This window comes from Acomys minous (assembly GCF_964271855.1).
Source record: "Acomys minous genome assembly, chromosome: 9".
NCBI lineage: Eukaryota > Metazoa > Chordata > Mammalia > Rodentia > Muridae > Acomys > Acomys minous.
In genome coordinates, this window is record NC_140490.1 from 35789789 (window position 1) to 35891926 (window position 102138).

General features: G+C 45.4%; 2 protein-coding genes across 7 annotated transcripts; one reads left to right on the top strand and one right to left on the bottom strand.

The window, feature by feature from the left end:
* Positions 1-7785: 7785 nt before the first annotated feature.
* GOLM1 (golgi membrane protein 1) lies at positions 7786-47117 on the top strand. Of its 2 annotated transcripts, XM_084796664.1 has the most exons (10): positions 7786-7942; positions 16226-16375; positions 17585-17764; positions 30928-30982; positions 31952-32054; positions 36151-36277; positions 38735-38873; positions 40366-40599; positions 42639-42746; positions 45383-47117. In XM_084796664.1, exons 2-10 carry the CDS (start codon positions 16247-16249, stop codon positions 45490-45492), a joined length of 1185 nt encoding a protein of 394 aa, XP_084652790.1. In that variant the 5' UTR covers positions 7786-7942; positions 16226-16246; the 3' UTR covers positions 45493-47117. The 2 variants fall into 2 exon arrangements, with proteins under 2 accessions (XP_084652790.1, XP_084652791.1); XM_084796665.1 differs by lacking the exon at positions 42639-42746.
* NAA35 (N-alpha-acetyltransferase 35, NatC auxiliary subunit) lies at positions 46062-90648 on the bottom strand. 5 transcript variants are annotated; one of them, XM_084796661.1, is made up of 23 exons: positions 90544-90648; positions 89558-89686; positions 82977-83010; positions 81285-81399; positions 79826-79900; positions 78579-78746; positions 73840-73906; positions 73719-73762; positions 72993-73043; positions 71833-71916; positions 71004-71118; positions 67709-67887; positions 64017-64076; positions 61203-61309; positions 57562-57628; positions 56901-56999; positions 55964-56142; positions 54567-54703; positions 53604-53671; positions 51946-52086; positions 51319-51441; positions 48856-48936; positions 46062-47695 (listed from the first exon to the last, which is right to left on the bottom strand). In XM_084796661.1, the coding sequence occupies exons 2-23, from the start codon at positions 89679-89681 to the stop codon at positions 47636-47638; spliced, it is 2178 nt and encodes a 725-aa protein (XP_084652787.1). In that variant the 5' UTR covers positions 89682-89686; positions 90544-90648; the 3' UTR covers positions 46062-47635. The 5 variants fall into 5 exon arrangements, with proteins under 5 accessions (XP_084652787.1, XP_084652786.1, XP_084652785.1 ...); XM_084796660.1 differs by lacking the exon at positions 90544-90648 and adding an exon at positions 90372-90471; XM_084796659.1 differs by lacking the exon at positions 90544-90648 and adding an exon at positions 90376-90420.
* Positions 90649-102138: the final 11490 nt, after the last annotated feature.

Genomic DNA, 102138 nt, shown 5'->3' on the forward strand with positions numbered 1-102138 from the left:
CTCTTACGCTCACTGACATGCCCCCCGACTCTGTTCCTCCTGCATCCTCGAAATCTTCAGAAAATCCTTCCCCTGTGCCCGTTTCTGATTCTTCCACGGCCTCCCGCCGTCTTTACCCTTCGCTTCCTCCCGCCTATGAGGATCCTATCTCAACCATGGAACGCGGGTGTTCACCATTCTGTGCCCCTGTTGTCCCCTTGTCTAAACCCCCCATACCTCTGCTCAGCTTGTTGAGCTGGAAGCTGTCGCACACGCCTTTATATTGCTTCCCCATACTCCCTTTAATCTATCCTCCCCTCTTTTCTCCCGTATCCAACAGCTTATTCTTTTGCGCTCTCAGTCTTTTTTCGTTGGCCATATTCGCGCTCACTCCACCCTGCCTGGGCCTCTGACTACACTTAATGCCCAGGTGGACTCAGCCACGAGCCCCCTGCTTTCAGGGCTGGCCATTCCATCCGCCAGTGACCCCGTTGCTATGGCCAGAGAGGCTCACGCCCTCCACCACCTTAATTCCCAAAGCCTTCGCCACATGTTCTCCATCACTCGGGAACAAGCCCAGGGCTATTGTTAAAGAATGCCAGGCATGTGTCACCTTTCTTCCCGAGCCACATACGGGAGTCAACCCTCGTGGCCTCATGCCTGGACAGGTCTGGCAAATGGATGTTATTCATTTCTCCTCTTTTAAGAAACTTAAGTATATTCATGTGTCTATAGATACTTTTAGTGGATTTATTTGCGCCTCTCTGCACGCTGGAGAGTCTACTAGAGATGTTATTGATCATGTTTTGTATTGCCTTATTGTACGCTGGAGAGTCTACTAGAGATGTTATTGATCATGTTTTGTATTGCCTTACTGTTGCCCCCAAACCCTTTACCTTAAAGACTGATAACGGCCCTGGATATACAAGCTCTGCCTTCAAGTCCTTCTGTGCCCAACTGCAGATTAAACATGTTACGGGGATACCTTACAATCCCCAAGGACAAGGAATTGTCGAGAGGGCCCACCAGACACTTAAAACAATGCTTAATAAGTTACAGTTTTCCAAAGGAATCCTATATCCCTCTACAGCAGGGCCTCGCCTGCTTCTCAATCATGCATTGTTCGTCCTAAATTTTCTACAAAAGGATGATCTTGGCCATTCGGCGGCCGATCGCCTTTGGCACTCTTCCACCTCCTCCACCTATGCCAAGGCTTTGTGGAAGGATCCACTGACCCACCAATGGCATGGACCCGACCCAGTCCTTATTTGGGGCAAAGGTCATGCCTGCATTTATGATCAGAAAGAACAAAATGCGCGCTGGTTACCTGAGCGCCTAATCAAACCTTTTAACCCCCCTCCCCCAGGGAATGCCCCTGAGGAAAAAATGTAATTGTGCTCTTTTTTAGGATAAAAAAGATACCACCGATTCATCATGTTGCTACTCACCGCGTCGCTCCTTTGCCTCTGCCTTCCTGAAGTGATTCTCGCCGCATTCCCGCGCCAACCTCAGCCTTATACAATCTATAACTTTACCTGGGTCATTATTAACCAAGCGGGAGATATTGTTAATTCCTCCTCCTCTCAGGGCATTAATCCCCAGTGGCCCGATTTACAGGTTGACCTCTGTGCCCTGACCCTGGGAGGCCCCTCTTCTTGGGGCGCGGAAGACATTTTTTGGCCTACTAAACAATCTAAGGCTCCTGAGGAGACGTCCCCTTTTTCTCCCTCGGTTGGTGGTCCCAGTCCCGGCTACCGTAATGACCTGGAGCGCATCATGCTCCACAAAACCTTACACCAGGATGGGATTGCTTGGGCCGGAGGACTCTATGTTTGCCCGGGACCCTCTCATCGGCCCCGTCCTGATAACCACTGCTGTGGTGGGGCCCAAGATTTTTACTGTGCCTCTTGGGGGTGTGAGACTACTGGCGACACGTACTGGAAGCCATCCTCTTCTTGGGACTACATCACTGTCGATTCCTGGGTTCATCCTCAGCCCTATGGTGAGGCCGTTAAAGACCTTTGCAATGCAGCTCGTTCAGTCACCAATGGCTGGTGCAACCCCCTGACCATTCGCTTCACTGAGCCCGGTAAACAAGCCATTTGGACGGGTCGTGGATTTGAATGGGGCCTCCGTGTTTATAAATCAGAGTACGATTTTGGACTTACCTTCAAGTTGCGCCTCCTAAAAGACATACCCAATAAGGGCACTGCAGTGGTTGGGCCTAATCATATTTTCCATCATCCTATTCCCGTTCCTGCTCCTGGCCCCCCGCCTAAACCCGCCACCCCCATGCCTCCCTCCCCGCCCACCCCCTCGGACGTCCTCCTTCGGTCCATTTCACCCCCTCCCTTCCGACCTACCCTCCCCGTGGGCCCCCCCCCCAGTTCGGCTGATGTTATTCTCCAGTTGGCAAATGCCTCCATATGGGCCTTGAAAAATGACTCCTCCTTGTCATTTCCTGAATGTTGGATGTGTTTCTCCCCCTCCCCGCCCTTTTACGAGGGTATTGCTCTTCTTTCCACCTTGCTCTTTACTAATGTTACCCCCACCCTCACCGGCTTAGCTCCCGACAATCGCATTACCCTCCAGTCCGTTTCCGGCATAGGTACTTGCCTCCTGGGTCCCCATATGCTCCCTCCTCTTCCCCTCAGCGGCGTTTGCGCCCAGATTGTCATCCCTGACCTCTCCCTCCCCTACATTCTCGCGCCAAATAACACCCATTTTGCTTGTTCCTCTGGTTTAACCCCGATCGTCTATGCCCCTACCTTCCTTTCCTCCAAAGACTGGTGTGTCCTTGTTATTCTTCTTCCCCGTTTTACTGTTCATGACCCCAACTCATTTTTAAATTTTCTGGAGGGGGGAATTTCCCTAACCCTAACCCTGCCTCCCCCTGGCTTACTACTCTTCTCCCTACCCTGCTCGGGCCCCTCGTTGGTGTTCTCCTTCTATTATCCTTTGGCCCATGGGCTTTCAACCGTCTTACAGGGTTCGTTAAAAGTCAGGTTGAAGCTGCCACCAAGAATATCCAGGTTCACTACCACCGCCTGGAGACTGAGGACCCAAATGAGACTTCTATTTCCATCCAGGAGATTTCACCTACGCCTCAGTCGGTTAACTATGGGCGGCCTTTGCAGTTCCTATGGGCGGCCTTTGCAGTTCCCGAGGATGCAGAATGCTGGATGGCGAGCCTGGTTGTGCCCTCGGTGCCTTTGGTAAACCTGTGCAAGCCCTCCCCCATATCTTTTGGCCTGAGCCCACCTTGACCTGACCCGCGATAGTGCCTGGTAAGTCAGAGACGGAGCGATCGGATAAGTCTCGGTTATCAGACGTCGGTCGGTCCTTGGTGGGAGGACAGACCATAGGCGTGGTAAGATTGAGCATCGATCCTCTAGCAGGCTCAGGCCATCGCGAGGCCCCCTTTCCTTGGGAATTTGGCGGGTCCAGAATAACTGTTGTCCTGAAACACTTGGACATTAGTGATTCTCAAATATACTGCCATCCTGTAACAATGACTGGTGACCTCCTAAAGGTCATTCGCTGGGCTGTAAGGTCTCTCTCAGGCCAAAGTAAACAAAAAAGGGTGAGATGCCAGGGACCAAACGGCCTGTGGCCGACCCCTACCCATTCAGCATCTGCAGCAAACATCCTGCTGGGCCACTCATTAGGCATGCAAGGCATCAGGCTTAGCCCTGAGAAGAGAGCAATCCGATCCTGAGATAACCACAGAGACATCCTGCTTTGCCTCACCTAGGAAAACCCCTCCCCCTGCAGATGTTCCTGGGGCTCAACCCCAGAAGATTTTGTACTTTTCCATTTACCCTCCCCGTTCACCCCTGCCCTCCCTAAAGCAGGTTTTAAAAAGCCTGCCCTCACCTTCAATAAACGGCTCTTGACAAGCTACTGTTCGCTTGAGCCCTGCGTCTCTCTCGCCCATTTCTTTATCCACAGGTTGCGACCCCCCTTGGCCCCCCAATAACTGACCAGCTGGACTGGTTATGTGGACTAGTTACGTGGACTAGTTATGGACTATGCCTTCACCAGCCACAGGTTTTTGTGTGAGAAACAATGGTTCTCATGTTCATAGTAAGAGCGTGGACATTTAGATTCTTGAAAGCCTAGCAGTTTATTTTGCAGATTTGGGGAGTTGGGAGTCTGTCTTAAATGGCAGGCACACTGAGCGCAGAGACCAGCTTGCAAACTGTACTATGTGAGGCAGCCTCCTTTGTGAATAACGAAGGCACAAGCTCACAAGTCATCCTGGTTTCTTTTTTTTTTTAAATTCTTTCTTTTTTCTTTCTTTTTTGATTTTCAAGACAGGGTTTCTCTGTTGTAGCCTTAGCTGTCCTGGACTTGCTTTATAGATCAGGCTAGCCTTGAACTCCCAGCGATCTGCCTGACTCTGCCTCCCTCAGTACTTGGATTGTGTTGGGAGCTGTTTCTTTGAAGTGCTTAACAGAAGCAGGCCAGAGCACTTACGACCCGGGCTTGCAGACTCTCACACAGCCTTGAGGACTTGACAAGATACTTGTGTTGGATAACTTCCTAGATAAGAAAGTAATTTGTTAGTTCCGGGTGTGGATGTGAGTTTGATGTACTTCTTTAGTCTTGAGATGAAAGAAGTCTAAGCCTATAGATAACTAAAGTAATTGGTAGCTTCTGTTTCTGATTCACACGGATGAATACTGTATAAAAGCTCTGAGAAAAATAAACTCGAGGCTCCCGAGTTTACTGTTAGCCCTCCCGAACACTTGCCTCTTTTTTTCTTATTTCTTTTGCTATGTCTTTTCTCTCTTTTCTTATATCTTTTTTTATTTCTAGCCTCATGCCCCATATCCAGGTTGATATTGCCCAGAGTGAGTTCTGGCAGGATTAAAGGCATGCCCCACCATGTACAGCTCATCTTGGTTTCATAGTCTGTGGGGTTTTTTGTTTTGGTTTGTTTTTGTTTTTTGAGACAGGGTTTCTCTGTGTAGCCTTGGCTGTCCTAGACTCACTTTGTAGACTAGGCTGACCTTGAACCCACAGCAATCCGCCTGCCTCTGCCCCCTGAGTGCTGGGATTAAAAGCGTGCACCACTGCATATGGCATATTCTGTGTTTTTTACTAAACAAAATCCACACATGGAGTCCTCTGTATGCTTTCATCCCATTTTAAAGCCTTTTAGAGGCATGACCTTGCAGGCAAGCCTACCTGTGTAGAAGACTGTTAATTCAGAACATGGCTGTTCTGGCAAGATCACATCCAAAGACCTTGTAGGTCTGTGTCATCCAGCTGGAATACAAATATGCCTTTGTATCCAGGTGATAGAGGCAAACAGATCTGAGTTCAAGGCCAGCCAGCTATAGAGCAAGTATCAGGGAAAGAAAAGCTTAGGTCCAGGCGTGGTGATATAGGCCTTTAATCCCAAACAAAGATAAAGGTAGTTTGTAGAAGGAAGGACACATGTTTGAAAGTGATGTCTAATTGACTGGCAGAAAAGCAGACCGATCAGAGGAGATTTGATGGAATAGGATATGCCAAACTCTTATGAGAAGAGAAAGGAAAGGGAAGCTACGTAAGAGGCAGTTATTCAGAGAGAGGAGGCAGTTTTACCAGGATAGTAACAGAGAGATGGGTTGCAGAGATGGGTGAAAATGGAATGAGCCAGAAGAAAATGAGGAGCCCGAAGATTAGAGCAGATTGTTGAGTTAGTTTGAGGCCAAGCAGAGCAGTTCTGGGCAGAGAGTGAAGCCAGATTAAATAAATCAGCTGGGAGAGGAGTTTGAGCCAGAACAGCTGAGTTGAACCAGCCAGCCCAGAGCTCAGGCAGAACAAGACAGGATGAGCTCATTAAGCTGTAAGTCTCAGAGGCTGAAAACATTCTAGGCCTAGGTTAGAGTGTACAGAGGCTAGAAACCTCCAGGACTAGGTCTAGGTTAGCAGAAGGAGGAAGTAAGTCTCACAGATAACAATTGAGCCAGGGAAATAAAATTACTTTTCCATGCCTGTTACTGCTTTTCTACTTTAGGCTTCGTGTGTGTGTGTGTGTGTGTGTGTGTGTGTGTGTGTGTGTGTGTGTGTGTTGGGGGCAGCTTGGGAGAGTTGGGGACCAGCTGGCTGGACCACAATAGCAGGGATCTATTTTCTGTTCATTTGTTGCTGCCCGAAGGCACCTTTGTAAATAAACCATTAGATTTCTCCTTGTAAACCTTCGGCAAATGGGAAAGTTGCTGGATGCATCCAGAACAGTGTGTGCCACACTACTGTACAGGCTAGCATCTCTTGCCTGGCATACTGATGGCATAGCATACAGAGTCCCCAGCCTAGCCTGAGGTGGCAGTTCTGCGGCAGCATGTGTACTGTCTTCTGGGACTACAGAAGCCAGCTGGGGAACTCCCCCACTCAGTCGGTTTGATTTCTCCATCTTCTGAAACCACATTGTGCACTCTTCAATAACATGCTCTTTAAGTTTGGCTCTGGCATGCAATCAACAGCAGCGACAAGTACTTCTATTGTTTTGGTGGCCAAGCACCCCTCAGAAGGTAGAACCCCCTGGGAAGGCCTCCTCCGAAGGCACCCTGGCAAGCGGGATATAAATAACCTATGGCTTCGGAAATTACTCCACCCACACAGCTCTTGGTGTTTTCTAATTATAAACCACTGGGTAGGAGCGTCCCTAACACTTCCCTATTCTGTGAGAGTCCTGCCTAGAAAAGGCTGTCTTAGTCACTGTTCTGTCGCTGTGAGGAGACAAGTGATCAAGGCAGCTTATAAAAGAAAGCATTTAGAGCCGGGTGTGGTGGCGCACGCCTTTAACCCCAGCACTCGGGAGGCAGAGGCAGGCGGATCGCTGCAAGTTCAAGGCCAGCCTGGTCTACAAAGTGAGTCCAGGATGGCCAAGGCTACACATAGAAACCCTGTCTCGGAAAACCAAAAAAAAAAAAAAAACAAAAACAAAAAAAAACAAGCAAGCAAGCAAGCAACATTTAATTGGGGGCTCACTGACAGTTTCAGAGATGGAGTCCATGACCATCAAGGTGGGGGCACAGCAGCAGGCAGGCATGTTGTTGGAGCAATAGCTGCGTCTTGTATCTTGTCCACAAACAGGAGGAGGCAGAGAACTGGGAAGTGGTCCACTCCCAGTTACAGAGCCACCCTAACAGGGCCACACCTCCTAAACTTCCCAGAACAGTTCATCAACCAGGAAGCAAACATTCAAATGTATCAGCCTTTGGGGGTTAGGGGGGTGGTGCGTTCTTATCCAAACAACCAGAAGTTGTCTCTTGGAAAAACAAAAACAAGAACCTTTCTGTACCAGCGTTGGGATTAGGGGTGTGTGATCACCAGGAACTATTCAAGTGTTAATTGTTCGGATTTAGGAAATGCTCGGAGTGGAAGTGGCTTCCTTACCCAGAGATGGAAACTGGGAAGCCTTGAGAGAGAGATCCTTCAACTGTTCTTAGCCCGGGCCACCCATGTATCTTAAGAAAGAGAGGCTTAAAAAAAAAGAAAGAAAGAAAGAAAGAGAAAGAAAGGGAAGCTTAAAATGTGCGGATGACACCAGTGTTCAGTGTCAGAACTTAGGTCCGCGCATCGCAATAACAAATGATCTGTAAATGCTGCCAGCGTTAACTCAGAGACAGAGGCTGGAGTTCGAGACCACCCTGGACCACACAGCGAGCTCCCGGCTATCCTGGGCTACACAATGAGCCCTGTCCAGAAAGACAAAATCCTGCTTGACTAGTTCCTCGGAGATCACCGGTTTGCCGCACGGCAGGAAGCGGGGCGACAGTCTGAGCCTGAAGGTTGAGAACACCGCTGCGGGCGCAAGGCGGAGAGGAGGCGGAGGAGGGCGGTGCCGAGGGGCTGGGGCTGGGGCTGGAGCCTGGGCTGCCGCTCCGCCGGAAGTGCCCGCCTGCCGGGGGCCTCCTCGGTGGAGAGCGCGCGTGGCCGAGCGGATGAGCGTCCCGCAGCCCTGCAGGTGAGCCTCCCGTGGGACGCCCCCGGCCCGGCCCGGCCCGGCCGCCTCCTGCGCCTCTCCTCCTCCTCGCCTCCATCTCCTCCTCCACCACCTCATCGCCTTCCCAGCTCTCTATCTCTCCCTCCTCGCCCTCTCTTTTTCTCTTCCACCCCTGTCTCCCCTCTTCCCGCCCGAGCAAACCCTGCAAGTGGCCCCCAGGTCCCCCGGGTCCAGGGTCGCCAGCCACAGGCTGCTGCAGCGGTCTTTCTGGGATGCTCCTTGCCCGGATGGAGCAACGGAACTTTTGTTCTTCTCTAGAAACAGCCGACGGGATTTTGATACTCTTTGCTACACTGTATTTATTTTTTTTCAATGATTAAAATTACTTTTAAAAAATGTAAAATAAGAGTGGGGAACAATCCGGGATTGGATGGGTTCGTTCTAGCAATTTAAGAATGGTGAGGCTGGGAAAGTCACTATGGGCTAGCCATTTCTAGGTATCTCATTTCGAAGTGTGTTAACTTTTTATTTTTTCCTTTTTAACTTTCAAAGTTTGAGACTTTCTTTGTCTGGTTAAGGGTCTTAGGGCCCTACAATCTTTCACATACTGAGGAACGTTCATTATAAGCGGAGTAAAATGCGTACCGGTTTGATGAGCTAGCTGTTAGCAGCGGTGCAGTAGGCATGAGTGAATGGCCCTCAGCTTGGGTCAGGTTGACATTTGTGTTTCTGAAGGTGAGGGCTGGAGGCCTGGGAAGCCACAAACGGATCTGTTGGTGTCAGGCAGTCCAGCTTCTGCTGTTCATCTTAGGGAACAGTCCAACCAAGTCCGGACTACTGGCAAGAATCGTGCTCCTTTGTAAATAGAGAACAGTAGGTCAGTAGGAGGAAGCTTTGCCAGACAGGGCAGACACTGCTGAAAGTGGTAGTGGACAATAAGTTAGTTTCTTAAGAAATGTAAAGAAAATATGTCAATTTTTAGGCCTGATTCTCCCTCTTAAGGAACGATTATTGCATTTTGCACATTTAAGTGAATGGGTTTTATACAGAGAGAGAGAGAGAGAGAGAGAGAGAGAGAGAGAATGGAAAAGGCTTGCAGGAGGCCTTTTTGGTGGGTGATAGGATACCCTGGCTTTTAGGCCTTGAGGTCCATTTGCTTTTTAATTACTGGTGACAGGTCTGGTTATTGGTGGGGGATGGGAAGGATTTGCATTTGTTTGTTTTTTAGGGGTAGAGCACAAAGAGCAGAGTGAGATTTCTATGTGTTTCCATAGCTCCCTCCAGCAGGGAGTCTTGCAGTGTCCTGTGAAAGTGTACCCAAGTCAAAGACAAGACCTGGGAGCGGCCCCTGTGGGGCAGTTGGAGGGCAGGAAAGGGAGCTTGCTGGAAATCTGGGCTTGAAGAGCAAGCCCTGTCTCTGGAAGTCCTGGGGTAAGGAGGGGACAGGAGCAAGGTGGTGAGCCCTGTGTTTTCCCCTCTAATTTCCTTACATGTTTTGCCATTATTTTTTAAAATTAAAGATTTGTTTACTTTAAGACCTAACATGAAAAGTAAAATCCTGCCTGGTGTGGTGATGCAAGCCTTTAATCTCAGCACTCAGGAGGCAGAGGCAGGTGGATCGATGTGAGCTCGACGCCAGCCTGGTCTACAAAGCAAGCCTAGGACTGCTAAGAAAGCACAGAGAAACCTTGTCTCGGAAAAAAAAACAAAAACAAAAACAAAACAAAACAAAAATGAAAAATAAAATCCATAATTTCTTTTTAAAAGCAGTTCTTGTTTGGGATAAGGGGGAAAAAAAGGTAAGAGGAATGGCTTTAAAATGCTTTTACTTTCCTGTCAGGGACTGTGTGAAGTTTGAGTGCAGAGTTCACTCTCTGGCACCGTGAAAAGGCCAGGTGTGATGACACGCCCTGTAACCCCAGCCAGGGAGACAGGACTGAAGGTCCCTGGAGTGGTAGCTAGTCCAACCAAATCAGAGAAGCCCGGGTTCGGTGAGAGGCCCTTGCTCAAAAAGTGAGGTGGAGATGGAGGGCCCCCTCACATGTGCACATCAACATGTGAACATGCAACACACACACACATACACACACATACTCAGAGGCTTTAGCTTTAATCTTAGAAACTTTGAGAGGTATTGAACACTTCAAAAATTCTTTGACACGTTCCCATCTGAAAATATTCTCAACGGAGCTTGGGCAGTTTTACTTTCCAGGCTTCTGATGTCACTGGTGGGATGAGCCTGGAGAGATTTGGCTTGAGGTTTTTGGGTGTTTCTGGATTCCCCAGAGAGACTATCATGCTTTGTGAGGTGTTGCATTAATAGGCCTGAGATTCCGAGTGCCTGGCAAAAATGTGTACATAAAGTCGGTCACAGGCTGACGGCAGCTTATGGTGTAGTCTGTTTCAATTCTCTTTTGAGCATTTTCATTTTCAAAGTCCGGATCCCCTGTATGTGTTTGTTACTTTTATACAAATAACATGCATGTTCTAATTACCTTCATGGTATTTCTGAAGACTCTGTTTATACTTTTAGCTGCTATTGTTGTTAATGTCAGTGCAGGTAAGAACGTGCCTCAAGCCAGGTGGTGGTGGTGCACGCCTTTAATCCCAGCACTTGGGAGGCAGAGGCAGGTGGATCTCTGTGAGTTCGAGGCCAGCCTGGTCTACAGAGCCAGTTTCAGAATAGTGAGAAACTCTGACTCAAAAAACCAAAAAACCAAAAAACCAAAAAAAAAAAAACCAAAAAAAAAAAGAAAGAAAGAAAGAAAGAAAGAAAGAAAAGAAAAGAAAAAGAATGTGCCTCAAATCTTTCTCTTGATTTGGGGCCCACTTCCTGTCAGGTCTGCTTATATCCTGTGGGTTTTTACTTTGTGTGTGGCTCATGTTCTGAGCCTGTGCCTTGCCTGTCCTATTTTTGTGTTTCGTTTGTGCCTTTCACTGCCATCTTAAATGCTTGCTGTTTCTTAGAAGGTTTCCTGTAGCTACAATCTGCCCATGTATCCCACTGTGCGTGGGCCAACTAGATACATGGACCGGTAACACCGTCCAACCTCCCACCCTGTCAGGCGTGTCAGTGACTTTGTGACAGAGAGACCTATGTTGTGGATGCAGACTTTTGTTCCCAACTGTATTAATTCTGTCAGTGTTTACGGCCTTGAAATATAGTCGGTGGGAAGCAATGAAGTCTGTGTGCTTCATGTGCACTGTATTCAAGTATTCTGCCCCGCTTGTGAAAAGCCTGGCTTCTCTGTGGCTGGAGGAAAATGTTTTCCTTCCCCGGCTCAGCACAGCATCTCCCACGCCCTCTGGGATGCAGGTGCCCCAAAAGAGACAGCTGGTCTTCTGCTTACGACTTAGCCAGTTCTTTCATCAGCCCCCATGAGGCAGGTGGTAGCCCTCTCCCTGTCTCCCCGTTTTTCCTTTTGCTTTAGTTCTCTGGCTAAACTTTTCCTTGATGGTGAATGTTTTCCTTCATAGTCTCTTTAAAAAGGTTTCACAGCTGCCTCAGGTAACAGAAACCAGGTGTGTTGGTTGGGCTTTTTTTTTTTTTTTTTTGTCAACTTGGTATAAGCTAGGGTCCTAGGAAGACAGAACCTCAGTTGAGAAACTTTCCCCATCTTGTTGGTTTGTAGGCAAGTTTGTAGTGCATCTTCTTGATTAAAGATTGATGCGGGAAGGCCCGCCCACTGTGGGCAGTGCCATCCCTGGGCAGGTGGTCCTGGGTTATGGAGGAAGGCAGGCTGAGCAAGCCATCCAGAGCAAACCAGGAAGCAGCGTTCCTTCACGGAGTCTACATCGCTTCTGGTCTTGAGATCTTGCCCTGACGTCTCTTAGTAGTGGACCAGAAGTCATGTATAACCTTCCGTCCCCAGGTTGCTTTTGGGTGTGGTGTGTGTCACAGCAAAGTAGGAGACCAGAGTTATCCTTCCTGTTTGGCCAGGGGATTCAGTTACTAGACTAAGGTGGCAAGATCTTCTCTGTGTCTCTCTGGGGTGGAGACCTTTCTCAGACTCCCCGTTCTTCTGGTGTCGGTGTCTAGCAAAGGCAGCCTTACCGTGAAGGGGACCAGCTTCAAAGGTAGCCTTGGCGTGAAGGGGACCAGCTTCAAAGGCAGCCTTGGCGTGAAGGGGACCAGCTTTCCTACTTCTTGATACCCATGTCACACAGTGACTGCATTAAACTGTCAGGTGCTATGAAACACCACCGTGAGATTTGCTAAGGTTACAGTCTTATCTCTTTCTTGCCTTGTATGTGTTTTCACTCTTTTGCTTTTGTATTAAAGACATGTTTTTTTGAGGGAAAATGAAATTAGAATAATGTGGGGAGATAATTCTGCACCATACAACTTAACTGTGTCCTTGCTTTTATGCATTTCCCAAGTATAGTACCGGAAATTATATTCATGCACTGGATTTTTGTTTTGTTTTCGTGATTCAAGACTGGGTTTCTGTGTGTAGCCTTCGCTGTCCTAGACTCGCTTTGTAGACCAGGCTGGCCTTGAACTCACAGCAGTCCACCTGCCTCTGCCTCCCGAGTGCTGTGATTAAAGGCGTGCACCACCACTGCCAGGCCCATGGGCTGGATGTTTTATGGTTCCCCCATCCAACCCCAGCAAAACCAGAAACATACGCGATTGGCTGCTCTGTAACTTTTTCACTCTATATTTTATATACTGACTTCTCTCTGTCTCTCTGTCTCTGTCTCTGTCTCTGTCTCTCTCTCTCTGTCTCTCTCTCTCTCTCTCTGTCTCTCTCTCCTCCTCCTCCTTCTTTTTCTTCTTTTTTCTGGAGCTGAGGACTAAATCCAGAGCTTGATTTTTTTTTTGTTGTTTTTTGTTTTGTTTTGTTTTGTTTAAATATATATAGGTTAACACTATGATTTACTCTTGCTAGTGATTTCTGAATTAGTAGGCTCAGCTGGGTGAGTCTTCTCTACACATTACTGGCCAGGGCTGTAGTGCTTGAGGAACTCAATTTGGGAGGCTGAGACCTCAAGATGGCTCATTGACTGTTAAGGTTTTTAACTTTGTTGGCTTGCTGAATTCTAGCAGGGGCAGGCTTTTATTACCCTAGTCAGAGAATTGATTTGTCTGGTTTTCCTGGCAGCGGAACCGGAGAGCTGGTGTTCTCCTCCTGTCGCTGGTATTGAGACAGCAGACAGGTTACTCCTTAACCCGGCTCCCAGCCCCCCCCCCCCCTTCTGCATCACTTTTGCCGGGTCCTGCAGAGACAGAGCTGTTGTAGGTTCATCCTGATGAGCGCATTCCCCTTGCCTACACTGGGTAGGGACTGAAGACAAAACAGTGCCCCTTACACTAGGCAGCTGCTTCAGACAGAGCCATGTCATGTTACACGCAGGGCAGACAGCGCTTTTAAGGGGTGAGGGGAAGGGCTATTCTGTATAGAGGGGCAGTGGTGATAAAACTAGAAGAAAGCCAGGAGGCCACAGAAGAGCTAGGAAATGGAACAAATCCTCAACCCCGAAATGGCACGAGATAGTCTCCAAAGATACCTGCATCACTGTCTCCGGCGGCTAACCAGATCCATCTGGAGCTAACAGGGACAAGCACCCTTAGCATCTCTGGGCTCCATATCGGCTCTGTGTGGCTGGAGTCTTGAAATCTCATGTGTTTGCCTTGGGTTAGAAAAATTTGCCTCTTCAACAGTTCTAATGCTGTCCCAGTGACCACACTGAGGAACTTATAACCTGGGTCGCTAGAGATGGCCCAGAGCTTCACAGTACTCGTTGCTTTTGCAGAGGGCCTGGGTTGGTTCCCAGCACTGCATGTCGGCTCACAACCATCCTTAACTCCAGTTCCAGGGGATTTGACACAACTCTGTGACCTCTGACAGCACCAGGCATGACAAAGGTCACAGGCTTTTCTTGTCCTTTTCTAAGCAGTGCAGGTGCCTTGGAGGACTTAGCGCCAGCACGGTGGGTGTTGTGAGCAGTGCAGGCTCCTTGGAGGACTTAGCGCCAGCACTGTGGGTGTTGTGAGCAGTGCAGACTCCTTGGAGGGCAAGCACAGGCTGTTTGTAGCCACTCAGCTATTCATGATAGGGACCTCACCGTCTTTAGAAGCGGGCATCCACTAGGGTCCCTGGCATGAGTGACGTGTGCATCAGTAAAGGTCACTACTGTGTTCACTAAAACTACTACTACTTCTTTTTTTTTTTTCTCTGAGACAGGGTTTCTCTGTCTGACAGCTCTAGCTGTCCTGGAACTCTCTCTGTAGACCAGGCTGGCCTTGAACTCACAGAGAACCTCCTGCCTTTGCCTCCCAAGTGCTGGGATTAAAGGCATGCACCACTGCCCGCTTCACTAAAACTTTTTGTGGACACATGGTGAGGCTGTTTTGTTTGTTATGTGCAAGAATCTTGCCTGTGTAGCCTAGGCTAGCCTGGCTCTCCTCCTCCTCTTCCTCCTGAGGACTGGGGTGATAGCGTGCTCCACTATACCCGGCTGCATCATCCTTTTTTAACATTTCACTTTCTACCAACTATAAACATCCAGTTTTGGGGGAGGCATGGTGTTTACAGTTTGGGGACAAGGAAGTGAGAGGAAAGTAGCCTCTGTACTTCCTGGTTAGTTTATAAAGGAAGTTAACCAGACTTTGTAGACTTGGGCCTTACATCTCCATTAGAGGAAGTTTGTGGCCAAGTTTAAAGATTGTTAATGTTTAAACTCCTCCTCAATGGTCCTATTCAGAGGTGTCTGATTTAACTGTTCACTTCCGTCTTACAGCTGGAAAGCACTTACAGAAGACGGCCCTATCAGGAGAACTGTGTTTACAGAAGATGCCAGCTGTGGGCTGGGGGCTGGGGTTTGTTGACCTCTGACTCAGAGACCACTTTAGACAGGGTATAGTTTTTAAACTCAAAAGCCATGTGACAGTCACAGAATCTGCAGATGGGTGCTGTGCAGGTGTGCTCCTCATAGTGGCTTTTGAACCAGCTGCTCTCCAGCTTGCTGTCTGGGTTGAGCAGGGCCCAGCCTGTGGGTAGGACAGAGGTGTGGCTCATCAGTGTTTGTGGAATCTGCGTCATTTCTGCTTCGGTGGCTTTGTGTCCTAGGCAGGTTTCTGTTTACATGATGACACTACTGGCCAAAAGCAACTTATTGAGGGAAGGTTTTCTTTGACTTACAGATTATAGTTCACCAGTGAAGGAAGCCAAGGTAGGGACAGAGGCAGAGACTATGTTGGATGCTGCTCACTGGCTTGCTTTCCAAGACTCGCTCAGTTTGCTTTTTGATAGAACTCAGGACCACCTGCCCGAGGTGATACAGCCTACAGTGAGCTCAGCCCTCCCACATCAGTCATTAATCAAGAAAATGCACCACAGTCTTGCGCACAGGCCAAGAGGCATTCTCTCAATTGGTTTTTCTTCCCAGATGACCAGAACTTATGCAGAGCTGACAGAAAACTGACCGCAAGCTCACATGATTGGCTATATAGTTAAAAATTCTGTGCAAAAGGAAAAAAAAATGTTTCTTCCCCCCCCTCTCTCTCTCTCTCACACACACACACACACACACACACACACACACACACACACACACACCTGGCCCAGTGTGGTATCATACACCTAGAACCCCAGTACTTGGGAGACAGAAGCAGGCAGATCTCTGAGTTTGAAGCCCTCCAGGCCTACAGATCGATTTCCAGGACAGCCAGGGCTATACAGAGAGACCCTGTGCAAAGAAGAACAAGAACAAACAAGCAAAAACAACAAGAAGAAGAAAAGCCACCTTAAGTGAAGGTCTCTATTCTTACCACCCACTTGGTGCTGAGACCTTAACCCAGGGCCTTGTTTGTGCTAAACACAGGCTACCTGCATCCCCAGGGTCCTTTCTACTTTCTAAAACAAGGGGAAAAAAAGCAGGGAGGGGCATAGCATAGTGATCACTGACGCCCTTAATCCCAGCACTCAGGAGGTTGAAGCAGTAAGTTCACTGAGGGTTCAAAGCCAGCCTGAGCTATAGAGTGAGACCCTGTCTTTTTTTGTTGTTGTTGTTTTTGTTTTTGCTTTTGTTTTTGTTTTGAGACAGGGTTTCTCTGTGCAGCCTTGGCTGTCCTAGGCTCACTTTGTAGACCAAGCTGGCCTTGAACTCACATCACACTCACCTGCCTCTGCCTCCCGAGTGCTGGGATTAAAGGTGTGCACCACCACTGCCCCGCTGAAATTATCTTTTAACCATCTGGCTAGAGCTTTAAAACCCAGTAAGGCCGGTCAGTGCAGACCCACAGCCTTTTTCATGGGGTGCCAGTCTTAGTGTGGAAACGTGTGTGTTTTTATTTGGCAGCTTCTCAGCCCTGGCTCAAGGATGGTGGGATTAGGAAATGGGCGGCGCAGCATGAAGTCTCCGCCCCTCCTCCTGGCTGCCCTGGTGGCCTGCACCATTGTGCTTGGCTTCAACTACTGGATTGCGAGTTCCAGAAGCGTCGAACTCCAGGTATCTCATTTATTTAGAGTGTATGGATTCCATTAAATGTGTAAAGGAGCTGGGTGACAGTGCCCTGGGCTCCCTGTTTACTGTCAGGTCTCCACACCAACCCCATTTGGTCCCTCCCCTTAGCCCAGACTTGCATACTCTGTGACTACTGAGTTGCGGTTTATATCTCACTCTGCTTCCCTGTTGAGCATTTGGTGAGGACTGGAACACGGGCCAGCAGAGGCGAACTGGACAGTGTCCGTTCCTGTCCTTTAGTCCACTGGAGAAACCAAATGTGGATGATAGTTCTGGGTTTCCATATATCATAGCCAATTATGAGTGAGGCCATCCTGTCCTGGTTGGGTTTTTGTTGTTGTTGTTTATTTTTGGCTTTGATTTTTGTCAGCTTGACACAAAAGTTTTCTGTGAAGAGGGAACCACAGTTGAGAAAATATTTCCAGGATAGTGCAGGCCTGGGGGGCGTTGCTTAGTGATTGACACAAGTGGGCCTCTCCCAATGTGGGGTGGTGCAGATGCTGATAGGAGGGAGCATGCCACCCTTGGGTAGGTAGGCCTCAGTCGCATAGAAGGAAAGCAGGCTGAGCAAGCCAAGAGGAGCAAGCCAGTAAGCAGCACCCTCCATGGCCTCTGCTTCCTTCCTGTCTCCAGCTTCCTGCCCTGTTTGAGCTCCGGCCTTAGCTTCCCTCAAAGATGGCCGTCATCAGGATGTGTCGGTCAAATCAACCCTTTCCATCCAGAAACCCTAACTAACCAGGCGTGGTGGCTCCCAGCACTCAGGAGGCAGATGCAGGTGGATTACTGTGAGTTCGAGGCCAGGCTGGTCTATAAAGTGAGTTCAGGACAGCCAAGGCTATACAGAGAAACCCTGTCTCAAATCACCCCCTCCCCCCAAAAAAACCCAAAAAACCCTAACTAAGACACATACTGAACTGTGATGGAGGAGTCTCTCCTTGACCAATGTGGGCTCTTCAGAGGCCTCCTGAAGACATGACCGATGTCTTTGCTCTGCCGGGTGTAGCCATGCAGAGGTCTGCTCATCCCTCCCCTGGAATGTCTAGGTCATTGGCCGCCTCAGGCAAGTGTCTAAGTCAAGGATTTTTAGCAAGTCCGCTCTGCCTGTCTCCCTTGCTGTGTCCTTTGTGAGGCTGTAAGCTTTGGTCACTATCTCTGCTGGCGCCATGGATCCTCAGGGTTGTGGTTCCCTTGTAGACACGCATCGTAGAGCTGGAAGGCCGGGTCCGCAGGGCAGCCGCAGAGAGAGGGGCCGTGGAGCTGAAGAAGACCGAGTTCCAGGGCGAGCTGCAGAAGCAGCGCGAGCAGCTCGACAGGATCCAGGCTAGCCACGTCTTCCAGATGGAGACCGTCAACAAGTTACACCAGGACGAGAAGGTGAGGCCCGCTGTCCCCCGCTGCCCTTCTCTGACTGACACTTCTACCTCTCCGTATTCTGGGTGTAGATTTATATCATTGTATGGAAGGGTGAGCATGCTGGTACAGCTTCGGGCACCATCCCCCAAGTGATTCCGCGGTTCCAGTTGAAATGTTTGCAGGGCTATAGTGGGGAACGAGCCGAGTGAGGCGTGATGCGCTCTTCCTTCTGTTGGCATTGGCCTCCTCTCTTTTCTATCAGCCCGTGACACATACTTGCCACAGACAGCTATTGTTGTGCATTTAGGGCTCACACACAGATTAGAAGCAGCCTATAAACCAAGGAGACTATTAAACACACATGGCAAAAATTAGTCTCCATAGATCTGAAAAATACCACCATCGCAGAAACCAAAAGACAGACACCCTCAAAGACTTCTGAATGGAAGGTATAAATACAGAATTGAAAGTCGAGAAAACAAAAGGAAGCAAAGGAAAAGACTAATGGAAATTAAATATGAAGTTTACTTTTAGGCAATCAAACAAGCATCACACTGAGGGAAGGCTTTGCTCTCTAGCACCATCAGCACAGAGAGGCTTGGCGCCTGGACGGTAAATGTCAAAACTGCACTGAAACACCTCAGCCCTCTCCTCTTTCTGAGGGTTATCTGACTAAACTCTCTTTGTTTATGGTGGAAGCCATTACTGTTTTCCAGTCCAAAGTACATCAAAGCCACAGCCACTCCCTGTTCTGCTGGTTGGCTCTACATAGCACGCCCTCCCTGGCCACGGCTGCTTTGTTGGAAGGAGGCTGTGTCCACAGGTTCTTATGTTCCATGACGCACACCTGAGAGAAACAGCTTCATGGAGGACACTGTTCATGACGGACTCTGTGGAGGATTCTGCTGCTCCCCTGGTGCTGTAGCAGGCAGGAGGCAGATGGTGCCCCCCTTTTGTTCCATCCCAGCCCCTAGCCTGCGGCATAGTACGCCACATTCAGTGTGGTCTTCCCCTCTTAGTCTGTGTAGAAACATGCTGTGCCCCCAGTTACACCAGTTGCCTAGGCGGCCATCAGTCTAATGAGTCAGCAGCCAAGATTTGACGTCACGTCACGCTGAGCCTTTCCGCCTTTCACAGGTTTCTTCCCTCTCCTCTCCTCACATATCTAGATGGAATCAGGACCTCTCACCTGCTAAGAAGCTCCCTGCCGTACTTTTAAAAAATGCTTTTAAGTTTTGGAACAGGGCTTGCCTAAGTTGCCCAGGCTGGCCTTGAACTCAGTGTTTCTGCCTCAGTACCCTTTGTCGCAGATCTCAGGGTGAGATCTAGGCCCTGGTGGCCCCCCAGGGGCACGCTTTTCCCTTGCTTTCCTTCTGTGCAGACAGGGTTCCTTTGCTGGTCCACATGAAGACGGGGTTGCTGAGGAACCATCTGGCCTCAACAGGTCACTCACGTGACTGGATGGCGGGGACATGCAGGTGGCATGGTTCCGTCTGCCTTTTCACCAAAGACACAGCACACCGCTTCTTGCTTCCTGCTTCTGGAGACTGTGATCTGCTGCCTGGCTCTGTTTGACAGGAATGCAGTTCTTCATCCATAGGTGACCAGGTCAGGCGTCCAGGCCAGCTCCTCCATGTCTCCCGTGGGTCTTTTGACAGTCTTGCTATGGAGCAGTGCCCAGCTATAGAAGAATGTTAATTCAGAACATGGCTGTTCTGGCAAGATTACATCCAAAGACCTTCTAGGTCTGTGTCATCCAGCTGGAATACAAATATGCCTTTAATCCAGGTGATAGAGGCAAATGGATCTGAGTTCAAGGCCAGCCTGCTATAGAGCAAGTATCAGGAAAAGAAAAGCTTAGGTCTAGGCATGGTGATATATGCCTTTAATCCCAAACAAAGGTAAAGGTAGTTTGTAGAAGGAAGGATCCATGTTTGAAAGTGATGTCTAATTGAGTGGCAGAAAAGGTGTCGAACCAGAGAAGATTTGACAGAATAGGATATGGCCAACTCACAAGAAGAGAGAGAAAGAGAAGAGAAGGTACTTAAAAGACAGTTTTTCAGAAAGATGAGGCAGTTTTATCAGAACAGTAACAGAGAGATGGGTTGCAGAGAGAGAACTCAGAGACGAAGCCAGAAGATTAGAGCAGATTGCTGAGTTAATTTTAGGCCGAGCAGAGCAATTCTGGGCTGAGAGAGAAGCCAGATTAAATAAGTCAGCTGGGGGCAGGTGGTGTTGGCGCACACGTTTAATTCCAGCACTTAGGAGGCAGAGGTAGGCAGATTTAAGTGAGTTCAAGACCAGCCTGGTCTACAGAGTGATTCCGGGACAGCCAAAGCTACACAGAGAAACCCTGTCTTGAGAAGGGGGAAAAAAAAAAGTCAACTGGGAGAAGAGTTTGCACCAGAACAGCTGAGTTGAACTAGCCGAGCTCAGAAAGGACAAGTAAGGGTGAGCTTATCAAGCATTAAGTGTCAGAGGCTGAAAACATTCTAGGCATAGGTTAGATTTTACGGAGTCTAGAAGCTTCCAGGACTAGGCCTAGGCTAGCAGAAGGAGGCAATAAGCCTCCCAGACAACAATTGAGCCAGGAGAATAAAAGTTCCTTTTATATCCAGCTGTGGAGTTTTTCTTTCTTTCTTTCTTTCTTTTTTTTTGGGGGGGGGGTTTCAAGACAGGGTTTCTCTGTGTAGCCTCGGTTGTCCTGGGCTCACTTTGTAGACCAGGCTGGCCTCGAACTCACAGCAATCCACCTGCCTCTGCCTCCCAAGTGCTGGGATTAAAGGAGTGCGCCACCACGCCCGGCTTGGAGTTTTTCTTAAAGGTAGATAGTTGATCTATCTGTCCTCTATAGCACAGTAGCCACCAGGCATGTGAGACTGTTGAATGCTCGAATGGTGACTAAAGGGGCCAGCAGGTGGAATTTAATTTTAATTAATTGAAATCAACTTGTCCAGTATGCTCAGTGGCTGCAATGTTGGCTGGCGTAAGTACAGGTGATTGATTGATAAGGAAGCTGGCTTGACCTGAAGTTTTGGGAGGTGTGTTCCTTGGACAAGTAGACCCCTGGGTGGTCACAGGAAGCACTTGCTTCCCTTCCTTTCTCTGTGAGGGTCACACATATGGCTGGATACCCCACATAAAAAACTCTGATATCTGAAGTTATGTTACATTCTGAACTGTCTTCAGCACCTAATTCAAACAGCTGTGGCTTTGGGGGCATTTTGGATGCCATATTTTCAGTGGGGTGTGCTGAGTGAGTAAAGTTTGTGTAAATGTGTTAAAATCTGAAAAGTTTTGCTCCTGAAATACAACGGTCCCAAGGATTTGCCCAGAGGAAGTGGGTAGTGGAAGGTGAGACACTCTTGGCCAGCACCTGCTCCCCGAGAGTCTCACAGCTTGCTGCTTGCTGTCCAGCTGCCAGGTGATCGGTTGGTACCTCAGATTCGCTGTTGTTTATGCCCATTGTAGGGTCTGAACTGAACCTGAGAGTTCATGGGGGAAAACTTAAGATAACACACTTCGAGTACCAGGGCTCAAAGACTATATAATATATAAAAGAGTGCCACACACTCCTGTGTGCCCACAGTTCCTCTAGGTTTTTACATCACTTCTATGCTGCTGACCCAAAGGCTACAGTTTGAGACCAACTGTTCTGTGGTATTATGGCTAAAACTAGATGATCAGGCTCTGTTTTCTCAGCATTTTGACTTTTCCTAACTGCATGGGTTTGTTGTTGTTTGTTTGCTTTGGAGTTTTCTTTTTGATTATTTGGATTTTTGTTTCTGAGGCAGGGTTTCACTATGTTGCCCTTAGCTGTTTTAGAACTGGCTTTGTAGACCAGGCTGGCCTTGAACTCAGAGATTCGCCTGCCTCTGCCCCCTGAGTGCTAGGATCAAAGGTGTGCAGCAGCACCGCCCAGCACTAAGTGAATGATTTAAAAGTAAAAGCCAGAGACAAGGCAGGTAGATTTCTGAGTCTGAGGTCAGCCTAGTCTACAGAGTGAGTTCCAGGACAGTTGGCTACACAGAGAAACCCTGTCTGGTTGGAGGAACTAAAAGTCAGTATGGTAAGAGATATGATTCCTTTAAATGAATTGACAAAAATGTTGAACTAAACTATTTTTTACAGATTTACTTATTTTATGTGTATGAGTTTTCCCTGCATGTCAGTGCTCCAGGTATGTGCCTAGTATTCACAGAGGCCAAGAAAGGGCACTAGATCCCTTGGAGCTGGAGTTACAGATGGCTGTAGGCTGACATGTGGGTGCTGGGAACTAAACCCAGGTCTTCTGCAAGAGCAGCTACTGCTCTTAATTGATGAACCGTCTCCCCGGCTCCTGAAGTAAACTATATTGGAAGTGGTGGAAACTACGTCAGCTTGGAACTGTACTGCCCACCGTTAGGCCTTTCACCCAGGTTTTTGCCTTGCCCAGAGCTTAAATAGGGTTCGGTCTTGGGGTCCGTAGCACTGAAGCCAACTTGCTCAGGAGCCCTTCATATGGACCTGGTGTTGAGCAAGTGTGAGGTACACTTCAAAAGCTCAGCATCTGTCCAACAGTACCCAACAGGAACCTCACAGTTTGGGCTCCATCCAGGTCTTACACATTTAGAGACAGAACCTCTGTCTCGCAGGCCACCTGAGAACTCTGTCCTATTGCCTCTGCTTCCTAAATGGTGGGGTTGTTGGTTGTTAATCACCCTGGGCAAGAAGGAGACCACTACCATAATTTTTGAGTCAAATTTGAACCAAGCTTTATTAAATACTGACCAGGACAGTGGTCACTGGCCAGGTCCATCCCTGGGATTCCCAGAATATGGCTGTAAATCACATTAGTCTGGCGCTTATAAGGACAAATCCCCACGGCTAAGTCTTTCCTGACTTCGTACAACCAGGGTGAGCATACCTCCTGTCTACACGTGAGCCAGCATATGCTGTGTGGTTGGAGCAACCAACCTCATTTACAGACGTGAAAACACAGGGCTTGTTACCTTACAGGAACAATATTTCCCAGCATTCCAGGAAGTTATCTGTTCTTGGACAAGTGGGACTTATGGCATTTTTGTTTTATAGCTCTCTTAAGCACAGTAACTTCTTTTCTTTTCTTTTCTTTTTTCTCCCCCGAGAAAGAGTCTCCCTGTGTAGCCTTGGCTATCCCGGACTCGCTTTGTAGACCAGGCTGGCCTCAAACTTACAGTGACGGCCTGCCTCTGCCTCCTGAATGCTAGGATTACAGGCATGTGCCACCACGCCCAGCTAAGCACAGTAATTAAAACTTAAATCTTAACTTTAGCCCTTACAAAGTACCATGCCTGGCACCCATATACTATTTTATTAAAGGTCATAGTGAATTGTATGTATAATCGGGCTGTGTCTGTCCTTCCCAGTCTTTTGCCTTCTCTCTCCTGCCTCTAAAGCCTGTGCTGTGAGCTTGAATGTTTAGCTTTCCAGCTTACGGCGCCAACTTCCACACTTCCACAAGCAACACATTTTTATGTCTATTTTTCAGGTATTTGCTCGGGTCCTGCATTGCTCTGCTTGTAGTCAGTTTCCCTTGAGTTCCTTGTCAGGTTCACGGCTAGATCATTCCTTAAAGGGGCCGCACCCTCCTTAAATCGATGTTTGTCCAGGCACACCCCACTAACGTGATCTTCTCTCTGCCTGGTTTCTCTCTGTTGACAGTGGCTGCAGTGAGCTGCTCTGCCCCGCTTCCTGGGCTCTTGGGAGTTTTTAATGCTTGTGGAGTTTCCCTGAGTACAGTGCGAGTCCATTATTGAACTGTGACAGGAATTTAACACATTCTGCCCACACCCAGGAAGTGAAAATTAGTTGAGTGTTAAATTTGTTTAGTGAAGCCATTCTTTCAGTTTATGAAAAAACTGGATGTATGTGTAAATGTTTGTGCTGACACCCAAGGTGAGCTTGGGTGTCAAAGGAACCTGGAAGATTCGAGGAGAAATCCAGAAGCTGACTTGCTGGGTCACACAGGAAACCAATTTTTGTAAGCTTTACTTTGTTCTGTTCTGAGTGTCTTGTCTGCTTGTACATATGTGCAGCACTTGTGCGACTGGTGTCCACAGAGGTCAAAGGTGTCGGATCTACTGGAACTGGAGTTCGGATGTGGTGAGCCAGCACGTGGGTGTGGGAATTGATCTGTGGGTCTTGTGTGAGAGCAGCGGGTGCTCTTAGCTGCGGGGCCTGTTCTCCGGCCCTACGCACCTGTTTTGATGAGCTGTTGTGTTGCCTCCAGTGTGACCTCTGCATCGAATCAGCTGGCCCTTAGTTTCTCTCGGTGACATTTTACTCTTCTCACTGACCCGCTTTGAGTAGAGCTGTGTGCCTGACCATTTCGGATACTCCGCGTGTTAACTGGCACTTAACGGAAGCCCGAGTGTGTGGTTCCTGAGTGAGTGGAGGCCTTTGGCCCTGTGTTCTAGATAGCTTCGATTCAGTTTTGAAGGAAGATGAGCTTTTCTCAGATATTTGGACAATAATAATGTTTAGATACAGAAGGGTTTTTTTTGTTTGTTTGTTTGCTTGCTTATTTTGGTTTGGTTTTTGGTTTTTTGAGACAGGGTTTCTCTGGGTAGCCTTGGCTGTCCTGGACTCTCTCTGTAGACCAGGGTGGCCTTGAACTCATAGTGATCTGTCTGCCTCTGCCTCCTGAGTGCTGGGATTAAAAGTGTGTTCCGCCACTGCCCAGCTAGATACAGAAGTCTCTTCCCACATGAGCTGTGTGGTTAATGCAGAAGTTGGCACCCAGAGCAGCTTAAGGCAGAGAGTTTAAGAGGGAGTATGAAGGGCGGGGAATGCTAGCTGGCAGGCTGGGTAGTTTGTTGGGAGATAGTGGCTGGCGTCGCGGGCAGCCCTGGCTCGTTCTTCCTCCCACGATCGATCGGTTGTCTCTACATTGCCGTCACTCACAGGGAAAGGTCCCCCTCTTGAGAACTTGAGACAAATCCCAGACGCCCTGTGATTTTTTTTTTTAAATAGTACTGGTTGACTGTCGTTTTTCTAAAAACCGCTCAAGACTAGACCTGTTTCTAGGTTTGGATGTTGAAATTACATATATGTATACTTACATAGACTTTCCTGGTTGAACACCCCTAAACTGACAATCTGAAAGCCTCCAAAACTCAAAATCTATTGAACGGTAGATTTTTGCCAAATAAATAAATAAATAAACAAACAAATAAACAAACAAACTATTATGGGCTGGAGAGATGGCTCAGCGGTTAAGAGCACTGGCTGCTCTTCCAGAGGACCTGGGTTCAGTTCCCTGCACCCACATGGCAGCTCACAACTGTCTGTAACTCCAGTTCAAAAGGATCTGACACCCTTACACCAATACACGTAAAAATAAGTAAGTAGAGGTGTGTATTTGGGATGATGGCCCATGCTTGTCTACTGTGTGTATTTGGGATGATGGCCCATGCTTGTCTACTGTGTGTATTTGGAATGATGGCCCATGCTTGTCTACTGTGTGTATTTGGAATGATGGCCCATGCTTGTCTATTGCCCCAGCAACTGGGGATCACTTGAGCACAGGAGTTCGAAGCCAGTCAGGGATTATAGGAGTACATGGGAGCCTGGCTTGTCACGTGGCTGCTGGGACCAGAATTCTGGTCTTTGTAAATGCACAGCAAGTCTTCTGAACTGCTAACCACCTCTCCAGCCTCATGTTTCAGGCAGTCTGACCTGGAATTTACTATATGGCCCAGGGTGCTCTCAAACTCAACAGCAGTCTTCCTGCCTCCAATTCCCAAGTACTAAGATTACAGGCATAAACTATCACTCCTAGCTCAGTAGTTCCCGTTAATAGCTGTGTGTATATATATATATGTATGTACACATAAGACAAATCTGTCCCCATTTGTGTTTCTTTCTTTCATTCATTCATTCATTCATTCATTCAATTTACTTATTTTTAGTTTTGGGATATGGTCCTCAAATCATCCTCCAGAGTGCTAGGATTGTAGGTGTGGGCCTACACTCTACTTGAAACCTGTTTCTAAAGAGGTAAGAGGGAGCAGAGCTGGAGTTGTAACTACTGACAGAAGCCTGTAAATATTCACTTGTGAGACTCCCTATTGTCTCCCAAGGTTGGCCAAGTTCATTCTTTTATGTTCCTGTCAGAGGCTGATTTGGTCTTGGGTCGGGGCTGGGTGTTTACTGTCTGGCCCCCCTAGGGGATGAGGCTGGGAGACCCTGGTCTACTGAGTAGCACTGTTAGACAATTGTAGATCTTCCTGCCAATTTGTTCATGTTTGCTTGTCAGAAATAGCTTAGGTCAGTGTGTGTGTCTGTGGCATCCCTTGCTAGGCTGGTTCCTGGCAGCTGTGTGTCCTCTTGATTTTTAAGCCTGTTAATTAGCTTGCAGGGCACAAAGAAAATCCTTAGAGTTTCCTTTGTGATGGAAATAGAGTTCCTGGGAAAGAAAGGACTGAACAAAAGATCCTAGCTCAGTGGAAAGGAAGCCACAGAGGCCTGTTCATTGCTTTGTGTGCAGGGGTGGGGGGAAGGGGGGAGGGAGGGGGAGAGACAGAGAGACAGAGAGAAAAGCTTCGGGGTGGGGGCCTGAGTTTGAGTCCAGCCACATAAAAACAGAAGCAGTGGGAAGGTGACCGAAGGACTGGGCCTTGGCCAGGAGATCCTCACTTCCAGTTTCCCAGGGTGCACTGAGGTGCTGTTAGCTTCCTGGTTTCTCTGAGTGTGACACTACTCCAGGAGTGATGAACACATGTCTACTTGTCCCACCAACAAACCAAAAATATAGACACTACCAAAGTCCACCATGCTGACCAGTGAGATTTACTGGGGTTCCAGGAGCAGAGAGTGATCTGCTTGGGACCCACTCACCTACCAAAACCTTACTTGGAATGAGCATGGGAAGAAGTGAGCATCCCAGCCTTTATGTGCAGGAGAAAAGGCTGGATAAAATGTAGGTGGGGCACACTGAAGTGGAGCCATGGCGTCCTCCACCAGCTAGCTGTGAATGGTCCGAGGGCCACTGCATCACGGATGTGTTGCCTTTTCTAACTTCAATTGGAAGAGCCTAGGCTAGATGGGGGAGGTCCACTGGTGGCTACCTCGAGCAGAGCGAAGTGTTGCAGGGCAGGGAGTAGCCCTCGCTCTTTCCCAAAGGTTGTGTTAAACCATCAAGGAGGCTGTGCTTGAACCCTGGGGCTGTGATGCCTGATGTGTCCAGACTTGAGGGTTAAATAGCAGGCCCTGCCTTGTGGGGGCTGTGTCAGCTGGGAAGCAGGGCAGAAAGGTGCCCTCCCTCACCAGGTGGCTCTTGAAATACATGAAGGAAAAAAAAAAGCCATCTAATCGAAACTAGGTGGGAGTAGAGGCAATTCTACAAGGGAGAATTGAGATGGGGTTAGCGGAGGGCTGGGCTGGGCTGCTATAGAGAGGAGAGTGGCTGAGCTGAGGGAAAGTGAAAGCGGGTTAGGGCAATCCATCTCAAGTATGTTTCCACAGAGAAAAGGTGTGTCAGGTGGATCAGATGACTTACAGTCTTACTAGGTGGGAAGTTCTCAGTTTGCAGACTTGACTTAGAGTCACAGGCAATTTTGGGTTTCCGGCCTGGGACAAGCGGCTGAGGTGCTTATTTAACCAAAGTAGACGGGGTCTCCAGGTTCTGGCAGCATCCTTCAGTCCCTACCTGTTACAGAGCATGGCTGGCATGCTTAGCTTCCCCCCCCCCCGCCCCCCCCCTCTCTCTCTGTGCTTGCACTTTCTCACCGCCCGCCCGCGCCCCCCCCCCCCCCCCCCGTTTTTTATCTCCCTCTGCATGGTGACTACCATTTCCTTATAGACAGAAGGAAAGCGCTCATTGGCTGCTCGCAGGCAGCCCCTGAGGCATGCATCAAATGCATGAAGCCCCTCCCCGAGGCTGTGTAAGTGGTTAACAGCTACTGGAGGGTGGGGAGCCTTTTCTAGTGGTGTACCTGTCCTACGTTGTCCATGATCTTGCAGGTAACCCTCACCCCTGCTTCCACAAGTAGCCCTGTTAAACTCACTAGCTCATCTCACTCGACCTGGCTGGAAATGAACTAGTCTGGGGTTGGTACCCCACCTGGAACGAACAGTTTTGTGTTGGGCCTACAGGAAAAGTTCACTAGCGCGTCTGTAACTAGCTCAAGTGCACACTCACTTCTGTCCCCTCCCCAGCCCTCCCCCGCCCCCTTGTCTGTGCCTCTCTGTTTGCAGACACGTACTCATGTCACCTCCTGCACAGGAAGGAAAGGATATGGACAGGATTCCCCTTTGGGAACAATACAATGTGGCCACCACAGGGGGCTCCATGCAGGGCTTCTCCACTCACCTGTGTCCTTAGTCACAAAGTCCCTTGAGGCTGAAAACCTGAAAACCTAGGGCCACAGGCCTCCAGCCCACAGATGCAAACTCCTGGATGGCCAAAGCAAGGTAGGAAGAGTCCGGGATTGTTAGTGCTGGCATAGCCCCCCTTCAAGGACAGATGGGATTCTGTCTTCGCTGCTGCATTGCTCTCGTGATCTAGTGATCTCGTGATCTCGTGATCTAGAACTGCCGTCCTAGATCTGACCGTCAGGCTTTACCCTTGGCACCAGTCAGAGCTACTGTCTGGAGCGATGCCCAGCAAGAGTACAGCGAGAAGCTGAGGGCCATTGAAAGACGTGCTGGGTGTGCGCTCAGGAGTGCACACACACTGCTTCAGGCCCAGCCACAGTCCCGGCAGCAAAGAGCCCCTTCTTCCTTCCTTTCTTTTTTTGTTTTTTTCCGAGACAGTTTGTGTGCCTTGGATGTCCTGGACTTACTTTGTAGATCAGGATTTTGGAGGAATGTCTTGAGTAGATGTAACAACTGTCAATAAAGCTCTGCTTAGCCAATAAGCTGGGCAGAAGGACAGGAAGTAGAAGGTGGGACTTCCTAGAGAGGGGGCGGGGCCAAGTTGACAGTTGACTAGGAAGGAGGAAGAAGCCTCCAAAGATCAGATTGGCAAGTGCTTGGGATGTATGTATGTTATGTGATTTAGAGTAGTTGAATTTAGTTTACGAGTAGATTAGAATCAGTTTAAATTCTGCCCAGCCATAGTGCTTTCAGCTTTGAAGTATATTTCAGTCTCTCTGTCAGTTATCAGCTTCCTAGCCTGAACCGATACAATTTATTGTAACACAGGATAGCCTCAAACTCACATAGATTGGCCTGCCTCTGCCTCCCAGAGTGCTGAGATTAAAGGTAGGCGCCACTGCACCTGGCAGGGTTTTGTTTTTAAGAGTTTGTTTATTTTATGTGTTTGTGTGTTCTATCTGCATGTACACCTGCAGGTCAGAAGAGGGCACCAGATCTCATTAGAGATGGTTGTGAGCCACCATATGGTTGCTGGTATAAGAACTCAGGACCCCTGGAAGAGCACCCAGTGCTCTTAAGAGCTGAGCCATCTCTCCAGCCCCCTGGTAGAGGGATTTTACTTATACCATTTTGGGAAGTTCTCTAGCCTTGCCCAAGTTACTCCTAAAGCGAGCACAGGGCTGGATTTCTTCTCTTCACACAGGTGCCTGTGTTCCTGCACATTGCTCAGGAGTCTGCATCTTGTGACTTTTCCTCTGCTCAGGCTTCAGGGACTGTAAAAGCTGTCAGAGGACATGGGAGGGGCCAGAGGGAGGAGCTGGCAATTTCGTCATCAAGAATGGATGAAAATGTCTGTGCTTTGGACATCTTGTTGATTAGTAGAATATTCTTCTGCTGGAGATGGTACAGTAAGAAATGTTCATGTTGTCACCATGTGTGTGTTACTAAGGAGCCCTTGCCTGTGTGCTGACAGTCACCATGTGTGTGCTACTAAGGAGCCCTTGCCTGGGGGTGTGGTCTGATGTTTAGAGTTTGTCTCCCTTCTCTCATGTGTCTGCTTGTTTTCAGCAGTGGGTCCTCTATGGAGACTGAGCCATTGGGTGTGAGAGAGCACTTGTCAGGGAAATTGCCTTGTGGGCTTATGGAGGCTGGCGAGTCCCAGGCCAGATTCCCTGTGGACTGGAGAGCCTAGGATACTGGATACAAGAGGTACTGGTTTACATTCGTGTCTGAAAGCCCCAGAACCAGGGTCAGCTGTAATGTCACTCTCAGCTGCTAGCAGTAGCCCTGGAGTGCTAAGACCAGGAGGCCCAGAGCTCAAGTCTCAGAGCTGTGGCTCAGGAGCCTGTCCCGTGCCCCATAGCCAAGAGAGTGGCATTGGAAATCCTGTCTTGCCTGGAAATTTGTTCTTGCCAGCACCAGGCTCACTGGAGGGTACCCACCCACCCACCCACTTTGAGGGCAGATCCTATTCTCTCAGTACACAGCTCTTGCCACTTTGCAGGATAAACACTCAGAAACACACTAGCATGTTTCTAGGGACTCCTACTAATGATTAAAATTACGGTCGAAAGGTGGCTTTCACGTCTGTGGATGACACCCCGAAATGATAGTTAATAGTTCCTTTTGCTGCTTCTTGTTGAGCCAATAAAATCTGTGAACCCTGAAAAAAAAAAAAAAGAAAAAAAAATAGAAGTGTCACAGGTGTAGTTTGTGAAACTTGTCTTGCTCAGGTTCCTAGCCACCTCAGGGTGACTGCTGAGAGCCTGCTCTCTGGAGAGTGTCTGCTGCGGTAGCATTTGTCTGTCTCCTCTTCAGCACTTTTGATATTGAGCCTCTTGAACAAGCTGTGCCTAGGCCTGGGTGTCTGGCTCCCATCAGTGATAATGACCTTCCAGCTCCTGTGGCTATTACAAAGGGCAAGTGAGTAGTAGCTGCACGTGATGTGTAGACAGGATTGCCAGACCCAGAGTCTTCAGCATGTGTTGCCTCTTCCGCGTGTCATCATGTGGGGGCCGCAGGGGGCTGTGATAGGAGCCTGCTGCTGTGTGATTCTGTGGCCCAGGAGAGGAAGAAGCTACACCTGGCAGGAAGGGAGGTCCGGAACCGGAACTGAGCCATTGATTTGATTATTACTTCAGGGGTAGCTAGAAGGCAACCGTCCTAGCAGGTACATTTCTTCACTATGGATGGACAGTACCATGGGGCGGAGCCTGGCTTCCCGATGGCTGGCTGGCTGGGCGCCTGCTGGCTGGGCTCTGCCCTCCTCCTCCTCTGGCACTTGTCTGAAGGCTGAGTTGCCCTGGTGAGTGAGCTGTCTGATTCAGAGCTTGTTTTTCTTGCAGACGGTGTTGGTGAATAACATCACCACCAGCAAGAAGTTCATCAGAGACCTGCAAGGTAAGCCCCTCCGGCCAGTCCAGCCGCTGCCTCAAGGAAAAGCCTGCCTGGCTGGTTCCTACAGAGGTCTTGGTGGCTCTGTCACTGTAATTGAGCCATCCTTAGTGTAGTCCTTACCCTCCTGTCCCTATAAAATATTATGTGTACATTGCAAGTTATGATGGACATAATTCAGACCTTTGGCTTATGAATCTTTAAGAAATACAGGTATGGGGTATGTTGAGGGGCAGGAGCACTTACCTACTGTTTGCAAGACCTTAGTTTTCGTCCCCACCACCAAATAGCAATGTAATTGGATGAGTAATACTCAATATTCCAAGACTCTAAGCATCATTATGTGGAAAGACCTACCTCCAACCTCAGGCCAAGGTCAGAATATACAAAAGTAACTAAAACATTGTCTAAAGTTAACTTTAAGCTGTGTATATAAAGCACATGTGGGGGCTGGTGAGATGGACAGCAGCAAAAAGCACTTGCTGCCAGGCCTGACAACCTGAGCGTGATCCCTTAACCCACGCAGTGCAAGGAGAGACTCCACAAGTTGACCTTTGACCTCCACACATGCACAGTGGAACATGCACACACACAAATAAATAAGATCATTACAAGTTTAGTAGACATTTTGAATAGGATCAAGGTGCAGGTTACTGCGGGGGAGTGTCTGTGAACAGGTCTAGTGGTGACAGAGGACGGGCTGTTCTCTTCTTTTCTGTATCCTGTGTGCCACTGTGCTCTGAGTTGTGGTTCTGTTGTTGTTGTTTTTGGTCTCTGCGTAGCCTTCCCTGTCCGGGAACTCACTCTGTAGCCAGGCTGGCCTTGAACTCACAGATCCTCCTGCCTTTGCTTCCCAAGCACTGGGATTGAAGGTGTGCACAACCACCACCAGACTAGAATCTGTTGGGTCTTGTGTGTCTGGGTGGCAGGATGGCCTCACAGAGGCCCGTGGAGTGACTGGTCGTTTTGGTTTAGACCAATTGAAGGCGCTGCAGAGGAGCTATGGCCACCTGCAGCAAGACATCTTCCAGTTCCAGAAGAACCAGAGCAGCCTGGAAAAGAAGTTCTCCTATGACCTGTGAGTGTGGCCCAGGATACCGCTCGCCCACCCTGGGGAGGCGGGGAGCCCAGCTGCTCACTCTGCCTGTGACAGAACTGATTCCTTGTTGTAGGTAGCGTGTGAGATGGGACTCGTATTTCTGGGAGTCATGTCTTTTTTTTTTTTTTAAGACTTATTTATTTAATGTATATGAGTGTTTAATCTGCATGTACACCTACCTGCCAGAAGAGGGCATCAGATTGCATTACAAATGGCTGTGGCCAGCAGTAGTTGCTGGGAATTGAACTCACTACCTCTGGAAGAGCAGGTAGTGTTCTTAACCACAGAGCCATCTCTCCAGCCTAGGTTTCATATCCTTTAGCAATCAGTATTCTGTTTGGTAAGTATCATCCAGCAGGCTCTTTGTACAGAGTAAATAGGAAAGGTATGTTTGTGTACATGCATGCATGTGCACGTGTGTGTGTGTGTACAATGCTCAGCAGGGAATAAAGTGTCACTATACCATAGCATTTATGGATCATAAACTAGCGCACAGTTGTACCGCTTTAGCAATCTGCACACTTTAAAAATGTCAGATATGAACCTGGAGAGGTGGCCCAGTGGTGAAGAGCACTGGCTGCTCTACCAGAGTACCCAGGTTCAGTTCCCAGCACCCACATGGTAGCTAACAAACGTCTGCAACTCCAGTTCCAAGAGATACCCTCTTCAGACCTCTATGCTCCTGCACACATGTGGTGCACATGAATATACTTAGGCACACATATACAGAAAAAAAAATTTTAATGTCAAGCATAGGTGAAAAAAAGTCTAGAATATATTGGCAAGATATTGGCAGGTTATTGCTGGATGTTGGTGTGGCAAGTAATTCATTGCCTTCCACGTTTTACAGTGAGAGCGGAGCTTAATCCAAACATGCAGTTTGGGAAGGCAGTAAAGATGGTTCACAGGGTGGAGATCTTTAAAGGGAAGCATGGGGACACCTAGCCCAGCCCTAGAACCTCTGACCTGACCCCATAGTGACAGCTCAGCCTAGCTGACTGCAGCCACCACACTCGCTAACAGTTTTTCACTTACTTGCCTTATGTATACAAAGTCACATAGCTTCACAGTGTTTTCTTCATTTAAAAGAAATTTGGGGGGCTGGAGAGATGGCTCAGAGGTTAAGGGCAATGACTGTTCTTCCGGAGGTCCTAAGTGCAATTCCCAGCAAACACATGGTGGCTCACAACCATCTATAATGTGATGTGATGCATTCTTCTGGCCTGCAAATGTACATGCAGGCAGAGCACTGTATTCATAATAATAAGTAAATAAATCTTTTTTAAAAATTGGGGCTTTTATCCTTCTATAAGACAGTGTAGGTAGGTGTACATTGCCAAAGTCCTTGCTTTCTTTTGAAATGGGTCTGCCTGTGTAGTCCAGGCTAGCCTCACATTTGTATAGCCCAGACTGTCCTGGAGCCATCATCTTCCTCCCATCCAAGTGCTGGGATCACTATGCAGGATTTCCTAACTGCTCCCTTAAGCTGGCGGCACAGGCTCCAGCAGCTGAAGACAAGCCGCACGCACACATGCCAGCCTCACAGAATGCCCACGTTATTTTGAAGTACCAGCGACTTGCCTCATTTCCTTCTGAATACTTCAAAACCCAATGCTGTGCAGAGCGTGACGTGTGGAGCACGAACAGGGCATGTACTGAGCTCTGCATCACAGACAGGGGCTCTGTGTGAATACTGTGTGACCTTGAGCTAAGATGGCTTCAGTCTCACTGTCCTGTGTTTTCTCTGAGCCAAAACATCATTATGTATTGCATGACCATGACTGTGGTGACTGCATAACTGCAGAGGACGTGAGGAGGCATGATTGGACTGTGAAACCTCTCCTGGCCTCATGCCAGTTCCTTCAGGGACTGGGCAGTATTGAGAGACAGTCTGCTCTGGTTTGAAGGGGAGTGCTGCTGGAATCCAGTGGGCAGAGACCAAGACACTGCCAAATGTTTCACAATGCCCAAGATAGCGCCCCTCATTGAAAATCATGGCCCCAAACATTAACAGTAAGCCTGGGAAAACTGAGCTAGTGAAATCAAAACATTACACATAGACAAGTGTCAAGTGCCCTTTAAAAGGCCCCTACAGCCAACACTTCCCCCAATTCAGAGGCCTCACTTGTAAATGTTGACCCGAGACTTCAACCTAGGGGAAGTCAGCCATGAGCCGAAGGGAGAAGCCTCTGTCCCAGCGTTGGCAGCCACCACACTTGTTTTTCAGAGGTGAGCAGCCTTGATGGTAGGTCTGTCTGTCTGACAGCTTGTCTCGCTGGCTGTGCTTAAGGACCCCTGCCGCAGATGCAGGAAGCTCTCAGAAGTAAAGCTGGAAAGAGAAAGCTGTCCTTAAGTTTCTTTGAACTAGAGACAAGATGTCAATACCTTGTTAGAAAATTTGTAATGTTGAGTCGAGAGCTCCTCCAGCCATGTCTGTACACCCCAGTCTATTTATGGGAGCACAGAGGCAGCCACAAGCTGGGAAGAAGGCTCCTGTGTGCATAAATTAGTGTCTTTCTGGCAATCAATAGGCATTCCCATTGGCTGCTCTTGGCAACACTAAGCGATCAGTGCATTCATCAAAGACAGCTTTCCTTTCCCCTACCTCCCCCACCCGCCCCTCTGAGCACTTTAATTCATCCTCACACTGGTGTTCAAGTGTGACAGTTCAGATCCTGGGTGTTACAGTCCGCAGTGATGACTTCCTGTACCAGGTGTAGGAGCCTTAACGGTACTCTGGCCACAATCTGTACTAACTGGTGTTGCCATTAGTGGCCTAGAGTTGAGCATAGTTTAGCCCGTTAATCCCTGAGCATCTGCTTGGTGCTCTAGGAAGATCCAGCCTGGTCAGCCTGACTGACTGGGAAGTTTTTCAATGAAGCTTCTGTGTATTTCTTGTCAGTTTGAGTTTCCCCATTATCACCCAATCCCCTTCTGTGTGTGGAATGTTGTGAGCCAGTAAGGCTTTGAACTGCAAGTGAGAGACCGAGGCTCCGAAGTGCTTCCAACTCAGCAAAGGCTGCACTGCACTGCACTGCATAGACTGCACTGTAGTCTTGTGGAAACTTGACTCTTGTCTTTCAGCCCTTGCTCTAGCAGGCAACAGAGCACCTCTTAGCTCCCCCTAAGGGAGTGGTTTCAGCTCCGTTCTGCCCTTTGCTGCGAGCTCCCAGTGTACCTCAGCTGAAGGTCTTGGACAGCTCGGAGTCCTCCAGTCAGTCTTCAGGCTGCCCAGAGTTCAACCACACCCCACAGGTATACTCCTAAGACTGCTCCACAGGCCAGTCATAGGCCCTGGGTGTCCCCTAGCCACACACTGGATGGTTTACAAACTCGGGGCAACCTGCCACACTCCTTGATAATTCACCAGAGCAGCTCACAGAACTGAGGACTCTGCTTACTACTTATTAGCCAATTAACTTTGAATGGAGGAGGGCAGAGTTTACTCAAGGACAGGTGTACCTGAGAATGTGCCTGGGTGGTAACCAGATCATGGGGCCAGTGATTAGCATTAGGATGCATAGCACCAGACCAGCTCCCAACATGCCATGGAGTCAGGGCCCAACCCTTCTGGTGCCTCTATTTTTACCAGCCCAGAAGCTGCCAAAGCTCAAGGTTCAGAGGTGGTAGCTGGCTTTGTTCCATAGGCATGATTGATGACATCATCAACTACATGACTGAACTCTAACTCCAGACCCATCCACTTAGAGGAGGTGGAGCTGAGTATTTCAACTCCCATCCTGAAATGTGCCCCACCCTATCACCCCAACCCCTGAGCTATCTCCTCAAGATAACCACAGTTCTGGTCCAAGGAGCTCATGGATGAAGATGTGTGTGTGCGTGTGTGCGTGTGTGTGGTTTTTAAAGCGATGTAACAAGTCTAAAGTGTGGTTCCCTGCAGGTGTCTTCTGTATCTAATCCTGGCAGACAGACACTTGCCCTTGCAAGTTCCCCTTTCATCTATGTCCAGGGTAGGGAAGGGCTGTTCTGTCTCTTGCCACAGTGGACTGTGGGATGTGGGATCCAGCAGGGAGCACTCGGGACAACCACACATGCTTCCGTTTGTCTTCACCAGGAGCCATTGTATCAACCAGATGAAGGAGGTGAAGGAGCAGTGTGAAGAGCGGATAAAAGAGGTCACCAGAAAGAAAAATGAAGCCTTAGTTTCCAGAGGTGTGGCTGAAAGTACCGAGCATCAGCAGGTAATTGGGGTCTGTTCTGGCCCGGGCTTCCAGGAGGTATACCCTCCTCTCCTCGCTCAGCATTTTGCCCTGCTGACAATGTCTCTGTCCTCCCTGTGGGTTTGCCTCCTTGTGGTACACCAGAGCAAAGCCTGGTGCCAGGACACCTAGACCAGCCGTGTGTACTGGCCCCCAAGCTCAGAGCTTTGTCCATTAAAGTCCAGAGCCCCAGAGCACACTGAGGTCAAGACGTTAAGCACTGGGGCCAGGATTAGCCTGGGCGGTGTCCAGTGCACAGGAATAATGTCTTTCTTCTGATATTAGAGCGTTATCTTTTCAAAGGATGTGTTTTTGCTCTCATTTATTTTTTGTTGACTTTTTTCATTTTAAATTTTATTATTATTATTATTATTATTATTATTATTATTATTATTATTATTATTATTTTGAGACAGGGTTTCTCTGTGTAGCCTTGGCTGTCCTGGACTCGCTTTGCAGACCAGGATGGCTTCGAACTCACAGCAATCCACCTGCCTCTGCCTCCTGAGTGCTGGGATTAAAGGCGTGTGCCACCACTGTGGGGCCAATTTTAATTAATTTATGAGCTAATTCACATATCTTTTCTTCCACTTACTTTTAATTTGCTAATTTGTTCGGTGGCTTCTGAAGGTAGAATCTTGATTCTTGGATATAGACCTTCCTTTCTGGTGTATACATTCAATGCCACAAATATGTTTTTAAAAGCATTGCTTTTACTGCAGCCTATACATTCCAGTAAACTGTAATATATCTTTTTTTATTTTTGAGACAGTCTCACTATTTAGTTCTGTCTGTCCAGGCTGGCCTCAAACCCACAGAGATGCACTTGCCTCTTCCTCCCAACTGCTGGCATTAAAAGTGTGACCAAATTATCTTTAAATTTGAGACTTAATTTAACCCATGTGTTATTTAAACGTATGTGTCTTAATCTCCACCCATTTAGGGACTGACTCACTATTTTTCTGCCTCTGATTTCCCATTAACTCTACTGTAATGGAAGCGCAGACATGGCATGGCTCCTAGTTTAACTTTGCTAAGATAGAGTCTTAGCCTTTCCTGACGAGTGTCCCAGGAGGCGGATAATTCTCCTTTGGCTCTTCCCCAGAAATGTTGATTTTCCTGTAGTTTGAAATGATCCTCCTTGGTCACCTCTGAACTTCTTCAATCTGTGGCTTGGGGTTTGACATGAATTTGGAGGAATTTTGTTTTTGTTTTTAGTTCTAAAATCTTGATTATCTAGATGTTTCTTGACGTATTGTCTTATCATTAAGACTTTCGTATGGTCATTACCTATGTGTGTGACATTCTGAACTTGTCTCAAGATGAGGGCTGCCATATATGGCCGACCTCCTATCCTCGACATGAAGGCTCTAGGGTTGCCATACGGGGTCTAATCTGTAGTTGTCCTGGCCTCGAACTCACAGTAATAGTTTTGCCTCTGCTTCTCTGAGTGCTGGGATTACAGGTATGTGCCATCATGCCCTACTATGTACAGAATTTTTTTTTTCCTGAACCATCAGTTTATTGTGCTTCCTTCTAGAGCATGGTTCAGGGGTTACACTACAGGAGGGTAGGTGACCCCAAAACAGCTGTATCACCCTCCAGAATTTTTTATCTCAGTATTTCTTTTTCCCTTGAAATTTCTGTCTCTGCCTTACTGTCTGTTTTTCATGTTTACCCACTGGGGCTCTCTGTTCCAAATCCATGGCCTGGTAAATCTAGTATCACTGTGTGCCTGGTTCTGATGTTTCCTCAGTCTTCAGATTGGTTTTTGCCTCACACGATGTCTTCTACTTTTTTCTTGGCCATGGGACAGGATATACTGGGTAAGAGGAACTGTTATAAGTAGGCCACGTATCCCTGTTGGTAAGATGTGACAGAGGGGAGATGTGTTTCTTTAGGGCTAGAAGAAGGTATTGCCTGTGCTTTGGATTATGACCTGTTTCTCAATCACACATGAGATGGAACGAATGGCAGAAATGCACTAAAGTCGGGCAGTTCCCTTCCCTCACCTTAGTTAGCTTTTGAGAATAACCAAAGGAAATGGACATCTCTGTCCGGTCATCTGGATAATTTCCATATGTGTGTGTGTGTATGTGTTCCATTCCGCGTGATGGGAGACTGTGTTGTGTGATGTCAGTCATATAAGGTCCGAGGTGACCTGGACAGGGTGGGCGTGTCAGTACTGGGCTAAGTGCTGCTCGGTCAAGGAAATGAGTTTGCTGAGAGTTACTTTCCCCTTGTTTTATTTCCGATTGTGTTTTCTGGAGGGCCTGGACTTAAAGATGAGTCTACTGATGCATGCCACGTGACAGGGCATGCCTGGGGAGATGGTGGTGTTTGGGTTTAGGGGTCGTACTGAAAACGCAATGTTCCTACCTAGATGTAATGAAGGTCCCATGAACTGCTCTTGTAGTCCTGTGCTTGTTTCAACTCCAGGCCCTCAAGCCTCAGGCCAAGCCTCAAGAGGCAGACCCTCCAAAGATGCCACAAGGTGAAGGGGATTCGCCCAGAAACAGGTCTCAGATCCCAGCCCCTGGCTCGGAGGTGTGGGGTTTGAAGCCACAGGAGCACAATGGTAAGTGGGGACATTGGCTTATGTCCTCCAAAAGCAAGTAGCAGCATATGGTCTTGGGCAGTACAGACACTGAGGGCAGAGTGTGGCTTGGTGGGACTGGCTGGCGGCCCTTTCCCTTGGGGCTTAGACAGGGGCCACAGACTTCTACTCCTACTAACACCTAGTCCTTGTCATGTGAGTGCTGAGGTCCCTGGCAGCTGTGGAAGTGTGGGTAGAGAGGGTTGTGGGACTGAAGGGCAGAGACCGCCCTGGGTGGCCGCCTCCCAGTGACCCTGAGAATCCAGCACTCTGCCCTCAGGGTGTCAGGATCCCCAAATCCATGTTATTTCCTGGCTTGTTTGTTGGGTTCTGAGACAGGATCTCTATGGTGGTCCTAAAATACTCTATGTAGACCAAGCTGCCTAAACTCACAGAAATCCACCTGCCTCTGCTGAGTGCTGGGCTCTTTTCTGTTGTTTAACCTGAAGAGGAGCCTCAGCACGGAAGCCTGTGGTCTGTAGCAGAGATCAGAAACCCGCACACTCCCAGATGTTCTGATGTGTGTAACTCACCCCAGTCAGTACTCTAGGAATCCAGTGTGGACATTTCTTTGTGTTTTGTTTTTTTTTTTTTTTCCTGAGACAGGGTCTGTCTGTGTTAGCCTTGGCTGTCCTAGACTCGCTTTGTAGACCAGGCTAGCCTCCAACTCAAAGCGATCCACCTGCCTCTGCCTCCTGAGTGCAGGGATTAAAGGTGTGTGCCACCACGCCCGGCTGAAGATAAGATCTTGTGCAGCCCAGGCTGGCCTCAAATAGGGCTAGCCTCTTGTGTGGCCTCAAGCCTGCCCAAGGCCTTGAATTGACTTTTGTTGCCTTCATCCCTAAACCCTGGATTATAGGCATGCTCTGTAGTTAAATTTTTACTTGTGTTTTGTCTGAGGCAGAGTCTCCCAGGCTGGCCTCGAACTGACTGTAGTCAAAGCTGGCCTGTGATCTCCCGATCTTCCTGCTTCTGCCACCCGAGTGACAAGATGATAGACAGGTGTGTACTCCATGCCCAGTCACATCTTATTTCTGTCTTAGTTAAAATGTTCTTGCAGCGCCGGTCAGTGGTGGTGCACGCCTTTAATCCCAGCATTCAGGAGGCAGAGGCAGGTGAGTTCGAGGCCAGCTTGGTGTACAATGTCCAGGACAGCCAAGGCTACACAGAGAAACCCTGTCTCGAAAAAAAACAAAAACAAAAAAATGCTCTTGCATGGTGGTGCATACCTTTAATCCTAGCACTCACTCTAAAGGCCAAACAAAGCAGGAGGATCTTTGAGTTTGAGGCCAGTCTAGTGTACAAAGTGAGTTCCTGGCCTACACAGAGAAACTCTGTGTTAAAATAAAACAAAACAAAACAAAACAAAAAAGCAAAACAACAACAACAAAAAAAAACCCAAACCAAAGCAAAACAACAACAAAAAACCCCAAAGAATACACTTGCAATAATATCTATGCTCTTCTGTGCACAGTTGAGAACAATGAGATTCCAATTGTCAGCGAGGAGCACGGTCTGCGACCGCCAAAAGCACCAGTCCAAGAACAGGCGGCTGTGGATGGCATACCTGTGGGAGCTGGGAAACCTGACCCAAACACACAGGTGCCAGCTGCCCGGTTGGCCAGGCCTGAGGAGGATTCTGAGTACCCTGAGCGGGAGCAGCTTGTCATTAGGGATGGGCAGGAAGAGGAGCATGCTGCTGAGAAAGGTGGGTGGTGCTTTGGCTCTCCGGCTTCCTGCCAGGCACTTGCCTTTCTCCATCTTCTCAGCCTTGGACACATCTTGAATTTCACCAAATGGCCTTTGTGACTCGTGCACTCTGTGTTCCTTGTTAATTATCAAGAGGGAAAGAAGAAGGGGGCAGTACAAGACATTTTAATTTTCAGAAACAATACTGTCAGTGCAACTTTGCGGGTGTGTGACAGCTCCAGACCAGTGTGTGACAGATTAAATGTTGCCTCCTGGCAGGTGAGCCATCTCTCTATCTCCACCTGCTTATGTATTGAAGAACTGAAGGAATGATGGATGTGAATGCATCTGAAGAACGGTGACACATGAATCCCCTTTTTTTTTCCTCTTTAAAGAATGGAATCTTGGTTCAACTAAGTATCTTGGGTGTATTCTGTTGCCTTAAAGATGTGGGAACTTTCCATCTCTTGGAGCCAGGAGCACTCTTGATGACACCTGTGCTCCTGGCCAAAATGAAGAACCTGTCTAATTCTTTCAGTCTGTTGTTCTGGTTAAGGGCGCGTTTTACCAGCCTCCTGTTGAGTGTCACTGATCACAGCCCTGCTCCTCACCCACACAAGAAGATGCTGTAGAGGGGAAGGAGGGCATTCTGGTGGCACCCAAGTGTCTAACTGCTGGACATGAAGTGTGGCCTGTGTGCTATTCCTGCTTCCACATGCTTTAGCAACGGTCTCGTTTGGAGGGTAAATGGGTGCAGAACTAGTCCAGACTGCTTCCGCCAGAGTGAAAGCAAAGAGCGCATCTTCCAGGCATTCCTTTTTAAGAAGGGCTGCTGTGCCTCCCCATGTACACACACAGTTCAGATATTAGGGAGAGCCCTGTGGTCTCTTGTCTGCAATCTGTGTGACTTTTTTTCCTGGTTGCTTTTCTCCTCCCTCCAGGGCAAATAGTGTGAATTGTCCAGTTCTGTATCTGAAACGGAGGCTCACAGTAGTCACCGCTCTCTTGAGTCAACTGAGAAGCCACTGCCTGCCATTTCCCACAGTTACCCTCTCATCTCCTCAAACAGCGGTGCTTCTCCTTCATCCTGTTGGTTGCCTTTCTCAAGAAGACATTTAGCTTCTGCATTTTCAGACTGGATCATGGCTTTTTTGTTTTCTTTTTTTCAGACAGGGTTCTCTTGTAGTCCTGGTTGTCTCGGACTCACTTGTAGGCCAGGCTGGTCTCGAACTTACAGAGATCCGCATGCCTCTGCCTCCCAAGTGCTGGGATTAAAGGCTACCATGCCCGGCTGAATCATGGCTTTTTTTTTTTTTTTTTAAATCATGGCTTCTTATCTAGAACTTTTTTCTTCTTTGTGTTGGGGGTTGGTCTGGTATTGTGCATTCCAGTGCTCATTATTGGTCCCCAAGATCTGGTAGTAAACATACAGTGTAAAGTTTGTTAATTGGTTAATAAAGTTTATGAAGGCAGTGACTGGGCAGAAGAGAAGTAGGAGGAGTTTAGGTTTGTGGACTTGGGAGGTAGGGGTGGGGCAGGGGAGGGGGAAGCTGGGAGGAGGAGAGGAAGCTGAGAGAAGGAAGTTGCCAAGGGGCAGCAGTATGGACCATGAGCATGTGGCCCTGAGGGCTAGTCCCATAGAGCAGAAGAGCCCAGACAGAATGATTAGGGCAAGTAACGTGGGGTGTGTAGCTGGGAAACAGCAACAGAGCATAGAGGGTTGACATCTGCCCAGTTACTGTGCTTTAAAACTTTCCTAACTCCAAGGTCTGTGTCATGACTATGTGGGAACTAGCTAGAGTGCAGAAGCCCTCTAGAGTGCAGTAGCCAACCCACAACATTTGTGTGTTAGGGTTCAGCCACCGGAGTGGAACTTTATAGACTCAGTGTTGAGTGGGCACGCTTGTGAGTGCTCTCCATGGCATTTGTACCGCGAGCAAATGCATGAGTCAGGCTGTTTTCTGAGGTACCGGTTGGGTAGCAGCCAGTATCGGTGCTGGTGTTCCACGGTGACATCAAGAATGAGATGTAGCTGTGTCTGGTGTGCTGGCTTTACAGGAGGAAGCCAGCAGAAACTGCAGGATGAATACAGCCTGGATGAAAACGAAGCAGAATCGGAGCGAGACAAGCAGGCAGCTCTTGCAGGGAATGATAGAAATATAAATGGTATGTGAAGTTGTCACCTTTCACCTTTTCTTTAATGAACATTGATAATAACACTGTTAGTAGCTGTCTGTTCAAGGAGATTGTTTTCTTTAGAAGGCCTAGAAAGTGCTAAGCAGGGTGAGAACAGAGATGCCCCCAAAATCAAAGGGTTGTTTTCAGTGAGTTAGGGCCAGGGCACCCCCAAGTTACTCCACATCATTAGATTTCCTGTCAATCGCCCCTGAACCAGTTCTCTGCTGTGCTATTATGCCTCTGGAGTTCACACACCGCGTCCTTGACAAAGCTCCTTTCTGACTGACTCTGAGCGCAGGCCAGCAGCACTCCGCCTTTCTGGGCCGCACGACATGCACTCAGTGCATGACCAGTCTACATGCTTCTTTGTGGATTGATTTTATACCGTCTGCTCTGTCATCTGAGTTTTCTGCAGGTTTAGTTTTTTGCTTCCTCACATCCTATGGTGCTTCAGGGCTGAGCACTAGTTTTTGTGAGCTTCAGTTATGGGGCATGTGAGGGAGTCCAGCCCACTGCATCAGTGTCTTCTGGGTACTATGTAATGCCTAACGTCTAGATGTGCTGCTCTTTAGTCTCTTATAACACAAAGCACTATGAATTGGAAGTGTGCAGCTTACCGCGTCCTGTTGTGCTGTGCCATTTTCTCCCAGTTATCTAAAAACCAGGGGTCGGGGTGGCAGGTGGCTTTGGATTTCAGTTTTATGTGCTTGAGTCCCCAAGCACACAAAACTTTGGTTGTTTTTGGCTTTTTAAATTACACTTACTTGCGTAGGCACATTCATGACATTGTACTTGTATGGAAGTCAAAGGACAACTTTTTTTAGAGTTAGTTCTCATCTTCTACCATGTGTGTCCCAGGGATCAAATTTCCTTTCCAGGTTTAGTGGCAGGCACTGAGCTATCTGATTAGCCCTAACCTCAATCCCACCTCCCCACCCCTCTTTGGAAATGTAGGGGAAATCCAGTATCTTCAACATAAATCCTCAGTGCAGCTTTGCTTTTTCATTACTCCCTGAGTACTACTCAACCTCAGTCTTGGACTCAAAGCTACTTTCTGTATGCTACCTCATCAACAATTCTTAATGCATTTATAAACAATTAAGACTTCAGGACTGGAATGATGGCTAAGTAGTTCACACATAAGGTGGGGACCCATGACCACCTGTAACTCCAGCTTCAGGGGACCCTCTGGCTCCTGTGGGCACCTGCACTCATACGCACCCATCTACACAGATGTGTAACTTAAAATATCTTTTAAAATCTTAAACATAGCAAAAAGGAATCCCCACGTACCCTCCCCCACGTCACCATATTAAGCATAGTCCAATTGTGCTTATATGTTGATATAGTTTCCTAGTTAATAGGTAGATTTGCTCAAACTATAGTCCAACTACTGTCGTCCTCATCTAGGCTGATGCCCTGCCCGTTCAATGTCTGTAACTTGGAGTCATTTGTTATCCTTCTTCTGGTATTCTGAGACGAAGTTTGTCAGTGCAGCCCTAGCTATACTGGAATTCATTCTGTAGAGAAGGCTGGCCTCAAGTTTAGAGACTGCCTGCCTCTGCCTGCCAAGCAAGCACTGAGATTAAGGGCATGTGCTACAGTGCAGGGCTCATTCAAATACTCTTGGTCATTGTTTTTTCAAGTGTAGTGGCCTAGTCTGGGAGAAAGTCCTTCACTTTGGATGTCTTATTTAACAGTGTATTAGAATTATGTTTATCCAGCATGTCACTTGTTTTAGTTTAGTTTTTAGAAAAAGCAGCTCCAGTTTAACTTTTAAATGATATCGGGTGCTATAGGTAATATTTTTGAGACATAGAGATGACACATTAGTAGAAATACTAAGCAAATATAAGGTGTCTCCATCTTTCTTTTGTGTACATACCGACTTAACTAGTCTTCGGGCTCCAGTGTACAGCCCTATAGTTGAGTATCCGGCTAGATAACTCGCTTTGCAGTGAAAACCTTGACCTTTTGTTCTTTACACTAAGTGGGGGAAGCGCTCAGATCTTGTGCAAAGCTGTCAGCTGAGTGAGGACACAAAGCGAAAGGATAAAGCAACAGCCTAAGACCTTGCTTGCAGCAGGATGTGGTGGCTCACACCTGCAATCCCAGCACTCCGGAGGCAGAGGCAGGTGAATCTCTGTGAGTTCGAGGCCAGCCTGGTCTACAGAGTGAGTTCTAGGAAAGCCAGGGCTACACAGAGAAACCCTGTCCCAAAAAACAAAAAGAAAACATAGCAAAGCAAAACAAAGACCTTGCTTGCCCTGGGGGATATAAGTTGAAGACATTAGCCTCAAGTCTAAGTCTCAGTACTGCAGGGTTGACCACAATAGAGCCCCAGACTTCAGAGCAGCAGCCCGGCAGCAGCTGCAGGTGGGGTGGCTCTGGAAAGAGGAGCATGCTCTCAGTGCTGCCCTTGCAAGGGGTCATACAGCACAGGGTGTTTCCAGGGCCTTCGACTTTTTCTGTGGTGTACTGTTGGCTGTGCACATGGTCTTTTGCTAAAGTGCTGCCGTGGAAGGTGAAGTTCTATGACAATTCTAGAAACTGATATGAAGTGAGACCTGCCCAGGCTACTTCCCCAAGGAACTTAATATTGTAATATTATTTTTCATTTTTAGTTCTTGATGTTGAACACCACAAGAGAGGCGTAATAAATGTACCTGCTGGGAGTGAGAAGCCAAGTCACATTCTTTATCATCCAGAAGTCCACATTCCTCAGCAGGCCTGAACAGAAGTCCCGCGATTCACCAGCGATGGAGTAAATGTAGCCGGCCGATGATTATTGTGGGGTTTAATCAGGACATTTTAGCAAGGGAAAAAGTGGGACCATCTCAGTTTGGGGGTACTTCTAAAGTCTCTACAAAGGGTATCAAAATTGGTTAGGCTCTTGATTGACAGGTATCTCTTGAGCAGGTCAGCACCAGTAAGAGAACTGAGGTGGTCCTGTGGCCAGCAGCACGTCACCCTGCTGCTGCAGTGTCTGTGTGACAGGGCTAGCACTGAGCAGCTCAACATCTGCACAGACTTGATCCACCAGCAATGGCCTACTGCTTTCACAGCATGAATGCCTCTAGTCTGATCTAGATAAGCCTCAACACAATTAATTAAAAGATAGCCACTGCACCTGGCTTCCTCTAGGCCTCAGAAGGCTGGGGAAGGAAGACTGTCACAAATTCTGGGCCAGCTAGAGCTACAAAGTGAATTCCAAGCCAGGATCAGCAAGACAGACCCTGTCTCAAACCATAAGTCAACTGTGAGGGAAGGTTTAAAAAAAGGAAAAAAGAAAAAAAAAGTCAATTGGTTTAAAAAATCCTTGTTATTGTTTTGATGTACAGAACACTACTAAGCTATTCACAGTGTGAGCACCTATGGTCTCTGCTTTGCTTTTTGAGCAGGCAGTGACATTCTTAGTAAGTCACTGCACCTCACCAAGAAAGGCAGTGGCTGGATTAGGAAGGCAGAGGCCCAGACTCCTGGGCCTGTGCGGTCAAAGTAGTCCAGGAAACAAAGGGATTGGCTGCTGGAGGATACCCAGGTTACATACTAGGTGTACCTACAAAGGCAAGAAAAACACAGTAGCTGCTTCCCCCCCCCCCCCTTAGGGTTTATGCTGTTTGAAAACCCACCAGGTGAATGTTAGCATTGAAAGACTGGTAGCGCCTTGATGATATTGACGTTGGGTCTGCCTGTAGTTAGTTCTTGATTCAGATCATTGTAGGTTGACTGTGCACTAAGGACTCCTTTTAGTGACACCCTGAAGGGTGGGATAGTTCACAGGGTTTGAGGTTGTCTGTGTTGTATCTGACCCAGAAGCTGACAGTGCTGGCTAACTGGAAAGCAGCACTAGAGGCTGCTGGACATCACCAAACCTGTCACATGAGAGTTAGGACATTGAGGGCTCAGGATCCTCTCTGCCATAACCAACTGCCACGAGTCACAGGTCAAAAACCACAGCCAGGTTAGGCTTCAGGGTAGCTCATCCGGCTAAAGCAGCGCCTGCCCCTACAAAGCACAAAGGGAATGCCACAGGCTTAGCCAGTTTGTCATAGCACCAAAGTGAGAAGAGCAGCAGAGGAATGAGCCGCAAGACAAGGAAGAGCAAGAACAAACCTGCGCTTCAGTGCACTTTGAGGCTTCGCCTGGAGCAAAGGTGTCCACGTTCAAACAAGACTCAAGAGTCCAGCAGCAGACATTGCAGTGTGATGTGGTTTCTTCCTGAACGGCATGAACACAGATCCTTACAGTCCGTGTCACATCGTCACAATCCTCATGTACTTTAGCGATCTCTTCCCCTCAAAATCAAAATTTAATCTTACCAGAAGCTAAATCCTTAATAAATCTCATGTTTTGAAACTTGGTCTCAAAAGTATTTAGGGTGGTGGTGGTGTTTAAAATAGGGTCTCATGTTGTCCAGGCTAACGTCAAACATAGTGCACAGCTGAGGGTAACTGACCCCTGATCCTACTGTCTCTGCCTGAGCAGTGCACTGGCCAGCATGGATACCTCTGGCACCGCTTGCTCCGACAGGGGCACACATTTAAACACTGGTTCTTCGTGCAACAGCACAACCCTACACACCATCAGTGACATTTTTTTTTTTTGTCAAATTTATTAACCTTTACAAACACTATTTCACTCAATCATTCATTAAAAAATGTTTTACAATTAAGTCTGTAATAAAACCACGTAACATTCACCATTCTAGCCCAATGCACCCATGGAGTATAATAAACCACTTTAAAACAGCAGTTTTCTTTCTCGCCAGGTTAAGGGTGTTAAAGTCTTCCTCCAAGAAATCCACTTTACGTCATGGTATGTGGCAGACTGCTGTATCATCTAGCGCAGACATGGTGTCATCTTTGCAGTCTCTTTCACACCAGTTTCACAACAGGAAAGTATTTGTGAACAGAGAAATCAAATTCAGGAGGAACCTACGACGAGAGCCAGAAAGCCAATGAATACATGCATGTGCTCACAAGCGGGCAGTGCAGGAGAAATGCAGAAGTCCAGAGGGAAGGGAACAAGAGAGTAGCCAGTCCTTCACTAAGGCCACCAGAAAACATCCAGGCCAGCTGTTTCTTCAAAATGCCCCATCTTACCAATGTTTTAAAAAGTCTTTGGGGCTGGCAAGATGGCTCAGTTGGTAAGGGTCTGAGTTAACAAGCTGAGCGTGACAGCACACTCCTACAACTCTAGTGCTGGGAGGTCGAGACAGGGAGATCTTTGGGCCCTGCTGAGTTTGAGTTGTGGGCTCCAGCGAGCCCTGTTTCAGATACTAATGCAGACTGGGTAAGAATGCACCAGCTGTGAGGGTATGCCCAAGTCTTATCACATACCCTGGAATGAAATGGCTGCTGCTTATCCGCAGGCACACCTGTACACACAGCTTCTAACTACTGCGGTGGCTTCAACAGGTTTGGCGCCCACAGCCTCATGACAAAAATGGGCTAACCCTCAAACTGTAAGCCAGCCTGATTCAGTGTTTTCTTTATGAGGGTCACCACGGCCATGGTGTCACTTCACAGCAGCAGTCCCTAAAATGCCACTAAAGCACCTAACTTCCTGTAGCAGGGGCATTTGAATACTTCTCTGTTTTACACTTTTTCTTTCCCTTAAAATAGTTTATTCCACTTATTTTGTATGTGGGTGGGTCTCTCCTGTTGTGTATGCTCCAGTTATCACTCAGGTCAGCCTGGGTAGGCAGCGGCCCTGACCTTGCTATTTCCTATTTCTGAGCTCTTGACATTCTGGTTTCTTCCTTCTTTCCTTCCTTTCTTTTCGAGACTGGGTTCTCTGTGTGACAGCCTTGGCTGTCCTGGAACTCGCTTTGTTAGACCAGGATGGCCTTAGAACTCCTAGAGATTTGCCTGACTCTGCCTCCAAAGTGCTGGGATTAAAGGCATGCGCCACCACGCCCAGCTTGGTCCATAATTTCTTAACTGCTCTGAATTAGATAGTGATTTATAATGGGAGCAGGAGAAAAAAAGTAGAAATTCTAAGTCTCAATGTCCTTAGGAAACCTCTTCTAGATGCTGCTTCAGCAGTGGTGTGACTTCTGAGCTGTGCACTCATTTTCCCCCCTCATACTCACCTTCGACTCTTTTTTGTGTCCTCCTGCTAAGAGCTTCATAACCACGAAGTTGGGCTTGGCAACTTTTAAGATTCTACTGACCTAAAACAGAAGCGCACGCAGCATCACAGCACGAAGCTCAGCATCTGTGCAATCGAGTGCTGGTGCTGTGCAACAGGCACGCACAGATACCTGCTGTTTAACAACACCTCCTACCACCCACGAGCCTGCAGGCCCTGCAGAGACAGCAAGTGGCGTCTGACCACAGAGCAACACCCCAGCCTCACCACGCATAGCCACATTCTCTCATCAGCAAGTCCCTCAATTCATCCTCTTAGAATGAAGACTTTGCCCAGCCTCATAATGGCTTTGAGGACTGAGTGAAGGCACTCGGTCACATGCTGCACACTTCATGCTATACATTACAACTGTGGTTCCACAGACAGCAAACAGCCCAGCTCTGCACTTTATCAGAGCACACCCTCTTCAGAGAGCATCGCTGAGGTTAAAGCTTAGAAACACTCCTGGCAGTTGGTGAGTGCCCTTGGAGTATTAAGTGTTATTTCTGACAATCACTAGTCTAAACAGTTTCCTGAACACATGACTGATAGTAAAGACACTTGCTAGATTGCTCTTAGGTACCAAGTCCCCACTGATGCACTATTGACCACTGTCTGCAAACACTTAAGGGCAGGGTGGGTTCTCAGTCCTGCCTTGAGGCAGAAGCTACACCTAAGCATCTGATAGACAGGCGGATCACTGTGAGCTCAAGGCTAGCCTAGTCTACAAAGCAGGTCCAGGACAGCCAAGGCTACAAAGAAACCAAACCAACCAAACAAACAAAAACCGAAAGAAAGAAAAGGTAGATGCAGAAGGTCAGACCTGAAGTTCAGCACCTGAAAGGCTGAGCAAAAGGCCTGCCACAGATTCCAGAACAGTCTGAGCTACAGGATGAGACTTTGGCTCAAAAAAAAAAAAAAAAGGACTAATTTGATATGTCAGAAGCCACAGCAATCTTCCTCATGCAAACCAATCATTGAGCTGCTCAGGCCAAAACCTTTCAAGTCATTTCTGACTCTTTACACCTCTAACCCATTAGTCAACCCAGAGGATTTCAGATCCAAAGAGAAGGTATTACTGCTGCCTACTTCCTGCCTCCCACCTCTGCCGCAGCAGAGCACCAGTGTTCCTTCTATCCATGTGCGCTCAAACTCCAACAGCGCCTCCCGTGCTTCCCCCACTGCTGCTCTTCAAACCCTCCAGGACAGGTCTGCTCTGCACTGTTGTGCATGTGGGTGCCCTCTGTTCTTGGACATCTATGTGACCTCTAGAGCAATAGCATAGTTATTTTAAATGGTTAGAGACGCACCTCAGTAGTAGAAGTATTTGTATAGCATGCTCATGACCCTCAGGTTAACCACGCAGAAGAAAACTCGGGTTCCCTCTCCCCATTTCCTCAGAAGTTCTACACTCTGTACAATACACAGCATGACCTCTCCGCTGATCTCATACAGCTATTTTCTGCTGAGGATATTGTAGGTGCTTGGCAAGTCTTTGAATAAATGAATAAAATTTTCACTGAATAAAAAAATTTTTCTACTACTGAATATCCCTCAGATTTTTATAACTACCATTTTTATTAGCTGAAAAAATATATTCCCTCCCCCTTTTTTTTTGAGACAGGATTTCTCCGTGTAGCCCTGGCTGTCCTGGAATCACTTTGCAGACCAAGCTGGCCTTGAACTCACAGTAATCTACCTGCCTCTGTCTCTCAAGTGCTGGGATTATGTAAGGCATGTGCTACCCTGCTATATTTTTTCATTTTGAGACAAAGTCTAACTATGTAACGCTGGCTGGCCTTAAACTCAGAGAATCCTTCTGCCTCTGCCATCATGCCCAATTAGAATAAGACTTTTCCATCTCCTTCCTGCTCTTTTCTCCAAGGCCATTCAGTGTCCCCTCAGAGGCTAAGGCGCCGTCAGTAAGTCTCTCTTAATAGAAGTGACTGTGCACAACGTCCACAGAACTGGCAGTGCATTCCTCACACTCTCCCAGCCCTTGCTATCCTTGACCTTGTCAGTGACTGGATGGCAGCTGTACTGCTATGCTCAATACTCACCTATACTCATCACTTTCTGTACACACATGTATCTGAAAGGGGATTTCCCCTATTAATATATTTGTAGTACTAGGGAGAGACCCCAGGCTTTGTGCGACAGGAAAGCACACTCCATCTGAGCCCAGCACTGGTTGTTTCTGACAGATACTGCTAAACCACTTTGCACTGAGTAGACCAGCCTGGCCTAGACAGTGAGTCTTAAAATGGTTAAATTGGCACTTACCTGAAACTGCTGCAAAAACAAGACAGGTTCCATTTGACAGTACTGTCCAGCTGACTCACTATAATAATTTACATCCTCCTAGTGGCAGGATGCATGCTTTCTGCCAAGTGTGTCCCCTGGAGTACCGTGGGCCCACTCTTACCTCGCAGTCTGGGTTGGGGATGTTTTCGAGGATCATCTTTGCCTGCTGGAAGTGCTTACTAGCTGCCACATACAGCTCTGGAGACTGAGGAGGAGGGCTGTACTTATTGAGGTCAGACATTTCCTAAGAAGAGAAGAGACTATTTATCACAATACACGTAATGTAAATCTTTAACTGACTACCCATCCATACAGACTCTGAAGCAAAGGATGAGCACATCTGAGTCTGTACGCATGTGATATACAGTTTTTGGTTTTGTTTTGTTTTTTCTAGAAAAGATTTCTTGGTGCAACCCTGGCTGTCCTGGACTTGTTTTGCAGACCAGGTTGGCCTTGAACTAAGAGATCTGCCAGCCTCTGCCTCCTGAGTGCTACGATTAAAGGTGTGCAACATGCCTGGCTGTTATGCAATTCTTAACCTGCGTATGCCATATCTCAATTAATCTAATGACTTAAATATAAACTGGTCATGTGATTAGCACATCCAACAAGGCCAAATGCCTTGTATATCATTTAAGAATGTTATTTTTGGCATTTATCCCACAGGATGGGTTGGTACAAACATAATCCCTTTTTTAGCATGGCATGCGGCTGAAGATTTTGCTCTGACCTCACCCAGCAAGCTCACCTTGAACTGCAGGTAGTGCACTGGTGGTGGTGTCATCACACTGTTGAATGGAGCAAACCTGTGCTCATACCGAACTTGTTCACTATCAAGCTCAAACTTGGGCTTACGCACCTTGCCATCCATGTCAAACGCTACCATTGTCTAAAGGAGAAAAGAATGAGAGCACAGTGAAAAAAAAAAGGCAGTAACTTAAATACTTAAAATGTCATCTCTGGAGATGGAGAGATGGCTCAGCTATTAAGAGCACTGACTGCTCTCCCAAAGGATCTGAGTTTAACACCCAGCACCCATATGGCAACTCTCAACTGTCTGTAACTGCAAGATCTGACACCTTCACACAGACATACATGTAGGCAAAACACCAAGGAACATAAAAACAAGATTAAAAAAAAAAAGCCATCTCAAAACCCAGACAGATGTAGACAGGTGTAGTGGTGCATGCCTGTAATCACAGCACTCGGGAGGAGTTCGAGGTCAGCCTGGTCTACAAAGTGAGTCCAGAACAGGCAAGGCTTTTGCAGAGAAACCCTGTCTCAAAAAACCAAAACCAAACCAAATCAAACCAAATTGAAAAACATAAAAATGAAGAGTAAAACAGACTTCTCATCCATTTTTCATTTATACAACATGATTTATACAAAAAAATTTTCATCCCCCAATTGGTTATCCAAAACCACATGATCAACCCTAAAATCATATACATATAAGTAACATTATATGGACCAGCAGGTTGTAGTTATATGTTTAGGAATATATACATATACATATGTGTATGTATGTATGTATGTATATATATGTGTGTGTGTGTATATATATTGTGTGTGTATATAACAAAGAGGCCATGAATTTGAGAGACAGCAAGGGAGATACATGGGAGGAGTTTAAGGAAAAAGGGCAAAATGATATATTAATTTAACAATTAACAACAACAACAACAACAATAATAAATTTCCCAGTCCCAGCTACATCACACATACCCACACCCTTGCCTCTCAGGCTTCTGTAGCTGTTCTGAGGTTTTAGGTAAAAGATGCTGAAGGAACAAGCACCATATAATCACACAGGCCAGAGGTTTTCCAATGTCCCCTCTTGGTTTATGTAACTTCAGGAGAGTCACCTTGAGATTTCCTGAATTGACAGTACAACCTAAAAATTAATGTCCACAGTTGGGCAGTGGTGGCACATGCCTTTGATCCCAGCACTCCGGAGGTAGAGGCAGGCAGATCACTGTGAGTTCGAGGCCAGCCTGGTCTACAAAGTGAGTCCAGGACTGCCAGGGCTACAGAGAGAAACCCTATCTCGAAAAGCAAGAAAAAAAAATACACACACACACACACACACACACACACACACACACACATATATATAATAACAACAACAACAATGTCCACAACCTGCAAAAAAATGCTTGCTATTGCTTACACAAGCCATGCTAGAGCCCACTCCTACATATTGCAATCCCAGGAACTCTAGAGCCATCCCATCATGAAGGAAGGTGTCAAACTGCTTGTGGAACACAACTAGAATGGAATAACATCATAGACGGGAAGCAGGCCAGCTGACAGAAAACCTCGGTGAGGTCAAGGCAGAGGGGATTCTAAACCCACTATGTAAGAACGGCAGCTGGACAGCAAGATGACGTGACTTTCACCACTTACTTTGAACATCCCAGCACACATGTTCTGATAGACCTGGCTCATGGTGATCTCTCGGCTCAATGGGCGAACTGTAATTGAAGGGAAAAAACTCTTCAATACTCTTTCCCCTTCCATCCCACATTACTGTAGAAAAAAAATTAATTTAAAAATGCTCTGCCCGCTTATGCTCTCCTCCTCCCCACCTCCCCGCCACCCCCTCGAAACGGAAGAGTCAGGGGGAGGAACCAGAAGGAGTGAAAAGAAGAAAAACTCCAGACAGGATGTAATAAGAACAACAACAACAAAAACAAAACAAACAACCAAACAACCCCCCCCAAAAAAAACAACCAAACAACCAAACAAAAACAAGCAACACCCTGCTTATTCACTGAATGTAAACTTCACTTCGCTTCTCTAATGTAAATTACATCTTACGACAAAATCTAAAAACAGTAAAACTGAACTGAGCTGAAAAGTTCAACCACTGCGTTCTTCAGGTATCGAGTACTAGAGAATTCTGGCAAGAAGTAATAGTAGCCCCCTTCAAACACCTGCTTCCCAGGGGTCTCTGACTACCTGTCCAAGCCTAACACGCTACAGTGATAGCACAGCTGCAGATGGACTCCTGCTTTCTAACCTGCTCTCCTGCTCTAAGACCCCCTGGTGCAGGGACCTGGGAAGGAGGCGAGAAGCACCCATCACTGACAGACAAAGTGTCCTCTCTCCTAGCCTGTGCCTGACTGCTGAGAGAGGAGCACAGCAGCCACTCACAGCCACTTCAGCTCACCAGGAGCTCTTCACCCACTTGTCTGTCAAAGGTGAGGTATACGTCACTTCTCAAGTTTAAACACAGTCCACGAAGCCACGTATGATGTACACATCTGTGATCCCAACGCTGGGCAGCCTGGCAAGACGCTGTGGCTCAAGGCAGCCTGGCTAACTCTGAGAGCATGTCTGAATAAGAAATAAGGCAGCCCACCGCACCTTTCTTTTTCTTCTTTGTTTTTTTGCTGCTACGGCCTTTCTGCTGTTCCTCCATTATCCTTTCCTCTGCCATCTGAGAGCCATCGGCACGACTCAGGGTTGACATCAGCCATGCATACAGGAATTCAGAGAGGTACCTACGGTCACAAAGTATCAGTTAATGGTTAAACACGGCAGTCTTACAACACACGCATTAGTAAGAACGGGAAGCTTTTATTCTTTCATCCTGACAAGAGGGACTGAAGCCATGGCCTAGAGACTAACAAAAGCACATATTCTAACAGGCCCTCAACCCCACGAGGAAAAGTTTTGTAATGCTTTAAAGTTTGTAAAGCACTTTTTTCTTTTGCAGTTTGATATGAGTAGATCTTATGAGGAAAGAACATGAAAGTGACCTTTTCCTTGCCACATTTTACAGTTTTTCAAAAGATTTCTGGATAATTATCTACATGGATTACGTTAAATTAATTTAACTGTAAATTGAAAGATTAAATAACACCAAAGTGTAACCTACCAAATTTACACGTTTGATCAACAGGAAAGTGTTTAAAATTGTCTCCATTCTTTGACAGATGAGGAAAATTCAGATTATCATTGTGCTGAACAACACTTGGTTTTTTGTGTAATTATTTTTTTACAGCTTTTACATGGCTAAGCCACCAAGAGCCTCTTTCTAGAATTCTTTATGGTTCTCTCCACTGAAGGGGCCTCTGCAGATGATTCCTCAAAGTTTATGCTCCCAATGATGACCCTGCAGCCATGATGTCCCACATGAAAGCTCCTTCTATCACATGCACACACCCCGTGGCCTGGAACTACAGAAGTCATAGCAAACTGCACTCACTTTTCTCCACAGTTGCAAACAGAAGATGTTAAATCAACATTTACTGTTATTAGTACTTTCTACAGAACTATTCAAACATCAGGAAGAACATTTGTATAATGTTACTATGCTAAAGTTGTACACTTTGATCTAGCTCTAATTCTCAAAATATTTTATCAACTATGACATTAACTACAGTAAAAATGCACTAAAGGAAAAAAAAATCTCAGGGGCCAGTGAGATGGCTCAGCTGGTCAAAGAGCCTCTCAGGATGACTGACAACCTGATTTCATTCCCAGAGCCTATGTTAAAAAGTCAAAACAGACCCACAGATCTGTAACCGCATCACTCTTACAGTGAGATGGCAGACAGAGAGGAAAGTAACCTGGAGCTTGTAGGCCAGCAGCATGGAGACCCTGCCTCAACTAGGTACAAGGAAACCATGAGCTCCTGGAAGTCATGTGCTGTAATTGAGACGGCATGTGTGTGCACACACAGAGTGCCCTAACCCCCACACTTTACAGAGCATGCAAGGTCTCTGCTCTCCCACCCCTCCAGCTGCACCAGCCCTCACCAGTAGATGTAGTAGTACTCATGCATGCTGTACAGCTCCAGCTCAAAGCCGCTCAGCAGATACTGGATCATAATCCGAAGGTTATGGTAAAGGACCCAGGTTCCTAGACAGGCCAGATGCTGTCTCTGGGGCTCCTGCTTCAACAGCATAGTGTGAAGCGCTGCATCAACCTTCTCTGCCTGTCAAAATAATGTGTTAAATTATGGTCAATTATTAGATAGTGAGAGAACTGTGAGAAAATGTAAATCTCACAACACAAAAGTCCTCCTTTCAAGTGCACTTCTGGTGAGGTTTGCAAGGTTCTGACCTGTAATAATGACCAGTTACCCAAGTTACTCTGCAAAATAAACATCCATTTTAATGCAAGTTATCCTATACAGACAGGGTGCTGGTACATGCTGTAAACAGGTAGTACTATCAGTCTATTCCTGAGACCAAGGCAGGATGAGCATGTGATCCCAGTGGCTAAAAATAAGCCTAAGGAAAGACGCCCTGTCAACACAAGCAGGCCTCAACTTGTGACTTCAGGTCTGTGGTGTTAGTAAGGGGAACCGCTGCTGCCTGAGCCACCTTTAAACTGTCTCAATGTCAAGTAAACTTGCAATGATGCCACAGTTCTCCACTCAAGCCACAGTTTATCTGGTGACCAAAGACATGATTTAAGATGTCTATAAAGTACACTCTTCCATTTCTTCATAAACACTCTTTCTCTGCAGTATAAAACTGCAGTGAAAAATTAATCCTTAGACCATTGCTTTCAAGAGTTGCTTTTCAAAAGTTAAAGTGTGAGAAGAATACCTCCTGTGACTCAGGATGGCCTTCAGCTAATGATCCTTCTGTCTCATAATCCCAAATTCTGTGACATGGGTGTGCACTCTTCTACAGTGCCTGTAATCTCCAACTTGCTTAATTTTACAAAATGACATCTGGCTCTTACCTCATCTTGCAAGGTAGCAAACTCCTCAAGAATGTGACCAAGTTTGTCTCTCTGCCGAGCCCTGTTATGGCCATGGATCTGAACAAGACTACAAAATGGCTGTAACACACAGACAACTTGTTAACTGTCAATGTGAAAGAAACAATATGCCAAATTCTTAGATCTTACTTAAATGCATGTGCACATACTGTAGAGGCACACACAATCACAGAGTTTGCACTTCTAACACAGAATGACTGGCAAGTCATTCATATTTTCTCTAAGCAGAAAAGAAGTTTGTAGCCATATTTAAATTATTACTTTTAATTAACATAGAACCCTTTCCATTAGGGCAATACCAAGGTAAGCATACAGGAACATTATTTTTTTGTAAAATAAAAAAGAGAAGTTTGAGTGTCCATTTACAAAACATATGAGGGACAAGTGCTTTCCTGGCCAGGGGCCATACTGTCCCATTTCTGGTTCCCAGGCTGTAGGATGTTACCTGAACCTTCAAAGAGTACAGGCCATAAAGCCACTCACTCAAGCAGTAAGAGTAGACAGAAATGTTAATATACTCATTACACATGAGAAAGAGATAGGGAAGACAGGGTAAGTGCACATGAAAGAACGATGTACCACAATTTTCAAAGTACCACAACAACCCAAGTATAGTTCTTACCCGAACACAGTGAGTAACAAAGGAGTCGATACAGTCCTTAGCCTGGTGATTATTATATAGGCAACACCTGCAAGACAATGCTCACATCACTAACATCAAAGTGCGGAGCTGAGACAAAGCAGCAGTGATTACTACAGCTGCTGCTGACAGAGAAACACAACCAAGTACATGACTAAGTTGTTAAGTTTTTCACAGTACATTTGTGGATGTGATCACTAGCGAGAGTAGGAAGTCCAAAGCCCCATGCTGCCCTGACCTTCCATCCCTCATTCTCCTACGATAATACTCTCAGAATCTCCAGGGAGCCCTACTTCTCAAGATGCAGCCTCATTTGAAAGTAGGTATTGCAAGCATCTGTGAACCCCCGTCTAATGTCTTTGTGAAGTGCTGTCCTTTCTCCTTTACCTAACTGTCCCTTCCTCAGAAGCCTTTCAGGACCTGCCATCTAGGCCTGGAAGAGTTATAGACACCAGAATTATAAAGACAACGGGGACCACTGGTGTGGAATCTAAGGCAATGAAGGAAAAGCAAAAGAGACTTTCTCTTGGTGCCTTGATAGAGTTTGCAATCTCACAAGCCTCAAAGAGAAGCAGAACTAGCCCAGTGTGGCTGCGCACATTCCCAGCACTCAAGAGACAGAGGCAGGCGGATCTCTGGGAACTGGAAGCCAGGCTGGTCTACAAAGCAAGTCTAGGACACCCAGGGCTGTTACAGAGACACCCTGTCTTGAAAACCTTATCAAAACAAAACAACAGAAGGAGCAGCAGAACCCTGACCACACAACAGAGAATGACAGGCGGCCAGGAGGGAGCAAAGCAGAACACCAACATCAAGGCAAGGGGGAGTTAAAAAAAATAAAAACTGATGGGGCTGGAGAGATGGCTCACAGGTTGAGAGCAGCATCTGTTCTTCCAAAGGTCCGGAGTTCAATTTCCTGCAACCACATGGTGGCTCACAACCTCCTCTAAGGAGATCTGGTGTCCTCTTCTGGTGTGCAGGAGTATAGGCAGGCAGACACTATATATAATAAATAAATCTCAAAAAAAAAAAAATGCTGGGCGTGGTGGCACAAGCCTTTAATGCCAGCACACAGGAAGCAGAGGCAGGCAGATCGCGGTGAGTTTGAGGGCAGCCTGGTCTACAAAGCAAGTCCAGAACAGCTAAGGCTAACACAGAGAGACCCTGTCTCAAAAAAGCCAATAAATAAATAGACAAATAAAAATAATCAATCTTAAAAAACAAAAAAAAGTTAGCTGGGCAGTGGTGGTGCATGCCTTTAGTGCCAGCACTCAGGAGGCAGAGGCAGGTGGATCTCTGTGAGTTGAAGGCCAGCCTGGTCTACAAAGTGAGTCTAGGTCAGCCAGGGCTACAGAGAGAAACTCTGTCTTAAAAAGCCAAACCAACCAACCAAACAAAAAAGTTAATGTAAAAAATAAAAATAAAAGCTGCTAGAAGACTATTTGTGTTGTTAGTTGCCAAATGGGAAAATTAGAGCAAAAAACCATTCTGGTCCTTTGAATGATCTTCAAGCTTCAATTTAAGTAGCAGAGACAAAGACGCTCACAAACAACGTTTAAGAGACAGAAAGCACTGCCTGACCAGAGCAGACCTGATATGGACATGAATGTCACAAAGAAAATCCACAGGAGGACTTGAAGATGTACAACATCAATTGTGTGTGCTACTGGGTTCTGTCAACTTGACAGAGGCTGGAGTCATTCTGAAAAAACCTGGACTGGGAAACCATCCCTACCTGTGGGCATGTAGGCCTTTTCTTAATTGATGTCTGATGTGAAGGGCCCACCTCATCCTGGGTGTTGCCCCCTGAGCTGGTGCTTCTGGGTGCTGTAAGAAGGTGGCTCGGTAAGCCAGGGAGCAGTGTTCTCTGTGTCCTCTGCCTAGTTCCTGCCCTCACCTCCCTGAAGTGATAAGAGTGTGACATGAGAGCTGCAAGCTGAAATAAACCTTTTACTCTGCAAGTGACCTTGGTCATAATGTTTATCACAGCAATAGAAACCCAAATGCTAAGACAGTATAAAAGGGGGAAAGATCTCGACACTAGCCCAAGGGGCATGTCCCATGAAAGTCTTCACTTACTAGGAAAGTAGGACAGAGGGGAGGACATCCTATTGGGATTCTAGGTGAGAGAAGTATGGGAGAATGGGGAAATAGAAGGATCCAGAGGGTACTAGAAACCTACAAGAAGAACATTATGATGGGCGGATCTGGGCCCAGGGGTCCTGCTCAAACTATGGCACCAGCCAAGGACAATACATGCAGTAAACTTCGAACTCCTACCCAGATCTACCCAATGGACAAGACATTCTTCACAGCTGAGCGGAGTCTGACTTTCACACCAATTCTGGTGCCCCATATTTGACCAGGTCCCCTGGATGGGGAGGCCTGGTAGCACTCAGAGGATGGATAGCAGGCGACCAAGAAGAAACTTGATACCCTATGAGCATATACAGGGGGAGGAGGTCCCCCTCAGTCACAGTCATAGGGGAGGGGAGTAAGGGGAGAATGGGAGGGAGGGAGGAATGGGAGGATACAAGGGATGGGCTAACAATTTAGATGTAATATGAATAAATTAATAAAATATTTTTAAAAAGTATCTGAGCCTCAATGAAGTGTGTCCTTTGTGCAGGAAATTAACCTCCCCTTATTCTTGCTGAATTACTACAATAATTTGAAACAGACACTACAATCTCTCCTACAAAATATATGGCAGCTATTTTAAAAAGTTGATAGATCAGTAATTTGGTACAAACAGTCACAAAACAATTGTTTTGTTTCTTTGGTCTTTTGAGATAGACTCAAGATGACCTCAAACTTGCTAAATGTCACAGTCTGGCTTTAAACTTCCAAAAGAGGAAAAGCACGTGTGACTGAGGCAGAGGTAACAGCAACAACAGCTAAGATGAGGCTGCAGGTGCAGGGAACAGGACATGGACCTAGCGCACTCCAGGCCTTCTAGGCTGAGTCACAAAGACCACTGCCTGTACGTTAAACATGAGGAGGATTGACAGCTGCTATTTACAGTCTCCTAGGGCAAACATGACCTGACGGGCACAGGAACCAAATTCTCAGCTTTCTTTATCCCCGAGGAGGAAATACTGAGGTTGTAACCCACACTGCCTGCAGAGCTTCCTACAGAACTGAACAAACATCCAGAGGCGCACACTCGGCTTGAGGTTCTTCCTTTTCATGTCCTGCTTGCCTACAACAGTGCTGGCTTTTCCTGCCAACATCTCTAAATACATTTACATGAATACTAACCTCGAGCTCTACTTCCAGACACAGAAAGCTACCACACCTTTGCATGGCATGTGGCTCGACTTACTCACCAAACCATGAGAACGCTCAAGTGCTAATTATCATTTCATGTATGAAAACATTTTATATATTCATGCTTCTACAAATGCTGGGTTCTCTATAGGAAATGACTCAGTTCTTCCCTCTCTGTTGGAACAAAACCCTAGTCATTTCTCAAAAACCAGCTCAAATGACTGCTGCATGCACTCACCCCAGCCTCTACGACAAGGAGAGCAATCTGAACAAAGACCGGCTCTAAGAGGTCTTTATCCTGAGAAGCGGAGTGTTTGCCAGTCACACATGAGGACATATCTGGTCACACTTACTTGGGGGAGAGCACCGGAGGACTGACAAAGGACCGAAGGGCATCTTTCACCATGTCTTGCATGAGATGAGTTCCAAAGACCTTTTTGTTATCCACAAGGAAAGTAGTCTTAAAACAAATTATTAGACATATTAGTACATTACTGCTGCTGCCATATGCAGCTGTCACCACTGAGACATACACATACTACCTGTGAATACTACAGAACACAAAGGAATTAAAATGCAAAATCAGGTCAATACTTTATAAATCACTTTTTAAATCCTTATTTGTCTTAATATTTATTTTGTATGTCTGAATGTATGTCTGCACCATATGCATACATCCATGCCTATGGAGGTCAGAAGAGGGTGTCAGATCTTCAGGGATGGGAGTTAAAGATGGTTAAGAGCTGCCACATGGGTGCTCAGAGTCCAACTCAGGTCCCCTGGAAGAGCAACCAGTGTTCTTCTCCACTGAGCCATCTCTCCAGCCATCTCTTATTCAAGGTGCCTTTTGACACAGATTAAATAGCACAGAAAAGTATAAATGCCCCAAGTCAAGAACAATAATGTTGAGCTAAAGTAATCAACAACTGAATCACAAAAAACCTTTGCTAAAAAATGCCCTTAATATTAATCAATTTCTTGGTGATATTCTTTTCTGCATACATTTTAGATTTTTGACAGCTATACAAGCTCACACTGTCATTTTGAATGATATCACTATCAATTTACAGATCAATTTGGGGAAAAATAACATTTTAAAACATCAACCAATTTTTTTCAGTTTATAAAAAAGATTTATGGCTGGGTGGGTTGGCGCATGCCTTTAATCCCAGCACTTGGGAGGCAGGCAGGCAGATTGAGGTGAGTTTAATGCCAGCCTTGTCGACAGAGGCAGGCCAAGGCAGTCAAGGCTATACAGAGAACCCCTGTCTCAAGAAAGAAAAAGAAAAAATAGGTTTACATCTCCAATTATTTCGAATGTTTCTGCTGTTTCCCACCACTATTGCACATTTTCAGCAGACAGATCCTAAATAAAGGTTCCTATGCATATGCCTAAGTTTTTCATTATTATGCTATTGTTCATAAGCACTTTCAATTCATTAAAAAAAAAAAAAACCTTCTGGGCCGAAGAGATGGTTCAGAGCTTAAGAGCACTAACTGCTCTTCTAAAGGTCCTGAGTTCAATTTCCAGCAAGCATATGGTGGCTCACAACCATCTGTAATGAGATCTGGTGCCCTCTTCTGGTATGCATGCACACATGCAGGCAGAACACTGTATAAATAATAAAAAAATTTTTTAAAAGTTCTTTTAGTTGGGGCAGAAGAGAAAACATACATTAACCATGACCCAAGTACAGAAGCAGGAGGACAGCTTCATGATGCTGGGCATGGAAAACAGGCGGCCATGTACACAGGACAAATGCCTCCACCCACAGAGCCACCTCACTGGCCCAGCAGCACTGCTCTACAAACACTGACCTCTCACTGTTTACCGCAGGCATATGGAAATAACTTTTATATAGATCTCATTAACTCATCCACTCTTTCTAGCAGGTACTTTGTAGACACTTTGGCATCCTAGACAGAGAGTCTGCTCTCTTTGTGTCCCCAGGCATTAGCCTTAGGACTCTGGCCGACATTCCAATGACAGGTGCTCGATTTGTCTTTTTTGTTCTTGTTATTTAAGTTGGAAGCATAAATGACTAATGTCTTTTTCTTCTTTTTGAGTATGCATGTGTGTGTATGCATGTGGGAGGTGTGCACACTCAGGTGGTCACCGAGCTTCTGGGGATCAAGCTTTAGCCCTCATGTGTGTGCAGTGAGCACTTTACTGAGCCATATTCTCAGGCTCAGGACCTCTTTTAAATTTAAATAGTGCTAAAATGCTATAAGGTCTTTAGTTGTATGACATAGAGTTTTGCATATTTTTATTTTCTATTCACTTCCCTTTCCTATTTTCATGTGTGCACACACATATGCACGTTTTGCATGAGTATGGGCATACATGTATACTCGTAGGCCCATACAAGTGGAGGCCTAGGATTGATACCAGGAATCATCCTGGATCACTTGCTCTTCCATCTTTCTCACTGAGGCAGGGTCTCTCAATCAAACCCAGAGCTCATCAGTGTGGCTTTTCTTACTAGACACTTTGCCAGGGCTGAATTAGAAGCAGGGCACACCCACCCAGTACTCCTGTGGGCTCAAGAGATGCACACTCTAGCCTTCAGGCTTGTGCAGCAAGTGCTTTAAGCACAAAGCCATGTCTCCAGCCAAGGTTATTTAATTCAAAATGTTTCCAATTTCCCTCAAATCTTGTGGCCTGTGAGTTACTTAAATGTATTATTTAATTTCCCAATATTTAAAGTCTTTTCCCTCCCAACTATATTCCTCTTCTTGAATACTACTTTGATTCTTTTTTTTTTTTAAAGTTTATTTATTACATATACATACCAGAAGAGGGCGTCAGATCTCATTACAGATGGTTGTGAGCCACCATGTGGTTGCTGGGAATTGAACTCAGGACCTCTGGAAGAGCAGCCAGTGCTCTTAACCTCTGAGCCATCTCTCCAGCCCACTACTTTGATTCTTAACATGGCCAAAAGTTATCTTGTACGATCTTAATTGTTATAGAACTTCTGAGGTTTATTTTGTGGCCCAGAATAACACAAGTCAGTATTTCACTGAGGAGAGGGATATAGCTCAGTAGTGCAGTATTTCACACATCAAGTGCAGGTGAAGACAAAATGAAACCCAATATAGTTATTATCTATGCAACACCTTTAACAGTATCTCCTTTTTGTTCAATTAATAAGAGTAGAACTTACTTGTAACAGAGATCTTGAAAGAACACATGGTGACTGTTCACTAAATTCACAGAAAAAATCCTAACAGATAGAGAAAAGCATTAATATATTAGACAAAACCTAGCTGTTTGCATATAAGGTATCTATTTTTAGAAATAATATTCTGCTATTGTTAGAATAAGATAAAGAACTAAAGGCCAGTTTTATAGAAAATGTCTAATTATACCAGACTGTTAACTTCAGAGTCTATAGAACTTCACGAACTGACCAAAACAGAATTGTGTGCACATCCATATTAAATTTGTACACCAAGAAAATAATTTCAACAATAAGTAAGTGATGACAGAATTTTAGTTGTTATTTACAAGTAAATATTGGTGTTGGGGAGAGTTCAGAGGTTAGGAGACTACACTGCTCTTGCTGAGGACCAATTGTGGTCCGCAGAACCCCGATTAGGCAGCTCACAAGCTCAAGTGCTTCTAACTCCAGTTCCAGGGGATTTGACACCTCTAGCCTCAAAGGACACATGCATCCATGTACACACACCCACACAGACAGACACAGCTGCCTAATTTGAAATCATGAAAACACACCTGAACGAAAGAAAGAAAAAAGGAAGAGAGGAAGAAAAGAAGAAAGGTAGATCAGTAACCAGGTAACTGGGTTCACATTAGATGAAGACCGAAATATGGGTTTACATAAAAAGAGAAAAAAAGACATTAATGTTTAAAAATTGAGGCAGTGGCTAATTCATTATCCTATTTTTGAACCTTCCAATTTTTATATGTATGAATTTTAATATTTGAAATTATTAAATAGAGCAGGCTCTGCAATGCCTACAATATTGTTGCAGGCTGGCATTGGGGACAAAAAATAAGAAGTGTGTGCTCCCAGGTGATGTCATCATAGAAAGCTTATGTGCACACACAGGCCACTGCCTAGTGTGAATCCTTCTGAGTCTAGCGCTCACCAACAACAGGCCTGAGAGCAACACTGTCCTGCTGGACTTTATTTAACATTCTAACCGCTATGAAATGCGCCTAAACCTGTGAGGGGGAAGGAGGGAGTCCTCAGAAGAAGGAAGGAGGGGACAGAGGGCGGTTACCTACCTTACTCCTGCCTGCTTAAGGAGCGCTCTCTTTCTCCTTTCACTGCTACTCTCTCTAGCTATGGCTCCTCCCTGTAGCATTCACACAGACGCCCCTCTATTTTTCAGTTATACTTACTGCCTTACAAACCATCATTCTAGCTCCTTTGCTGGCTTCTCTTCTTCATCCTAAACTGTAAGTATGAACACCCCTGGTTTCTCTTCAGCTACTTACACCCCACATTTCTTAGTTAGGTTATTATTACTGTAATGAAACATGAGGAACAAAAGCAACTTCAGAAAGAATTTTATTTAGCTTATGCTTCCAGATCATAGTTCATCAATGAAGGAAGTCAGGACAGGAACTCAAACAGGACAGGAATTTGGAGGCAGCAGCTGATGCAGAGGCCATGGAGGGGTGCTGCTCACTGGCTCGGTCCACAAGGCCTGCTGAGACTGCTTTCTTACAGAACCCAGGACCAGCACCACCACAATGGGCTGGGCCCTCCTCTTTCAATTATTAATTAAGAAAATGCCCTACAGCTAGGTCTTATGTAGACATTTTTCTCAACTGAGGTTTCCTTCCTTTCAGATGAGGCTAGCTCATGCCATGCTGACATAAAACTACCCAGGACACCATCTACATAATCTGTATGTTTTAGGAGATAAATCTACCAAAGTCCACCTTCTATGCATGTTAGAGTACATAGCGGACATATATCTTTAAACATCACAGAACTGACATTCACAAACCACAGAATGGATAGTCATCACTGAACATTTAAAATATTTCAAGTTTCTCAAGTAATAAATAATGCAACAAATATATTCTTGTGTATGTGCGTATGCACTTCTGTATAGCTATGTGCAGGTGTGTACACAGCTGTGAGTGCATGTGAAAGCCAGAGTCAATGTTGGGTTTCCTGTTCAATGGCTTTCCACCTTACTTTTTGAAATAGGGTCTCTCACTGAGCCTGGCTTGTCTTCCTTACACGTAAGCACACCTGACTACCTTGCGCTTTACCTGGGCAAGGTGTGCTTGACAGTAGGTACAGACTGTTAAAGCCCTTCCCCCCACTCCCACCTCTCTTCCTATCCATCTGGCCTCTGCCCTACTTCCTCTACTGCCACTGCGCTGCCTGGAGTCCTTCAGGCAGACATTCACCCTCCGTCCTTACTGAGCTCGCAACAGTCCCACAAGCTCAGGTCTGGCTCCCCAGCTCTCTCTCCTTACAAGGCAAGTCAGAGTTTGTCTACTGTACTAGCATGTCTCTAGAGAGTCACACTGGACACAATAACAGTACAATGATGGATGAAAAGTTACAGTAATGATCACTACTTTAATGTGTATGAAAAAGAGCAATATTGGAAAAGCCAAAAAGCTAGAAATACTATGGGTACTAGGCCTAAGTATTAAGAAAGGAGTATTGCAGAAATGTCTGAGAACCATCTGCTGTCTAATAGCAGCCTCAAAACCAACCTTTCTTTTGTTCAGTACTGTTTGCTATGCTTTGCCTTGAGCTAGGGTCTCACTACACAGCCAAGGCTAGCCCAAACCCACGCCGCTTCTGCTTTAGTCTCCCTGCTGCTGGGGCTACAGCTGCACAGCACTCAGGTTTGGCTTTGTTTTTCCTACATGTCACAAAGTACGAGGACTTCCAATTATACAGATGGTTTCACTCAGCAAAGAAAGTACATGTTGTGTAGAGTCACATATAAAATTTTCATCTTTGTACTACCTGTCTGCTTTAAATACAAAACACTAAAAATGACCTAAATGTAAGCTAATATCAGTGAACCAAAAATAAATAAATAAATAAATTAAATTAAAAAGAAATAAAATATATATATATGTATATATATATATTTGTTTACAGTTGGTTTTGTCTTCAAAATAATATAGAAATAAAAAGAAAGCATGTGTAACAGAGAAGTTTTCAATAGACAGGTTACCAAGCACCACGATCTCATATCCATATGTAAGAGCACTAAAGTGGCCAAGTTCAACAGCACAGGCCTGAAATCTCAGCTATCCGGCAGGCTGGACACAAAGTCACATGTTCAAGGCCTGGGTAAGCTTCAGAGTCAGTCAATGGCAGCCCCAACAACTTTGTGTGAACCTATCTCAAAATACAAAATTTTAAAGGAGCCAGGGACAAAGCTCAGTGGCTGAGGACTAGCTCAGTACGTATGAGGACCTAGATTCAATGCCCAATATATTTATTTTTTATTTTTTTTAAAAAATATGGAACGCTTCACAAATTTGCGTGTCATCCTTGCGCAGGGGCCATGCTCATCTTCTCTGCATCGTTCCAATTTTAGTATACGTGCTGCCGAAGCGAGCACATGCCCAGTGTATTTGAAAGACTTTTTTGTCTGTGTTCTATCTTTCTGTCTCTCTCTATCAGAAAATATTTTGAAGGCAGAATCCAATTATCTAATCTATTCCTAAACTTTAGGTGATTTACTAGTATCTTAAGTTTAGCTTCTTAACATCTAAAAATGTATCAAGTCCTTATCTCCTTACAGATGCACCATCCAGCACTAGTCTGCTCTGCTGGCCAATCTCTAGAGTGACAACTATCCTGTCACTACATCAAACTCCAGAACATCATTTTATACTCACCAGGATACAATGTAAGTTTGGCAAGTTCACGACTTCACACACAGTTTTTATCCTGTCTATTAATCTTGAGAAATAGTTGACCATTTCTTCTCTTTTAATTATTTTTGCATAGCGAGGGAAGGTGGGTGGAAGTAGCCTCTGGTTAACAAGGGGCTCAAAACCCATCATAATTGGATGGTCTAAAGAACAGAAAGAAGAAAGTAACATTTCCATTTTCTCCCCTTTGGATTTTAAAATGAAAACTCTTAAATATTTTTTTAAAAATCCAAATTTTAAAGACATCTCTAAATTCTAATCACAAAAATGTAGTAAGTTTTATAACTAACAACTAATTTATGTATCATACATAAATTCTAATGAAATTAACTTTGAATTGTATTTCCTAGCTGCATGGTGGTGGCTGAGGTCAGAGCCAAGGACTGTAGCAGCAGGACTTCAGCTAAGGCCAGGAGGCCAGCTAGTCACATCTCCTCCCAGACAGAGGACTAGTTCTAAGTGCACTGGCCCTCCCAAAACAGTGAGAGACTTCCTAGAGTGTAACAGGATATGGTCTCCATCACTGAGCCCTCCTGCAAGACTCAGGACAAACACAGCGGCTTATCACCTGCACTGAGCAAAGAGCCCAAGGGAAAGTTGCCCGCTCTGGAGATGACACAGACAGGAGTAATCATCTCGTGGGCTACTGTCCATTCCCACACCTCCACAGGGTATATACTCTGCTCTGCTTTGCAATAAGCTCCATGCCCCATTCTTTACACGACACCATGTGTCTCATTTGAATTTTTTAAATAGAGATGATCACAAGGGAAGGCTAGAGGATTCCAGAATAGAACCCTTACACGAGTGCCCACTCCAGCTATTTGCCAACCTGGAACTGGAAGTGAGACACACAGCCCTGAAGAAGCAATCACATGATCTAGATAACCTCCATCTGTGCAGACACTCCCCAGGCCTGGGCTTTCCTCCCTCCCTGCGGTTACTTCTAAGTAAGAGTCCAATACAACTGCTGGTTCCTGGGTGAAAACCCTTAGCCCACAGTGTTCTTCCCTCTTACCTGTGCAGTGGCCATTCCTACTTGGCATCCCACATCATGTCAAAAGGCACATTCCCAACACTGCCTTCCTAGTGTCACCCTCTCTCAGATAACAGTACCTCAGCCCTACTGTCCTGAACAGCAGCCTTGTCTCCTTTCACTGCCTCATCTACCTGTCACTGAATCAGTGAACAACTCTTAAGGGGTCTAACTCCTACTGCCTACTGACAAATCTGCTGTTCTTGCTTCATTAAATTAGTTCCACGTACTGCCACCTCAATTTTCTATATAAAACCCAGCCTAACTTTCCGATCACAGTCATCTTTAGCATTTTATTTTATTATGTGTATAGATGCATGTCTGCAAAAATTCCTGTTTACCTCTTTTGTACAGTTCAGTGTCCTTAGGGAGCACTGGAAAGAGTTGAGGGTTTCCTAAGACTCACAGAACACTCAGATGTGTTTTATGTGCATTAGTGTTTCATCTGTATGTATGCCTGTGTGCTATGTGTACGCATTGCCTATTTTGTCCAGAAAAGGGGCGTCAGAGCCCAAGGACTAGAGGTGGAGAGTTCTGAGCTATTATGAGAGAGCTGGGTGTCAAATCAGCCGCCAGTGCTCTTCACTGCTGAGCTGTCTCTATTTCCCTAGTTCTATGATAGCTGTTTTACAAACCCATCATGTGTAGAATACATATTTACATCCCACTCCTGACTAGATTCAATGTCTTTACCATTTTATGTGGGAAAAAATAGAAAAGCTTTGCTCCCATGTATAATTCAGTTAGGCATATAATTATCCTATACATATGTGCGCTATTTAAAAAAAGTTTTGATGGGCAGTGGTGGTGCACACCTTTAATCCCAGCACTCAGAGAGAGAGAGACTGTTCAAGGCCAGCCTAGTCTGCAAAGTGAGTTCCAGGATAGCTAGGACTACACAGAGAAACTATGTCTGGAAAAAAAACAAAACAAACAAAAATCCCCCCAAAAAAATCAAAACAAAAAACAAAACAAAATTTTAATTTGAGAGCTAGGGAATATAGCTCAGTGCAGAGTACTTGTGTACCACACATGCCGCTGAGTCCAATCCCAGTACCACAAACACATATACCAAACTAGGCTTGGGACTTGGCGGCACACCTGTAAGCTAAGCACTGGCAAGACTTAGGCAGGAGAAACCGATTCATTCTCACAGAGTTAAACGTCTGAAATTATCCAGTAATGTTCCTTACTTCTTAAGCAGGCAACTCAATGAATAGCAGATACTTTCTCAGTGTCAGTCCCTGTGGCCGTGACAAACTACATTGAGAAAACCAACCAAGGAACCAAGAAAGGGTCATCTGGCTCACAATGACAGGCCACAGCACATCACTGCAGGGAACTCAAGACAACGGAGACCCAGAGCAATGCCATATGCAGAGTAGAGAGTAGACAGAATCACACACATGCAAGCTTGCTCTCAGCTTGCTTCCTCTAGCCTTACGTACTTCAGGATCCAGCCTAGAGAATGGTGCCACTCACAGTGGGAATAGATATGCCCAACTCAGTCTAATGAACCAAGTCCCCCAGACACATGGCCAGAAGCCAACTGTAAGTAAGCTGCTTTAATGTATTAGTCATTTTTAGAAACATTTCCTTAACTATATAATAATGTGTTTCAGAGCTGTGGATATTTTACATCTAAATAATTCAAGACTATAAATACCATTTCATGAGTTTTAAGGATAATCAGCATTGTTGTACATGCTAAAATGTTGACCCAACAATCTATTTTACAGCAGAGATAGATATATTATCCCTATTAACGTTTATTTCACATGTAAGATGTAAATGCTACTAACACATCAAGCACTCTTTCCCTAAAAGTGCTCAGAATCCCATGGGCAGTTCCGGAGTCGTGTGAAGACAAGCATCTGTGAATATAGTGCATGAACCTCAGGAATACTAGGCCTGCTTCATGGAGTGAGGTATAATGACTTTGGTGGGTTTCCCAAAGAAGTATAGGAAGGAGATGATGAAAACAAAGTGACTGCTGGCATCATAGCACAAACACAAGACAGGGTACATATACAGAGTCCAACAGTAAGATACAAGATATGGCAAGATCTACCACCTGTTTTCAACACCGACTAAATCTACAAAGAAGCCTCAAGCTCTCTGAATCACACAGAGGAAATGTCCCTAAGTCCAGGCAGACTGGCTGAAATGAAAGTCAGAGCACACTGTATTGCATGTTTCAGCTAGGAAATGGAAATGAGTTACCTCCTTTGGTAGTGCCATTCTGAGCTTGGATGCCGTGATGCAATGAAGTGTGAATGGCAGAAAGAAGGTCTGCTGCTTGGACCATCAGTTTCTGAGCCTCGGCCACAGCACTGGTCTAGTAAACAAACCACCAAAAACACTTAAGACACTTTCACTGAAAGTACAGATGAAGAGGTCCTACAACAGTAATGAGATCCTACGGTAGCGACTCGGATCCTCACAAATTATAATCACCTAATGCAGGATTGAAGGATGCTCAAATCCTGAAAGGATACGAACTTCCCCCTGCTCCTCAATTCTGTATCTTATTTGATAAATTAAAAACGGATGAACTAGGCAGGTGTTGTGTTACACACCTTTAATCCCAGCACTAGGGAGGCAGAGGCAGGAGGATCTCTGTGAGTTCAAAGCCAGTTTGGTCTACACAGAGAGTCTAGGACAGTCAGGGCTACACAGAGAAGTCCTGTCTCTCAAAAAAAAAAAAAAAAAAAAAAAAAAAAAAAAAAAAAGCAAAAAGAAAGAAATAGTAACTATGTCCAGCTTTTGGTACTAATCTTTAAAACAAAAACCCAGAGATAGTCAAGTATAAAAAGGGGGAAATTCCAATAATCTAGTTATTCATGAATATGGGATAAAGGGAATCCAGGAAAAAAAGATTCACTTGAAACAGTATTTACTGACAAGAGACCTCAGTATGTTACAGAGTAGACTGTAAAGCTGTATAATCACTTTCCACAAACGCATTAGTGTAAACACACCAAACACAGAGAACTGTGAGAACAGGGCAGGCATGCCATCTAAAACTGACCCATTACAGCAATTTTCTTACCTCTTTCTTAGTAAAGGCTATGAGCACTGTCAGCAGCACGCGGGTGAACTTCACTCTGCTGAACGCTGCCAAGCACTGCTGGTGCTGGGAAGACAAGGAAGTAAGGTAAGAGGCAGAGCCTGAAAGGATGGCTTGCAGACGAACTACACATAACGCTGGAACTCCTAAATCTCTGTGCCAATAACTCACTACAGTAAACAGACCTCTATTCAGTTTAATTAATTAATTAAAAATGCCTACAAAATAAGCCCCCAAAAACATAGTAAACAAAGCTTGCTCCTTTGAAATGGAAAAGAAGCCACTGCACTCTACAGCAACAGGACTGACTTAATCCAAAGTCAGACCCTAGACTATTGCTTCAAAGACATGTACTTAGCAGCTATAAAAGGGTTAGTATTAGTAAATTTTGATAATACGAAAAAATTTGACATTTACTACATTTTGAAATAAGATCTGTAAGTGATCTTTTTTCCAGTTCTTGTCTCAGGAACTCTGAAGGTTTGAACTCAGATATTCAAAAGTTTTATTACTATTCTATACATAAAAATACAAGGGAATTAAGTCCCTTGAAAAGCCCAATTGCTAAACAAACAAACAAACAAACAAACAAACAAACACCTCAAAAAGGGATTCCAGGGCTAGAGAGATGGCTCAGAGGTTAAGAGCACTGTCTGTTCTTGCAAAGGTCCTGAGTTCAATTCCCAGCAACCACATGGTCACTCACAACCATCTATAATGAGACCTGATGCCCTCTTCTGGCCTGCAGGTGCACATGCAGGCAGACCATCATATACACAATAAATAAATAAATATATAAATAAGTAAGTAAATAAACAAATAAATATTTTGTTGTTGTTAAAGGTTTCCATATACTACAATGCAACTCAAAGAACTATAGCAGTAAGAGATAGGCTTCTCAGGACTAGAGAGATGGCTCAGAGGTTAAGAACATTGGCGGTTCTTCCAAAGGTCCTGAGTTCAATTCCCAGCAACCACATGGTGGCTCACAACCATCTATGATGAGATCTGGTACGCTCTTCTGGCCTGCAGACACACACTATACATAATAATAAGTAAATCTTAAAAAAAAAAAAAAAAAGAGAGAGAGAGAGAGAGAGATGGGCTTCTCTGACTTGTTTACAGAAAAGAAGGGCAATTACTTCTAGTTCAACTTCTGGATCTCTCTCTTCTCCTTGTCGACTTCGAGTACTCTAAAATTAAAAAAAATAAAGTAAATTAAGACAACCAGAACCCTAAAGTAAGTAAGTAAAGAAAGAACTAAGTTACTTTATTAAGCATATACAAAAACCTATGTTCGCCAAGCACTATAATCCCAGCATTCTGGGAGGCAGAGGCAGGTGAGTCTCTGTGAGTTTGAGGTCAGCCTGGTCTACAAAGAGTCCAGGACAGCCAAGGCCTCACAGAGAAACCCTGTCTTGAGTAAACAACAAAACAAAACAACAACAACAAAAAGTCTTTCAGGAAAAATATCTGAAGAAAAATGTGCCCAGTACTTCTCTTTTTCCTATGAATGTTTTATGCATGTATTTGTAAATAACTTAAAAAGACCAGGAAAAGCAGGTATTAAAACAACAGAAGCAAAACCAAAAATTAACAGAAGCATCTGACTCACAATACTACTGATGCATTTAAAACCAACACAACAAAAATCACTATCACCATTATAAACCCTATCAATTTTTTAAAAGGGCCTGGCTGAGCCTCCTGGCGCATGCCTTTTACCCTGGCACCAAGGAGGCAAAGGTGAGCACACTGACATGAATTCAAGCCCAGCCTGGTCTACCCAGTGACTTCTAGGTCAGCGAGAGCTACAAACACAACCCTTGTCTTAAATAAGTCCTAAAGAAAAGCAAAGAGAAACGCACCTTTACTCTCCTTTGCATGTCGTCTTCCACATCTTTTAGCATGCCTAGAATGAAACACAGTAAGTTTGAAAATCAAATCAAAACGCAAAACTTACAAATTATTGTTGTGAATAGTTTATACCTGTTACTCGAAGATCTGTCACACTGTTGGCCATTTTAAATCCATATGTCATTGACTGGAAATCTTCCTAAACAAAAAATGAATAATTACGCTCTTGAATAGAATCACTATGCAGAGACAGAATGCCATCCAACACGTCTCAACACTGCCAATACTGTCCAGCTGAGCCTCCTTGTTGGCGGGAACATTAGACAGCTCAACGCCATGCTGTTATCTACCCTTGGCTTCAGCTGCTTGTCCACGCTCTAGGGGTTGAGCATCTCAAGCAGCACTATGCAAAAAACAGCCGAGACACACTTTATAGTCCACAGTTTAAAAAAAGACAGAGCACAGATCTCCTGGACCCCCACAAAATGTTCAATTATTTCACTGCTGAGACAAGGATTTGCTGGATCCACTCTGAAGAATGACTTTAACACTATCTGGTAGAGTATTTCCCCTGTGCTATAGTTTCTACAACTTTATATAGAGAAGCCCTCACCTCGTAGAACGGAGTAGTGTATGCTGCATGTCGCCAGGCTGAGTCTTCTGAAGACCTCAAGTGGACTTACAGAACCAGCGTATCCTCCAGGTTCAGGGCACATCTCTCTCCCTTACGGGCTCTACTACCCAAGCTATGCATATCCAAAAAGAAACCCTTAATCCATTTTCCTAGCATTTTCCAGGTAGGACTCCTACCCCTCCCCCCACCACATATAGGTAAGAAAACCTGCATGTTTGACCTACAAATTTAGTCTAGCCACTTCTCACCCTTTCATATCCCTCTCTACTTTAGGTTATCACCACTACACACTATTTTGCAGACACACCCTCCACTTGATACACCTGTCCCGGCTTTTCTTCTTTTGGTGCTGGCAGGAGCAGGAACAACACACTATGTAGACCCAGCTGGCTTGGAACTCAGTGATCTGCTTGCCTCTGCTTCCAGAGTACTGGGATGAAAGATGTGTGCCACTATCCATGGACTAGTCCTTGCTGTAATACATTCAACTACATGCCACCTATCTATTTAAAAGGCCTTACATGGTCTCATATCTCACAGTAACCTTTGTACATGCTGACACCACCTCCAAATTAAGTCATTAAGGCTATTTTAAAGGCTCATCCTTTACTGTATTCCAGTTCCTGGTGTCAGTTCTTCAACGGGCAGTTTTTCTCCTGCATCCTCTCCACCCCAACCCTACTCCTGACTGTATAGCTCTGATTGTCCTGGAACTCACTCTGTAGACCAGGCCGGCCCCAAACTCAAGAGCTCCACCTGTTTCTGCCTTCCAAGTGCTGGAACATCCAGCTCCTGCATCCCCTCAACACACCTGCACATTCCCTTATTTTTCCTCATAGGGCTTATCACCACATGACATTCTGTGTGTCCTTTTACTTACACATTAACTACTTTGTCCCAAAGAATATATCCATGAGATTAAGGCTTTGTTTAAATCCATAGCTTCATCTTCAGGGCTTAGCACAGTGTTTGTCACAAAGGTACTTATGGTTCAATTTGTGTTGATAAATGATTTTGTGCTGGTTGGTTTTTGTCACTTATAAGACTGGCCTATGAGTGGATCTGGGCCCAGGAGTCCTGCTCAAACTATGATACCAGCCAAGGACAATATGTGCAGTAAACTTTGAACCCCTATCCAGATCTAGCCAATGGACAGGACATTCTCCACAACTGAGTGGCGAGTGGGACTGACTTTCATAGGAACTCTGGTGTCCCATATTTGACCACATCTCCTGGATGGGGAGGCCTGGTGGCACTCAGAGGAAGGATAGCAGGCTACCAAGAAGAGACTTGATACCCTATGAGCATATACAGGGGGAGGAGGTCCCCCTCAGTCACAGTCATAGGGGAGGGGAGTAAGGGGAGAATGGGAGGGAGGGAGGAATGGGAGGATACAAGGGATGGGATAGCCATTGAGATGTAATATGAATAAATTAATAAAATATTAATAAAAAATAAAATTAAATAAAAAAAAAAAAGACTGGCCTATAGGCAAGTCTGTGGGGTACTGTCTTGATTAACAGCTGATGTAGGAGAATTCAGCTGCTTGTGTGTAGTGGCATCCCTGGGCACGTGGTCTTGGGTTGTATAGAAGAGTAGGCTAAGCAAGCCATGGATACCTAGTCAGTAGCAGCACTCCTCCATGACCTCTGCTTTAGTGCCTGTTTCCAGGTGCCGGCCTTCCGTGAGGTCCTTCCCTACATTTCTTCAGTACTGGCTAGTTTACTATCAACTCATCAGGAGTTACTTGGGAAGAGGGACCCTCAATTAAAAGAATGCCCCGTACCCCAAGATCTGCCTGTAGGCAAGACTATAGGACATTTCTAAATTAGTGACTGACGTGGGAAGACTCAACCCTATCCAGAGGTGGCACCACCTCAGGTCAGGTGGTGGTCCCAGGGTAGAAGAAAGATGGCTGAACAAGCCAGAAGGAGCAGGCCAGTAAGCAGCTCTCCCCAAAGGCGTCTCTGCATCAGCTCCTGTCCAGATTTCTCTCGGTGACCAAATGTGATCTGAGAGTTGTAAGCTGAAATAAGTTTTCTCTAATAGAATAAGACTGGGTATAAAAACCACACTTAAAAAAAACAAAAAACAAAACAAAACACTTAAGGGAGGCTCAATGCCCTGCAGTAGACGGCCAATGCAAAACTGATATTTCTGGAGATGTTTTGTTTTATAGTGTTTTGTTTGGGCTTAAAAAGCAGAAACAACCACAACAACTCTGTCTTTTGTTTAGTATGTTTTATGATTTTGTGTTTTTATGTGTATGTTCTGCTCTTTTTCTCCCGTTTGTTTGCTTTATTTTATTTTACTTTTAAATTGCCCTGTTTGTTTTCTAAAGAAAGAGAAAGAAGGCAAACAGTTGGATGGGCGGGATGGTAGGGAGGATCCAAGAAATGAGGGAGGGGAAACCCTGATCAAAATATCATAAGAAAAAATGTATTTTCAACCAAAAAACAACGGCTCATGAACACATCCTTTAGTGTACAAGAGAACACAGTAGAATACGAGGTAAAATCATGATGTGAAGACCTGCTACCACGTATACAACGGAAGGTGGAAGAAATGCTTAGAGATGTGCTTACAGTGAAGATGACAAAGTACTGGAGTCTGGAAAAAGTGGGGTGAAGAAGCAGGAAAATGTCACAGTCTCTAGACAGTACCAGGATCCATATGAAATTCAGTCATGACTAGAAGTAGAAATTGCTAGTGTCAATTTGTTTTGTTATTAAAAGATGGGCTTTAAAAGCCGGGCATGGAGGCAAAGGCAGATGGATCACTGTGAGTCTGTGCCCAGCCTGGTCAACCAAGTGAATCCAGGACAGCCAGAGTGATACAGAGAAACCCTGTCTTGGAAGGGGAAAAAAAAGGGGGGGGGGATTTAAATAAAAAGAGCAAGAGGGTATTAATAATAAAATTTTGACATAAAAAAACGAAATCAGTCCTGAATGAAGATGAAAGCACTTTGCTCTAAAGGACAAAAATCATCTATGTAGGCAGGCATAGCAGCATCAGAGAGAGAGGCTTTCACCAGCAGCACTAACCACTAACACAGTGAGCCTGCTGAATAGATGTTTACTAATAAGCAAATTTTAGCTTCCAGAGAGAAAATACAGCTCTCATGTAGAAAAACAGATTGCAATCCTGGAATCACAAAACAGCATGGTGTGATATCTACACTGTCTAACCCGGACTCCATCACAGCCCAATTATCAGGCACCACGTGGAGGAACAGACACTTCATACCATGCAAAGTCTCAAAGTTTCTTCCTTGAAACAAACTAGAGATGCTTCCCTCAGCCAAGCAACAAGCTAAGAGCAATATAGGCGAACAGAATCCTCCAGAGAGAGGAGGAAAACAGCTGTGCAACCACCTAGAAAACAACTAATGTTACAGAAGAAAAAAATCCAATATCCTACCCAAAAGTAAGAACATAATTACCTGATACTACCCGACAGTAACAGAAGAGGAAAAATCAAGGGCTGCTTAGGAAAATTTTTAAATGAAAAACATTGTCACCTGTGGTAGCTGAATGAAAATGGTCCCTACATACCCACAGGGAGTGGCACTACTAGGTGTGGCCTTGCTGGAGGAAGTTTGTCACGTAGAGGTGGGCTCTGAGGTCTCCTTCGCTCAAGCTACAGTCTTAGTCTCCTGCTGCTGCCTGTGGATCTAGATATAGAACTCTCCAGTTCCAAGCCCACCTGCGTGCCGCCATGCTCACTGCCACACTGATAACGGACTGAACCTCTGAAACTGTAAGCCAGGCCCAGTTAAATGCTTTCTTTACCAACGTTACCATTGTCCTGGTATCTGTTCACAGCAATAAGACCCTAAGACATCACTTAAGAAAAACGAACCTTTTATGAAAAGTGTAAGGCATATATGGACTTACCTATCATTAATACTGACACAATCATAACTATGTCAGCACTTAATAATAACCTCCCCTACAAAAAAATTACTATCTGGGGCAACAGAATAATGCAGTTATATCAATGCAAAAACTATGAAACTGATAAAATTCAAAATACTTCTGTAAGAAAAACGCTTTTAAAACTACTATTGACGCATGGAAGCAAAGAGCAAAGGACTACTTCTCTCTAAGTCTGATGAGCTATGTAACTTTTATAAATATGTACAGGTATTATTATCTCAATTAATGTGGACCAAAACCACATCACAGAATCACTCATCTACAGCACAGTAAAATGGCCCATGAGCTTCTGGATTTACCTCTTCAAAAACAGCAGCTTTATTTACTTTTTCCCTTGCAATGTCACAGATCTTCAAGATTCCCAGAGCAAAAGCTTTCATGGCAGGGTCTTCTATGAAGTCTGGATTGTGAATGTAAAGGCACGTAAACACTGTCTGTGCCAAGGAGTGGCCTTCTAGCCATGTGATCTGTTGAGAAGGAGGTGGGGAATTAATCACCTGTACAATACAGGGTTTGCAAAGTCTAGACTGAGACAGTAAGCCCAATTCATAAGGACGTTAATTGTAAGATCAGAAAGATCGTTACAGAGAAGGTCACAGAAGACAGGACTGAGAACTTTCATTGACTAAAGTTTTCAAGAAGCTTATATAGGCTGAGTCTCCAAAATTCTGGAACACAAACTTTTCTGCACATGAGGCTAGTGCTCTACAGGCTCCATATTTCAGACTTTTAAAGTACAGTGCTCCTTCTGCACTGCAAGTGCCTGGCCATCTATGCGAAGCATTCTTAAGCCCAATATTCCAGTCCACAAAATCTGAGTGTCTAATCAAAGCAGAGACACTACAGCATTCAAAAGCAACCCACTGTAGTCTATTCCCAGCAGCCCTCCCTGGCCTTCCCTACTCCTTTAGGAATAGTATATTGCTAAAAGGTAGTAAAGAAATCTTTGTAAGACAGACAAAATTCTGGCCGTGCTCCTTTTACCAATGCAGCCCTAAGAAATATGATAAAATGCTGGAACCTCAAATATGAAAGACCTAGGTAAAAAACAGTACGTGTCAACAACTGATGCACATGGTCTGCTGACACATTCCATTACTACTGTGCACAATGGTCAAACCAACAAATGTTAGAAAAATAATGAAATTTTTTTTTTAACAACTGAACAACTGTGTAGGGAGAAGACATGTGTCTGACATAGATAAACCACTATAACACTTTGTAGCAGAGGACAGTCAGTTCATGACAGTCTATCCCACAGCAGCAACAAAGCCAGTCTGCACCTCCCTTCACTTCAACTGTACTCATCTCATGGAACCTTAGTTACAATTGCCCTTGATAACATAAAACCAGAGTACTCTGGATAGGCTGTAACCTTCTCTCACTGAAACAAAGTACCATTTAAGGGCTTAACTTAGCCAGGGAACCTTGTGCCTGCTTTCTGAGGCCACCATTTCATATGCCACATGGTGCATACACTTTACAAACGCCAAGAATTCAGGGAAGCCACACCTTAACTTGTCAACAGTCTTGTTTTGCTTCTTACCAAACAGCAAAAACAGGTATCCATTATTCCTATCAATTCAGGCAAGGTGAGGTCTTTAATTTTAATGGTGCCATCCTAAAAAGGAGAGAACAAGTAAACAGAAAAGTTGAAAACAAAAACAAAAAAACCCTCCGTGTACAGTTGTGTTTTGAATTTTAAAATTACTTATTAAAAAAATAATAATCCAAAGAAAACACTAACTTACCTGATGAAATCAAGACACCAACTTAATGTTTTGTTCTTAGGAACAAACTACTGCTCCTTGCTCGGGCTGCAGTAGTCATGTGGCCCCGGGTGACCCGGGAACCTGACCTCACTGCTTCACTCTGAGAGCTGAGCTCACAGGCCTGCACTACCACAGTGCTGATACACATATACCTGCCATGCACAACTAAGAAACTACGGATCTTAAATAAGACTTTACTAGTGTGTGTCTTACATCCTGAGCAAGAAAAAAATCAGTCAGATTTGAAACAATAAACTCCTTATAATAAAATGTCCAAGCTTTCTATGTATGGTATGTTAGGTCCATAAGCCCAGCACTTGTGGAGTCAGGAGAACAGGAGTTCTAGGCAGACTACATATGAGGCTGAGTCTCAAGGGAGGAACAGAAGGGCAGAAGAGGGCGGGGGAGGGAGAGAGAGGACAAATCAGTAAGCATTTTTTGTTTTGTTTTGTTTTTCAAGACAGGGTTTCTCTGTGTAGCCTTGGCTGTCCCGCTCTCACTTTGTAGACCAGGCTGGCCTCGAACTCACAGAGATCCACCTGCCTCTGCTTCCCAAGTGCTGGGATTAAAGGCGTGCGCCACCACCACCCGGCTCAGTAGGCATTTTTAATCACAGTCAAAATTACACAGCCTGGGCTGGGATGACAGGCATTGACTCAAGTCTTGCTTATCTCATCTACTTTTTTACCCTGTTTTCTGCTTGTTTGTTTTGAAACATTGCCTTGCTCTGTAGCTTGGACCCCACAGCAGTTCTCTTACCCCAGCACGTAACAACATAAAACGTAAGGTCTGAGCGAAGCATCCTGCATATATACTCAAATACCTTCAAAAATAATCCAAAGAATACACAGACAAATCAGAGCAAGTTTACAATGAAGATCTCAAGCCATTAATTTCCAGGTTTTAATTTATACCGGTAAGTAAGTATTATACATTTTAAAACAAAACAAAACAAAACAAAACAAAAAAACTAGGGTCTCATGAACCCCAGGGTGATCTCAAAACTACTATACAGCTGAGACTAGTAACTCCTAATCCTTTGCCTCACCCACCCCCGTGCTGGAACCATGGAAAAGTCCTATCATGCCTGCTTTAGATGCTAATTCTTATGACAGAGAAGCTTTTAAAAGAACAGCTGAACAGTCTGTGTACCCTCAGTTATTAAGCACATTTTAACATTTAAAAAAAGGTCTATTTTAAAAACCAAAGACACACAAAAAATATAGTAACTACCTTGATAGCTTGTTCAAAGTTGAGAACTTTCCTGTTCACTTGGTTTCCAATCATCCCCGCATCCATCTTGGGGTCCATCATTTCAATAGCAGACATGGCTTCAAAAAGACCGAACCTACAAATAAACGGACCCATCAGCCAGTTCTGAACCTAGATTTCCATAGTGGCACAAATTATCACAGTACTTTCAGCAACTCCAGCATTCCATGTATTTATTTGGATTAAGTGTATAACTGGCTAAAACTTGTTTCAGTCATCACTTATGACAAAATACATGAACATTCTATACACATGATCTTACATGCTCTACGGAGAAAAGAACAAAATCATCTACACTTCCTCCAACAGGACATGGATCAGCACTTTTTGAAAGAGATTGACTCCTGTCAAATGATATTTTTCTTTTAATTTCTCTTAACTTTCAGAATGTGTAACTTTTTCATTTTCCATGCATCTTTTTCCTTTTTTTAATGTGTTGAGTACTTGTGTATCCATATGGGTGCATGCACATTTGTGTTCATATGTTTGTGTGTGTCACCCTTTGAGATACATCTCTTGCTGGCCTGGAGCTCAGCAATATTAACTTGCCTGGCTGGCAGCAAGCCCCAGTGACCCTCTTACCTCTACGCCCCCTCCTGGGATTACAAACTCATGCACACATTTTACAGGTTCTGGAGATTAAACCCAGGTCCCCGGTTTCACAAAGCAAACGATTTACCAACTGAGCCATCGTCCCTCTTCTGGCTCCATTTTCTCCATAGTTTAATGATAATTGATTTACAAAGTCCAAAATCTTGGCAATTATATAAGGCAAAACAATCCAGAAATTCTGATTGTTCACCATGGGGGAAAAATAGTAATTATACACTGAAAAATGTTTAGAAAGAATTGAGATATGCCACAAAAGAAGGCAGAAGAAGCTTAACTGAAAGCTCAACTGATCAAATTATCGACAACTACTCTATCACTCTAAATCATTTTTCTTAGATAAAGTCAATAGGAGACACTTCAGCAGCACAAAATGCTAAAAAGCAACAGGAAAATGTAAAAAAGCTATTGGAAATTCTAGATCTGGTCTCAGGCTGACTTACTACAGATGCAACTCTGGATCCAGCCAGGAGTTTTAAAGCTTTCTAGATGATTCTTTGCAAGCTAAGGTTCTAAGGGCAAATGTTAGCCTTTCCTTGTTCCTCCAGCAAGTACTGTCTAAATTTGTCTACTTGTTAGTTCAAGATTTTATAGTCCTAACCCTGAAGCAGCGTGGCCACAGTGTGTCTGCAACATAGTGAGGAATAAATACAGGCCAGTAACTCTTTACTTAGTCACTGATTAATCTACCACACTAGACATACACCTGATAGCTTTTTTAAAAAAATAAAATAAAAAATCCCAGGTTCAATATGTCCATCTTCATGAAAATGAGCCTGACAGTTTGATGTTTCTTATGTAACCAGCGACTCAAGATAGCTCACCCATGTTGAAATTGTATTTATAACTCATTTTCACAACTCTGAAACATGAATTTCCTTGGACTTCAAGGAATATTCTACACGAGGGGGGAAAAAAAAGATTAAGGAACACAGAGAAGCCCTGTCTCAAAAAACAAACAAACAAACAAACAAACAAACAAAAAACACAACAACAACAAAAAGATTAAAGTATTACATGATTTCAAAGGGCACAAACACTCACAGCTTATCATGAAGCAGTTCTCCCAACTTCAGTTCTGAAAGAATCAAAGAGAAAAGTTACTTGAATGACACAACTAGGCTGGAGAGATGGCTCAGAGATTAAAAGCACTGGCTGCTCTTCCAGAGGTCCTGAGTTCAATTCTCAGAAACCACAAGATGACTCATAACCATTTATAATGAGATCTGGTGCCCTCTTCCGGTGTACACGCAAGCAGAACATTGTATACATAATAAATAAATCTTTAAAAAAAGAAAAGAGGAAAAAAACAAACCAAACAAAGTGACAGAAATAAATTCATCTTTCAATTAACAGCTCTGAAAAATAACAGTTTCAATTCCATAATCAAAACACAGAAACCAGTAAGATCAAAAACAGTGTCTTAGCTACCATTTTTTTTCTGTGAGAGACAGTGTCCTAGTTAAGGTTACTACTGCTTTGATAAAATACCACTAAAAGTAACTTGGGGAGGAAAGGGTTTATTTCATGAACACTTCCAGATGACAGTTTGTCATCAAAGCAGTGGAGACAGGAACTCAAAACAGGGCAGGAACCTGGAGGCAGCAACTGATGGAGGCCATGGAGGGTTGCTACTCATTGGCTTGCTCTGCCTGCTTTCTTATAGAACCCAGAACCACCAGACTAAGGGAGGCACTACCCATAATAGGCTGGGCCCTCCTCCATCAATCACTAATTAAGAAAATGCCCTACAGCCTAATCTCATGAAGGCATTTTCTCAACTGAGGTTCCCTCCTCTCTGATGACTCTAGCTTGTGTCAAGTAAATCTTAAACTAGCTTGCAGACACCATGACTAAGGCAACTTATAAAATTGAGAGTTTGTTTTTAGTTTCAGAGAGTTGGGTCAATTTCCACTATGGTGGGAAGCATGGCAACAGGTAGGAAGGCACAGCAGCTGAGAGCTTACATTTTATACAAAGTTGGAGGCAAGACTGGGCGTGGTGTGGGCGTTTGAAACCACAAAACCCACCCCGGTGATACAACTCCTCCAAGGCCACACCTCCTAATTCTTCATAAACCATCCACCAACTGAGAAACATTCAAATGTATCAGCCATTCTCATCCAAACCATCACAAACAAAACTGAGCCTGCAGAAACACTCACTATGAGCAGTGCTACCCTGGGCAGGCGGTGTTGGGTGCTGTGAAGAGACCAGGCTGAACCTTGTGGTGGGTGACTCATGTCTTTAATCCCAAGAGGCCAGCCTGGTCTACAGAGTGAGTTCTAGGACAGCCAGAGCTACACAGAGAAACTATGTATCAAAAAGAAAAAAGAAAAAAAAAAGGAGGAGGAGGAGGAAAGCAAGCAAGCCCGCCTGTAAGCAGCAGCACTCCTCCATGGTTTCTGCATCAGTTCCTGGCTCTAGGTTCCTGCCTCTATTTCCGTCAGTGATGGACTATAAACACAGTGTGGAAAGCAAAATAAACCTTTACCCCCCAAAGTTGCTTTGGGTAATAGTGTTTTATCACAGCAGCAGAAACCCTAAGACAAATTATTAAAACAAACAAAAAACCTCTTTTCTTTGGGCTGGAGAGACGGCTCTTCTAGAAGTCCTGAGTTCAGTTTCCAGCAACCACATGGTGGCTCACAACCACCTGTAATTGGAATCTGATTTCCTCTTCTGATGTGCATGAAAACAGAGTACTCATGTACATAAAATAAACAGATCATTAAAAAATTATTTCTTGGGGGCTGGAGGGATGGCTCAGTGGTTAAGAGCACTGTCTGCTCTACCAGAGGTCCTGGGTTCAATTCCCAGCAACCACATGGTGGCTCACAACCATCTATGATGAGACTATTGCCCTCTTCTGGCAGCAGGCACATATATAGGCAGAATGTTGTATACATAATAAGTTAATTTTTTTTTGAAAAAAAATTTTTTTTTAGAAAATCTGTCTAAGTATTTGCATGTTTGTATATATATATATACACACATGTGTGCCTGGTGCCTACAAATGGCAGAAGAAACATCATATTCCTTGGAACTGGAGTTACAGATGTTGTGGGCCACTATGTGGGTACTGGGAACCAATCCCTGGTGCTCTCCAAGAGCAGCCAATGCTCTTAACCATTGAGCCATCTCTGTCTCTCTCACACGCACACTCTCACACGCACATACTGCAGCAGTCTGCTTTCTGTTGCTGTGATAAAGCACTGACCAAAAGAACTTGAGGAAGAAGAGGGTTTATTTGGCTTACAGGTCACAGTCCATCATGGAGGGAGGGCACAGACAGCGGAAGTCAGGGCAGGCACCTGGAGGAATGGAAGCAGACAGTGGAGGAGCACTTCATACTGGTTTGCTTCCGTCTTACTCAGCTACTCTTCTTACATAGCCCAGGCCCACCTGCCTACCTAGAGATGACCTGCCGGTGATGAGGTAGGCCCTCCTACATCAATTAGCAATTAGGAAACTGCCGTATAGACAGAGATAATTTCTCAACTAAGGCCCCTCTTCTCAGGTATCTATAGTTTGGGACAAGCTGACCAAAAACTAACTAGCACAAGACCACGGTAGAATAAATTAAAAGCAGGATTTATCCCCCATAATACACAAACAATACACTTCTGAAGGAGCAGTGAGTCACTGACAGGATCAGGGAGGAAATCACACAAGAGCACACCCACCAAAGCCTCTGGATATGGCCATACCAGGCCCTGGAAGGAAGCAAATCCTTCCAAGTGCTCTTGGCTGGGGAGATGGTTCAGCGGGTAAGCACTTACTGTAGCACCAATAAATAATATCAGGGCAGACACTAAGTGAGCGAGATTAAAGAACAATGTGCAGAATAAACTAAGGAACAGGTCCTTTGCAAGAGTAACAAGACTGGCAAAGTCCTAGCAAAGCAAAGAGAAAAGGCCCAAACTAGCAAAATTAGAGATGAGAAGAGGGCTGTTAAAAGAAAGTCCAGATCGTCAGGGAATACTTCAAAACTTACAGCCCACTAAACAGGAATCCCCACTAAACATACAATCCAAACAAAACCATCCAACAATGAATTAATTTCTAAATGCATATGGCTTACTGTCCTAGTTTGCCTCCTACTGTGATAAACACGCTAACCAACAGCAGGCTGGGAGGAGAGATGATTTATTCACCTTGAAAATCCCAATCACAGGTGATCACAGGTGGGTGTTAGGGAAGGAGCTCAAACAGGAGCAGGGGCAGGGACCCTAAAGGAGTGCTGCAAACAGGAAGGCCTGCTCCCATAGCCTGCTCAGCCTGCTTGCTTATACAACTCAGGACCAGTGCCCAGGGTGGCAGGCACCGCCATTGTGTGCTGGGCACTTCTGGCAATACTGGAGGTGTGGCCTTGATGGAGGAAGTGTGTCTTAGTCTTATTCTGCTGCCTGCAGACCGACGGATCAGGATGTAGAACTCTCAGCTACCTCTCCAGCACCATATCTGCCTGCATGCCACCATGTTTCCCGCTGTGCTGATAACGGACCAGACCTCTGAAAGCGTAAGCCAGCACCAATGAAATGTTTTCCTGCTGCTGTTGTGGTTTCTCTCCACAGCAAAAGAACAGGGACTAAGAGACTCTTCCTGGGTTAATCTAGGTTTGTGTCAAGTTGACAATAAGTAAGCAGTGCATCTACTAAAATTAATTACTGTGAAAATAAAATTTCTAAAAGTAATCTACAATGCAATCCTCATTAAATTTACAAATTTACAATGACATTCATCACAGGACTAGAAAAAACAATCCTAAAACTCATAAGTAAATACAAAAGACCACAAATAGACAAAGCAATTCTCATCAAAAAGAACCCTGTGGAGGCATCTCAATACCTGACCTTAAACTCTACTACAAAGCCCCTATGGAGAGTGAAGAAATCACAGAAACCTGACAGGCAGAGGACCCAGAAATAACCTACACAGCTATGGCTACCTAACTTTTCAACAAAGTTATCAAAAACATACACTAGAAAAAGGCTTATTCAATAATGGTATGGGCAGAACTAAATATTTGCATAAAAATGAAATTAGACCGTTATCTCTCACCTAGTTTAAACAACAACAGCTACAAGAGTTTAAAGTAGACTGAAGGCCTTACTGCAAATTCCATGACCCTAAAACTGCTAGGGCAGACACCCAGATACAGGTGTAGGCCAGAACCTCACAAGGAAGAGCCCCAGCAACAGGTTAAATAGCATCACAGAGAAAGCACAGCCACAGAATGATAGAAGGCCCTTACTTATTAGTCTGTAGAATAAAGAACTCCAAGAATTAAACACCAAAAGAATAAACAGTCAAAAAAAAAAAAAATAAATGGACTAATGAAGCCAACAGACCATTCTCAAAAGAAATACAAGTAGTCAATAATACTACAAGGAGTGCTCAGCACCGCTAATCATCAAGGAAAGGCAAATAAAACTACTTTGCAACTACATTTCACCCTAGTTAGAATGACTATTGTCAAGAAAATAAAGAATGACAAATGTTGGAGAGAATGTAGGAAAATCAGGAGTCCTAAGCTCACTGTTGGGAATGAAAACTGGCATACCACCATGGAAATCCATGCGGAAGGAAGGGGTCAAAGCTAAGTAAGGAAATCTACAACTACCACACTACCCTTCCTTATGACATCTGGGCACAAAACCCAAAGCACTCTTATCTCATCAAAGAGCTACCTCCCAGTCACCCTTACTGCTGCTCTAGTCACAACAGCAAGGGAATGGCATCAGCTTACAGGTCCACCAAGAGATAAATGAATAATGAAAATATGATACATATACACTGTGGAATTTTGCTCAGCCAAAAGGAAAAACGAAATTTATAGGAAAATGGATCAAAGTACAAAATAAATTACGTGAGGTACCTCAGGCTCAAAAAGACAAATACCACGTGTACAGTCTCACGTGGGGATCCTAACTTCTAATTTTAATATATGTATGTTTATGTGGAAGTGGGTGGAGGTCATGGAACTAGAAAACGACCCACAAAAGGGGGGGAAAAAGCTTTAAAGAAAGGAGGTGTGAGCCAGGTGTGGTGGTGCACACGTGTATAACCCCAGCACTCAGGGAGGAAGAGGCAGGTGGATCTCTGTGAGTTCCAGACCAGCCTGGTCCACAAAGCAAGTCCAGGACAGCCCAGGCTACACAGAAAAACCCTGTCTTGAAAAACCAAAAGAAAGAAAAAAAATGCAGAGAAAATTCACAAAGGCTCTGGCAAGGCATCTTGATGCTCAAAGAGGTAAGAGTTGACTGGAGGGGCTGAGATGGCTCAGAGGTTAAGGGCACTGGCTGCTCTTCCAAAGGTCCTGAGTTCAATTCCCAGCAACCACATGGTGGCTCATAACCATCTATAATGAGACCTCGTACCTTCTTCTGTTGTACATGCAGGCAAAACACTGTGTATGATAAATAAATAAATTAAGGAAAAAAAAAAAGGTTGACTGGAAAGGATAGGGCAATGGTGGAAAAATGAAGTTGGCAGTAAGCAGGGACCAGAAAAATGTCACAGAGCTAGAAAGATGGCTCAACAGTTAAGAGCATTTGGTGCACAATCATGAGTAATAGTTTGAATTCCAGGATAAGCCAGGATTCTGGGAGAGGCCTGTAATTACACTGCTAAGAGATCTAATGCCTTATTCACACATATATACAAACAAATACACGAATAAAATTCTTTGGGGGCTGGAGAGATGGCTCAGCGGTTAAGAGCACTGACTGCTCTTCCAGAGGTCCTGGGTTCAATTCCCAGCAACCACATGCAGCTCACAGCTGTCAGTAACTCCAATGCCAGGGGATCCGTCACCCTCACACATATAACACAGGCAAAGCACCAATAAATCTTTTTTTTTTTTTTTTTCTTTTTTGGTGTTTTGAGACAAGGGTCTCTCTGTGTTAGCCTTGGCTGTCCTGGACTCGATCTGTAGACCAGGCTGGCCTCAAACTCACAGCGATCTGCCTGCCTCTGCCTCCCAAGTGCTGGGATTACAGGCATGCGCCACCATACCTGCCTACACACCAATAAATCTTTAAAATTCTTTTTTAAAAAAGTCTCAGCCGAGTCTACAAAGCAAGTCCAGGACAGGCAAGGCTAACACAGAGAAACCCTGTCTCAAAAAACAAAACAAAAAAGTCTCAACATCTGTATTTAACCCAATGTTTTAACAAATATACACTTGCTTTAGACCAAAGTTAAAATCAGCAGAGTATCGGGAGGCAGAGACAGGCGGCTGGCTCTGAGTTCGAGGCCAGCCTGGCCTACAAAGTGAGTCCAAGACAGCCAAGGCTACACAGAGAATGCCTGTCTCAAAAAACAAAACAATCAGCAGAGCAAAGTATGGTTAACAAAGTTGAGCCTGACATCATGGTCCTTGCTAGTAATCTCAGTATTCAGGAGGATAGAGAAATCAAGGTCATCCTCCACAACAAAAATATTCCTTGTCAGCCTGGGCTACAGGGGACTTCATCAAAAACAAAACAAGTACAAATTTGATACGATCACAAGGTGATTTCTTTTTCTTTTTAAATCGAAGTAAATGGAGAAAACACAATTATGACTTTACTTTATCCTGCCCCAGATTTTAAACCAGTAGCCCCCAAATTCAAACTTACCTCGACAAGCATCCTCAAAATCCTGGGTTATGTCCACCCAGCTTGTGTTACTTTTCTCCATTTTTTCAGGGGCACTAAGCTCCCATCCTGAATCACCATCATCTACAGCAGCTTTCATAACCATTATGCCTGGAAAGGGAACACTGGTGTGAGGCGGAGGACAGGCTTTGGCAGGAGGAGAAGCTGCAGAACTGCCTGAGTACTGGATCAAAGACTTTCTCAACCCTAGAGACAGAACTCCTCCGATTGCACAGGACGGTACTGCAGAAAGACTAGCTTTGTGCAATCAGACCTCACGTTAAACGCCACTGCTGCTCCCATCCTGAGATTCGCACCAGCCAAGACTCACAGTTTCTTCCAACTAGTTCAGAGGTCTTCAAGCAATACCACCCCAAGAATCAACTCGGCTTTCAGCACTGGCCTCCGGAACCAGAGCTGCCTCCTCCGCTCGGCAGCATGGGAGCATCCCTCACCTGGCGGGTTTCGCAAAACCTGGACCTGGCCTCGCCCTGCAGGCGCATCCCCTTAGACCCCGGCCCGCGGACGGAGCGCGGCCGAGTGGGGGGGTGGAGGGGAGGTACGCGTCTACGCGGTGCCTCGCGGGGAACCGGCACCAGGCGGCCCTCCTCGCCCGGGCGACGCGAGCATAGCCCGGCCTCGCGCCGCGCGCCCCCGGCTCCGACCTGAGGCGCGGCGAGCAACCGGCCGCCGGTGCCCGCTCCCCGAGGTCCTCTACACGCGAGTCGCGGGGTTGCGCCGGCCCCGCATAGGTCACCCCAGGTACTTCCCTGTCACCACCCGCGCCACCACGCACCAACCGCACCACGAAGATAACGACTCCGACACCTCCGCCGCCTCCGCGGGCCCCTCCGCTCTCAGCCCCGCCCCGCCCCGCCGCCCGCGTGCGCGCATGCGTACGGCCTGGACGCGCGACCCCGCCCCCCTCCTCTCGGGACTCCGCACTCCGACCACGCCCCCTCCTTCACCGAGGCCACCAGACGTGAGTCTAGGGTCATCCTCTCTTCTCGCGGGAATTTAACCCATGGCTAGACCAACAACTACACTCCATTTTCCTCCTTTCCGGCGGAGACCAGGCAGTGGGCGGAACCTCAGAGAGGCGGAGCCTGGGGGCTTGCAGCCCGCCTCTTCCGGCGCAGCTTCCGAGAAAACTCTGAAAGGTGACTGTAGGGTGAAGCGGAGGGGTGGAGTTTCCGGTGGAGAGCGTCCTGCGGTACTGCGCAAGGACTAAGTAAGGCAAAAGAAAGCAAAACATTTACATCGAGATAGCAATTTCCTTCCAAACTCCGGTGTTTTAGGTTTTCCTTAATAATCCAGACCTCAAGCAAATGGATTTTGTGTGGCTATGGGCGAAGTAGGGAAAGAACCCAGGTTGAATTAATGAAAAAAAGAAATAAAAAAAGAACATCACTGCTCCTGGTGGAGGAGCAGTCTATCATTGAGCTGTAGGAACCTCAGTTAGCCATGTGTCCAAGATTTGAGAGCTAACCGTGAATAAGAGTGCATATCATTGAGTTATAACCTCGAGCTACGTGTTGAGTATTTAAATTTAAAAAAAAAAAATCTTAACATGGAGCGTGATTCCTGAGGACAGGAGCTTCGTTTTTATTAAACCTGCCTTAGCACCAAAGGCAGGTAGTTAGTTCTCACTGAATCCATGGAAGATGAGAATGTAGGAAAGATTGGTTTGATGATCTTTTGAGACTCCAAAAGAAATCTAGAAAAATGTGAACAGTGAACTGTCCTGGAAGGTTTGGTTTATATAAACGTGTTTTTGTTTTAATCCCAGGTGTGGGATATGGGGGCTGCTCCAGTTTGTCCACAGCTGATAACTGCCTCCTGAGAGGGCGTGTGATATTTGTCAGTCATGAACCACCTCGTGCAGGGACGTGGTCTTTGTCAGTGGGGATAAAAGCCAGACCCAAAGAGAGACTGGGGCCTCTGAGGAAGAAGGCTGCTGGTGTATTCCCCCTGATGGAGTGTGATGAGAAGAAGTTGGAGATATCTTGAAACGAGTATCGGATTTACCCCCAAAGAACCATGCAACCCTAAACAGCAGGGAGCAGCTAAGGAAAACTATGCCCCCTTCTCCCTCCTTTTCCCCTACCTGGTATGGGGGTGTTGTAAGGGATTGGGGTGGAATAGGGAGAGATTTAAGGAACCCAAAAATAAAAATAGTTGGTTAAAAGTACACCAACAGTAAACCATGCATGGTGATGCACACCTGTAATCCCAGCACTCAGGTAGGCAGAGGCAGGTGGATCTCTGTGAGTTCAAGGCCAGCCTGGTCTATAAAGTGAGTCCAGGACAACCAAGGCTTCACAGAGAAACCCTGTCTTAAAAAACAAGCAAACAGAAAGTGTAACAAATAATACTTTTATAAAGATTCATGGGGCGAGCTGGCGAGATGTACCGTCTGTTAAGAGTCCTTTGTTTTCTTCCAGGGAACATAAGTTCAGTTCCCAGCACCCACTCCAGCTCCAGAAGGGCACTAGCATACAGGCGGTGTATGTACACGCAGACAGACACAGATATACATACATAAAAATACATCTTTTAAAAAGAAAAGGATATAAAGCTCTGTGTGTGTGTGTGTGTGTGTGTCGTTTGCTGGGGATTTAAACAAGGGATAAGTGTTCTATCATGTGCTAAATCCCTAGCTCCATCTTATATGCTTTTTCACCTCTAGATCATTAAAACAATGTAAATGCCTTGTGAATGTTTGTTGTAGAGTTTAGGGAAAGATCACCCCAATATTCTGTGCATGCTAAGAATATTTTTTTCTACATGTTTTTCGATCCTTAGCTGGATCCATGGTGAAGAGTCCTGTATGTGCTGTGCTGGCGATATTTCTGTTTTTTTCATAGTCAAGATTTCTCTAGTCCTGACCACTGGCTTTCAAATGCTAGACGAAGGCACTATGATCCTAACAGGGACTTGCCAAATGCTGACACCACTGGATCCGTCTGGGCCATTTGTCATGAACTGGTTCAGTTTCAGAGAGGAGGTATTTATAACCCAGGGCCTTCACGGGTGGCTTTGCAAACTATAGTGTGGGCATTAAAAGCTCCCCAGGGCCTCACAACCTAGTCCTGCTCTCAAAATCTGCCAGCTGCCAGCCGTTGGGAGTGAAGGAAGAAAGCTGGGACATCAGCAAGGACAAATCTCAACATCCGTTATGACATTTTGCTGAATTTTCTTTCACATGAGAATCCTTCTGCCCCCCTACCAACCCTTCTTCCTAACAACTCTCCCCAGTCGCTTCGCCCATCCCAGTCTATGAGTGGATTGAGCAGAGGCAAAAGGGAACGACATGCAACCGGGAAGGAGATGTCAGTCAGGTGTTACGGTTCTTAAGCGTACACCCACTTAAGCGTCTCCCTGCCCTTCATCTCCAGAGAGATGCTTCTGTGAGTCCTGAGTATGCCCTGGTGCAGCTATGTCTTGCAAATTACCTAATCCTTTTGGAGTGGTGAGTCTCTCTGTCTCCCCGTCTCTTCAGCTGTATTGTCTACTTTCGCTACCCATTCCCTCTGCCCTTGTGTCTTTTACAGAAATGCACATTTTTTTTTACACCTCCACATTGAATAGATAGCTGATTTTGTGAGTATGTCTGAGCACACTGCATCTCAATGTCCTTGTAAGGCTTTGTATTTTTGAGGTATTAGGAACGGGACAAGTGATCTGCCACTCTGCTGCATCTCCAGCCAGTTTTCCACTTTTTTTTTTTTTTCAGACAAGGTGTTACTATATAATAGGCCAGGCTGGACTTGAACTTGTAATTCTCCTGCCTAGCTCTCTCCTGCAACCAAGATCACAGGCCTGTGCCACCAAGCCCAACAGGTGACAGACTATGTCATTTGCAGTGTTGTAAGAATCAGAGTTTTACACTGGACACGATGACACACACCTGTAATCCCAGCACTCGGGAGACAGAGGCTGGCAGATCTCTGTGAGTTCATGGCCAGCCTGGTCTACAAAGGGAGTCCAGGACAGGCATGGCTACACAGAGAAACCCTGTGTGGAACCACCACCACCACCACCACCAAAAAGGGTAGGGTTAGTACTTTATTTTTTCACATCCAGGGACTATTTGACAGCGGTGGGACCCACTTTAAACATATATGAAGGAAGAGACCTTTATGCTGCTGACTTTTAAAAATCCTGATTGTTGGCTTTAGTTCTTAAAGCTGTTATCATGCTTTTGTGTCTGTATTTCACCAGTATTCAGCACAGCTGAGGAAAGAGATGTTTTAGGTTGCCTAAAAGGCAGTCCTTCTGGTGCTTAAGATTTGGGACACCCTTCTAGAATGCTTGTCAGAACCGGTAAGGTATAAAATCCAATATTTCAAAATAAATTGAACCAAATGAAGGAGCTTGCATGAGACCCCGTTGTTGTGAGCCTGTGGCTTGGCTCCTGGAACCCTGGCTGGGAGCAGCAAGGAAATGCAGGAACCTTAGATGCATGGGCACACATGCAGTAGGGCTGGCATCAGGCTGGGAGTTTTCCAACCTGCTGCAACCTAGAACCTCAGCGCATTTATTGGGTACAGCACGGGGGAGAAGGGGTGAGACAAAACCACCCACAACAATGTAAAAAGCCAGGTACAAGATACCTATGGCCTAAAAAATATATTTTGTTGGTCAAGATAAAGACCAAGAAAAGGTTAAAAAGAGAAACAAACATACAAGCTGCCTACAGAGGTACAAGATACTACTATATACATAACCCTAAGATAAAGTGAGAATCCATATGATGTTTATTTAAAACTTAATGCCTTTTTTTCTGCTCAGGACAACTGGCTTGTTTCTAAAACGGAAAACATTTTCTTGGGAAACAGGTTGCAGCCTAGCTTATACATCAAGCACCACAGAGCCCAAAAAAGGACATTTAGAACTACACAATCTTATTTTGATTCCAATATGATAACTGTATGTTCATTGTTAATGGTGATGTTATATTTCATCTTTTAAAAAGGTCAAAATAAAACAGACCTAAATAAAAGAAAGACTGCTAACCCCTTTAATCCCAGCACATAGGAGGCAGAGAAGGTAGGAGGGCTCTGTGAGGCCAGCTTAGTCTACATAATGGGTTCTAGGCCCATCAGAGCCACACAAAGAAACCCTGGCTCAAAAAGAAAACAGTGCACAAACATTAACATTGTTTATCATTTTCAAGCCCTAGCTGGGCTGGGACTTGAGAGAGAGAGAGAGAGAGAGAGAGAGAGAGAGAGAGAGAGAGAGAGAGAGAGAGAGAGAAACAGAGAGAGAGAGACCTTGTCTCAAAAAACAAAAGAACACAATGGAAACTTGAAAGCCATGGTCTTCTCTGCTTACAAAACTAGTTTTTTAGACTAGATAGCTTAACTTTGGGGAGGGGGAGGTTCTCATGTAAATCCCGTCTGTCTCAAAAAATGTAGCTATCAAAACTAGAAACCTGTGTCTAGTAAACTGCAGTCGCTTCAGCTGGAGGCAAGTTTTACCTTGAAAGTCAATAGAAGTTACACACTTATGTTGGAAACTAATTTTTAAACCTCTTTTGTCCTTGAAGTAGTAATTTACATTAGCAAGCGAAACTTGTAAACCTAAGGACCTTGAAACTAGCTGGACGGTGGTGGCACAGGCCTCTAATCCGAGAACTTGGAAGTCTGAGCACAGGCAGGCAGATCTCTGTGAGTTCGAGGCCAGCATGGTCTACAATGCTAGTCCAGGACAGCTAGACCGGTGTGAGCTGCTGCCCAGGAGACTCTTGACAGCTGGACAGGTGTGAGCTGCTGCCCAGGAGACTCATGACAGCTGGACAGGTGTGAGCTGCTACCCAGGAGACTCTCGACAGATGGACAGGTATGAGCTGCTGCCCAGGAGACTCATGACAGCTGGACAGGTGTGAGCTGCTGCCCAGGAGACTCTCGACAGCTGGACAGGTGTGAGCTGCTGCCCAGGAGACTCATGACAGCTGGACAGGTATGAGCTGCTGCCCAGGAGACTCTCGACAGATGGACAGGTATGAGCTGCTGCCCAGGAGACTCACGACAGCCTGGCAGGTGTGAGCTGTTGTTCATGAGTGAGCTGCTGCCCAGGCAGACTCATGACAGTTTAAATTGCCCACCTTCAGAATGTTGGTTGGGGAGACCTGGGGCAATTTAGAGGAGTTTCTGTTCTAGGCAGCTTTTCTGTGACTGTGATAGACACCATGACCAGAAGCAAGTTTGAGAGCCTTACAGGTTACCTTCTGTCATGTAGAGATGCCAGCGCAGGGCAGGCCCTCAAGGCAGGAACTGAAGCGGAGACCACAATGGACACTGCTTCCCAGCTTGCTCAGCCACATTTCCTATATAGGCCAGGTCCACCTGCCTAAGCATGGCACTGCCCACAGGGCAGTGGGCACCCTACACCAATTAGCAATCAAGAATGCCCATAGACATGCCTGCAGGCCCAGTCAGCGGAGGCAATCTCTCAGTTGAGATGGCTTCTTCCCAGGCCTGTCAAGGTTTGTATCAAGCTGACAAGAACTAAGCAGGGAGCACAGACTCCCCTGCCTGCTTTGCAGCTCAGTCGTCATGTATGCTGCATTCAATATTCTTACCAGGAAATAATAAGCATGCTTCTTGTACAATCTCCAAATAATGTCTGTATTACATAAATATATAAAATAAATGCATATAGATAGTTTTACCTTTTAACAATTAAAATGGTAGTGGTGAAAGTTTGAGTATTTTAACACTCCAGTTCATGTACATTACTCAGGTCTTTGTTCCCATTGACGATTAAGAGAACTGAGCTCCCAAGAGGTTCCACGAAACCACATAAGGAAACGGAAGCAAGGGCTAGAGGCTCCTATCCCCAGGGAGCATCTCATGGGGACCTGAACTGCCATTTGAGCCTAGGGCTCAGCTCAGCCTTATTGACCTAATGTCACTAAGCATGTACCACCCCAACCACCAAAGAAGAGCAAAGCAACAGCAAAAGCCATTTAAAACCCTCCCTTTCCATTACTGGGCACAAGTGTTCTGAACTTTTCCGCAGAAGTGCAAAGTGTGTCCAGATCCACATGGGTATTGGGGTTGTGCATGCTGCCATCCCGCAGGCGTATGTATGTATGTATGTATGTATGTATGTATGTATGTATGTATGTATGATGTATGTATGTACTTATATATACATACACATATAACATTTTTCTATTTTTGTTTTTTATTTTAATTTGCATGGATTTTCTAGCTGGAGTCAGTCTTGAGAGTTCTAATTTAGTTTGGTGGTGGGGTAGATTACATATTCTTCAGCACAAGAGATGAGAGAATAAGAGAAGATATATTTGAAGATGCATCTTGCTAAAAATTAAAAATTAGGGGCCAGAGAGATGGCTCAGAGGGTAAAAACACACTATTCTTGCAGAGGACTGAGTTTGGTCTTTGTGTTGAGCAATTCATATTTGTTTGTAACTCCAATTCCAGGGCATCTGAGGCCCTTGTCTGTCCTCTGTGGTCTCTATGGGCACCTGCACACACATGCACATGCCCCCTCACACATACTTATAATTCAAAATTAAAGATAATAAGACCTTCTAAATGTAGAAGATAGAGTTTCTCTGTGTAACAGCCCTGGCTGTTCTAGACTCACTTTGTAGACCAGGCTGGCCTTGAACTCACCGAGATCCACCTGCCTTTGCCTCCCAGTGCTGGGATTAAATGCATGTGCCACTACGTCCAGCTCTATCTATCTTAATCAATATATATCATCTATCAATTATCTATCTATCTATCTATCTATCTATCTATCTATCTATCTAAATCACCTATCAACTATCTATTATCTATCTATCATTTATCTATCTATTGAAAAGGGCTTTATTAGAATGGCTTACAGGCTGTGGTCCTGTTAGTCCAACAATGGCTGTCTATAACTAGAGGTTCAAGAATCCAGTAGTTGCTCAGTCCATGAGGCTGGATGTTTTAGCTGGTCTTCAGTAGACCAGCTGTATGTTAGTCCTGTATGTTAGTGAGCTATGTATGTACAAACTAAAATTATTAACTGTGACACTGCAAAGCACCCCATGTAACATGAGCCTCTGAGTAACAATTAAAATAAAGGGCAGCAGAGGTCAACATTCTTTTCCTGTTACCTTTGTCTTCCAACTGTGAGTTGTCTCTGGATGTGCACACTCGTGGATAACTAAGAAGCTTGGTGTGGTGGCGGTATGTAGTCACAGTGCCTGGCAGGTAGGAGCAGAATTTCAGGGCCATCCTACCTATTAAGTGAGTTCAAAGCCAGCCTGGGCTACATAAGACTCTGTCTCAAAAAGATTAAAAAAAAAAAAAAAGGAAAGTATTAATAGAGTAAGCACTTTATAAATTTTTTAAAAAATGTACAAAAATCTATTTTTATAACAACACCAGTTTTAAGTGAATCAGTTTTTCTATTTGCATAATTATAAATAAAGGTATAAGGTATATTTAGGGGGTTACAGTTATTGGCCTTTTACTAAAATCTAATTTGGAATTTCTATAAACTACAATATCATATTTGCACTTAATTTTTCTATTATGGTAAAAATCATTTAGCCATCTTTAAATCCCAACTCATAAGTTTAATTTTTAAAAGTTTTGTTGATATTAGGAGGAGTAAGTAAATCACATTTTTTTTTTTTTTTTGTAAATCACATTTTTAACACAGAATTCTTCAAAATAAATTTATGGTATAAATCTTAGTAAAAGGTCATAGTACAAAACATGCTTAAACACTTTTTCAGTGCTAACTGTTGGCCCCTTAGCAGGTACATGTACTTGTCGCTCCCCTAGGGCCCTGGAATAACTCAGCAGGGAGACTACCAGACATTCTGACTGGACAGAGTAACATTAGGAAAGAAAATCTTCGCCTTTAAGGAAAGGTGTTGTGACACAAGCAAGCAATTGATTCTCAGTTGTAACACAAGGTGATCTTTTCTAAGCAGGGAACCACTGTACACGTGTGTTCTCTAGAGAGCTCATCTGTGTTTTAAAGTGTCCGTGCAGGCTAACCCTTCCATGGAACCCACTGCTTTACTTCCATCCTGGAGAGCTTTTCTTAACAGCTTTACTGATACAAGGAGCCACAAGCTATGGCTCTATTTCTTTTCCTGGAAGCTTTTTAGGCTCTTATTTTAGACTTGATAGTGTCTAGATGCCAAAAAGGAGTGCCATTGAATTAGAGACTGCAGCTTCGTTCACTCATTACTGGGGCTGTGTGCCATCCTGCTTTGCTCACAGAGCTCACTTGCTTCCCATGGTGGCAATCCTGGAGGAACACACTCCACTCAAGTAGGAAAGGATTTAACAAACAAAGGCAGCCTATCAGATCCTGCTCTCAAAGAGACCATCCCTGTGGTCAGGGACTCCTAAGTCTGACTATGCTTGGTCAGAATCTCCCAGGGTGATGGCTTGGGGTTTCTCGTGCCGTGCCGTGATCAAACACCAGGACTAGAAGCCACTTGGGGAGGAAAGGGTTCATTTTGCTTACACTTCCATGCTCCAGTTTACCATGGAAGGCAGTCTGTGCAGGACAGGGCAGATGCCTGGAGGCAGGAGCTGGTCCAGAGGCCATGGAGGAGAGCTGCTTACTGCCTTGCTCAGCCAGCTCCCTTATAGCACCCAGGCCCACCAGCCAATGGGTGGCCCCGCCCACAGTGGGCTAGGCTAATCGATAGCTAATTAAGACAATACCCTACAGCCTGATCTTACGGAGGCATTTTCTCAGTTGAGGTTCCCAAAACTCAGATGACTCTAGTTCGTGCCAAATTGCCATACAACTAGGCAGCACAGGTGATCTCAGGGATGTCTCACTGTGGATAGAAGAGTCCTGAGCAAACAGAGAACTTAGACCAGCTCCTGTCAGCTGCATCAGGCTGCTGGCTGTATGTGCACAGCGCATGCCACAAGTCAGGAGCACAGTGAGACGTTCCCCAGCTTGTCTCAAGGTGAAATGTGACGTGACTGCTTTCAGCTGATGACGTGGAAGCTGTGGAGTGTCTCAGTCCCCATTCTATCCCTGATGCCATTGCCATAGCAACTCTTGTAAAAAGAAAGCATTTCTCTGGGGCTGGCTTACAGTTCAGAGGTTTAGTCCATTGTCACCATGGTGCTGGCACACAGGCAGACATGGTGCTGGAGAGGTAAGTGAGAGTCCTACATCTGGATCTGCAGACAGCAGGAAGAGAGTGCCACTCTTGGCCTGGCTTGAGCATGTGAGACCTCAAAGCCCTCCCCCATGTGACATACTTCCTCCAACAAGGCCACACCTCCTAATTGTGCCACACTCTATGAGCCTATGGGCAGCATTTTTATTCAAACCATCACAGGCATGAGCTTACCCTCCAAAACTGTAAGCCACCTCCCTATTACATGCTTTCTTTTTAAAAAAGATTTATTTATTTATACAGTATTCTGCCACCATGTGCACCTGCCTGCAAGAGGAAGGAAGTGGATCTCATTACAGATGGTCGTGAGCCACCATGTGGTTGCTGGGAATTGAACTCAGGACCTTTGGAAGAGCAGACCTCTTACCTCTAAGCCCTTAAATGCTTTTTTTATTAAACAATCAGGAATTATATAAATGTTACCTTCTTAGTGTTTTGGCTATTTGTATTTGGAAGCCCTGAAGAAAACATCTTTCCTATCCTGGTGCATCTAAAATTCTGAGTGTAAATCAATACATACCATATCTCATCATTATCAACTTAAAACATCTATCTAGACCTAAAAACATCTTAATCCCTAAACAACTAAGCTTAATTGTTAAGCTAAACTATCAGGTCTTCAACCCCATCACAGACTTGAGGAGGAATAAAGTTGATTACCTGAGTGAACCAGAAGTGCAGGTTAGCAGCTTCCAAAGTGCAATCAATCAAGACACGGACATGTGTTACATTTTAAAATAGCTGTAGTTAACCTGGGGCAGGGCAGATATCAATCCCCTAAACTACTTCCCATAGTGGGGCAGGTATCCCACACCATCCCATACCTGCTCCAATCCCGTGCCATCTGTTTCTAATAATTTCTATCAAGCTACCTCCCATCCATAATCCCATATACTTGCTAATGTTCTTCGTCTGGGCCAAAACCTCCATCCACACCAGCCATGTGCTTCTCCTCCACCTAACCAGTGGCGGCCTTCTTCCTTCCTCCCTGCTCTCCAGTCTCTCTCCTTCCCAAGATTCTCTGTCTCCCCCAGCCCAGGAACATTAGCTATGCCTATCCCATTTGCTCTGCCCAGATGTGGTGGCCTTTTATTTGTCAAACAGGTTAGGCTCTTAGGCAAGGTATGTCACAGAGACAGCAAACAGTAATTAGCATCAAAATACATCAGACCGACCTCCAACACTTCTCTAACCAGAGCTGATGACACTACAGACATAAACATAATTACTTAGAAGTCCATGTGAGAGACACATTGTGTCCATTTAGCATTATCACGGTGGTACCTTCTCTACTAGGGTCTATGACATCTTGGCCACAGCCTTGACCAGGTTTACAGTACCAGATGTGAGTTATCTAGTGAAGACTAAACTTTACATCCAGCCAGCAGGCATTGGCTGTTCCCATAACAGATGTGACACTATTGCACCAGTGAGCAAATCATGCCTATTTGGTCAATAGGGTAGTATGCCCAAATCAGAGGCTTTGTGTAACATTGTCTATGACAATTTTTCCCCAGCAACCTCCATTCAGAGAGGCTGGTGCTGTGAGGGTAGACCTCAGGGTCAATTTTCTTCTATTATAGCACATCTTACTTGCTTTTGTTGTTGTTGTGATGAAATATAACTATGTGATTCTAACCAGTCATTTGGTCTTATGGATTCTTATTCAACAAAGATGTGAGTTTTCCCCTGGAACTTTAGCTTGGGAAAAGAAAAGAAAAAAATCACAGGAGATGTTAAAGAGGTGACTCAGTCCTTCAGAGCATTTTCTGCTCTTACAGAGGAAGTGGGTTCAGTTCTCAACACCTACATGGTAGCTAAAAATCACCTGCAGTCCCATTCTAGGAGTTCCGATGCCTTCTTCTGCAGGTATCAAGCACCCATGGCATATATATATGTGTGTGCATACATCATACACATAAAAATAAGTATTTTTTTTTAAAAAGATGAGCAGTTGGTGGCTGGAGAGATGGCTCAGAGGTTAAGAGCACTGATTGTTCTTCCAGAGGTCCTGTGTTCAATTCCCAGCAACCACATGGTGGCTCACAACCATTTATATGTGATCTGACGCCCTCTTCTGGCCTGCAGGTGTATATGCAGGCAGAGCACTGTAAACACAATAAATAAAACTAAAAAAAAAACCTATTTAAAAAAAAAAGATGAGGGCTGGAGAGATGGCTCAGTGGTTAAGAGCATTGCCTGCTCTTCCAAAGGACCTGGGTTCGATTCCCAGAACCCACATGGCAGCTCACAACTGTCTGTAACTCCAAGATCTGACACCCCACACCAACGTACACAAATTAAAATTAAATAAACTATTAAAAAGATGAAGCTGGGCAGTGGTGCATGCCTTTAATCCCAGCACTTGGGAGGCAGAGGCAGGAGGATCTCT

Excerpts from the sequence above, each read along its gene's own strand:
- GOLM1 (XM_084796664.1), top strand. The coding sequence starts at position 16,247 with ATGGTGGGATTAGGAAATGGGCGGCGCAGCATGAAGTCTCCGCCCCTC. Across the intron at positions 16,376-17,584 it reads CCAGAAGCGTCGAACTCCAG|ACACGCATCGTAGAGCTGGA; the intron begins GTATCTCATTTA and ends GTTCCCTTGTAG. Across the intron at positions 40,600-42,638 it reads GGAGCATGCTGCTGAGAAAG|GAGGAAGCCAGCAGAAACTG; the intron begins GTGGGTGGTGCT and ends CTGGCTTTACAG.
- NAA35 (XM_084796661.1), bottom strand. The coding sequence starts at position 89,681 with ATGGTTATGAAAGCTGCTGTAGATGATGGTGATTCAGGATGGGAGCTT. Across the intron at positions 73,763-73,839 it reads GACAGATCTTCGAGTAACAG|GCATGCTAAAAGATGTGGAA; the intron begins GTATAAACTATT and ends GTTTCATTCTAG. Across the intron at positions 71,917-72,992 it reads ATCCAGAAGTTGAACTAGAA|CACCAGCAGTGCTTGGCAGC; the intron begins GTAATTGCCCTT and ends TTGTCTTCCCAG.